General features: G+C 35.2%; 1 long non-coding RNA gene across 1 annotated transcript; it reads left to right on the forward strand.

Moving 5' to 3' along the window:
- Positions 1 to 10,217: 10,217 nt before the first annotated feature.
- LOC144334599 (uncharacterized) lies at positions 10,218 to 85,774 on the forward strand. The gene is made up of 3 exons (XR_013404562.1): positions 10,218 to 10,330; positions 11,863 to 12,417; positions 79,953 to 85,774. It is a non-coding gene; the product is annotated as an uncharacterized LOC144334599 (long non-coding RNA).
- The last annotated feature ends 58,405 nt before the right edge of the window (positions 85,775 to 144,179 follow it).

Consider the following 144,179-nt stretch of genomic DNA (forward strand, 5'->3'; position numbering starts at 1 on the left):
CATGGTGTATATGTACCACTTTTTTTTTTTTTTTTTTTACCCAGTCCACCATTGATGGGCATTTTGGAGGATTCCATGTATTTGCTATTATGAATTGTGCTGCAATAAATATATGAGTACATGTGTCTTTTTGATAGAATGATTTATTTTCCTTTGCATATACAACCACTGGTGGAATTGCTGAATTAAATGATAGCTCTGTGTTAAGGTTTTTGAGAAATTTCCAACTGCCTTCCATAGTGCCTGAATTAATTCACATTCCCACCAGCAGTGCATTAAGTGTTCCATTTTTTCCACTACCTCATTATCATCTGTTGTGTTTTGGCTTTTTTTAATAGCCATTCTTACTGATGTGAGATGATATGTTATTGTGGTTTTGGTTTTCATTTCTCTAATGATTAGTGATGAGGATAATTTTTTTAATATATTTGTTGGCCACATGTAAGTTTTCTTTTGAAAAGTGTTCATGCCCTTTGCCCAATTTTTAATGGGGTTATTTGTTTTTTATTTGTTGAATTATTTAAGTTCCTTATCAATTCTGGATATTAGACCTTTCGCAGATGCATAGCTTGTGAATATTTTCTCCCATTCTGTAAGTTGGTAACTCTATTGATAGTTTCTTTTGCTGTGCAGAAACTCATTACTTTAATTAGATCCCATTAGTCAACTTTTATTTTTGTAGTAATTGCCTTTGAGGGCTTAGGCATAAATTATTTGCCAGGGCTGATGTTCAGATTGGTGTTTCCTAAGTTTTCTAGAGTTTTTATAGTTTTGCTGACATTTTTATTCTCTTAACAGCTGCTGAGAGAGAGAGAGAGAGAGGTAAAGGTAAAGTGGGGAGAGAGAGAGAGAGAAAGAAAGAGAGAACATAATTAGCATCTAATAAGAATGTAGGCATCGTCAAGTTAAAACTCCATTCTTTCTATATCATCCTTTGTGGGTATGTATAGAGGAAGACTAAATATTTTCAGAAATTGAGATTTTACTACTTCTTTATCTCCTTTATAAACATGGATTCCTCATCCTGAAATTTTATTTAATTATTTTAAAATTATCTCTGCTCTGCCAGACACTGAATGATCTTTGTCTAATTTTGTGGGGTTTTTTTGTTGTTGTTGTTGTTTTGTTTTGTTTTGTTTTTGCTTTGTCTTATTTCTTATTCCTCTTCAACAGAAAGATACTCAAATACATAATCGCTTGGTCAGTTCTTTTGTTTTCTTCTTGTTGAATTTGAAAGGTTTTTCTGTTTTTGGTATATTTTAGATAACCAAGTTCTTTATCAGATATGTGTCTTGCAAATATTTTTTCCTAGTCTGTGGATTCTTCTCTTACTTTCTTGTAGTTACAGTTTATGATTTCTTTCACTGATTGTGCCTTTGGTGGTGTATCTACAAATTTATTGCTATGCCCAAGGTCATCTAGTTTTCTCCTATGTTATCTTCTAAGAGTTTTACAGTTTTGAATTTTATATTTAGGTATGTGATCAATTATGCATTAATTTTGATGAAGGATGCAAGGCTTGTTTCTAGATTCCTTTTTTTTTTTTTTGCACTTGAATATCCAGTTGTTTCGGCATCATTTTTTGAAAAGGCTACTTGTTTGTGTTGTATTGATTTTGCTCCTTCATCAAAGATCAGTTGACTGTATTTTTGTGGGTCTAAGTTCTCTATACCCTTCCATTGGTCTATTTGGCTCTTCTTTCACAAATAAAACACTATGTTGATTACTGGAGCACCATAGTCAGTCTTGAATTCAGTAGTGTCAGTCCTCCATCTTTGATCTATTTCAATATTGAATTGGTTACTTCAATATTGAATTGGTTACTCTGATTTTTGCCTCTCCATATAAACTTTATAATCAGTTTGTCAATATTGATAAAATAACATGTTGAGATTTCGGTTGCTATTGCATTGAATTTATATATCAAGTTGAGAAGAACTGATATCTTGACGATATTGAATCTTCTTGGCCATTAACATGAAATATCTCTCCATTTATTTAAATCTTCTTTGATTGGCTCATCAGACTTTCACAGTTTTTTCTATGTATAAATCTTATACATATTTTATTGGGTTTATACCAAAATATATGATATTATTTTGGGGGTTTAATGTAAATGACTTTTTTTATTTCAGTTTCATTTATTCGTTGATTATATATAGGAAAGTAAATGACTTTTGTATACTAACCTTGTATCCTTCAATCTTGCTATAAGTGATTTTTATTTCTAGGAGATTTGCTGTTGTTGCTGATTTTTTGGGTTTTTCTGCAGAGATGATCCTGTCATCACTGCACAAAGATTGTTTCATTTTTTCATTCCCAATTATTATACTTTTTATTTCCTTTCCTAGTTTTCTTGTATTAACTAGATCTTCCAATAGATTTTTAAGCTAGTGTGTGCACATGATTATTCATTATCATTTTTAACTGGTTATGTTTTTCTATAATGTTTTTAAAAAGCAAGTACAGAGAAGATGTAGTTTCTTTTCTAATTAATGGATAGAGCGTCTACATTTCCAATAATATTGCAGGCAAATTTTAGAGTCATCAAATAAAGTAATACTGGAATTCATCCAGCAGAAAGTAATAATATTTAAATTGCTAAAAAGAGGCAGAGAAAATGTAATCAAACTACCAAAACATTAGAACACTTTAATAATCAAATATCATCTTAGTACTATATAAATCCATGGCATATAAAATTTAGGATAGACAAATAACTTGTCTTAAGTAGAAATTTAGTCTCAACAACATGTAACACACTTGCACATGCCTCTTCCCCAACTTAAAATTAGAGTTTAAAAGAAAACACAAGATAAAAATAAATTTAAATTACAAGTAAATAAATAATTTAAAAATATATAGTTGCAAAGGAAGACTCAATAAATTATACTGTGATTATTGGTTTATCATTTTGAAAATTCAAATTCAAATTAGCAAAATCACAAAAAAAGTAAAAACAACAATATGAAAAGGATATGTGGTATATGATACAACTATATGACATTTTGGAATAAGTAAAACTATGGAGACAGAAAAAGGAACACTGGCTGCTAGGAGTTGAGGGGAGAGAGGGATGAATACAGAGCCCAGACGATTTTATGACTCTGAAACTACTGTGCATGATGCCATGATAGTGGATACATGTCATTATACATTTGTCAAAACCTACTTCATATGCAACACTAAGAATGAACTCAAATACAAACTAGCAACCTTGGGTGATGATGCATCAAAATAGGTTCATCCTATTGTAACAAATGCATCCTTCTAGTGAAGGATGTTGATAACGGTGAAAGCTGTGTATTTGGTATATGGGAAAGCTGGCAGGGGCTATATAGAAGATCTCTTTGCCTTTGCTCAATTTTGTTGTGAACCTAAAACTGCTCAAAACAAATAATAAAGTCTAGTTATAGGAATAAAGAATTAAAATAAATAATGCAGAGTTTTCTAGAATATCACATCTGAAGATTCTGTATTTTATTTAAAATTATCTAATTTATTCTTTATACTCATCCTGTAAAATATGTTTTAAAATATACCACAAATATTGATTTAGCATTAAAAATAATTTCAAGCAATAGTTATTCTGAAAAATTTATTTGTTCCCAAATTTGGAGAATATTTTCACTCGAAACTTTTAAAGTGAATTTTGTAAAATTGTACCTAGTGATACAGCTGGAACACTCTCTTATATGTAAGGAAATGTAAAATTTCAAACAACGTAGGCTTTTTGACTAAAGGGAAACCGCTATAAGAAAAATGGTTTTGAAAACCATGGAAGCCAATCTTCTACGCTTTTTATGTAGGAAAAAGAAATGACGACTCATAAGAACTGAAATTATTTTATCACAAAAATGGCAAAGTAGAAAACCAATTTGCTCAGGAAGCACTATAAAAAATACTGCTAACCTCTACTTCCTGAAAACAGGATAACATAATTGAATCTCTATGGATAGCTACAGTACATTCATTTATCTTTTCATGTTCCCCAAAGGCTTCTGCCATTTTCATTTTTAAGTTTAGTTTAGAATATCCTTTTAAGTGTCTTTTTTCATCAATTGTCTACTTTAAATTCCAGGAAAAATGGTTTAAAACTTTGTCATTCTTATTTATTCACTTCTGTTGACTAAACAAACAGATCATGACTTTTCTTGTGTTTGCACAATTTCCCTATACATTCTTCTAAGTAAAGACACTTATTCTCTTCAGACATGGGCTGTGTATGCTAGTCACCATTTTGTCCTTACACGAGAAATGCTCAACTTGTGTTCTTTGATTGAAAGGTTTGGGACATGTGGTCTTAACCGAAATACATTTTTCTTCACTGAACACAATATGTACGTTAATATAATAATATATGTTTGACTCTTAAAGCTAAACTATAGTGTGCAGTTTTTCCTAATGACTTTTATTTCACAGAACATTAAAGCTTAAAATTTTTAAACATTTAAAAATAATTATAGATTCCCAGGAAGTTGCAGTAGAGTGTACTGAGATTTCCCCTCTACGTTTATCGAGTTTGCCCAAATGATTATACCTTACAAAATTACAGAAAAATATCAAAGTTCCCTAGCGAATTGGCATTGGTAGAGCATGTGTGTTTAAGGAGATGTATATTTCTCTGTCAATCCATCACATGTAGAGTTCTATAACCAACACAGCAAAGACACAAAATCAGTTCATCACCACAAAGTTATCCCTCATGATACCATTATAAAGATCTACCTTTACCATCCCCACCTAACTCTCACTGTTCCTAAACTCTGGCCAACACTAAGCTTTTAGTGATCAATGCTTCAAATGGACTTTTCTAATCTATTGAAATGTCCAAGAGTGCAGTTGCTGGTTTCTATGATAAGTGATGTTTAATTTTTAAGAAACTGATAAAATTTTCCAGGCTGACTGATCCATTTTATATTTTCATCAGCAATGTATAAGAGATCCAGTTTTTTCACATTCTACATGTTTTATTTTAACTATTGTGCTAGGAGTGTAATAACATCTCATGGTGTTCATAATTTACATTCTTCTTAATGGACACTGATGTTGATTATCTTTTTATGTGCTTACTTTCCATCTGGATGTGCTCTATGTAGAAGCATTAGTTTATGATTTTTGCTCATTTTAATTGAATTGTTTGTTTCTATTGCAGAATTTTTAGAGTTCTTTATATGTTCTAGATATAAGTCCTTTGACAAATGCATGGTTTGCAAATATTTTCTTAAAGTCTACAATTTGTCATTGTATCCTTCTGAACAGTCTTGCAGAATAAATCATCTTAATTTCAATGATGTCCAGATTGTTACTTTTTTCTTCTTATATTCTTATAGGTGGGTTTGTGTCTAAGAAATATTCACATAGCCTTACATCCCAAAGATTTTCTCCTGTGTTATTTTATTTATTTATTTAAGACAGAGTCTTGCTGTCACCCAGGCTGGAGTGCAGTGGTGCGATTTCGGCTCACTGCAACTTCTGTCTCTCAGGTTCGAGCGATTCTCATATCTCAGTCTCCCAAGTAACTGGGATCACAGGCATGTGCCACTACACCCAGCTAATGTTTATTTATTTATTTATTTTTAGTAGAGACAGAGTTTGCCATGTTGGCCAGGCTGATTTGGAACTCCTGACTTTGAGAAATACACTTCGGCCTCCCAAAGTGCTGGCATTATAGATTCTGTATTATCTTCTAACGGTGTTATAAGTTCACATTTTGCAATTAGCCTGTTTTCCATTTTGAGTGAATTTTTGTATAAGCTTTAAACCTTATTAAAGGCTTGTTTTTTATAATTTTTATGTATCCATATATGCATTTATGTATGTATGTACATATGTATGGAAGTATTTTTGTCTATAGATGTCCAATGTTTCAGCACCATTTAATGAAAAAGCTATCCTTCCTTTATTCAGTTGCTTTCCTACCTTTTTTTTTTTTAATCAGTTGATCGTACTTTATAAAAACAACTTCTGGGTTCTCTATTGTTCCACTAATCTATGTATTTATCCCTATGCCAATAATATACTATCTTGATTACTATAGTTATATATTATCTTGAAACTTAGAATTATTCCTATCACATTTTCCCTTGATTTTCAAAATTGTTTTAACTATTCTGGCATTTATGTTTCCAACTAAATTTTAGAATAATCTTGTCTATATCTACAGAAAAATCTTGCTTGGGTTTTCATAGGAATAGTATAAAACCTTATATCTACATCTACCTACATATATGTGCATATATTAATAATTCTATATATAATACATAAAAAAATTGAAGATATCATCTTTGTTTGGATTTTTCAATTTGTAAACATGTTCTGTCTTTTCATTTATTTAGGTCTTCTTTTATTTATTCCATTGGTGCTTTGTAGTTTACAAGTTAGCATACAAGTCCTATACATATTCTGATAGATTTATAAACTAAAAATTTCATCTTTGTTAAGAAAGTTTAAATGGTGTTTTATTTTTAATTTCTTTTGATTGCAAGGTAACTACATGTATTAGTCCATTAGTCCACTGCAATAAAGAACTACCTGGGGCCCAGTAATTTATGAAGAAAAGAGGTTTAATTGACTCACTGTTCTGCAGGTTTCACAGGAAGCATGACTTGGAGGCCTTGAGAAACTTACAATCATGGCAGAAGGTGAAGGGGAAACAAGCACCTTTTACCATGGCGGAGTCGGGGGGGTGGGGGGAACACACTTTTAAACCATCAGATCCCACGAGAACTCACTCACTATCAAGAGATCGCATGGGGAAATTGGTCCCTATCATCCGATCACCTCCCACCAGGCCCCTCTTTCAACATATGGGGATTACAATTCCACATGAGATTTGGATGGGAACTGGGAGCCAAACCATATCACTACAGAACCTTTGTCTTCTCTCCTACAAGTCTTTAGAGTAGTCCTGGCTTTGAGAGAATGAGACAGACACAAAGTTGGTGTAATATGTTTTTAAATGGGATTCTTTCTTAAGAAGATGAAATCTCCCAACTGCTATAGTAATGAATCATCATCTAATGTCTATATTCACTGGAAGAGTCACCATGTTAGCGAAACAGAGCCATCTGGACCAATCCTTACTGTTATATTAAGTATCATTTTAGAAACTATTTATAGAAATTGGGTCTATGACTTTTTCTGCCATTGATCTCTTTTGAGGAATATGTTCCTAGCAGAGAGTCTCATTTATGTACATTTTTAATAATTCTGAGTTGCATTTAGCACTGGAATGCAGAAAGTTTTATGAAACTAAATCTTAAAACTAGAAACCTAAGCAGAGATAAAAACTTTATTTTTTTTTCTTAAGACTTGGAGACTTATAGTTATTTGCAAGTACCACATAAAATACTTCTTCTTTGCTTTCAGTTACATGAATAAATTGGATTGAAATGTTGCAATTAGAATTTACTGTGAAGAGGTACAATAAACATGTTATGTCATGGTACAATGAGAGAGCAATCACAGTTCTATAGAAATTAGAACCTGAATTTTTTTTTTAAAGGCAAAAAGCAGACAACTAATCACAATTAGCCTTGAATATCCTGTAAATTGTCTGTAAAATTAAATAGCGTAGCGTAGTATGTATCTCTCTAGTGATTCTTCTGAATTTCAAGGTTGTCAACCATTACACAAGACTAAAATACATAACAAAAGGAAAGTCTATATGCTGAAGTCTGGAAACTGAAGCCATTCTCCCTCTAGGGAACTCTCTGGCCTAATCATGATGCTGACATGAATAAAAAATTTACTTCATTATATCTTACTATTAAACATATATAACATAATAAATAATTATTTTTAGATGAAAAGTGAAAAAGACATTGGATCAACATCTTAGAGACCAATTAAGTTTTGAAATCAGCCTGATAGTTCCATAAATATATTTTTGATTCTGGACACAGTCTAAACATTAAAAGAAGATAAAGAGCTAATTCTTTTCAAGGCTTTGAATTTTGTCTTAACCTTTTCTAGAACTGGAGATGCATGTTGTTATAGAAGGGGTTCATTTTTTATCCTGTTCATCAGCATACATTAATTAATATTTAAAAATATATTATTTTCATACATGTCTAAAACAATATTAATTGTAGCTGGGAATGGAAATTAGCTCTGCATATCAATAAAAGTTTCTAGTATAATCTGGTTGTCTGATCAATATTTTGTCTCTCTATTGATCTCTCTATCTGAAATATATTTTTAAGCTTTTAGCCATAAAGTGTTCTACCTGGTTGCACAGGCTTACAAGAATGCTTTTTTTTTTTTTTTTTTTTAACTTTGCCTAAGACACAGTTCTATCATTTCAACCATGTGCTGCACCCACATACATCAGAATATTTTTCTGCTCAGATTAAACTAATAAAACTAAAAAATGACATAAATACCATATGGTACACTCAATGACATGGTATTTTTAAAGGAAGGGATATGACACTTTGGGGAATTCTTCTTATGACTTTAAAGATTATTCTAATGGTGTAGATATAGAATACTCTGGCCAATTGGATAAATGCCAAACATTTCAACTCTGCTTGCTAGTATTTACATAGCTACCCTTAGGCCAGTGGGCCATTTGCTTTCCTTTTATTTTTTGAGAACTAGAGCTACCGTACGCTCCCCTGAAATTGTGAAATAATCTTATTAAAATGAATGATAATGCATTTGCTGGTAAATTTCACAAAGTGGGAAGGACACAAATATATTAACAAAATTAAATTATGTATTATTGAGAAATGATTTACATACTTCCAGAGATATATTGCTCTTCTACTTATGTAGAAGCAGAAATAAAGAGTAGCTCTTTAACATATTAATTGATGTTTCCAGTTTGGGACCATGAAACATTCCAGAAACAGCTGATTGCTTTTTTAAAAAGTCGTCTGTCTTTGTTCAGCCAGTCCTACAATAGTAAATTACTCATAGTACACATTTATCACATGTTAGCAGTCTATCCAGAATAACCTCATTTGAAGAAAAGATAGGTCAAGTGCGCATTCCAGGAAATATTTTCAAAATAATATGTATTTTCTTGTAAAATTTTAAACAAATAGCTCTTAAGGTCACTTTCATATCACCCAGCTCTGCTAGTTTTGTTCCCCTTCTAACATATCTTAAAAGTATGCTTGTTTTAAAAGTCAAATAAATAAGATCTATGATAAAAATACAAGATAATAGTTGTGACAAAGTATTTTGAAGAAGTAAGTTTCTACTCTAGGAGCTGGCAGAATCCTAATCAAAAAGGAGTTCTGTGTTTATCTCTTTTGAATAATTGTACTTTAGTTTCTTCATTTATTTATCTATTATTACTGATTGTCTGGAAGTGTACAGAAAGTCATGTCAAGGACTAAAGCAAACTCCTCTCAAAATATTCTTCTTGAATAAACTAGATTTTTAATATTAGTTAATATTTATGTGTACAATGTGCTAAGCATTTTAGTATGAGCTTGTTTCATGGTCAAAATAATGCTGTTAGAGTGTGAGATTTCATGTCTTCATTTTAGAAATGGAAAAATTAATCTGTGAGCAAGGTTGTGCAGGTTTATTAAAGTTGCATAACCACCAATTGCTAGAGTGAGAATTAGAAATCAGGATGGTCAGAGTCCACAGTCTGTGATCTGAACCACTCATAAAGACTGCTTTTTTACACTTGTATTTCCCTTCAAATGGGTTATTAAAGTAAAAGCTAAGTTCTCACTAAACTATTGCTTAACAGATATTCTATTAAGCTAATTCATGGCCTTTTACAAAGACAGGACTAAAATACAATTAGTAGAAATTCCTCTGAACAACTTGGCCTTGGGCCCACCCAAGTTTCAGAGACCATGTGAATGATTCAGCCTGTGCTTCATAACTGAGATCCAGAAATAGCTCTGAATCCTACAAAGAACTAAAGAAGTATATTCTCCAGCAGACAATGGGCAATAATGAGCTTCTGAGGAGCCATCTATGAATTTTAAAAATATTACAATATTTTTAGCTTATTTTAAGATATAAACATGTTTCCAAAAATACAGATTGTGCTTCTGCTTATTGATTTATTATCACTTGGTGGTCTGTTCAAAGGTCTTCATAGAGTCAATAAATTCTGATTTTTTTTCAAGTTAAAAAGCAAAGGGATTTTTAGCAAAAGCACAGCCTCCCAGAGTACAGGGAAATGATATTAAGATTACCTAATAGTGTTATTGAGGAAGTATGTGTTACAGAAACATGTACTTCTGCAATTCTTAAGCAAGAGCTACTGAGGCCAACCAACAAGAAACTCTTGTCAGGAACCTGGCATTATGTGAATTTATCCAGTATGCTTTCTGGAGATCACTTGACTCTAAATGTAAGTGACAAACATCACCTTGTGTTTTCTGAGCAAGAAGGAAAGGTACAAGCTAAAACGTGTTGTTATGAGCTAGTTGACTTTGAAATTACTTTTCAAACAAAGCTTGCTTTTGATGAGACCTAATCTGATATTCATGCACAGAAAGTGAAGATATAGCAAGTATACTTAAAGAGAACCATAACTTAGAAAGCAGAACATTTCTATACGTTTGTAGAGACTAGGAGAGATAATTGTCTTAGAAGTGATTTACATGCACAGAAGGTAAGTGCCCAATTTCCGAAGAAGAATTAGAAACCTCAAATGCCTTTATTAGAAAATCCTTGTGTTCTTTTTATGAAATGCCAGTGAAATGGAAGATTGTCACAACTTTAAATCAGAATAAGAATTTAAGGAACGGAGAAAAGCAATGATGAAAAAAATGTGTATATCAACTTTTACTCTGAAATTTTCCTGTTCTTTGGAAAATGTCAAATTTTATGTGCATATTACTTGAGCTGAAATGTAAAATCTTAAGGTTTATGCTGAAGTTTCCTATGACTCTAATGAAAATTTAGAATGTGAATAAGAACTCTTTAGAAATACTTTCTATTGTTATAGCTTCAATAAATTCTAAAAATTGTTTTTACATAACATCCATGGCAAGAAAAATTGTCTATACTAATCATAACATTCTTCTTCCATACTTCAGTATGAGAACACAACCACATTATTTTCTAATATTAAGGTCTATTTATTGATCCTCAGCAGCATTATTACAGTTATCTAATCTTTATCAAAAGCACACTGTGCACAAAAACTGTTCTGATATTTAACTAATTTCCAAACATCTTAAACCAGTCAAATATAGTTTCTGTTGAGTATAATTTGACTTTTACAAAACTCAGTTGAGAATTCCTTGTTTGCATATTTGTTTTACCTGTTTACATTTGTTTTACTATCATATGCTATATTTTCTCTATTGTGTAAACCAGGGAACTGAGAGTCTGCAGACCTTGGTTACCACACTCATACCTAGGATCCAACACAACAGAGTTTCTGAATTTATACCAGAATCAATACAATAAAAAGCATCTAGTACATACTAGGTACTCAATAAATGCATGTGAAAATGGAAAAATATTTACATATAAACTTAGCAATTAAGGCAGAAACTTATTAATTTGTGAAGTTCTCAATTCTTCAGATAATTTGGAAGGGTATTGTCAAGTGATTTATCCTGACTTAATTTTCCTTGTAATCATTTTTCCCTATTCTCCAGTTCTAGCATTCACATAATTTCTCTCTGAAACAAATCTTTTTAGCTCATCATGTATTTTTCAAATAAGTTGTAAATCGTTTTACTTATTTTATTGTCTGTCAGTTTATTTCTCTAGTAGTCTCTCACTTTTTTAACTTGGCCTCACTGTGCACATACATATCAGCACATTCTCAACCCCTTTCCCTGTTTAAAAAACTGTTTACAATGTGGTTTGAATTTGAAGCAGTAGATAGTATACATGCAACTGAAACATTTTTCCTTTTCTTTCTAGCTACAGTAAAGTCAAAGTCTATACACCAAAGATAGAAAAAAATGAGAAAAATAAGTGGAAAGAATGAAGCAAAATGAGAGCCATGAAAGATACAAAGAGGTGTATTTAGAAAGTAGAAGGATCAAGACATTGTGTGCCTCAGAAGAAAAGGAAAGTAAGCAGCAGTTGACTATATTTTTTAATTGAGATTTTCTTATCTAATCAGGATTATCCATATAGGGAAATGAATCAGGAACTTGGTTGCCAGACACAGAGAAATAGATAAGATTTTCCTCTAGTTATAAGCTTGTGCTTTTGGCCTGATTAGCAGCAGATTGAATGACGGCCCTCCTCAAAAGGTATGTTCATATTCCAATCCCTGAAAAATGTAAATGTGACCTTGTTTAGAAAAAATGGTCTTTGCAGATATAATTAAGTTAAAGATTTTGAGACGGAGCAATTCAGCAGAGGAGAAGATATGAAACAGAGGAGAAGAATCCCATGTGAAGAAGGGGCCAAAGATTGGAGTTATACAGGCACAAGTCAAAAGGCTGAAGCCATCAGAATCTGGAAGAGGTAAGGAAGGATCCTACTCTATGACCTTCAAAGGGAGGATGACTTTGCTGACACCTTGATTTTGGACTTCTGGCCTCGAGAACTGTAATATAAAAAATTTCTGTTGTTTTAAGCTATCAAGTTTATTGCTATTTGTTAAGAGAGCAGTAGGAAACTAACGATATATATATTCCTTCGTTAGTGACAGTTACGAAGTAAGAAAACAAGAGAATATGAAAACTGCCATACACTAATGATTTTTTTCTGCCCACATATCCATCTGAAGCAGTTCCTATTTTTGAAGGTTCCTTTCCCTAACACATACATACACACACACACACACACACACACACACACACACACTACCACCACCACCACCACACCAGAATTAAACAAAGTACCACACAGTGAAAGAGATTAGAGGTTGAGAGAGCTTCTGTAATTTAAAATGCGGACATTGCAACATCATCTTTGAACTCACTTGATACATAGCAATTCAAAATGGAAAATTGTTGAAAACACATGGTGCTATGTTAAACGTAAAACACCACTGATGACTGATGCAGGGGTTCTCAACAGTAAAGCAAGTCACTTTATACATTTCTTCTTGGAAAGGAAAAATAACATCATTAATGCTATAAAAATGAGATGGTGATAAATAATGCTTGAGATTCTCTTTGGTCCATCAGCTGCTTTCAAGAAAGTTGAAATGATTAATGCTAAGTTTAGTATGAGCTTGACAAAATATATATACAGATTACATTTTTTAAGTGAATAAACTTGGAGTTCTTATTTTTCTTCTAATTCTATGTGCAGTTTCATCCAGAGTCAGCTTGGCTATAGCTAGAAGCAATTATGAATATGCGCAAGGGCTGGGTGCGGTGGCTCACGCCTGTAATCCTAGCACTTTGGAAGGCCGAGGCGGGTGGATCACAAGGTCAGGAGTTTAAGACCAGCCTGGCCAAGAGAGTGAAACCCCATCTCTACTACAAATACGGTAATTAGCCAGGCGTGGTGGCAGGTGCCTGTAATCCCAGTTACTCGGGGGACTGAGACAGAGAATTTCTTGAACCTGGGAGGTGGAAGTTGCAGTGAGCCGAGATCACACCACTGCACTCTAGCCTCGGTGACAGAGTGAGATTTAAATAAATAAATAATATGCACAAAGAATTGAAACTCTAGGAAATTGTTTGTATCTCTCATAGATTTCAGCGAAGTTAAATTGTGCATTGGTCACAAGAGAAAACTTGTCATGGTGACTCATATAAATTACTAAAATTGCTTTCATTTGGGAAATAGGCCCATTAGTCTTAAATTTTACCTTACGATTATGTCAAGTAGCCAAACATCATTGCTTATACTAAAATAAAGCTCTAGGTACTATTTCTTTTAATTAAAAAAAACCCCAGTGATCCTAGCATATTACTTTAGTTATAATCTCAAATCTAGTACCATATATAAGGAAAGCCAAGATATTACTTATACTTCCTTCTTATGAAATCATCATTAAAGGCACATTTATAGATAATGGGAACTCAGTCAAGATGTTCAGCCTGACAGTCCACTGCTATCTCCTGGGCCCAGATGCCAGTCCTTTAGCTCTTCAGGGGAAAGAAAAATATGCATCACTACTGATATCGAAAACAGCCTATTTGCTTATAAGCTTCCAGAACATCTTTTTCAAATAGTAGGTAACATATTCTTACAACTTTCTGGGAAGAGAAAAATACTCAAGAGGTTTGATGCTTATCTAGTACAATTTCTTCATTTAATTAATAGAGAAACTAGAGAGCTTGCGGGCTGAATTAATGTCTCAGACCTCAAGTTTCAAAGTACAACCAACTTTATCTAAATTAGTATTACACTAGAATTTCATGAAGAGATATAGTACAGCCATAACTGTAAAAACATGTACACTTGCCAAAAAGGAATTCTCAATTTGCAAATATACGTGAGAACAAAATATTAAAAGAAGAGTCAAAAAATAGGTAAAAGAACACAAAATTGTAGAAAGACATCTTGATAGTTCAACAGAGCTTTGTATTTTTGTCTGCTATTTTCCTGGCACTGTATTAGATTCTGAGGCTCTCCCAGTGAATTAAACACTGTCTCCGTCCCTTAGAAACACAAAACATTATGGCAGACACTAGTGAACAATTATTTTGTAAACAGAGATAGAGAATGGTATGAGAGAAGAGGAAGGACCAATAATTCCATCCTGGGAAGACTGGGAAAGACAGTCTACTGCTGGAAGCGAAATTGAATCAAGATCAATAAATGGAAGATAGTTTGATCAAGAAAAATAGCAGGAGATTACCAGAGAATTAAAAAAATATAAAAAATAAGTGCAAGGAGGCCATCTCTGTTTCACCTCCAGGCATGTTCCAAGGCATTCAGAGGATCTGCTTGTCTAGTTAAGCAGCCTGATCCGCTGCATCCTTCCTAGGCATAGATCGTGGTACAGCAGGGGTCTCTACACTCCATATCGAGGAAGATTTCCAGGCACTCAGAGCACCAGATTGTCTGGATCAGCAGCTTGAGATGACCCACCCTTTGTGTGATGATATCCTGGTACAGGGGAGTCCTCTCTGCTTCATGCCTAGACAAACCTCTAAGCATCCAGAGAACCCACTCATCTAGTTCAGCAGCCAGAGATACCCCACCCTTCCTAGGCATTGATTATAGTGTGGAAAGATCCTCTTTGCTCCACATCCACGCAGATCTCCAGGTATTCAGAGCACCAGCTCTCCTGGATCAGAAACCTGAGGTACCCCACCTTTCCTTTGCAGAGGTCCTAGGGTGTGTGTGTGTGTGTGTATGTGTGTGTGTGTGGAGGGGGATGGGGGCTCTCTGCTACACACCTAGGCAGATCTCCAGTCGTTCACAACAACTGCATCCCTGGCTCAGCAGCCTGATATGCCCCACTTCTCCAGCTACATGCTTGGACACAACTTGGGCACTTGGTGGCCACTCACTGGATTCTCCCTTTGTGTTTGTTCTTGTGCCAGCCATGGGGGTACCTGTAGGTGGAAACGCCCAGTTTGGGCATTTCCTATCATGTCTCCTACCTCTCCAGAGCTGAGCAGCATACTCAGACCACTGTGCATCCCATGAATCAGCCCACTACCTGAAGCAACAGAAAGCTTCTGGCACTAAACATGGATCAAGTATATACCCAACCACAGTGGCTATAGCCAGCTTTTACATATAAGTGTGATCTAGTGGCTTGTAGGTCAGGCTGCATAGACCAATATAAAACCTGCCAAAAGAAATACATACAGCTATAAAAGCAAAGCCAAAAGACCCTACCCAGCATTCTGTACAGTAGTACTCCCTGAGGAAGGAGAAAACAAATAGAAAAAATAATATTATAGAGTAAGAAAGAAAAAGAAAAATCTTACCTAAACAAAAAATAATTTTAAAAAATTAGAAGTGTAAGCATCTGCAGATGAGAAGAAACCAGTGCAAAAATTCTGGCATCACAAAACATCTGAATGTAGCGACACCATCAAAGGATTTCACTTGCTCTCCAGGAACAGTCCCTAACCAAAATGGAAACTCAGAAATGACAAATAAAGAATTGAAAGCATGGGCTGCAAGGACATTCAATGAGATCGAAAACAAGTTTGAAAGTCAACACACACAAAGACTTCTAAAGTAATCCAGCAAGTGAAGGAAAAGATAAACATCTTGAATTTCAAAATACAATTAAAGGCTTTATCAATGGATTCAACCAAGTATACGAAATAATTTTAGAGCTTGAAAACTGGTCTTTTAAGCAAACCTGAAGGCGGAGAAAGATGGCCGAATAGGAACAGCTCCAGTCTCCAACTCCCAGCGCGAGCGACACAGAAGACCGGTGATTTCTGCATTTTCAACTGAGGTACTGGGTTCATCTCACTAGGGAGTGCCAGACAATCCGTGCTGGTCCGCTGCTGCAGCCCGACCAGCGAGAGCTGAAGCAGGGGGAGGCATCGCCTCACCTGGGAAGCGCAAGGGGAAAGGGAATCCCTTTTCCTAGTCAGGGGAACTGAGACACACAACACCTGGAAAATCGGGTAACTCCCACCCCAATACTGCGCTTTAAGCAAGCAGGCACACCTGGAGATAATATCCCACACCTGGCCGGGAGGGTCCCACACCCACGGAGCCTCCCTCATTGCTAGCACAGCAGTCTGCGATATCCCGGCAAGGCAGCAGCGAGGCTGGGGGAGGGGCGCCCGCCATTGCTGAGGCTTAAGTAGGTAAACAAAGCCGCTGGGAAGCTCGAACTGGGTGGAGCTCACAGCAGCTCAAGGAAACCTGCTGGTCTCTGTAGACTCCACCTCTGGGGACAGGGCCCAGATAACAACAAAAGCAGCAGAAACCTCTGCAGACGCAAAGGACTCTGTCTGACAGCTTTGAAGACAGCAGTGGATCTCCCAACACGGAGGTTGAGATCTGAGAAGGGACAGACTGCCTGCTTAAGTGGGTCCCTGACCCCTGAGTAGCCTAACTGGGAGACATCCCCCACTAGGGGCAGTCTGATACCCCACACCTCACAGGGTGGAGTACACCCCTGAGAGGAAGCCTCCAAAGCAAGAATCAGACAGGTACACTCGCTGTTCAGCAATATTCTATCTTCTGCAGCCTCTGCTGCTGACACCCAAGCAAACAGGATCTGGAGTGGATCTCAAGCAATCTCCAACAGACCTACAGCTGAGGGTCCTGACTGTTAGAAGGAAAACTATCAAACAGGAAGGACACCTACACCAAAACTCCATCAGTACGTCACCATCATCAAAGACCAGAGACAGATAAAACCACAAAGATGGGGAAAAAGCAGGGCAGAAAAGCTGGAAATTCAAAAAATAAGAGCGCATCTCCCCCGGCAAAGGAGCGCAGCTCATCACCAGAAACGGATCAAAGCTTGACATAGAATGACTTTGATGAGATGAGAGAAGAAGGCTTCAGTCCATCAAACTTCTCAGAGCTAAAGGAGGAATTACGTACCCAGCGCAAAGAAACTAAAAATCTTGAAAAAAAAGGGGAAGAATTGATGGCTAGAGTAATTAATGCAGAGAAGGTCATAAACGAAAGGAAAGAGATGAAAACCCATGACATGAGAAATACGTGACAAATGCAAAAGCTTCAGTAACCGACTCGATCAACTGGAAGAAAGAGTATCAGCGATTGAGGATCAAATGAATGAAATGAAGCGAGAAGAGAAACCAAAAGAAAAAAGAAGAAAAAGAAATGAACAAAGCCTGCAAGAAGTATGGGATTATGTAAAAAGACCAAATCTACGTCTGATTGGGGTGCCTGAAAGTGAGGGGGAAGATGGAACCAAGTTGGAAAACACTCTTCAGGATATCATCCAGGAGAACTTCCCCAACCTAGTAGGGCAGGCCAACATTCAAATCCAGGAAATACAGAGAATGCCACAAAGATACTCCTCGAGAAGAGCAACTCCAAGACACATAATTGCCAGATTCACCAAAGTTGAAATGAAGGAAAAAATCTTAAGGGCAGCCAGAGAGAAAGGTCGGGTTACCCACAAAGGGAAGCCCATCAGACTAACAGCAGATCTCTCGGCAGAAACTCTCCAAGCCAGAAGAGAGTGGGGGCCAATATTCAACATTCTTAAAGAAAAGAATTTTAAACCCAGAATTTCATATCCAGCCAAACTAAGTTTCATAAGTGAAGGAGAAATAAAATCCTTTACAGATAAGCAAATGCTTAGAGATTTTGTCACCACTAGGCCTGCCTTACAAGAGACCCTGAAGGAAGCACTCAACATGGAAAGGAACAACCGGTACCAGCCATTGCAAAAACATGCCAAAATGTAAAGACCATCGAGGCTAGGAAGAAACTGCATCAACTAACGAACAAACTAACCAGTTAATATCATAATGGCAGGATCAAGTTCACACATAACAATCTTAACCTTAAATGTAAATGGACTAAATGCTCCAATTAAAAGACATAGACTGGCAAACTGGATAAAGAGTCAAGACCCATCAGTCTGCTGTATTCAGGAGACCCATCTCACACGCAGAGACATACATAGGCTCAAAATAAAGGGATGGAGGAAGATTTACCAAGCAAATGGAGAACAAAAGAAAGCAGGGGTTGCAATACTAGTCTCTGATAAAATAGACTTTAAACCATCAAAGATCAAAAGAGACAAAGAAGGCCATTACATAATGGTAAAGGGATCAATTCAACAGGAAGAACTAACTATCCTAAATATATATGCACCCAATACAGGAGCACCCAGATTCATAAAGCAAGTCCTTAGAGACTTACAAAGAGACTTAGACTCCCATACAATAATAATGGGAGACTTCAACACTCCACTGTCAACATTAGACAGATCAGCAAGACAGAAAGTTAACAAGGATATCCAGGAATTGAACTCATCTCTGCAGCAAGCAGACCTAATAGACATCTATAGAACTCTCCACCCCAGATCAACAGAATATACATTCTTCTCAGCACCACATTGCACTTACTCCAAAATTGACCACATAATTGGAAGTAAAGCACTCCTCAGCAAATGTACAAGAACAGAAATTATAACAAACTGTCTCTCAGACCACAGTGCAATCAAACTAGAACTCAGGACTAAGAAACTCAATCAAAACCGCTCAACTACATGGAAACTGAACAACCTGCTCCTGAATGACTACTGGGTACATAACGAAATGAAGGCAGAAAAAAAGATGTTCTTTGAAACCAATGAGAACAAAGATACTACATACCAGAATCTCTGGGACACATTTAAAGCAGTGTGTAGAGGGAAATTTATAGCACTAAATGCCCACAAGAGAAAGCAGGAAAGATCTAAAATTGACACTCTAACATCACAATTAAAAGAACTAGAGAAGCAAGAGCAAACACATTCGAAAGCTAGCAGAAGGCAAGAAATAACTAAGATCAGAGCAGAACTGAAGGAGATAAAGACACAAAAAACCCTCCAAAAAATCAGTGAATCCAGGAGTTGGTTTTTTGAAAAGATCAACAAAATTGACAGACTGCTAGCAAGACTAATAAAGAAGAAAAGAGAGAAGAATCAAATAGATGCAATAAAAAATGATAAAGGGGATATCACCACCGACCCCACAGAAATACAAACTACCATCAGAGAATACTATAAACACCTCTACGCAAATAAACTAGAAAATCTACAAGAAATGGATAATTTCCTGGACACTTACACTCTTCCAAGACTAAACCAGGAAGATGTTGAATCCCTGAATAGACCAATAGCAGGCTCTGAAATTGAGGCAACAATTAATAGCCTACCAACCAAAAAAAGTCCAGGACCAGATGGATTCACAGCTGAATTCTACCAGAGGTACAAGAAGGAGCTGGTACCATTCCTTCTGAAACTATTCCAATCAATAGAAAAAGAGGGAATCCTCCCTAACTCATTTTATGAGGCGAACATCATCCTGATACCAAAACCTGGCAGAGACACAACAAAAAAAGAGAATTTTAGACCAATATCCCTGATGAACATCGATGCAAAAATCCTCAATAAAATACTGGCAAACTGGATTCAGCAGCACATCAAAAAGCTTATCCACCATGATCAAGTGGGCTTTATCCCTGGGATGCAAGGCTGGTTCAACATTTGCAAATCAATAAACATAATCCAGCATATAAACAGAACCAAAGACAAGAACTACATGATTATCTCAATAGATGCAGAAAAGGCTTTTGACAAAATTCAACAGCCCTTCATGCTAAAAATTCTCAATAAATTCGGTATTGATGGAACGTACCTCAAAATCATAAGAGCTATTTATGAAAAACCCACAGCCAATATCATACTGAATGGGCAAAAACTGGAAAAATTCCCTTTGAAAACTGGCACAAGACAGGGATGCCCTCTCTCACCACTCCTATTCAACATAGTGTTGGAAGTTCTGGCTAGAGCAATCAGGCAAGATAAAGCAATCAAGGGTATTCAGTTAGGAAAAGAAGAAGTCAAACTGTCCCTCTTTGCAGATGACATGATTGTATATTTAGAAAACCCCATTGTCTCAGCCCAAAATCTCCTTAAGCTGATAAGCAACTTCAGCAAAGTCTCAGGATACAAAATTAATGTGCAAAAATCACAAGCATTCTTATACACCAGTAACAGACAAACAGAGAGCCAAATCATGAATGAACTTCCATTCACAATTGCTTCAAAGAGAATAAAATATCTAGGAATCCAACTTACAAGGGATGTAAAGGACCTCTTCAAGGAGAACTACAAACCACTGCTCAGTGAAATAAAAGAGGACACAAACAAATGGAAGAACATACCATGCTCATGGATAGGAAGAATCAATATCGTGAAAATGGCCATACTGCCCAAGGTAATTTATAGATTCAATGCCATCCCCATCAAGCTACCAATGAGTTTCTTCACAGAATTGGAAAGAACTGCTTTAAAGTTCATATGGAACCAAAAAAGAGCCCGCATCTCCAAGACAATCCTAAGTCAAAAGAACAAAGCTGGAGGCATCACACTACCTGACTTCAAACTATACTACAAGGCTACAGTAACCAAAACAGCATGGTACTGGTACCAAAACAGAGATATAGACCAATGGAACGGAACAGAGTCCTCAGAAATAATACCACACATCTACAGCCATCTGATCTTTGACAAACCTGAGAGAAACAAGAAATGGGGAAAAGATTCCCTATTTAATAAATGGTGCTGGGAAAATTAGCTAGCCATAAGTAGAAAGCTGAAACTGGATCCTTTCCTTACTCCTTATACGAAAATTAATTCAAGATGGATTAGAGACTTAAATGTTAGACCTAATACCATAAAAACCCTAGAGGAAAATCTAGGTAGTACCATTCAGGACATAGGCATGGGCAAAGACTTCATGTCTAAAACACCAAAAGCAATGGCAGCAAAAGCCAAAATTGACAAATGGGATCTCATTAAACTAAAAAGCTTCTGCACAGCAAAAGAAACTACCATCAGAGTGAACAGGCAACCTACAGAATGGGAGAAAATTTTTGCAATCTACTCATCTGACAAAGGGCTAATATCCAGAACCTACAAAGAACTCAAACAAATTTACAAGAAAAAAACAAACAACCCCATCAAAAAGTGGGCAAAGGATATGAACAGACATTTCTCAAAAGAAGACATTCATACAGCCAGCAGACACATGAAAAGATGCTCATCATCACTGGCCATCAGAGAAATGCAAATCAAAACCACAATGAGATACCATCTCACACCAGTTAGAATGGCAATCATTAAAAAGTCAGGAAACAACAGGTGCTGGAGAGGATGTGGAGAAATAGGAACACTTTTACACTGTTGGTGGGATTGTAAACTAGTTCAACCATTATGGAAAACAGTATGGCGATTCCTCAAGGATCTAGAACTAGATGTACCATATGACCCAGCCATCCCATTACTGGGGATATACCCAAAGGATTATAAATCATGCTGCTATAAAGACACATGCACACGTATGTTCATTGCGGCACTATTCACAATAGCAAAGACTTGGAATCAACCTAAATGTCCATCAGTGACAGACTGGATTAAGACAATGTGGCACATATACACCATGGAATACTATGCAGCCATCAAAAAGGATGAGTTTGTGTCCTTTGTAGGGACATGGATGCAGCTGGAAACCATCATTCTTAGCAAACTATCACAAGAACAGAAAACCAAACACCGCATGTTCTCACTCATAGGTGGGAACTGAACAATGAGATCACTTGGACTTGGGAAGGGGAACACCACACACCGGGGCCTATTATGGGGAGGGGGCAGGGGGGAGGGATTGCATTGGGAGTTATACCTGATGTAAATGATGAGTAGTTGGGTGCTGACGAGTTGATGGGTGCAGCACAGCAACATGGCACAAGTATACATATGTAACAAACCTGCACGTTATGCACATGTACCCTAGAACTTAAAGTATAATAATTTAAAAAAATAAATAAAAATTAAAAAAAAAGCAAACCTAATCAAACAAAAATAAAGGAAAATAAATGCCTTTTTTTTTCTTTTTTTTCTCCCTTTTTTTTTAAAAGTGCAGTGGCGCGATCTCAGCCCACTGCAGCCTCCATCTCCCAGGTTTCAGCGATTCTCCTGCCTCAGCTTTTTGTATTTTTAGTAGAGACAAGGTTTCATCATATTGGCCAGGCCGATCTTGAACTCCTGATCTCAAGTGATCCACCCGCCTCATGCTCCCAAAATGCTGGGATTACAGGCGTGAGCCATTGCACCAGGCCCTGGAAAATGAATTTTAAAATATAAATGAAGTATTTGAGATATTTGAGATTATATAAAGTGATCAAACCTACGAATCATTGGCATTCCTCAGAGAGAAGGAGAAAAAGTAAGCAACCTGAAAAATACATCTGAGGGACTATTTCAAGAAAATTTCCTTAATCTTGCTAGAGAAGTAGATAATCATGTTGAAGAAATCCAGAGAACACTTGGGAGATATTGTACAAAATGAATACCAACAAGCATATAGTCATCAGACTGTCCAAGGTCAATGCTAAAGAGTCACAGCTAAATTCTACCAGATTACAAAGAAAAGCTGGTATCAACTCTACTGAAATTCTTCCAAAAAATCAAGGAAGACAATTTTTTTTCCTAATTTATTCTGTGAAGCCAGCCAGCATCACACTGATAGCAAAACCTGGCAAAGACACAGTAAAAAAGGAAAATTACAGGCCAATATCTGTAATAAATGTAGGTGTAAAAATCCTCAATAAAATCCTAACAAGTTGAATCCAATAGCACATCAAAAAGTTATTGCACCATGATCAAGTCAGCTTCATTTCTGGGATGTAAGTTGGTTCAACATATGCAAATCAATAAATATAATCCACCACATCAATAGAATTAAAAGCAAAAATGATATGACCATCTCAATAGACATGGAAAGCTTTTGATAAAATTCAACATCCTTTCATGATAAAAGCACTCAAGAAACTAGGCATGAAAGGATCATACCTCAAATAATAGCCATCTATGACAAACCCACAGCCAATATAATACCGAACTTGGTTGTTGGAATCATTCTCAACCCAAACCTCAGCATCATGCAATACACACAGGTAACAAACCTGTGCATGTACCCCTGAATTTAAAGTGGAAAAAAAATCCAAAGGGTTTAAAAAAATAAGGTATAAAAATACACCCACTGAAATATAAAACAGTATCAAGTTTACAGAAATCTACAAGTATGTTTTTATCCACTGGGGTTAAGTTGGAAGAATTTGGGGAGATGAGTGTATTTTGGGAGATAATGGCTAGTAATTATGGCTCTTGCATTCTACTCTAAGAAGTGTGACCTTTAAAGTAAAAGTAGTAGTTAGCACTAAAGCATTTATGCTAGAACAATTAAATTCCCAAATTTAAATCTTAGATAGTTCATTCTGAAAGCATTAATTGAGGTGGGTTCAAAGAGAAAGAGATCATATCAGATAAACCTAAAAGGTAGAGCTGAAGTAATAGGCTCAAGTGGGAAGTAAAATCTGAAATAAATCAAAAATTAAGTTGTAAATAATCTGGTGGACATGATAAATAAGAGAGAAAGGGGAAACTCTTGAGTAATTTCCTTTTCTGAAATACTTGAATTAATGAGTACAGTCATCTACTAAGTTGCGACACCCGCGAGAAAAAACATGCATGCTCTAGGTGATGGTGAGTTTGTTATTAGCTTTACTTTGAGATTATTTTAGGACCTCCAAATTAAGATGTTTGCAGGATTGAAATATCTGCACATAAGAGGGGCATGTGTGTCTGAAGATTAGGAATTCAGTCAGGGATGGAGATTCAGATTTGTGGGTCACCATGATGCAATTGGTAGTGAAAATAATCAGAGAAATAGAATGACTCATTATGTAGGATAAGATTACGATTGAATAAAATCAGAATCTCAGTAGACACCAAGACTGATCGGAAGGCAAGAACACTAGAATACAAGGAGATTGAGAACAATTTGAGACTAAAAAAAGATCAGAGAATGGGAGGTTCTTAAAGACAGAGAGGTCAGGGAGTGACATTTTTTAAGTGATTTGTGGTCATCAAGATCAATGTCACTGGAAGGATTACATTGTTTCTGGCACAAGAGTGGTTATTGGTGACTTCACAAGAGCACTTTCAATAGAATACAACAAATATAAAATATATTATTGGAAACTAAGTGAAGATTTTCGATTTTATAAATGGTGAATTGGCAACAGGCATTTCTGGTCTCTCTGGAAACCCAACTAAAGTGACATTAAGTTATTTTTGAAGATATATAAGCAAAAAAAATCAAATGAAGCAGATTTTAGTACATAAAATGTTACTTTTGGAATATAGAAAGCATATGGATGAATAGTAACTGAGTGTATACATGAAAAATCCAGAACATGACAGCTTGGGTAATGACAATTTTAAAAAATCATAATTTATAGTACAGAACCATGGAAAGTGTCAAAAATAGGAGATGCAAATTACCTCTGAAAGCCAGAGTGTGAAGTGGGACAGAAAACAAAAGATTTGTTGAAATTGTCTTTAGGAGCAGATAACTGCCCTGATGTTCTCCCCAAGTCCAACAAACTAGTCAATTGCCCTTTCTTGAGCTCTGCAGGAAAAAAAAAAAAAAAAAAAGGATTATTCTCTGAAGTTGTTGAATTACAGAGACTGTGAATTGCAGACATCTGGACTAGCTAAGGTCAAAGATGAGGCACCCCCCTGGACACATAGAACCAGGTGATTGAGAGTGCACTGAATGGAGGTCCTCTTGCCCCAATGGCTGCCTGCGTCCCACTACTCTGGCCTCTATGCTTTTCTGTTGTTGGCAGATGACCAGAGGATTTCTTTCTAAGGAAACTGCCCTGTAGAATAGAGAACTACGAATTCCCCGCAACATGAAGTTTACCTACATAACAATCCTACACATGTACCCCAAACCTAAAATAAATGTTAAAAAAAAAACTTGTACCCTACCTAAATACAAATTTATGATTAAACAAGCCATTACCACATACATAAATCTTCCTATTAGAATGTTAGGGCCTATTTCTTATTTCGATTGGACAGCCAAGGATCACCAGATATTTGAGAACCTCCTTAAAAACAAAACAGAAAAAAATGCACATGAAAATCCAAAGATAGAAAAATGAACAAATAAAACATCGGAGATCATATGGGGAGTAAAACCCCCTCATATAAAATTATAATTCTCATCTTCAAAGCTAAAAATACTATATTACATCTATGATACGAGAGTATTCAGAGAATATGAATTTTTAGAAATGTGACTTTTTTGACAAAAATAAAAATAAATGATTGAAATGTTGAAAAACAATGAATGGAAAATTTTGCAGGTAAAAAAGAAAAATGATTTTAAAACAATAGAATTCTAAAAAGTTAACAACAACAACAAAAGCTCAGTCTAAGAGGCCAACTAATGAGTTCCACTGAGAGAGACAATGATGGGGAGGATATTATGAAAGCATTACTTAAGAAATTTTTCCAGAGTAGGAGGATAAGATTTTCCACAAAAAAGGGCCCACTGAGTATCTACAATGTGGCTCAAATTCATCAATACTCATAACTACTCTTCATCCTTATACAATTTCAGGACATTGGGGAAAAGTCCTAAGAGCATCTAGAAAGGAAAAAAAAAAAATGGGTTACATACAAAGGGCTTAAAGGATCACATACAAAGGAATAAAAATGACTTCTTATTTCTAACAAGCAACACTGGAAGCTAAAAAAGAACTGGACAATGGATTCAATTTCTGAGGGAAAGTCTTTTCTCTCCTGGAAGTCTGTGAATCTCACTGCGAACTAAATGCAAGGATAAAGATATTTTCAAACATGCAAGGGATCAAATTAACTTTCTCTGTGCACCTTTTTTCTGTGTTATAGAGTAACTACTGAACATTGTTGAAGTATGTATTTCATAAAAAATGAAGAAATAAATTTAGGAAAGACCCAGGAATCAGGGCATTTAAAATAAAAGGGTGTAAAGAGGAGACTAGAGAAAAATTCAGTTTAGACTGGAACAAGAGGAATAAAGATTTCAGGAGAGATGTTTCAAACACACACATGTACATACACGCACACTGGTTTCTTTGTAGTCAAATACATAAAGTAATTCATCAGCTCTTCTTGTGTGCATGTGTGTGAGTATATATGGTCGTGCCGGAATGTGAAAAAGAGCCACATCCTCATTCTTCGAGCTAAGAAACCAAAAGATATTCTCTAAAAATATTTAAAACCACCAAGTAGCAGTGAAAACTCAGTATTTGAAATATGCAGTTTAAATGGTTTATATGTGTATGCATACTCTATGGGAAATTACACTGGAATATTCAAAATTCAATTCTTGACATGAGACATCTAAAGTTTTATTATACATTAAAAATGGTAAAGCATACATATTAAATATCTCAAAGGACAAAAGAAATTTTCAAAAACGTAAACTGGAATGAAAAGAAAATATCTATGTAATAATTTTCACCAAATCATAATATCAACAAATGTTGAAAATAATAATTCTTATAAATGATATAAACATTATTTTCCATATTTCAGGGAGCTTAATCCACTTTATTTCCCGGAAACTCCTTTTTCACTCATCAGTGTCAGTTCTCTTCAGAGGCAGATATTACTAAACGAGCGTCAATATCTGTTCTCTAATTTTTCTGTAACAATAGAAGTTCTGATTTTTATGTAGGCATATGGCTTTCCAGGATATGTGGTAAATTTACCATCCTTGTTTGTCACTAAGTTTGGATCAATAGACTTTAAAGAGAAGGGCCTTGTGACAATTACTCTTATGTTTTCATTTGATGGGGTCATGAAGTGACCAGATATTCGATTAAACATGATTCTGGACATGTCTGTGAGGGTATTTCTGGATGACTGAGATTAACATCTGAACCTGTAGACTGAGTAAAGTAGATTGATACCGCCCCGGTTCTCCACCAATGTGAGCAAAGCTCATCCCATCTGTTAAAGGTCTGGATAGAACAAAAGTCTGGGCAACAAAGAATTCACTCTCTCTGTCTCATGGTCTTTGAACTGGGGCATCGGTACTCTCTTCCCTTCAGATTCAGACTGACACTTACACTTTTGGCTGTCCTGGTTCTCACGTATTTTGAGCCGCAGTTCTTGGTACTTCCCAGCCTTCATAATAGTGTGAGCCAATGCCTTATACTCTCTCTCTCTCTGTGTGTGTATATATATATATAAAATAAAATATATTATATAATATAAAATCAAATATTAAAATAAATTTATATATTTTAACATTTTAAAATATACATATTATATATCATATATTACATACATAAAATTTATATTTAATATACAACATATATTAAAATATATTTTAAAACATTAACATATATAAATTTAATATTTTTAAATGTATTAAATATTTTATATTTAAATTTATGTTATATATAAATATATAAAATTTAAAAATATATAAAATTTGTTCCTCATAGAAGTACAGGGATGAATCTTTCAAAAGAAAAGTTTGACCTTTTTGGCCAGACGCAGTGGCTCACACCTGTAATCCCAGCACTTTGGGAGGCTGAGGCAGGCGGATCACAACGTCAAGAGATCGAGACCATCCTGGACAACATGGTGAAACCCTATCTCTACTAAAAATTTAAAAAAAAAAAAATTATCCAGGCATGGTGGTTGGTGCCTGTAGTCCCAGCTATTAGGGAAGCTAAGGCAAAGAATCACTTGAACCCGGGAGGCGGAGGTGGCCGTGAGTCGATATTGTACCACTGCACTCCAGCCTGGGTGACAGAGAGAGACTACTTCTCAAAAAAAAAAAAAAAAAAAGAAAAGAAAAACAAAGAAGAGTTTGACCACCTTTATGCTGAATGAGTGCGAAGGATGGAGGTCAAGCAGAATCTTGATCTATTTTGGGGAAGTCAAGGCCAAGATAAGTTAAAAGGAACCTGGTACAAGGCACCTTCAGTGGCTTATCATTCAGACCACCTATCTTTGAAATTGTTTTTATGAGGGAGAAAAATAAACTTTTGTTTTACTTAAGTTAATATTATTTTTATTTTATTTGTTTTGCCCCTCATAATTTAACCTCATTCTTAATTATGAATGTCCTAAAATAGTCTCATAAAAATGAATGTTTTTGATACTTGGTTTAATTGAACAGGATGACATTTTGTCAGATTCTCCAATGCTGCGCTTTTCTTAAGATGTTCTTTTCAGTCTCCTGGAGGCAAAGTCATTTTATAATGGAAAAGATAATGTTAATAAAGCTGCATGATTCAGTGAGAACATAGACTGTTTCTTTCTGTTAATGAACCATCTTTATACTAACAATGATGTAAATATAAAGACGTAAGCATAATCGTGATGTCTACACAAGGCTACCCAGAAGGTAAAAAAGGAATCAAATGCTGAGTTGGTCAAGCTACTTACGCAAAAAGCCACAGTCATAACAACAGTATAAGGCAAGTGTCTGTGTCCAGCTGCATCACAGTCCTGGACATCACCACCAGTAGAGCGCGATCCATTGTTCCCAGTGTGAGGACAAAAAAAAATTGAATCATAACACTGGCATAAGAAATATTCTTCTGTAGGCCCAGAGGTTGTACTGCAATTAAAATATGGAGCTGATGGTGTAGCAGAAATCCTGAAAAGAAAATAAGTACTGAGAGTGTGGGGATGGGAGTCCAGGTATGACAGAATGATGCTGAACAACTTGCCTATCAGTGTCATGAAGCAGAACATCAAGAGAACTATAAAAAAGAAGTATTTCCAGAGGAGGTAAATTAGAAAGACCCAGTAGAATAAAGTAATTTTCAGGACTTGTATTGATATTTCCCATTATTACTCACTTTCTGTTACCTGAGGAAAAAAATCATATACACTCAAAAGAAAAAAAAAAAAAGTAAGAAAATGCTCCAAGAATCACAGAGAAGCATGGAAAATAAGTCAGTTTAAAGAGTCTGCTACTGTTCAATTCTAGGACAATTTGAGCATTGAGAAAAAGTGTGATAGTAAAGAATTTAACAAACCAAGAATCATAAAAGCACATACTGATATAAAAAATAAAAGAATAAAGAAATAAATGCTGAAGACAAAGCTATTTCTTATAGTAGAATTCTAAATAATCCTTATTAGAATGATGGAGTTAGAAAAACATAAATGGATATTAAAACTATTGGATGAAAATCTGATGAGGAAAAGGATATTTACATAGTTTAAAATATCTCTCCACAAACTACTTAATTCCATAGTGAAAAATAGTAAACTTTACAGTAGAAAACAGATCATTTGATATCATGATCAATATTAACATCACCAATATTGTAACAGACCAGTATCATGTGCTTGATGATATGATGCTCTGAACAGGACATAATGTCACTTCAGTGTTATTCCTGCTGAAAATGCACAGCCTAATTCTAATAACAAGGAAACATGGAACAAACTCAAATTGGAAAACATTTAACAAATAAGTTCGCCTGTACTCCTCAAACATGTCAATGTCAATGAAGACAAAAAAGCAGAGGAACTAGACTAGATTAAAGAAGACCAATGAAACATTATATCTGCACTGGTCTGTTTTCACAGTGCTGATAAAGACATACCCAAAACCTGGTAATTTATAAAGCAAGAAAGGTTTAATGGACTCACGGTGCCACATGGCTAGGGAGGCCTCACAATCATGGTGTAAGGCAAAAGGCATGTCTTACATGGTGGCAGACAAGAAAGAATGAGAGCTAAGTCAAAGGAGAAATCCCTTATAAAATCATCAGATCTCATGAGACTTATTCACTACCACGAGAACAGTATGGGAGAAGCCACCCCCATGATTCAATTATCTCCCATTGGGCCCCTCCCACAACCCGTGAGAATTATAGGCTTTACAATTCAAGATGAGATTTGGATGGGGAAACAGCCAACCCATATCAGTATCTAAACGTGTGATCCTGAATTCAGGACAAATCAGGTATTAACAACATTATTAAGAAAATTGGAACAATCAGAACATAGACTATGAATTTAGATGATAATATTGTATCCATATAAAATTTGCTGATTTTGGTAACCATACAGTGACTCCGTAAAAGAATGTTCTTGTTTTTAGGAAATAAACATTGATATATTCAGGAAGAAAGGAAAAATGATGTAAGCATAAATTAATGATGATTTACGACTAGCTTTTATTCCTCCAAAAAATAGTTGGCATGTGTCTGTGTTTGCATATATGTTTATGTAAGGTAGCCAACAATCACAGTATGAAACGAAGAAGAAGAAAAAAATCACATTTTATATGTAAAACTATTTCTTAAAAAAATCACCAACTTTGTATATGAGCCAATTACATCAATGATTGAGCCTGTCTCCAAATTGTGCAAATTATGTAACAAATAAGCATCATGTGAAAACATTCATAATGGTGACTGGACTAAATAAAAGGAATCTTATAGCATGATCATTTAGATGCTAGGATCTTGAATCAAGTAGCCTAGATCCAGATCTCAAAAATGCCAACTCAACTGGGAGCTACTGTCTTAGTATCTGTAAGTGTGTTTTCATATATATAAAATGGGAATAATAACAGTATCCACCACAATCTCAGTCATCTGGGTTAGGAAAGGTCATTTGTATACATAGCTTGGAATATGATGGACAGCTAATCAATGACATCATAATGTGTGTGGCAGATGTTTACACAGGCACTAAGTGTTCTGTGTGAGAAAGGTTGGCAGCGAAGACTAATATTTTTTTAAGTAGATAGCTGAAGCCTGTGAACTTTAAAATCTGACTTGCTCAGCTTCCTAAAAAATCCCAAAAGTCTTTGTGACATGTTCCTACAAATTCACCAGAGAAAGCCTCTTGGAGGCCAACAGATATAGAAAGGGAAGGGGCAATAAAATGGAATTGTTAAGACCACCTTGGCAGCCAGATGTCTTTCCTTTCAGAGATGGGGCTGGGGAGCACTGAGCAGTGGCCCATCACATGATATTCACCTGGCAGAAAAGCTTGAAGTGCATGTTAGAAATTTCTGAACTGAGATGACAAGCTTGAGTTGAGTCAGCCCACATTGTAAGGTTCTCACAACACTGGCCACTGCAAGATTTGAATAATATTATGAGAAAAAGCCTGAGCAGCAGTAGCCAGGACAGTGAGCCCTGAGGCACCATTCAACCATGTATGAGAAGCAAAGGCGGCCTCCAAATATCCTCTGCTACTTTGGAAGTCCTCCCAACATTTACAATGTTCACCTACTTCCTTAACTGCATTATAAATTCAAGCACATTGTCATTTACCAGGGAATATGCATCGTAAATGCATGAGGGGAATATCTTAAAAGAAACAAAGGATTAGTCTTAACATTAGAATTATGAGTGACCCTTATGAATTTGCTAATTATTCTCCCTTCTGTAGATATTAGCAATGCCTTTTATCCACATTTGCATTTGCATATGCTCACAACACACTCATTTGTGTTCTCTGCATTTACAAACAATTACTTCATGACAGACCTCCTAAATAATTGAGCAGTCTCACTCCAGAGTGTGTAAACCAACCTATTCACACCTTCTCCTACATGCCACTGAGATACTCATGAGAAAGAAAAACAGATCTACTCAAAGATGTGATTCAAGAATCTGTCAGTCCATTTCTGTGCCATAAATTGAGATTTATCTGGGCATCTTGTCATATTTTTGTTTAATCTGCTGTCCCTGTATTCAGTTCTGATTTTCCACTTCTATCATTCAGTGATGCTGATTTTGTTATAACTCTGCAAAAGACTTGCATATGTTTCATCGTTTTAAAAAAATGAATGCGTTGCTTTTCACTAGGGAAGGGCTGTACAAAGCAATATATTTAAATAGTATTTTGTTCTAATAATAACTCAGGACAGAGAATGCTGACCACGTTGAACAAAGGGTTATGAATTTTAAAAATACTCATTAATATTTTGATACAACCATAAATGTCATCTTTTATTTATTGAATAAATATTTATTAATAATTCAATAAATTGCCAGGTCCTAGGGATTCTGCTATGAGCAAGATGTCTAAAATTTTATGCCAGGATCTAGGGGATTTAATTTAATAATATATGAGCAATTTTTTGAGGTCACCAACTAAACGACAAAAGGAGAAATAAGTGAGTATCTGTTGAAGGAGCTGACAATGCTGTCAGATGCTTAAATATAATGGTGGCTGGCAACTGCTGTAATAGCTCTATGCGCAAAGTGACTGAAGTCACATGGGATGAGGCTATTTAACCCGAATAAGAGGTCTAAGACATTATCTTGGAGGAGACAATGCATGGGATGTGTTCAGAAGCTGAAGGAGTCATCCAGAATTGAGGAATGGGTGGAAGGCCATTGCAAATAGAAGTAGTGCATATGATGAGCCAGGACTGAGGTAGAGCTGCCCAACAAGCCCTTCAGGACAGCTGGTACATGAGAATGGAGGTAAGGCTGGAGAGAAAATATGTGGGCAAAAGAAGGCTGGCTCTTCCTCAAGAAATCCCACTGGGTGGCATTCCTCATCATGACAAAGCTGAGAATCCTGCTTTGGACAGTACCCTAAGTAAGGAGAGCTTGGTTTCTCAAAGAACCAACCCCTCACTCTTCTTTAGTCAGGCTCAAAATACTGATATGTAAACACCAAATTAATTACCATATTTGCAATGAAAAAATAACTCTCAGCCGGTGCAGTGGCTCACACCTGTAATCCCACCTTTGGGAGGCCGAGGTGGGCAGATCATGAGGTCAGGAGTTCAACACCAGCCTGATAAACACGGTGAAACCCCGTCTCTACTAAAAATACAAAAATTACCTGTGCGTGTTGGTGGGCACCTGTAATTCCAGCTACTCAGGAGGCTGAGTCAGGAGTATCACCCGGGAGGCGGAGGTTGTGGTGAGCCGAGATCATGCCACTGCACTCCAGCCTGGGCAACAGAGCAAGTATCTGTCTCAAAAAAAAAAAAAAAAAAAAAAAGAAAAAGAAAAAAAAAGAAAAGAAAGAAAAATAACTCTCATGCGGGCTCGTATGCTTATGTAAATATGAACATCATAACCTTTTCCCATAGGTACAACTATACAAGCAGCCAACTAAAATTAGAAGACTGTTTGGAGATAGCAAAGTCAGAGTCATGGGATATTGAATTGATTCACATCTTGAGGATGTTAGGATAACATAAGTTCATCCATGTGCTTTCACAATCAAATAGTTGTGTTTTGTCTTTTGTGTAATCAAAGGAAAAAATTCAAATTTCATTTTTTTTAACTTTTATTTTTGGTTTGGGGGTCCATATGAGGGTTTGTTATAATGGGCAAACTTGTGTCACAGAGGTTTGTTGTACGTATTATTTCATCACCCAGTACCTATCTTTTGTGCTCCTCTCCCTCCTCCCAACCTCCCACCTCAAGTAGACCCTAGTGTCTGTTGTTTCCTTCTTTGTGTTCTTAAGTTCCTATCATTTAGCTCCCACTTATAAGTGAGAACATGTGGTATTTGATTTTCTGTTTCTGCATTGGCTTGCTAAGGATAATAGCTTCCAGCTTCATCCATGCTCCCACAGAAGTGTTCTGTTGCCAGATTGCAGTGCAGTGGCACAGTCTTGGCTCACTGCTACCTCTGCCTCCCTGGTTTAAGTGATTCTCCTGCCTCAGACTCCCGAGTAGCTGGAACTACAGACATGCAACACCATGCCCAGCTAATTTTTGTAATTTTAGTAGAGATGGGGTTTTACCATGTTGGCCACGTTGGTCTTGATCTCTTGACTTCATGATCTGCCCGTCTTGGCCTCCCAAAGTGCTGGGATTATAGGCATGAGCCACCACACCCAGCCAGTATCATTCTTTTTTATGGCTGCATGGTATTCCATGGTCTATACGTGCCATGTTTGTTTTATCCAATCTGTCACTGATGGGCATTTGGGTTGATTCCATGTCTTTGGTATTGTGAATAGTGCAGCAACGAACATTCATGCAATCCCATTACTGAGTATATACCCAGAGGAATGTAAAAACTTGTATATCATAGGCAAAGGCTTCTTTTTCCCTATGAGAGTGTTTGGAAGGCTTCAGTACCTCCAACTTTTTTTCTATTTATTGTGAGTGCCAGGCAGTGCACTAATCATCTGGAACCACTATTTTCCCTTGTAAGACTACTCAGTTAATTTATGGCTGGTCAAAGTTCAATCCAGATCTGTTTTCAAAACCTGTGTAATATCTGCACTTCAATAACCAATAAATTTTCCTTCTCATTGGCATATATCCTCTACTGAGATTAGCAGCCCAGATAGCAGAATTTGACGATGTTCTGAAATACAGATCTGTCACTTATTAACTGTGGAGGCTTGTAAAAGACCTTGAACTCTTTGAACCCCAAGTTTCTAGCCAGTAAAAGAGAGAGGATATATATATGTGTGTGTGTGTGTGTATATATATCCATACATATGTATAGTGTGTATTACAATACAATTTTTAATACAAAGTATCTATTTTAATTATTATAAATTACTTATAAATAGTTCATTTGCACACTTACTTATTTTGCATATATCTACTTTCATTCACTAAGTCTTGCTTTCTTAGTCTGTCTCTCAAAGGCAATGTCATTTCCTCTATTCTAAGTCTCTGGAGAAAGTCTTTCTGAAAATCATCTCATGCTGACATCCCCTAATGCAATTAGTGGACTAGACTGTAGCTGATCAAATACATCTACCTGTTCAGAGTGCCCAGAGGGATGAACAATTTCTCCCCAGGAAAAAAGTTAGTGATGTCTCCTATCAACTCCTCCTAGAGTGAGGATAAAAAGAACTTGTAATTTTTTAGTACATTTTATTTTGAAGGGTCTCAAAATTTCTTAAATATAAAGTCATGTCAAATCTCATAACCCCAACCTCAAACTGGTGCATATGATAAAATCTACAAAGTAAGGTCAATAATAGTTCCTTAGAAAATCAGCCATGTTTATAGATGACTCTAATTGTCACTGTAAGGCAGTAAGGGTTGGTAGCAATGTGCAGAAATGGGGCTCAGATCAGCAGAAAAAACATTAAAATTCAGAAGCTAGTCAGGGTCCTATTATTCTGTGCAACATTTTGAAAGTCAGTATTTCCTGGTTATTTCAATATAATCGGGCAATATACAAGATGCTAGTCAGTAATGTCATATTTTTCCTTAGAGCAATAGAAACCATATTATCTCCCCTAGCTTAAATATAAAGCATTTTATATCATCTTTAGATAAATGAAGTATTTTATTTGAAAGGAAGGAACTTTTATTTTCAAGTTCACTGCTATAGTGCCAAATTTATGGTAGTTACCTTCAGCACAGGGCAATAAAGATGACTTCCACTTTCTGTATCCATTTATGAGATTTGAGATGTATTTTTTAACTATATTCATACCATATGCATCAACTTTGATATTTTGTATTCTAACTAATTATATTTATTCGTTCTTTAGTTATACAAAAAATGAGCCCAAAGATTTGGGGATGAATTCCTAATAAAAATATTAAATGTTTTGATGTCTATAAGTTAACCCTTCTTGGTAAACCTCTGCCTTTTGTCTCATAGTAGGAAACATTTATACTTTCATTTATTTTTTCCTCCTCCACAAAAGTGCAGAAAATAATTCTATTTTTGAATGCTTGCCTGTAAGGGAGGAAATTTTTCACTGTATGTATTTTATGACTGAGCAAAAACTTTTTAAGAGGAATATTATTTACTGTGATTTGTCTGTGCCATGTGCATAGATAAATACATATCAACTAGAAGAGAACCCCAAGGGTATAAAATAGGATTTTATCTCTCCATTATAAATTTGTAATCCTGTGAGTATATTTTACTGTTTTCCTAATTTCTGTAATTTCCACATTTCACTTGATTAAAGCTTGAAATTTATTCTTATTTTTCATTTGGTACTTTTTAAACATCCAGATAAGTAATTATTGTTAAAAAGAAATAAAGGTACTTTTACTAAATTCTTCTCAATTTCAATAAGTTGTCATGCTATTTTTTGTCTAATGTGTAATGCTGCTTTGGAAATGATGAAGTTGTTAAACTCGTAGGACCTTAATGATCATCATGTCCAATGACTACATCTCTTTATTTTATAAATGAGGAAAGACCTGAGGTCCTAAAACTGGTGTTGACTAAGGCCAAGCAGATAGTCATTAAGTTTAATTATTATTATTAACTAGAGCTTAGAAGCAAGGACTTCTGCCTCCAATTAATTTGCTGCACTATTTAGGTTCTACTCCACTCCCTAAACAAACTTGGCGGTGCAAGAGTACTGTGAGGGTTATCTGCTTTTATTAGTTGCATTTTAAAAGATCTACTCATTTGGGCAGTAAGTGCTTGGGAAAAAAAGTGCTTATTTGGGCACTAAATCCATTAAAGTGCATCTGTTCTTTGGATCGTGAGTGAGTAGAAAAGGCCTATCACCCTAGACAATGGAGCGTAGTAATTTTTTTTTTTTTTTTTTTTTTTTTTAGGCAGCAAATATGTCAGTCGACAAATGCAATATCAAGTCTAGATCTTCACCATATCTGGTGCTGAGTTTTGCATGGCTTTTTACATGTGAGCCACTTGAGAGCTGGGACTCTCTTATTCAGCTTTGTGTCAGACACATGCTTTCTCTCAGAACATCTTGAAGTAGATTAATTACATAAAACAGAACAGAATCTATAACTGAGGCTGGTCCTTAGCACTGCCATAAATACGAAGCAGAATAAAATATTTTCTATGGAAAATATCTTGAAGGCCAGTTCTTCATTCTACTATTGAGAAGATAGCTCTCAAAGTCAAGATTTAGCCCAAAATGACAATAGAACTAGGACGTGAAAAAAAGCCTACTGTGGCTATTGTACAACCATTTATTTAAACCCTGACCTTGCTTCTGTCTCATTCAGAGTTGCTATTTGCTGACAATGGTGCTATCAGACAATCTCCCTCGCAGATTAATGTTTTTCCTGGACCTTTTCTCAGAAAGGCATATGCCTTGCTCGCAATTTTTTGCATTTCCAGGTATTTTGGCTGCTACTGTGGTTTTATTTGAACTTCAGCTTTAGTGAATCATTAAAGCAGTTCTTTGATCTGCTCTACTTGCCTTGCCTGAAGTTGACACAAAGAAAGTACTATTTCTTTTACTCTGGATCATTTTGAACTTTGCCCAGTCTTATGATTTACTTTATTCCAGGTAAAACCAACACGATAAAAGTCCCATCTATAATAAAAAGGACATGTATTACACATATTTTAAAATAAACTGATATCTACCTTCCATATATATGCACATTCTAAAATTATTTCCATATTTCATAAAAGCAAAATCTCATATATGAAGAGAAAAATACAGTTCTGTATTTGCTCCAAATATAGACACTAGGTAACAATTCTCAGCAGGGTTATTACACTGGATGTTGCAGAAATTCCTTCAAATCTTAGTTATTATAACTAATATTAATCATTTTAAACAATAATTTTGAGTTATATACTTTATGAATGATTCCAGGATACTGAAGGTAGTTGTGAGTCAATACTGAACAAATGTGAGAAAATCAACATTTCCCCTTTTCATTTTTACTTCCAAAGAACAGTATTACACAATCTTCCTCAACGATATCATCTCTGTGTCCACTTTCTAAGTGGACTCCAGTGTATTTGGGATCCCCTTACATTTACTGAGTGATTCTCTAAATTCTCAGTTCATTTGCAACGTTAATATGGGGAGATAAAATTCTGGCATAAGCCAGGATTCTCAGGCTATGCTGCAGTTGCATACATCAGAATCTCAGTGACTTAACATAATCAAAATTTATTTATTGCTTAAGCTATGGTCACTGTGGGTGAGAGAGATTCTCTAAGGTATCTGCACCCGAAGCAAGGGCTCAGTAATTCATGAGGGCTTTGATCTCCTGCAACCTCCATATTAACATCCAATTTCATCATTGCCATGGCAGAAGAAGAGATGAAAATGCTTCAGGCCATAATGACCCATTCCACTTTCGCTCACAATCTGCTGGTCCATTTCATGTTATATCTCTGTCTAACAGCAAGGGAGCTGAGAGTGTGTAACTCCCTTATACCTGGAAGGTAGGAGAACTGAATATAGAGTAGCACGATAAATCCTGATTATACAATAAAGTGGTGGTTGAAATCGCTAAGTGGAAATCATAAATCCATTTATGGTAGCATTTACACTATCCTTAAATTGTGCTCTAAGATACACACGCCCAATAACATCTGATATGACAATTTCCAACATGCCTTCGGGTTATATACAATCTTCCTCCTTTAAGTGAGAAATCGTTATTATGAATTTCTAAGAAAAGAATGATGAGCATTGGGTAACATAGAGATCAATTAATAAAGATGCTGAAGTGAAACTATAAGTCATGTTTCTGAGTTCAATGGTAAATAATTAAACCTTTTTTGCATAATAGTTTTAAATGTATTTGATATACTTTTTATTTTACATCGTAAGTGTTAGCATATAATCAAGTTGGCTATTATTGAGTGATTATTGGTAGCACATGTTTGTTAAGTCTGCTAAAATATATTAATAGTTTGGAATTCATTGTTAGGTCCACTGCTGAATATTATTTTTGAGCCAAGAAGTCAAGTGGGTAAATTTTGCCACCACAGGGAATCATTTTGTGCAGAATTAGAGAGAGATAAAAATATATGTTTTTAATATAGCCCTTACTTGAGACTTATCAATCATACAGTGCTGGGTCTGTGTGTTATGATGACTGCATTAGCATTAACTTCAAAAAATGGGAACTAGAGGTCAAAAACATCCTTGACTTCCTCTCTAAAATGCCTATTTATATCTGTTTAGATGAGAGACTGAAACCAATAATGCTAGAAATCTAAAGTATACAGAAACCTTCAGTCTATGTTGTAAAAACCTGGGTCTCATGGTGGTTTATTTCTAAATAAGAATTTTAAATATAAACAAAAATGTCTATTTTTCAAGTTAGTATAATAGTAGATATAGTAGATACTAGTTTTCTTTTTCTTTCTTTCTTTCTTTCTTTTTTTTTTTTTTTTTTTGAGATGGAGTCTCACTCTGTCGCCCAGGCTGGAGTGCAGTGGTGCGATCTGGGCTCACTGCAAACTCTACCTCTCAGGTTCAAGCCATTCTCCTGCCTCAGCCTCCCAAGTAGCTGGGACCACAGGCACCCACCATGACACCTGGGTAATTTTTTGTATTTTTAGTAGAGATGGGGTTTCACCATGTTAGCCAGGATGGTCTCCATCTCCTGACCTCGTGATCTGCCCACCTCGGCCTCCCAAAGTGCTAGGATTACAGGTGTGAGCCACCGTGCCCCACCTAGTAGATACTATTTTTCAAGTTACTATCTACTACTCTATTATACATCTGGAAATGTTATTAAATACATACAATAGACCAATACAAATGGTGTTTTTGGTAAACAAAAATGATTATTTTGTAAAAGAAAAACTAAGTGTTTAATTCAAATAGTGCTTATAAGGGGTTAAAGTCATTTTATTGCTTTCTTATTATTGCTTTGCACTAATAAATGGGAAAACTCTTCTAGATTTACTTTAATTGATTAGAATAATTTTGCAGTAAAAATATAGGGTATACATGCTATGTACTTTTTTTTTTTTAATTAAAGCAACATTTATACAGAAAATTCCTATTCCTAAACAATTTATTTTTTTCTGGCTTGTTTTTTTCTTGAGATAAGTTCTTCTATAAAGAACATCAGCCTATATTACAATAATCATGAAGGTGAGTTTTGCTATGAGTCTATTCCTATTTCCAAATCTGCTGTAATATTGAGAAATATATCAGAAGATTATAATAATTTCCCTTAATGTTCACCAGCCTTTTCTACTTCTATAGATGATATGTGTAGGTCCTGACCATTGCTCAAATATGCAGCCACTAAAGTCCAAGTTTAATAATGGGAAAGAAATACAAGTTCTAAAAGTATGTTTCTTAAATATCTAATTGTAAACTATTATAAATGATGATAATAATCAGACTGAGTCTTGAAGGATGGTGTTGTCTTTGAAATACTAGGGACCTTGTCTTCATGTCTGCCAGTCCACAAACTCAAATTTATAAACAGGGTGCCCAGACTTTGGAGTTTATTGACACCAAATTCACAAGAAGCTGATACATAAACCAGAATATTTATTTGTTCATTTACAGTTACATTGGGGGACATGTAGTTGATATTTCTAGCACTCTTTTCTAACCTGGATTATATTCAAGGATGTAGGGCTTTCTGTGGTGCTTATAACTTAAGTGGGAAAGGAAACTATACAAAATGAAAACAAAACATAAAACAACCACAGGATATTTCAAATGTGAATGCTACAAAACCTCACAGTCATGTAGTGGTTTGTGTAGAACAGAATGAGAGCAAATTATTTGAAGGAGGTGTGTCTGATTTACATTTGTTTTTTAATCAATTTAAAATGTAGGATCATTGTTATTTTCCAGTTATAACTAACAGAAACAAAACTAAAACAAATTAGAAAAAATGAGTTGTTATTTTCTATACACATAAAATTCCAAATTATTAAAGCATGCTATCATCCTCAAGACCACACTCTCCATCCTCCATCTCTGTATCTCCCTCCTTCTGCTGAGGCCTAATATCATGCATTTGGGAGGAAGAATCTGTTCTGTTTATTTATTTAGTTTTAAGTAAAAAGTAATTTATTGGCTCCTACAGCTATAAAATCCACAGGTGGAGACGTTTGCATTTAAGCCTGACTAAATCCAGAAGTTTAAACAATAATATCAGCTTATCCATCTTGTGGTTCTATTTGTGTTTGCATTTTTCCTCCTGATGGCCTCATTCTTTCGTGCCTTAGTTGGCAAGATCGCAAAGAAGCTTACTCAGGTCTTGGTGCTTACAGCCTACAATCCACAAGGGAGTGATACCTTGTCTCTCCAGCATCTACATTTGAAATCTTGGTGGAAGCTGTAATTGGCCCATCTTAGTTTATGTGATTATCATTTGAAGCAATTACTAAAGATAAAATATTGGAATACCATGATGGAATTAACTCCCAGTCCTATGCCCACTGCTGTCATTCAGAGGCTAGCCATAACCATATGAGATGGGTGGGGTGGTGCTGGTAAAAGCCTGATAGAAACTGATGTACTGAGCAGAAAAAGATTCTAAATATCAACTATGGCTGGGTTCATAGATTTCTCTGCAATAATATTAAATGGATATTTGGTTAATTCAAGGAATATTTAAAGTTGGATACAAAAGAAAACTTTTATATTTGGGTTATGTGTCTTGGCCTATCCGTGGATCAATCTTTCTGCTAGGAGAATAATTCACTCATTGTAGGAGAATAATGAACTCAACCTTGCAACTGGGGAGTAGACTATTTTACCAAAATTACATTGAGTTATGGAGAAACAAGCTTTCCTGGAAAGACAAAAAGTATCTTACAGGCAGAGAGTTGCAGCAAACAGCTTTCTGTGTGTAGAAATAACTACTGAAGGGCTGTCAGGAGGGTACTAATAACATTTGTACAATTTACTCTTTGCATGGTCCACAGGTGCTTCATGTTTTTTCCACTCTGACCTGTATCTGATTTTTCAAGAGATTGGCCTGTAACAATTTCTAAATAAAATAAAAACAAAAGGCTTAAAACAACAGAGAATTTTCAATACCCTTGGCCAGAACTTCTTTCGCATAAGGGTGCTTCTACCCAAGTTTAACACTGGCCACAGAAGCACCAAAATGGTCTTTTCAAAATCCTTAAGCTCAGTCACATTTTGTCACGTGCCTTGTGATAATCAGGGTCAATTAACCCTGTCAGCCCATTGGCACATCCCCCTGCCTGTTAGCTTGAAGAGCTAACCAGGTGTAGTCATAGACTTACATTTACTGGAACACTGGTTGTGTTTGTTCCCTCACAGAGAAATCAGAAATTCTAGTCCATCTAAAACTTCAAGGATGAGAAGCAAACATTTCTAAATGGGTCACTAAGAATGGTGATAAAATATGTCATTCCCAGTTTTTTTTCCCTTGGTTCCCTCATCGGTGAATTCTAACTATCAGGATGAAAGCAACATTTATTAAAATCTCCAATCCACAGGGCATGATGACCAGGATGGCACATAAGTTCTGCCTTTAAGGTCATTTCAATATTTTATCATGCTGGAAGTTTCTGGGTTCTCTAGTGTATGGTAGAACTATATACCACATGATGATTTAAATACTGTCTCACTTCCTTTGCTATAAAGTGGGAATGAAACATGACAATAATTCAGATATTCTTTGAGAACTCAGACCAGAGTAGCTTTGGCAATCTCCATGCATTCAGTCTCATAGATACATCTTTCCAATGAAGATAATCACTGGAAAGAATTATACCTTCCAAAGTGGAAATGGTAAAAATAATCAATTTGCTAGTAGTGGATCTCTTAGAGAACAGTATAGCATCCAGAGATCAACATCAGCTTATGCTGCTAACACTTTGAACATTCAGGAATGACACTAACTACTTCTGCCTTCGTTAAAGGGAGCCTGTGATATTGAATAATGTGTAGCCTCCATTTTCTCACCATGGCTACTGTTTTAACAAGCCCAATAGTTAAAGCCCTTACGTGATCAGAGCCAGAGACTGGCTAAAATCCACTGGACCAGCAATTTTGTTCAAATAGTCATTCAATGCCTTCTCTGTACTGGATATTTTTTGGTGGGCATTGGCATGAGAAGTAAAGATTCACACACTTTTTGTCCATTCCTATAGGTCCAATCACATGCTTCTTTCCTGGACACCTTTGCCTGTCATTTTCTATTCATATTACTTCTAAGACAATAAATAATTAGTGAAGACAGTGGAGAGGAGTTTGTCTCTCTCTTGACCTGGGCCATTTCTACCACTCCATCATGTTGATGAATAGGTGTACTGCTCAGGTCTCTGCCACTGAGATACTTCTCACTGTCCATCATTGGACGAGAGCTGGTCCCGGGACCCCAGCTGCCTGGGGTTTCTGGCTTGTCCTGTTTGCAGTGTCTCCATTGGTTAGAATAAAATCATTCAGCTGTAGAATCACAAGTGTACTCAGCAAGCAGTCTAGGCATGTAGACATAATTGCTAGGGGATTATTGGCAGCGCACTAACAGTCTCTGCTTAAGCAGGTGAAATCTTTAAATCTGCTTCCTACATGTCTCCAATTTATCTCCTGTGTAAGTTAATTTTATGTGTCAAATGGACTGGGTGACAGAGTGCCAAGATACTAGGTTAACATTATTCTGGGTTGTCTGTGAGGGTGTTTCTGGATGAGAATAACATTTGAATCATTAGACTGAGTAAAGCAGATTGTCCTCCACAGCATGGATGGGCTTCATTCAATCCACTGGAGGCCCGAATAGAAGAAAAAGTAAAGGAAGAGGGACTTCACTCTCTCTGCTTATTTTCAAGTTAGGACATCAGGCTTCTGCAGATAACCCTGACTAACACATTTGCTAAATGTCCCTTACTTTGAGAAAAGCTGTGCATTTGATGGGAAACACCTGTGTCTCACGCTCACCCCCACTCACCCCTAATTCCCGTCTTCATAATCTATTTGATTTCATGATTGCCTCACTGGAGCTAATTGTCCTTCTTTACAAACCATTAATGATTGTTTTCCCTTCTCTAATGGCACTTAACAGATCTGATATAGTGATAAGTATTTTTCAACTATGTTATAACAACCACTACATACATCCTTTCACTGCAGACACACTATACTCTTCTTAAACACAAGAATTGTTTTTTACTCATCTCTATATCTCACATATCTAAATAAGTACCTAGTGCAAAGTTAGTATTACTTTAATAAACATTTGCTGAGTTATTTTGAATGGAATAATCTATCAGTATTGCCTTCCTTAAGGCAACAATGACAATATCAAGCACAGAGTAGTTAATGAAAATTATCTGTTGCACTGAGTATATTTAAAAATCCTGAGCTATATATTTTTTTCCTCTCAGACCTTGAGTCGACTTTGGTTCTCTTTTAGTTTCTCATAGCTGCATAAAACAAGTCCAAAACAAATTGTTTATTTTGAAGTTCTACCACTGGTCAATAAAAGTCAATGTAAGAAATAATTAAAGTGGGTGGAAAGCTTCATGTGCTATTAATTGTTGTGCAATTGGATAAACATGGTGATACAGAATGTTTAATGACATAGCAAAAATATATATAATGTAGCAGGAGATCCAGTCCAATTCTGTTTTGAAGTTATGATTATTTGATACCTTCATGACCCTTAAGTCCAGTGTTAACAGTACATTTTTGTATAGGATTAAAACTATTTTATCAAACAATATTAGGAAGTTGGACTCCACATCCTTAAACACCTGCTCCTCCTACATCAAACGATTCTCCTTTTACCCCACCCCAGCCTTCTTTCCATGTAACAGAAGTATTGCCTTAGACTCTCAAGTAGGTAGAGATTATTGACCTATTTGGTATGTTTTGTGGAAGCCAAGCCCCAAGACAGACAAGTAACTCTCAAACCACAGCAGCCACATAATCAGGATACCTTCCTTATGATTAGATCAAAAGACAAGTACCTACAATATTAACCCCGAAAATAGTAACTGTTGGTTAGACAGTGAAAATAATATAATATACCAATTTTTATATATAAAATTATCAAACAGCTATAAGATATGAGGCATTGTGGTAAAAATTGCATAGCAGACACCGTGTCTTAATAATATTGCCCCTAATTATTGGCCTCAGACCTGTTGAGGCACCTCCTAACACTTTGCCAACACCTGCCCTACCACGTGCCTTGCAGTTTTGTATTTCATTTTTACTTCTCAAGTTTTCTTATCCCTATGTTACTACTTTCACTATACTTTCTTCTTATCCATACTTACCATTTATATATTCACTTACAATTATCCTCTCTGATAATGATCCCTTTTTATCATATCTTAAGGAAAAGTCTGGATTTATTTAGGCCCCAGAGCTACCCTCATAACTGAAATGTTATCTTGTATGGTCTTCAAAGCAATTCTGTGGATACGGCAGATTCATTGTGCCTTTTCTTCTTCATATTTGGAAATAGAAGCTCAGAATTAAGTAATTTAGCTAATGTTAAAAATATTTTAATAACACAGGATAAGGAATCAGATATTTCCATTTTCAGCCATACTTATGATTGATTTCTGAGTCTCCAAAATCTTGCTTAATGTTTGGCATATGAATGCACAGTAAAGTTTATGTTTTGCTAATAATATATAAAAACAAGTAAAAACGGAATCAACCTCAGAACTTTCACTCAACTGTTTATCCATGTTTTATTTCTCTTTTATTTTGTAAATTTCACTGTTCAACATAAAACATAACTTACTATTCTTTGTGTCAAAGAAAATATAGCAAAGTAGTTTAGATCAATTGTCTTCAAAGTGAGGTGCTTGCTTACCAGAAGATCTTTAAGGCAAACTATTATAGTGTAGGACAAATATATTAGAAGTTTAGATGTACTTTAAAAAAATGTTTTATTATGTTTTTGATTTTTGTTTTTCTAAAGAATCTTAAATTTTTATTTTTATTTCAATAGCTTTAAGGGTAAAAGTGGTTTTTAGATATAATTTTTATCAGTAAAATAACATAAATTGTTTAAAAAGTCAAATGATACCAAAAGAGCTTTACATCAAGAATCCTCACCTCCTCTCCATGATCTTGTTCTGCTGCATCCAAAGCAAACACTCGCGATTCTTCTAGGTGTTTATCTTGGCATTCAACTCCAGGTTGCAATATGTATTTGCTTTATAACTCATCCTTGCAATTTTATACTTTGCATTTTAATTTTTACTTAAAATGGTGGTATGGTAATGCAAATGTATCTCATTTATAAATATACACATATTGAAGGCCCCTACAACAAAATCCACTTTGACAGGAGTTTAAGAATTAAAAACAAAAAATCAAGTCCTACTGTGATCTAGATCAGTAACATGAAGACTCTAATTAGAAGAGAAGACTCTAATCACAGGTATTAGCCTGATGTTTATCCAGGGTCCTTCCAGGAGCAGGAAGAATGTTTACTTTTCTGAAATGAACTACATGTAATAACTACATTTCTTGACAAGGATACCTTACAAGATCTTAGGAGACTGAGTAAGTCTCTCGGTGCTTAAAGAGTCTTTCACAACTTATTTGGTGAACATCTTTAATAGGACAGAAACAATGTAAATGTAAAGTAGACACCACTTTTAAATCAAATATCTAGAAAATATGTTTGTCTCTAAGTCAAATGAGCATGGATACTAATTCTCACCCAAAGGCTTTCTTTTTTCCTTAATCTACTCTTCATAAACTCTGGGCAGTGTGAGTTAGTGTTATGAATGAGACTTGTAGAAACCATGAAGCCACAGGGGAGAAGGCAATTATTAATAGCGTAAATGCTCATAAATTTAGTTCTTTTACATGGAATGCCTGCAGGCTTGTTTTCTTTTTCCAGCCTGTTGAACTAGAATCAATTTATCATGTAAGGTTTCTAGTATGCAATTTTATTTTGAAATGTTTTCACCAAAGAGAATGTCTTCTTTCCTAAAGGCATTTTATCTCTCTCTTATCTAATTGCTAAAGAATACTAATGTTCAATAATATCTTATTTCCAAAAATCCAATGATGGTTGTTCTTACAAAAACTCACTTTTAAAAATGTTAGTCTCAAATTTATTTATAGATCCAATGTACTCCCAATCAAAATAGCAGCAGATTATTTTGTGGATATTAATAAAGTGCTTTGAAGTTTATATGGAGACTAAAGAACCCAGAAAAGTCAACTCAGTATATAAAGATACCAAATAAACATATGAAAAATGTTTAATATTGTGTGTTATCTTAGTCATTTGGGGCTTCTACAATATAATATCATAGACTAGTTGGGTTAAATAACACGCACTTAAAGTTCAAGATCAAGGTGGTCACAGATACAGTGCATGGTGAGGGCATTTTTATTCCTTTGCAGATGAAGGCCTGAACATTGTATCCTTACATATCTGAGAAAAATCATTACTCTTATATCTCTTCTTAAAATAACTCTAATTATATTCATTAAAACTCAACCTTCATGACCTAATTGCCTCTCCAAAGCCTCACCTTTTGATACTATCATATTGGGGGTTAAGATTTCAACATATAAAACTTGAGGGGAACACAAACATTCAGTCCATAACATAGATAATTAGGGAATTTCAAATTAAAACAGTAATAAGATACCACTACACAGCTATTAGAATGGCCAAAACCCCAGATACTGACAACAAATGCTAAAAACTATGCGGAACAACAGGCATTCCCATTCATTGTTGATCTGAATGCTAAATGACACAGCCTTTTGGAAGACAGTTTGACAGTTTCTTACAAAACTCAACATACTCTTACCATATGATCCAGCAATTGCATTCTTCCATTTTTACTCTAATGAGTCGAAAACAGATCCACACAAAAAGATGTCCACAGATGTTTATTGCAACTTTATTTATAATTGCTAAAACTTAGAAGTAAGCAAGATGTCTTTCAGTAGGTAAATGAGTAAATAATCTGTGGTACATCCAAACAATGGAGTGTTATTTGGCACTGAATGGAAATGATCTATCAAGTCAAGAAATGACATGGAGGAAACTTAAATTCATATCACTAAGGGAAAGAATCCACCTGAAAAGGCTACATGTCATGCCAAGTATATGACATTCTGCAAGAGGGAAAACTATAGAGACAGTTAAAAGATCAGTAGTTGACATGGGTTAGGGAGGAGACAGTATTTTGAGGGAAGTGAAACATAATATTACAATGATTGATACATGCCATTATACATTTGTCCAAACCCATAGTTTGTACAACATCAAGACTGAGAGCTAATATCATCTGTGGGTATTGGTTGATAATGTTTTGTCAATATAGGTTCATTGATTTTAGCAAACACACACTGTCGTGCAGGATGGTGGGGAAGACTGTACATGTGTCAGAAAGGGAGGTGCAGAGAGAACTCTGTGCCTTTTGCTCTCAGTTATACTATGAATCTAAAAGTGCTCTCAAGAATAGTTTATCAATTACACAATGTGTTATCTAAAACAACTAAATTAGCCTCCAAAAGCCTGATCTGTAAGTTGGGAATAATAAATATTTCATTGGGCCTTAGTGAGAATTAAGTGAAAACATATTTAGTGTGCATAGCACATATTAGGGCTTAAAATTTGAAATTGCTTCACTGCTAAAAAGCTACTACTGCCAATTATTATTATGTGAATATCTAAAATTAATTAAAATTCGGTCACTTTCCCTTAACAAAAGTTCAATTATTAACTAAATATTCACTAAATGGTCACTGCTGTGTTGAAATTCAAATCATTATATCATAAAAGCAGCATTTTCACTCACTCAAAGGAACTTGAAGTCTAGAGCAGTAAAGATCCTCATGTTAAACACCATACTAAGCAATTAAATAACAAGGAGGGGAAAACAAAAGCTCAGCATGCTCTCTTGAATACGATCTAATTTCATAAAGATTGAGATGTCCACCTTTTTTATTCACTGATGTCTTCCAAGCACAAGGAATAATATCTAGCACATGATAAGTATTCAGGAAGTACATGTGAATAAATAAATTAATCAAGTGTCATGCACCTGCTGGATTGCTGGGTAAACTATAATGAGTCCAACAAAAAAATAAAAAGGAGCCCTAAGGACAACCCTTCTGAAAAAGCTTCATGGAGAGGGAGCAGTTGAACTGGGAAGGAGTTAACAGGGTAAGAGTGAAAAGAAGGCATTCCAGGCCAGTCCCAGGCAACTCTAGGCTTGCTTTCTCAAATTGTCTCAGGAGTGTTTTATGTAACAAAAGGGATTCACATCCGTATTTTTTTAAGGTTAAATACAAGAGGAAAAAGAACAATTAAAAGGAAGGCATAAAGTACATTATAAGGGTTAATGACAGGTATTTCCTCTTCTGACTCATTTATTCCAATGATAACGAGGTATTGTGAAGCCACTGGAATTCGGTAAAATGCCTATTGGGCTTGGAATCAGTTACAGTCAAAAAATGTCAACACTTAGTATCTGTGTGACCTTGGACAAGTTACTTTCTATGAATCACCTTTAGCTTCATCTGCAAAATGGGTCATTTCACATATTTTAAAAAACATTTTAGGAAAATTGAATAAAATAATGCTTGCTAAGTGCCTAGAAAAGAACATGGTTCATAGTGCACAATCAATATATGATCACTTTGTTTCTCCTTACAGAGATATTCTAATGATTTAATGAGATATCATCTTCAAACAACTTTTTCAGCATACTGGAAGCAGTCTATAACACTGCAGATATGTTTACTATTAACTTGATACTATTTGAAGTCACAATAAAACTTTTTAAAACATTTGGGAATAATATACTCTAAATCATGTTTCATTTACTTTTAAAACTCAAAAGTCCTTTTATTCTTACAGTAATGTGTTCACTAGATATTTTAAGCATCTACAATGAGTTAAATAATTATTTATGATGCCCAGACTAGGATATAAAGGTGAAGTAGTTAACAATATAATTTAGGAATGAAGCCCTAAATAAGCAACGATTAGCTACAATATAATGTTACCTGCTCTTATGTTTGCATTTATATGGAAATAAGACTAGAGAGTAACTCAGGAATTCATAGAGTTTTAACACTGAAGCTAAGCCATGAAGGCTGAATAAGAAACGAGGTGGGCTTCATGGGTAAGTGACCTCTGCAGTCATATAGCATCCTGCTTTCAGAAGGACCTCATGCTTGCTTTAATGTTCTGTTGGCTGCATCTCAAAATTCTTAATAATTTTATCTTTTAACTTGTGTTTTGTAAGTGAAATCCGATGGGATAACGAAGAATGTATATGACCAGAATGTGTTCAGACAGCACTGACCCCATGAACACAGAATTCAAGTGGACCCACAGTTTGTGGGAGTTCAACAAGACTCAAAAGGAGTACAAGTTAAACATGTTCCATCTAAAGGGGCTCTGAAGCCCCCAGAGGCCACAATTTACTAGGAACCAGAACTTGCTTCAAACTTAAGGCAATGGCAGGATTCAACCAAGGGTCCATATCAAACACTTTCTTCATCATACTACTTATTCATATCAGAAAATTATTAATGCTGAAAATAAAAATAAGGTAAAAAAGGAAAAGATAGAGCAATTGATAGTTTATTTTCCTTTTTGCCTGCCTTTCTTGACTTATCAGTAAGCTGAAGTTCGAGAGTGTTGGTAGAATATGTGCCTATGAAGAAATGAAATAAAAACAGATGAGCAGTTTTCTGCTGTAGTATTTTCACTGTTCTTTCAAGAGAGAAATGCATATGCAGGTATGATCTACCAAATACAAATTGTGTCATTTCAACGGTTAAGAATTAGATGTTTTTAAAACATGGTATTTTAAAACTAGCATATTTGGTTTTTAAAATGGCATTGAATAATATAAGGGTGAACAGTAAAATTTATGCTAATAATTTAAAATTTTTTTATTACTTAGAAAAACATTAAGTGGCAATTAAGCAAAGACACGTCAAGGTGAGAGAGAGAGACTACAGAAGAAAGCAAAAAGCTTTATATTTTAATGCCTTATATCTACACTTTTTCACATAGTTTTTGAATGAAAGGCCTCACATTTTTATCTCTAACTGAGCTCATGATTTATGTAAACAACCATGATAAAGGAATATATTGACTACAATGTTCATAGTATTAGATTATGCATTAGTCTGTTCTTGCATTGCTATAAAGAAACACCTGAGACAGGGTAATTTATAAAGAAAATAGATTTAATTGACTCATGGTTCCACAACCTGTACAGAGTGTATGATGCTGGCATCTGCTGGGCTTCTGGGGAGGCCTCAGGAAACTTACAATCATGGCAGAAGGCAAAGGGGGAGCCAGCATGTCACATGGCCAGAGCAAGGGCAAGAAAGGGGGGGGGGTGCTACACACTTTTAAACCACCAGGTTGCACTAGAATGCACTCACTATTGCAAGAACAATACCAAGAGGATGGCACTAAACCATTTGTGATATACTGTCCCTATGATCCTATCGCCTCCCACCAGGCCCCACCTCCAACATTGGGGATTGCAATTCAACATAAGATTTAGATGGGGACACAGGTCCAAACCATGTCAGGCTATAAAGAGAAGTGGGAGACCAGGCATGGTGCCTCATGTCTATAATCCCAGCACTATGGGAAACCAAAGTAGGCAGATCACTTGAGGTCAAGAGTTTGAGTCCAGCCTAGCCAGCATGGTGAAACCCTGTCTCTACTATAAATACAAATATTAGCTGGACATGGTGGTGTGTGTTTGTAATTCCAGTTACTGAGGAGGTTGAGATAGGAGAATTCCTCGAACCCAGGAGGCAGAGGTTGCAGTGAGCCAAGATTGGGTCACTCCACTCCAGCCTGGGTGACAGAGTGAGACTCTGTCTCAAAAAACAAAAAACAAAAAACAACAAAACAATAACAATAAAAAACAAAACAAAACAAAACACAGAGAGAGAGAGAAGTGGGACATGGCATATTTAAAAGGCATGCTTTCAGGAAGAGGCCAACTAGGTGAACAAGGGATGGCTGAAATTAGTCTAAAATTTACCTCACAGACACCATTTATGCTAGAATTTTTTCAGCTAAGAATTACACTTCAATGTCAGATATCAGCAAAAATGTATGATTATCTACCTGAGAAAGATCTCTCAAGACTCTATTGTTGCTTTTGAGGGAAAGGACAAAGAATGTGGCCATATCATGGAATTCCTGTGTTATAAATGTCCAAAAAAAAAAAGAATTTCCTGGCTCCCAGACTGATTCATGAAGACCGAGAAAGTGAGGAAATGCATGACAAAAGAGAGAAGTGAGAAATGAGGGGCACAAGGACAGTGTAACTGCATATATTGTCGCTATGCTTCTAACTCCTTTTCCTGGATCAACCCAGCAAAGCTGAATGTCTCTAGCAGAGAAGTTGTCTTTAGTTATCTACACAATGGTGCATACTGAAATGGACAATCATGTATTTAGAAATTAGTCAACAGCCATACACATTAATGATTATTTACCCTGGAGGAGTATGCATCAAATCATTTTTAATTAAATAAAACTAATGATGGCAAGGCAAAAAATCATTATTATTTTAAGACAAATTATACAGGGGTGTAATATATTGAGACTTTATCAATTTAGAAGTGCCATTGTTTTCAGATCCTTCTAAGAAAAGCTAATCTATTTGGTAAAAATGTTGATAATTACATTAAAAATATCCTTTGAGTTTAGCAGAAGACTTTCACCCAGTTGTGTGGTGGTAAGGAATTTGTAAAGTACTTTTTTATACAATGGATCTCACCACAGCACCCTTTCATAGGTGTTAATACTTTACACTAATATATTTTTAGTGATTGATTGGGTAATTTTGCTTGAAAGATGTACATAATGAAAAAACCTAGTAATTTTTTGAGAAATTAGACGCTAAACACTGTGCTAGGTTGTCTAACATATATTATCTTATTTAGTACTCATAAAAACAAATTAAGTTTGAAGGCATTACTGTTATATTCATTTATAGAAGAGAGAATGAAAGTAAGAGAGATTGCTCAAACTGGTCTTTTGTATGGCAGAGAGGGTTTAGCAGTACATTGTCAACTCCCCTACTGGAGTCCCTGGCTTCCTGATCTACTCACAGTTATTATAATTTCCATTTCAGTTTGAAACCTGTGAATATTTTGTTTATTAGTATGAATACTGCTTATTGGGTATGAGAATTATAAAGTATAGATTCATTTTAGAATTATTTCATAGTTCACTTCCATGAATAACCAAGATTTTGAAATTTAAAAAAAAAAAAAAAACACTAACAATTAAAGCACATGTTGACTGAAGGATAGGGAGGGCTATGAGGAAAGAAATTCACCTGAAGTATAAAGTTTACTACAACAACAGCAAAATATTTTAAGAGAGGGAGCACTGAGGTCAAGGGCTATTGGAAATCCCTGCAAAAGCTAGGCAATGTAAGAGTGCCCCCAATCCAGGTGAGGAGTTGCAGTTTACTAGTTCTCAGCTCAAGTGTCTGAGATGCTCCCTGAGATCAGGTCTTCCACAAAGAGAAGAGCCTTGCTGATGGTGGACCACTGTGTAAATCGGAGAAGAGGGGATCCAGTGTATCCAACTCATGTGCTCAAGCCACGTGGACTTGCCACAGCATCACCTTGGGAATACTTGCAATTTAAACTAGGAATCAAAAGAAACAATCTTAACTCCCTTTCTTATCTTTTAATTTCATTGTGGATTTCTTTTTGTAAAAGGGAGATTGTTTTTAATATATTTAAGCCATGTTTCTAAGCTTATGGACTTTGTTTCCTGTTTTAAGAAATTATTTTGCTCCTTTTAAAACTATCAAAAATGTAAATTACTCTTGTTTTTGTCTAGCAGTTTTTGGCCTCTTGTTTTGCCAGTATTTTTTCATCCAGAGTCTATTTTGATCTTTGAACAGAAATAGAGATTCAGTATTATTTTTCCTCTGAAGTGGATAATTGTCATCAAATGATTTATTGAATAATCTATCTTTTCCCCATAGATGTTAAGTGACAGTTTTATCATACGCTCAATCTCTATATGATTCTATTTCTGCATTATCTATTCTGTTTTACTGGGTATTAATCTATTACTGATTGATAGCATGCTGCTTTTATTATTGTAGCTTTATTATTTATTTAAATATTTGGGAAAACTAGTCTCATAATTAGCCAAAGATATTCTGAAAAAGAAAAGACTTTTTATAAGATTGTGTTTTGCATTTGAACTCCACAATGACTTTTTCTGATTCTTAAAAATCCTGACACATTTTATTAAATGGTGCAGTCCATTATATTAATGCTTAAGAACCTGTTCAGCTTGTTTCTGTTTATGTGTATCCTTCCTGTGGATAAATCATATCATACCTTTGCTATAAAGTTTTATTATGCTCCATTAAAATATACATTATCCTCCCCCTTTCTCAATGTAATAAACACAATGTATTTTACTTGGTATTAAATATATGTGGTTGGCTGAGGAGATCAGTTATCTATCTTTCCCATTCCTGGGCAGTAAATAAGGAAGAACAATGGGGTTTTGTTTGATATGTAGCAAGTTATTGGTTTCTATCATGAGAATGATGGTTGGTATAAATATAAGCTTTTAAGTAAATGCATGTAGAACACATATGCATGTTTAAGGGTATTGGAAATATATGGTAGCCTCTCAAAGAGTCTGAGCCTAGAGGTTCCCATCTACCCTTGATATTTGGCTTAGTCAAGAGTAAAGGAATCATTGTGATTTTGACTTTATCAAGACTCAAAATTTAGCCTGGCACGATGGTACACAACCGTGGTACTAGGACTTGGGAGGTTGAGGTGGGAGGATCGCTTGAGCCCAGGAATTCAATGTCACAGTGAGCTATGATCACACCACTGTGCTCCAGCCTGGACAATAGAGTAAGACCCCGTCTCTTAAGAAAAATAATGAACTAAGTAAATAAAAATAAAAATTTAAAAGACTCATTAAACCTAGGAGTAATATAAGAGTGACAAATTAAAAATGAGTAACTCAGAGAGATTATTGTGCTTAAGCACTTGTACTGACAAAGAGATAATGTACTATTTAAATATGCATCTATCTATCTATCTATCTATCTATCTATATACACATTACCATATTACAAATGTAACTATATTTTTTGACACGTAAAACAATGCTGTGGACTCCATTTGGGGCACCTGTTCAGGTTACAACCTTTCCTCTTTTAATTATCACCATACCCACAAGGAAAATGCAGTTGATAGAACCATGGGGGAAACCTGACCTAAACTGGGCCAGTAAGAATACCTTCTAAGGAATTCTAAACTTAATGTATAAAAAAAGAAATTTTCTCTGAGTTATTTTATAGGTAAAACATGAGCTCATAAGCTCAGGAGCCTCTTTCTGCCTGCCACATGAAACACAGTAGCAGGTCATGATGGTAGTCTCATAGAGATAAATTGAGGTGGAACAGAAGGAGCCAGGAAGCAATGAGGAGAATCCAGGTGGCTTCATAAGTCTCTGAAGTGTAGCTGCCTGATCTTGAGCTCTATGAGACGTATCTGAGTTTTTTTCTTTTCACTAAGCCCTTCTCTCTCCTTTTATTTGGCTTAAGTTAGCTATGACTTGGGATTTGGAGAGTCTTCGAGACACCTAGGAAGTAGTTCAACTAATAGTCCTTCAGACTTAGATGCAGATCTCAAGCCTGTGATTTGGACAAATTGCCTAACTTTTGTAATTTTTCTGTGGGTCTTCAACAGTAAAACTAGGATTAAACCCTGCCTCAAAAACGATAAAAAGGACAACAGTGTATCTTGTGTGCTGAGGTAGGCTCCTACAAACCTTCAGGAGCTAGCTATTAACTTTTCAAACATTTCACCAGCTTTATGCTAATCCTGTTAATAGCTTGAAATTGGCTGAGGTGGGAGTGTTTACACCACATAAATTAGCTAAAATACATATTTTGTTGTTGTTTTTAAAGTCTGTTCACCAGCACAGCACAAATTATAATAACAGATGTAACGGACTTAGCCACTATCTGATCCATCATAATCACTCAGTAAGGTGATATTATTATTAGAAAATTATCGTGTAGATTTTGAATCAATGAACCTATACAATCTAATTGTGTTATGAGAATATACAGCAAGTGCCATTAGCAAATAGAGAAACTATGTTCATCATAGTTTATTCAAACTGCAAAGAAGGGTGTTAGTGTGTCTTCTAAGCAGCAGACAACAGAAGGAATTAAATATGCAAGGACCATATTAGGAAAATTGTCTGGATGACAAAATTGTCAGGGATTCAGGAAGACTGGGTGAGCTATCAGACCAGGGTGCACAAAGAACTGCATCTCCATGAGTGAAGGAGAAAGAGAGAAGGTCTGGGCAGGTGTTTTCAAGACCTTCCCAGACTACCAGATCTTCCAAGAAAGGTTTGACAAAGCCAATGGTTGGCACTCAAAGGGCCCCTGCTTTCCCCAGAGTGAGTCTGCCTTAGTATTCTTGCAGCAATAGGCACTGGCCAGAAGCAACCCAGGCAAGGCATAGCCTCAAGGCAGGATGAATTGGATTTTGGAATGCAGCCGTTGTGGGATGTTGCTACGGGCTGATGCTTCCTGCCCTGGGATATCAGCCAGGCACATTCTCACAGCTGCCACAAGTAGTAGCAATTTTCAGGTATGTTAGCTTTGCAGTCCTGCAGTTGTTCTCCACTTTAATGTGTTTAAAAATCAATAGTAGTAGTAATTAAACGACAGATTATTGGGTCCCTGTCCATTAATTAGTATTTGAAACATGGACCTCAGGTATTTCTGATATCATAGAACAGTGAAAACAAAATCAAAAACAACAAACCCCACATTTTCAATTTTTTTTCTTAAATATGCAAAGTTATTGTAATCACCTTCTCTCCTTAGGGGATCATAACATGTATGCCTGTTAAATAATAAGACTGATGGCTAAGAGCCATACAGAAAGACACAAACAAAAATAAAAACCTGGCTCATTATTTGACATCACTGCATTCTTGGGACTGAGTGTGCTCTCCATCTGTGTCTAAACATGTTTATTCCAACCTTATTTTTATGGCCTATATCAAGATAGTATTCCCATTGGCTTAGCTCCTGTTGTGCCCTCCCTCCCCTCAACAGCTTCTTCTTTTCAGTGATCTTGTTTTGTTACTTCTTTTATTATTTTGATGTCGACACCACCTATTTTGCCATCTCTCTTGCCCAAAGAATTGTTTCTTTGTTTTTTATTTTCAATTCCATCAACCTATTCTAATTTATAAAAACAAACAAACATCTTGCAGTTATCTCCTTAGTGGTTTTTGATTTCAAGATTTTTATTTTCTCTAGTTCATCACACAGAAGGGTGTCCTTAATGTGTCAACTGGATCACCTAAGTTTCCTACTCAATAACTTTGCCTATTAAAAAAAATTAAACCTATGCTGCCATTCTAGATTTCTTATATCCTACTTGATATACATAGTCCCACATTTCCTACAGCGTAGACTATAAGAAATCATTTATATAGTAAGGGTCATTAATGGCTTGTGGTCAAGCAAATTTGTAAAATGGTGAGTTGAAGGAAAGTTAACATCTTAATTATTTAAGATTCCAGATACTTTAATATGCTAATGAGAAAGCAATTCTCTAGGAGGGTTATGCTATACCGTGGTTCTAGACCAGTGGTCTAAAGAAAATGCTTTTAAAAACAGCAAAATGACTTTATCTTCTGCCATTTCCCACAAGAACCAGACCCTTCAAATGCACCTCTTTGGCACACTCTGACACACTATCATGTCTGAATTTTTGCTAGGCTGTTCCATCATTCTGATTTCTTTTTTCTTTAACATAATATTGATTAGGAACCAGGAGATGAAGTTTGTGAAATGCCATAGACTCATTCAGGCTATCTCCCCTCTTTATATTGCTGGGTTTGGTAACTTTGAGAAGGATTTTGCAAATTGTCAGCCAACAATAACATGAACTTGATTCTTTATTGACCATTTTATTGATAGTCTATGAGTGTTGCCTCTTGATTCAAAGAGTGCTTGATTTAGCACTCTTTGAACTGGTTCATTGGTTAAATCTTGTCTCCCTTAGAAGACTATGCATATTTCAAAAACAGCTTTGTAATTTATTAATGTTCTTTACAGTACTCAGCAGAATGTAATGTGTTATGTATAATGTGGGGTTTGCTGAATTGAAAAGTAGCCAGGAGGGAGAGTCTGGGAAGATTCAGGAGGCAGGAATGGAGCACAAAATCTCAGAAGTTAAGAATGAGAGGAAATGAATGCAAAGTCTAACTAAGCAGAAAAAGAGAACTGAAACAGAATGATGTGGCCAAAGTTTGCAATGGATCACATCAATGTCTTTTTTTTTTTTTTTTTTTTTTTCTTTTTGAGATGGAGTTTTGCTCTGTTGCCCAGGCTGGAGTGTAGTGGCGCCATCTCGGCTCACTGCAACCTCTGTCTCCCGGGTTCACGCCATTCTCCTGCCTCAGCCTCCCGAGTAGCTGGGACTATAGGCGCCCGTCACCAAGCTCGGCTAATTGTTTGTATTTTTAGTAGAGACGGAGTTTCACCATGTTAGCCAGGGTGGTCTCGATCTCCTGACCTCGTGATCTGCCTGCCTTGGCCTCTCTAAGTGCTGGGATTATAGGCGTGAGCCACCGTCAATGTCTTTTTAATGATGTTACTTGTCCAACTTCACTTTGCATTGCATTGCATTGTGAAATCTTTCACTGTTACAGATATTTACTAATTGTAGCCCTTGGAAGATAGGCTTCTCTCTATCATAGCCCAAAATACTTCAAGCCAGCAGAACCTCCTAAAGTTCCAAAGCTTATCACACCTGAATTTCTCTCAGACTGAGAGACTGACTCTGTATGTCCACACAAATATACAGTTTGTGTTTTTAATATATCATAAAAAGATACAATCTCTCTCCATTTATAGGAGTAGTGAACTATTGTGCCTGGGGATGTGTAGGGAGTAAAGGGAGACTACTAAGATGAAATAAAGGAGTTTTAAACTGAGAAGCTGTATGTGAAAGAAAAAGGCTAACACATACTTGACCAAATGTATTTTTTTTTGAAGATGGAAACTAGAAATTATTGCAGCTTCAATGTGTTATCCCCATAATAGCTCAGCTGATAGCACCAGCGTCTATGTGATAAGAGCTTCAAAGAAAGGTGAAGCAAATGTCACTTGGAATGACTCGTAAGTGAGGAGTTCTGCAAAACTGACAGTTCTAAAAACAGTGAAGGGTCAATTTTGTGTACTTTAGCTCACTTGATTCAAGAGGCTAACTCTCCACTAAGGAGACTGATAGATAACCTTCAAAAGTTTCCTTTAAGTAAAAAACAAACACTGTTTAATTTACGGACCAAGATAGACTCTAGCTGGAATAAACTCACATGAACTAAGTAAACTGATAAGGATGGGATGATATTAGGAATAGAGTATTTGACAGAAAACTCGGAATTACCCAGTTTCTATCTTCTTTTTATCACTCATTCCATACATACATTTAAATTCTTCCACTGGGTACAATCTGCCGTGGAAGAGAGAGAGAATGAATGTGAGTCAGGGACTGGAGGCCAGTGACAGCTCCTGGCGGCTGTGGGACATCCTGCCAAACTATCAGTTCTGTTCACAAAGAAACTTTTTAACGAGCTGGGCTAAACCATTGGCAGAACTCCTTTTGCCTAAGCTGTACGTGGTTTGATTCATCAAAAGTGAGTTGAAAGGCCATTTATCCCTGAGGCCTCACCTAAATATTGAACTCCACCACTCTCAGAATATGTTTTTCAATACAGCTCTACATATGTTCCTCCTGGTAAGGGACAGTCTACATCCAGGGACTATGACCACATCAGTACCACTGACCTCAATCAATAGATGGGACAACTCCAGACAGTGTTGTAAAGCCCTTTGCTCCGGAGCCCTCCTTGTGCATGAAACGAGGAGGGGAGCAGGGAGAGAGGGCACCACTGATCTCCTTTCCTATGGAGGACAGCAGTACATAAACATGAAGTGTGATTTTACTGAAACTGTTCTTAAAATAATCAAGTTATTTTCTTATACAATTATTGTAAACAATTGAAGCAAATTATAACCACCAATTTAAGCTGTTGATTTAAAGACTTTTTACCATATTCCTCTGTCCATATAAAATAGCCCTGTATATGAAGCTCCGAGGAAGCTGACGGTTTTTTACTATATACAAAATATTTCTTTTATAAAGGGAAAGAGAGAGAAGTAAAAGGAGTGGAAAAATACCTGGGAGAATGAAATTTAATTAGTATCTTACATGTTATGCTATTTAGGATAAAAGAGAATCTTTGAATAAGTGTCAGACTATAAAATGGAGCCCCTTAGGTGTTTGGCTGGTTCTAATTCACACAAATGGGTACCAAGGCATCTGGGTGTCATCCAATATGAGCCCAAGGCCCTCAACAATACTATGACCTCAACAGTATTGTCATTCTCTTGAAGAAGAGGGTGAACTTGCACTGTTGCTTGCTTGTGCCTCGCATTTCTCCTCAAAGAGAACTAAACTTGTTAAAGAATTTAAACTGGCCCAATATTTGTCCTCTGGGCCCCTTATGGTGCCTAGCAACGTCCAGGGCTCAAGTTTATTCGGGACTCAAAGCACTTTCTATGGAGGCTCGCTTTAGTTCTTAAATGAAATTTTGCTACTTCAACCTAAACAGAAATTGCCCCTCCTATCTCTGAACCTTAGAGAAGTGGGCAGGACTTTGGGGTTGTTTCATAGATATAATATGATAACAACTAACATTTAAGGTTGACCTACTATGTGCCAAACTCTTCAAATACAGCAAATCATTTAAACCTTACAACAATACCTTATAGTAATTACCATGATAATTGTTAGTACCAGTTGTATAAAATGGTTAAAGAACTTGCAAAAGTCATAAAGTTTACACTGGTAGGTGGGGGAAGAGACAGGGTTTGAACCCACTGTGTGTGCTTAGCTCTTAAGGACAATGACCTCATAGATGGGGCAAACCATGAAAATCAGTGGATCAATCATTTCTTTTGGACACTGCTCAGAAGAAGGCTATGGGTGTACAAGACAGTAAAGGCCTTAACCTCTGCTTCATAACTATACATATGAAGAAGCAATGCATGAACTAGTTTTACTAGAGCAGAGTATTTTCTTGGAAGAGTGATGGGAAATAAATTTCAAGGAGTAGTTAGAGGTCATGATCAAGACCTATTTATGTCATTTAAGTTATGTTTAAGCCTATCTTGTATACCAGGAGGAGCCATTAAATAAAGTTTCAATAGAGTGGTAAGTGCAATTTGGTGGAATGGGAGGATAAATGTTTGTTGTGTAGATTAGAGAGGAAAAACTTAAGTTGAGAAGGACAAGTTTGGAGGTTGTCAATGTAAGTCAGGAATAAGTGGTAAAAGTCTGCTTTACTGCTGTTAAATGTTGCTAGAAAAGAAAAAGAGATGACAGTTGGATGAGCTTTAATGAAGGAAATTATTATTTTTCACAAGTCAATGACCCACATAAGGTATGCCTGATTTCCATGCCAGTTAAAGTTCATGTGATTAATGGAGTCATTTGTAACTTAACTTCTGGAATACAGTTGTGAAAATGCAGAAAAGTTCCCAGTCTCCTCTCCCTTCGATCAAACTCCTACTTGGGAGTCTGCTTTATACTCTAGCTGTGATAATCTTTCCAAGAATCTTTTTCATAGATCTGCGGTTGAATCACTCTAGAAGTGTTGAACCAAGTATAATGAAAGAGGTCATGTTGTGTAAGTCACTAAAAAAATCATCTTTATTCCTTTCTCCAGTTGTCTAATTTTTTTTTTATTTACCAGGGGAAAAACAATGTGGAGGATACCTTCATTTATGTTAATAGCATATTAAATCACACTAATTCACACTTTGAGTGGGCATCTTTCCCAAGTGATCAGTCAGAGCTAGTTCATGTCTGTGTTCAGTAAACCTCTATAAACACGGATCTCATTTAACAACCGTCCATTCCTTTCCAGCCTGGGAGCTACCGTCTCTATGCTGCTATTTCCTTCCTACCAGCCCAGGTGTGGGATGCCTGTCAAAATTCATCTTCTGCACCCTCTTTCAGCTGTTGTTGCTGCTATTTTTGTGCTCCATAGCATCCAGAAAAGTCAACTCTTCAGTATGAACCAATGCTGATTACTGTAGTCATTGACATAAAAGTCATCTGGCCTCTGCCAGGATCACTAATATAAACACGTCCATTACTAGCTCTGCTTCTTCCTCTTCCTTGGACTTCCTCTTCCTTGGGCATAAAGCCAATCACTCATGATCTGGCTACTACTTAATTTGCCAGTGTCATGCAGTTATATAATGAGTACTTGTAATTCTGATAAACCCCCATGGTCTTACCCACCTATGGAATGTAGCATGTGATGTTTCTCTCCACCAAGTATTATTTTTTCCTTCCCTCTCTTTTACCTTAGATATTATGGTTCATTATGTCTTAATGTATATATTGCTTCTGTTGGGAAAGTGTCCCTGACCACCAAGACTTTAAGTCCTATTCTCCTTCTGTACTTTGGTAGCAATCTGTATTTATAAGCAATATAGAGCTTTAAAACGTGGCATCAAGAGCTTCATAGTTCTTATATCTAAACATTGCCATTCACTAGCTATGTAAATTTGGAAAGTTAGTCAATCTCTCTTACATGTATCTTCTATGAAACTGGAAAAATAATCTCTAAATTACAGTTTTGCAGGATCAAATGTTAAACAGAACACATATAAAAACGAATCCCAGTTCCTGGAGCTGTGAGTTTTTGTGTAGCATTCTGTCACTATTTTTTAATGAACATAGGCAACCCTAGTGTTATCTGGTAATAAATCTCAGCTCATTATAGCACAACCTCTCTGCTGAGTCATAGCTGCTAGGTGCTAAAGCTTTTGATAGACATTTAACCAGGACATGCAAACTGAGCAGCCTGTGTGTTTAAACATCTCTGACTGTCCAGGTCCTCACCTCCAAAGCAGAAAAATCTGTCAGCACAGCCCAGTTATATTTAGAGAACTAAGTGCCATAAGTTTGCAGGGTGGCATGAAAGCATCTGTTTATGCCCCTCTACCAACTGCTTAATTTCACATGCATATAACTTTGTGTTTTTTAATAATAGGACCTCTCACCATTCTCTTCTATAATGCAGAGGGCACATCAGTCAATTATATAAAACATATAGATATGACTTCCAAGGCCTTTTTGCCTCCAGGAAGACAGAAATTCCTGAGGAGTCCTGGTAGCCTCTAATTTGTATGTGAATGCCTACAGAATTTCACCTGACTTTTAGACTTTTTGTCCAAAGAAAGAACCAATGAGAGGCTAATTTCCAAAACTGTAATTCCAGTGGAAAGTGGGCTAAAATAATGCACCATCTTTCCACAGAGAGCTATTTCTTTTACCTTATTCTGATGTCATTAGATGGAGAGGTTTTCTGCATTCTCAGGTCAGATAAAATTATTTGATATTGATAATGTATTTGCTTTTTCTGAGAAGTAGCAAATTATTCTCTCTTGAAGCTGATGGGAAGCTTTTTAAAAGCAAGTTTGAGTAGAGCGTGGTGGCACATGCCTGTAACCCAAACACTTTGAGAGGTCAACGTGGGAGGATCACTGTGTTCTGAGACATGGTTTAGTTGCCTGGGCAGTGTATACCATTAGCACTAAATTTTAGGGACCGGCTATACTAGGCCACAATCCATGTATTCCTTGACAAAACAATAGTAACAGCAAGAACAAACCTCAGCTGGCAATAATTATCTTAAAGAACACCAAGCAATTCTACACACACACACACACACACACACACAAACACACACACACACACACACACACAAGTGATAAAGAAGCAAAATGGTTTTGGTTTGACATCTTTACTGATGTCAGAAAGAATAAAATGAAATGAAAGAGGTACATTAAACATAAGGAAGGATTTGTCTATGTAGGTTGGTTGATGGACACTGGGGCAGATCTAAAGGCAGCCTGTGACGTCTTGCAATGACCTGCATCCTGTCTAAGATTAGAGATGTAAATTAGATGGTCATTTCATGTCCTTTTAGATTCAAGGAGTTACTAGCAAAAATCATTCACCACTCCCAATAATTATTTAAAACACAGAGATAGTTGGACCCTGGCATGCTGTCTGCCTCAAATTAGACTTTTAAAAAGTGAAATGACCTATGTTACTCCCCACCACCTACCAACCTGCCATGGACACTAGGATGGTTTTATAATAAGAACAGCAATTAATTAAAAGTGGAAGCAAAAGATGAGAAATTAATGTTTTCCCTACAGAAAACTTAAGACCTGCTTTAAACTAAATTGCAAGATTCTCTCTGTAACATCTTCTTATCTTTTCCTGACATTCTTTCTTTCTTCTCCCTCTGTCTCTTCCTAGCATCCAACAGGCTCTATGCCCAATAAGTGCTATGCTAGGACATTGATTCCAGATACAGTCTCTGAAAAGCATGATATCTTTCCTGGTTTCATTTTCCATGTAGAAACAAAACAAAACAAAAGTATCTTCTTAGGCTTATTCTCCAAAAATGTTGCTTTCAAATAATCTATCCAATAACACATATTAAGTAATGATCGTTCACATAAATGTTCACTGAGCTTAGCTAGATGAACTGGTGCTAATATCCTTGGAGATCCACATACATATTCGTGTTTGAGAAACTTGGCCCTTTCCCAAAGGAATGACTTCTGTAGTAGGGCTGAGTGTAGCAGGCCCCAGTGGAGACCTACTTATAGTGTCTACTAATTGTTCAGACTAGCAACTCCAAACTAAACTCAGGCTCTCCATTACCAAAGTCTGAGAGAATCACCAGTACATATATTCACTCATTTTTCTACTGGGTTTTTTATTTGTTTTTATTTATTCATGAATGTGTTTTCTATACTAAACCCTTGTCTGCTACAGATGTTTCACGTGTCTTCATGTCTGACCCTTATTTCTGAACATTATTTTGTTCTTTAAAACAGTTTTAGATTTAGCCTAATTTATCAATATTTTATTATTTTTGCTTTTAACATCATGTTTAAAAACTACTTCTTTACATTTAGGTCATTAAAATGTTTTGTGTTGTCTACTAGAGTTATTTCTTCTATTTGGAGAAATATTGAAACTCTAATGTTTAACGTATAAAAGAAAGCTTCAAATGATAACTGTAGATTAACATTTCTAAAATAATGTAATGCCACAGACATGCTACTTACATCCAGTAAAAATATTAAAATATACCCAGGGAGGTACATATTGAACATCATGTACATATTGTGATTCTTTCTTAAGCAATAAAGAGTCAAACAGGCCTAAGTACTGGCACAAAGAGAAATCCCACATTATTTAATTTCTTTTATGAAAATCATTTAAAGAAACAAGACAGTATATTAACATTTGCTAATTCCACTTAGTGGGTACATAGATGTTTATTATATTCTATATTTTCCTATATTAAAATTCCTACTAAAAATGGTGGAATAAAATATTTAAGATTTCTTCCTTATTTAAGCCTTAGTTCCTCTGTAATTATGCCTATAGTATGATGAACAATTTACCCAGAGCAGCATATACAATAGTAAAACCCATAACAATAGCAACAGCAGCAGCAACTATGACAAGTTATTTAGCACAGGCTATTTAACAGGCCTTATGTAAACCAAAGATTTGCACGTATCATGTCATTTATCCATGATAAATGCTATTATTATAAACAAAATTTTATAGATAAAAATTACAGGAGGAGACAAGTCAAAGAGTTAAGTGTCACAAAACTATTAAGTGATTCTGCAAGAACTAGAAAATTGGATCAAATGGGCTTGCCTTAAAAGTTGGTATTGTTGTCAGAAATTTTGAAAATGTCATCTAAAGATGTTAAACGCTAATCCTGAGAACCTGTTCATATGATGAAATATCACCCTGTGATTAGTTTGTGTTATATGGTACATTTGACCTTAATATGGTAAGAGGAGCTGGATGGGCCCTGATCTAATCACATGAATATCTATAAAAGCAGAATGTTTTCCCCAGCTGGTGGCAGAGAAGATTATAAAAATGAGAAGGACTTGGTGCTTTGTTGCTGGATTGAAGATGGAGGGGACCGAGTGAGAAAGAATGAGGGAGATGGCCTCTAGAAGCAGAAAGTTAACTTCCAGAAGACAGTCAGCAAGGACCAACAACCTGAGACCTAAAGCCACAGGGAAATGGATCATGCCAACCACTTGAATGATCTTGGAAATAGATTCTTTCCCTCAGGTCTTAAGATAAGAGCCCAGTCTGGCTGTCCCATGTTTGGGCCTTGTGAAAGTGTGAATAGAGAGAAAATGCAGTCAAGTCCACCTGGACTTCTGACCTACACAACTGTGATACATTAAATGGGTATTCTTTTGAGCTACTAAGTTTGCGGTAATTTGTTATATCAACAATGGAAAAGAGAGTCTGACTTATCTGTAACAACTATGCAACACTATCCCTTTATGTAACTTTCCAAGAGGCTGTCCCTTCAACTAAACTTCAATTGAACTCTAAACTTCAATTGAACTCTAAAATAAAAATCCTGCCATCTACCACAAAACCACTACAATTAAGACTAATACTACTATAAAAACACTAATTAATTATTGCATACATATACACAGACATGCATACGTATGACTATCCTGTGCCAGGAACAAATCAGGCTCCAGTTACAAAGATTCTGATTTAACAGGCTTGAATGGAAGTGGGAACCTACATGTTTACACAGTTCCTAAGATAACACTTACATTATCAAGATTAAAAAAACAATCAGTTAGTTACTGTTATGGGTTGAAACGCATCCTCCAAAATTCATATGTTGAAACCACATTTGGAGATAGGGCCTTTAAAGAGGCAATAAAATGTGGCCATTAATGTGGGTTGCAGTTCAGTCTGGTGTGTCCTTACAACAAGAGGAAATCTGAACACAGAGAGACATCAGAGCTACGCAGACACAGAGAAAAGACCATGTAGGGACACAGTGAGAATGAGGCCATCTGTACATCAAGGAGAAAGGGCACAAAAGAAACCAAACCTGTCAACACCTTGATCTTAGACTTCCAAAACTGTGAGAACATAAATTTCTGTTGTTTAAGACTCTCACTTTGTTATGTTTTGTTAGGGAAGCAGTAGCAAAACAGGTACCATTTATTAATTTTCTATTTATTATTTCATCTTATCATTTCTTTTATTGGTCTCCATTTTATAGTGGAGAGAATGGAAGGTTAGAAAAATTTAAGTAATTTCCTAGGGTCACACATGGAGGCTTTGGTATTGGAATTTAGATTCATACTTGATTTGTTTTTCTGTCAGAATCCAAGCAACATTATCTCTTTTTGGAATTCTTTGTCATAATCTAAATTTTCCATTGATAAAGCACTGATTATAATTTATATAGATAAATCAGGATTCCAAGTACCAAACATACATAGGAAATTAGTTTTTATAAATCTTTTGAATAATTATATATGTCATAGGACTTATTAAGTTATTAAATAACATCTTAGATGCAGGTATATTTCTATATTTTCTTTTTTAATCCAGGAGCAAAATTAAACAATTGTGAAATTTCCAAGTTAACATACACAAAAAGGCAGCATTTTATGCAATAAGTAGAAGAAACATAATAAATTTCTATGAGTCATTTTAATTTGGAAATAGACATTAGTCATACCTCATATGACATTAACTAAAATAGGCAAACTAGAAACTCTAAAGTAATTAGAATGGCTTTTTCCTAAAATGGTCAATTGGTGTCAAAAATAGGGGATTAAGTAATATAACTTGGAGAAAAAGGTAAGACAGCTGAACAAAAGTCATGTCACTGAGATGAGATATGATTTTTAAGTCTTAAAAATTAAAAATACAGATTTTAATTTAAAAAATGATTTGAAAGAAGGAATTTGAAAAACTACATGTCCACTATTCTATTTTATTGTCATTATATTCTAGATTTTATTTTAAAAGTTTTCATTTTTCATACAACTATATTCAACTAATATTTATATTAAATTATAAATATTGTAACTTTTATTTACATTAATTATAAGCTTTTTTTATTACAAGTAAAATACAAGAGCTATTTTTAATCAGCTTTTTAACACACTAGTTTTAGACAATCTTTCATCATTATCAGCTTATGTTCAAGGTCTGTGATTACAATTCCTTTAAAACAAGTAGTGATAAATACAGGAAAACCAGAGATCAAAGGTGATCAACAGAACAAAAGTCACAAGAGGACAGGATCTTAGAAGCAAATTACTAATATGAAAATGCTTTCAGAGTTCATTAACAGGCAAGTTGAAAAACAAGGCAAAATGGACCTGATTTTACATAAAAAATAATAGCAATATTTCGTCTTATTAATGCACTTAAACAGCTTTTAGAAAAATATCCTGCTATTCACTTCAAGGAACAAATTCATATGTTATCAGCAACTATTGAATGTGAGGCATTATTATAAGGCAAATTTTTAAATAAAGTCTGTTTACATAAAAAAGTCACATTCATTGCATTTTTGTTGGCAAACATAGCTAAATTTTAATCTAGATTCTTTGTTTTTTTAAATATGATTAAGTACATATAGTAACTAAAACAAACATTCTAGCTAAGGTCAAGTTGAGTCCATTACTAGCTAATGCCTGTAATGAGTCTATGCTTGCAAGCCGAAATTAGCATTCTAAAAATTAAAGGCGATAACAGTTGAGCCAGCATTTACAGGTCACAGTAAATTTACCAGAAATAGGAAAAAGATACATTACAAAGAGTTTTCCTCAATTATAGGCTGCTATAAAATTGTATTATTTGGGGAAATTACCTATTTCCTTTCTTCTCATCATGCCTTCCATACGCCATTTTTGCAGAATCACTTTATTTAAAAGAACTATATTTTTAGTGAAATATCTTCAAGGCTTCACCACATAAAGTCCATTAGAAATAAATGAAGAAATTTCAGAGATTATGTAATCATGAAATACCAGAAATTTGAGGAATATATCATCAGAGTGTACTTAGAGAAACAGAGCACAGTGAGCATTATGGAAATGAGAGCTTTGTTACTGAAAGACTGAAAACCAGGGGTGGAGGAACAGAGAAGAAATTACTAACCCATCTTCCAGAAAATTTGGTACGGGGGGTAAGTTGCAGCTTGCAGGTAAATGTAAGTAACCTAGCATGTTGAGGCATCAAATTCATACTGGCAAGAAGATGTGGCAAGATATGAAGGAAGTAGTTGTCTCAGTTTAGGTACGAAGTCTTCGGGCTTATAGACAAGAGTATGGGGCTGAGTTCACTGTTGGGCAGCAGAGTCAATAGTTGGGAAGAAAAGCTGGGGGCAGAGCAAAGGAGAGTAAAGTTAAGCTGGAACGTGCCAGACTCCTTTGAATCTGTCCATCATTGTAGGTGACCAAAATGACTTCCTAAGATTAATGGATGTCATTTTACTTACTTCATTGTAGCTCCCAAGGACACAGTAAAGGGGATTTGGGAAAAAGGAGTTCATGGTCTTAAAGCTGACTTAGCACAGTTTTACCCAGAAAATAAAGAGACAGTGGCTAGATTAGGTTTCTGAACAATATAGTCAGAGGAACTCCACAGTTTCCATAAATTGTCTTAAGGGTATTTGTGAAACTATAAAATTGTAGGTGAAATGTATACACACACACACACACGCACCCACACACACAACAAACTCTTATGACATATCTTCCTGAAAATGCACATACATATATATATGCTTATTAGTGAATGTGCATTTTCGGGTGCAGATGACCTAAGAGCTTTCTTAAAGTTATGCGAGACATTTAAGGTGCAAAGAGAAGAGAAACCACTTTTTCTAAAACAATACTTTTCATAAATATAAAACCGTCATTTGTCTAATTTTGCATAACTGGTGACAGAAGTAGTTTTTTATTTAATATTTAATTTTTATTGTGTGCATATAATGAGAGATGAACTATGGTTTAAAAAAAAAGAATGCCATTTTTGCCTTCAAAAAGTAAGTAATATAACTAGTAGGAATGCTTACATGTATATAGTAGCAATAATAAAAAATTATAAATATATTAATATAATCTGTGTGTATAATAAACATATATAAAGAGAGGTAATATTTCATGTTTTCCAATTGCCAGGAACTGTTCTAAGTAACTTTAAATGCATCATATTACTTACAGTTTAAGGAGATCCATGCTATCATTTCTCACATTTTGCAACTGAGAATGCTGAGGCACAAAATATTTAAGATACTTGCCCAAAGTCACATAGTTAATAAGTGGCTGAATTTGAATTTGAACTCGATTCCCAGAGTCTGTGCTTTTAATCAATCAATTATATTATAATACTTTTATTGATATGGGTACAGAATGTAATAAGAATATCAGAGAAAAATGTTCTAAATCTATCCATGGGATTCTGTCTGCTTCACAGAGGAGGAATTTGAGCTGAGACTTGAAGAATGAGTAAAGATTTGTTCCATTTTTACAACAACATTTGAAACAATGAGAAAAATGTGTGCAAAGGATGTAGTAAGAAAGAAGTACATTGATATATATATATCTCTCTGCAAAATTTTCAAGGAGAAGAACGTGCCAGAAGATTGGAAGTTAAATAAAAGTATTCCTTACTGCCTATCCATCCATCACTTATTTAGACTATCTAAAGAACTTTAAATTGTACAAATAAGTATTCCATCTATCATTTTATTTGGCATTTATACTAATGTAGCAAAATTGGACACTGATAAAAGTTTGGGCTCTGGAATCAAACACACATGGTTTGAATCCTGACACTGTGATGTCATATACAAGAAACATTAGGCATATTTTGAAATAATATGTATTAACTCTTCAGTTTTTCTCAGAGATTTTTAGTATGTGACATTGAACAAATATATGAATGTCTTTAGAGCTCAGTTTTCTTATATGTAAAATGAGAATTATAAAAACATAATTTCTTAAATAAAACGATGCTATTATCAAAATATATAGCATGGGAACATCATTAATTTGTGTTTTTTAATATGCTAGGTAGACGGAATAGCAAGTATAAGACCTTGAATTGGGAATTGGGGGTATTTTAGGAACAGAAATAAGGTGCTAATATCAACAGATACTAGTGAAAAAGGGGAAGAATTCTGTATAAGACGAGACATAGGCAGTATCCTGAGCATACAGAGCACTGTAGATGTAAATAGTGTTTGGGAATTTAGTATAGAGGTTTTGTTCTAAATATTGAAGGACTCCACCAATAGCAGACTAGCCATTCTTCGTAAGTGGAAGTGGACTTTCTCCAACTTTTATCACATGCTAGTTTATGCTATAAATCAAATCGCAATCAATTTAAAATGTTGAAATTATAGAAAGTCTATTCTCCAACTATAGTGAAAAGAAATCACAAATCAATAACCAAAAGACAGTTGGGTGATTCCAAGGTATGTGGAAATTAAAAACACAATCCTTAAAAGACTTTGAGTCAAATAAGAAATAAAAGGGAACATTAGAAAATATTTTGACCTCAACAAACTAGGCACTGAAAGATCATACCTCAAAATAATAAGAATCATCTAGGACAAATCCATACCCAACATCATACTGAATACACAAAAGCTAAAACCATTTTTCTTGAGAACTGGAGCAAGACAAGGAAGTCCACACTTACCTGTCCTATTTAACATAGTACGGGATGTCCTAGCCAAAACAATCAGGTGAGAGAAAGAAAGAAAGGCACCTAACAAGGAAAGGAAGAAGTCAAATTACCTCTCTTCACTGATGATATTATTCTATACCTAAAAAACCCTAAAGACTGCCAAAAGATTCCTGGAACTGATAAACGACTTCAGTAAAGTTTGCAGGATAAAAAATCAACATACAGAAATCAGTAGCATTTCTATATATCAATACCATTCAAGTTGAAAGCCAAATAATATCACAATCCCATTTACAATAGCCACAAAATATAATGAAGTACCTAGAAATACATCTAACCAAGGAGGTGAATGATCTCTGCAAGGAAAACTACAAAACACTAGGGAAATAAAACAAAAATGACACAAATGAATGAAAAAACATCCCATGCTCATGGATTGGAATAATTAATATAGTTAAAATGGCCGTACTCTCCAAAGCAATCTACAGGTTCAATGTGATTCCTATAAATACCAATATCATTTTGCAGAGACTAGAAAAAAAAACTCTTCTAAAATTTATATGGAACCAAATAGATCTTGAATAGGCAAAACAATCCTAAGCAAAAACAACAAAGCCAGAGTCAGCACATTACTTGACTTCAAACTATGCTATAAGGCTACAATAACCAAAATACCATGGTACTGGTTCAAAAAACAAATACATGGACCAGTGCAATACAATACAGAACACTGAAAGAAAGCCACACACCTACAGCCATTTTATCTTCAATAAGGTCAACAAAAATAATAAAAAAGGAAAAGATTCCCTATTCAATGAATGGTGTTGGGATAACTGGCTAGCCATATGTAGAAGAATGAAACTGGATCACTATCGTTTACTATATACAAAAATTAACTCAAGATGAAATAAAGATTTAAATGTAAGACCTTATACTGTAAAAGTGCTAGAAGAAAAGATAGGAAATACCATTTTAGACATTGACCATGGTAGATAATTTATGACTAAATCCCCAAAAGCAATTGCAACAAAAACAAAAATTGACAAGTAGAACCTAATTAACTAAATAAAGAGCTTATACACAGCAAAAGAAACTATTCACACAGCAAACAGAAAGCCCACAGAAAGGGGGAAATATTTGCAAACTATACATCCAACAAAAGTCTAATATCCAAAATGTATAAGGAAGTTAAACAATTCAACAAAAAACAATCCCATTAAAAAGATATACAGACATAAACAGACATTTTCTCAAAAGAAGATTTACAAGCAGCCAACGAGCATTTGAAAAAAAAAATGCTCAATACCAATAATCATTAGAAAAATGCAAATAAAAACCACAATGAGATACCAACTTACATCACTCCCATGGCTACTAATAAACAGTCAGGAAAAAAATAAAGAAGATGCTGACAAGGCTGCAGAGAAAAGGGAATGTTTATACACTGTTAGGGGAATGTAAATTAGTTCAGCCCCTGTGGAAAGCAGTTGAGGGATTTCTCAAACAACTTAAAACAGAGCTATCATTCAGCCTAGCAATCCCTCTACTGGGTATATACACAAAGGAAAATAAATCATTCTACCGAAAAGACCTATGCACTTGTATGTTTATCACAGCACTATTCACAATAGCAAAGACATGGAATCAACCTAGGGGCCCATAAACAGTACAACGGATAACGAATGTGGCACATATACACCAAGGAACTCTGTGCAGCCATAAAAAAAAAAAAATGAAATTATGTCCTTTGCAGTGATATGAATGCAGCTGGAGGCTATCTTCCTAAGCAAATTAATGTAAGAACAGGAAATTGAATATTGCATGTTCTCACATATAAGTGAGAGTTAATCAGTTGGACATTAAGATGGGAACAATAAATACTATAGTAAACTATCTCTTATTATTGCTAATAAATTAGTTTAGGATGGTTACAGAAAAGATTATCAATGTACAAAAACAGTTGTTTTTCTATATTCTACGAATGAACTATATGAAGATAAAAATTTACAATAGTAGCAAAAAGAATAAAATACTTAGGAACAAATTTACCAAAGGCAATGAAAACCTGTACACTGAAAACTATAAATATTACAGAAAGAAATTAAAAGAAAATATAAATAAATGCATATGTTATGCATTCAAGCATTTGAGGCCCAAATATTTTTAAAATGGCAGTAACCTAAAAATTAACCTACAATTTCAAGATGGTCTCTATCCAAACTTCCCCTCCTTCTTTTGGCAGACATTGACAAGCTGGTCCTAAAAGCAACATGATAATTGAAATGACACAGAAGTGTCTGAACTTTTTTTAAAAGAAAAACAAAATTAGAGGACTCATTCTGCCTAATTTTAAAACTTACTACAAACCTACAATAACCAAGCTTCTGTGACACTGACATAAGGATAGACATATAGATTGATTAAAAGAATCAAGGCCAGAAATTAAGCCATACACCTATGGTTAATTGTTTTTCAACAAATATACAAAGAGATTTCAAGATGAAATAATAGTTTTTTCAACAAAAGATGCTGAGACAACTAGTTATCAACATGCAAAGGGGTGAATTTAGACTCCTATCTCACATAATACAAAAAAATTAAATCAAAATGGATAAAAGACTTAACCGTAAAAACTAGAAGTGTAAAACTTTTTGAAGAAAAATACAGAAATAAATATTCCTGACTTTAAATTTACCAACGAAAGAAAAAATAGGTTAATTGGACTTTCTCAAAATCAAGAAACCCATTTTTCTTTTCAATAGCACTGTTCAAAAGGTAAAAACATATTCAGACAATGAGAGAAAATATGTGCAAATCATATATTTGATATGTATCTAGCATCCAGAATATAAAAAGAATCCTTACAATTCAACAGTAAAAGATGAATAATTAAAAATGGGCTTAGGATTAAGATATTATTTCAATGTAGATAAACAAATGGCCAATAGTACATAAAAAGATGCTCAACACTATTCATTATTAGAAAACTACAAATCAAAACCACAGTAAAATACTGCTTCCTATAATTCATAATGACTATAATAAAAACGGAAAATTCAAGTGTTGGTGAAAATGTGGAGAAATTAAAATTCTTATACCTTGCTCATTGGAATGTAACATGGTACAGCCAACTGGAAAAACATTTTGACAAATTCACAAAAAGTTAAACATAGAGTCACCATATGATTGAACAATTCCACAGTCAGATATATAAAACATATATTTCCACAAAATATGTACACAAATGTCATTGCAACTTTATTCATGTTAACTGAAAAGTGGAAATAAACCAAAGTCTATCAATTGATGAAGGGAGAAACAAAATGGATATATTTCTACAATGGACTATGATTTATTCATAAAAAGGAGTGACATAGTGACACATGGTAAAACATGGATGTATCTCAAAAACTGTTTGCTGACTGAAAGAAGCCAGACACAAAAAGGCACATATTGTGTGATTCCAATTATATGAAATGTCCAGCATAGGCAAATTCATAAAGACAAAAAGTAAATTAGTAATTTCCAGAACCTACAGGGAGGGGAAAATGGGAAATGACTGCTAGTAGTTATGTGTTTTGTTGTTGTTGTTGTTGTTTTGTTTTGTTTTTTCTTGAGATGATGAAAATATCCTGGAATCTGATAGTTGTGAGGGATGTGTAACAATGTTTACACATGTTACAAATGAGAATGATTATAAATCCCCAACTCCTTGGGAAAATTTGGATCTAGAAATATTGATTTGTGATGGCATTTGAAAATCCGGGACTCCATGAAATCATATAGGGAGAGTTTGTAGTTAGAGAAAAGGGGTCTAGGACCAAGCCCTAGAACACACCACTACTCAAAAAAGAGGAGAAGGAGCCTGCAGAATTTGAAGAAGCACAGTCCAAAAGACCTCCCTTACTTCTAATATCACCTGAATGTTTAGGAGTTTCACCAAACCACCATTATACTTGATAATTCTCTAGAACTACTCATAGAACTTACTGAAAGTTGCCTCTCATCAATATGTGACAATATGTATGAAGTTTTACTAACCACAGCACCTCACCTGAGCCTCAGTATCCAACATTTTTACTGAGGGGTTCCATGGTTGACTACAAATATGGGTGACCTTCACTCTCCAGCCTTTCTAGAGACAGAGAAGATACCTCTAGGGCTTAAAGCCTCCATTATAAATCACACTTTTAAACTATCCAGTGGCCAAGGCCCCCTGGTAAATAAGGACATTTTAATCAAGGCAGGACATTCCAAGGGCCTACAGACCACCTTAAGGTAATGTAGGGCAAAGGCCAGATATTTCTCTGTATAAGGTTAATTCTTTACTACATAGAGCAAATAAACAGTTTGAGGTGGTAAAGGAAGAAAGGAAAAAGAAAACGTTACAACAGCAGGGGATTCCAATAGCTAAGACAGAATATTTCAAGAAAGAGTGGGTATTCAGTTGTTTCAAATTCTAAGTTTCAATAAAGATAAGAACATGGATGTGGCCAATGGCTAATAAAGCAACACCATGACCATGGAAACCTTGAAAAGGATGTTTTAGTGGAGTGGTGAGACTTCGTAATGTGGACGAAAATGAAGATAACGAATATAGAGTGTAGAGTTTTCTCTAAGGGAGACGAGACATTGAGTAGGAGCTGAAAGGAGAAATGAGGTTATGTGAGGAATACTTTAAAGATAAATAATTCCTGAATGTGTCCATACATGACCATAAAATATCGAGTGGATCAGGATTTGTTGAAATGCAGAAAGAAAGAATGCATGTTAAGGGTAAGTGCGGGAGACAGAAAAAAATGAAGCCAAGAACCGAAGAATAGGGACTACACTATGATAGGGCGGGAACATTTCACTCATCTTAATAGAAGTGCAGGCTGTGGTGAAGAGAAGATGAGGTAGCATTTTTGTTGTTGTTGTTTGTTTGTTTCCATTAACTTCCATTTTATCAATGAAGTGTGAGGTTAGGTTTTCAGGCCAGAATGAATTAGGAGACCATGCTAGTGGTTTGACGAAAGAAAAGTAGGTATAAAACAGTTGTTTTCAAAAGGGGAGAAAGTAAACACACTACACATAGTAGAATTGTTAAGAAGTATTGAATTCACAATAGTAATGTATTGTGTATTTCAAAGTAACCAAGAGATTAAGATACAAATGTCTTGCCACAAAAAACTGACAAGAAAGGTAAGAGATATGTTAATTAGATTGATTTGTTTATTCTATACTGCATGTATAGATATCAAGACAAAACATCACATTGTACCCAACAAATGTATATAATTATGATACATCAATTAAAATAACAAAAAAGTTAAAAAAAAAAACTCAAGTGGATACCACAAGCACATTTGTGAGATTATATACCTACAGCCATTCCCTGTGACTCCAATGGATGTAGAAAAAAGAAAGGAATTTGGAGGTATTGACAAGCAAATGGTTGTGATGGTGGACCCAGATTCCATACTGTGTAGATAGGGATGGAAGAGAAGGGAGCGGGGGACACAGCTGTATTGGGTTAAGAGTGGATTGGAGGCCACAATGAGACAATTGTTTTAGTCACTGCTTCTTGATGTATCTATTAAAAACAGACACTACACTTTCTATAGATGCTTGTACATTGATAAAATGATTTGGTTTACCTAGATGTCAGTACAATATACCATGTTTTCTCATACTTGGTCTCTCAGTTTGTTAGTTTGTGTCATTTTTGCTTGACACACTCATGCTCAGCCAATATTCCAAAAGCACAGCCATTTTGCTAAATAGTTGGGGGTCAAGGTGGCTTCCAATTTATGCCACACTTGAACAAAACTAACTCTCCTACAAAGTACTTCCTATTCTGGAAAGGTTCTCTGTGTTGCCTTAATTTTCTTTCCTGGCCATTCCAAGACTACCCCAGTTACCTCAACACTTATGTGACCTTTAAAATAAAAGTTTCAGGTACTTGATCCAATATGGTTGTTTCACTTTTAATATCCCCTTTCTTTGCATACCTAGTGAAATTCCTCTCTTTGGTTGGCAGTTCCTATATGCATGTTCCTGAAGGAGTTAATTCACTGACATAAGATAATACTAGAATGACTAAGAAAACAAGGAGAGCTTTTGGGAATTGAAAGAGGTTCCGACTAGGTAATTGCCCACTGTAGAGGTCATCAAGCATAGCAGTTATCCTCAGTACATGGCCTGGGATTAAGTGCATAGTATATATAAAGGAAAGTGAGATAGGCTGACAGCTCTCAGGAATGGACACCAGGTACTTTGAGCCAGGGAAAAGTATGAAGACAAATGGGCCATCTATGTCTTCTTGAAGATTGTCAGAACAAGGTTCTACCAGAATTACTAATGTTCTTGCTAGGTCAAATAGCAAATCACTCTTAGAATAATGACTAAAACTTATGTCATAATTTGTAGAGTCTCTTAAAGATTGTTCTGCTAGATTTCTTTGGTGGAAAGAAAATTCATTTTAATATAAATGTAGATCAAACTTGGCAAATTAAAGAGCAGACTCTGTAGTTAAGCACAGGACATATAAGGAATATATGTCCTGAATATACCACTGCTTTATTCACTGTACATTTTTATTCTTTTGTTCATTCATTCATTCATTCATTTATTCATTTATTAGAGACAGAGTCTCACTCTGTCTCCCAGACTGGAGTGCAGTGGCAAGATCATGGCTCACTGTAATCTCAAACTCCAGGGCTCAAGCAATCCTCCCACCTCAATCTCCCAAAGTAGCTGGGACTACAGGCATGGGCCACAGCACCAGGTTAATTTTTGGATTTTTTGTAGAGATGGGATCTCACTATGTTGTCTAGGCTGGTCTCCAAGTCCTGGCCTCAAGCAATCCATTTGCTTTGGCCTCCCAAAGTGCTGGGATTTCAGGCATGAGCCACCACACTTGGTCTATTTTTTATTTTGTAAATCACCAAAATCCATTGGTGACTAGGAAGTCAATTAATGGTTTAGAAAACTACAGCCTGGTGGAAACACCAACAATTAATGTTTATTTGTAAGTCTGCATTTTATAGGCTAAATTACAGGTGAATTCCAACTAGATATATATCCTCTCTCACATTTGAAAGTAATTGGCAGCACTGTTCAAAGTCTTAGCAATGAATCCAAAGGAGAAAGTTATTTTTCTTAACATGTACATAACATGTAAAAGAGTAAAATACCATTGGCTTTTCTACTGATGTGCTTCTTCTGCATATGGAAAATTTAATTCTCTTGTGTTGTATATCTGACTCCATATACGTGTGTATAGAATCAGATATTAAAAACATAATTTCCAGGTAATACAATATTCACAATTTATTGTGATACTGTTTAAATAACCAAATGTTCTCTTGTTAAGGGATGTCTAAATCACTGGAAATAATTGAGTTGACTTTTCTAAACCAGAATAGCTAAGCATACATTGATTATATTCATGCTCTGAAAATTCTGATTTGCTAGAATTCATTTACTGTAACAAATTGAAGAAACCTAGTTTTTAGGTCATATATTGTTCATGACAAAATTGCATGGGAAATTTATACATTTGCTCTGTCTAATACATTATGGATACATAATGTACCTTTTTGTGGACAGAAATGTCAATCATGGTACTTATGATAATAGAGTTAGTTGTATTTTTGTAGTTGTATATATTCTGACAGTATTAAGATATCCTGAAAATAAATTCAGTAGCTTCAGCATTAGGCTAGATATACCTTTCAGCTGTCATAGAGACTCATAGAGAGAGGGAAAAGGGCAAAATATATTAATATTTTCACTCTTTCTTCAGAGTCAAAATTGTCAATATTATTTTTACTTTATGTACAGAGTTTTCAAACGTTAAATGTGAAAGTAAGTTAAAATTAATAGATTGTATGAAAATATTTTTATGTCATCCCTAGGACAAGTAAACAAAGGCTGCTGATTGATGAAAAATAATTCCCTTGTTCTGACTAATACACTCACGCACCCATGCATTTCCTTCCAGTCACCACAGCTAGCTGACGTTAGGAAACTCAAGTAATGACAAACTAAAATTAGTAACCACATGTCCTTTGCCTAAAGCAAGCCACAGCTGAAGGATGAAAAACTAGAGACAGAGAGAAACTCACTGTAACTTGAAATTGTGCCTAGTACCTCAGTTGTATATTCATTGTAAGCATTAGGTTTTACTAATCTATAATCTTATCAACAAAATCATAAGACGGAAATAAACATTGAGAGATCAAACAAAATCTATATACTTTTCTACAGGTGAGAGGTGAAGCCAGCTGGACTTCCTGAGTCGCATGGGGGACTTGGAGAACTTCTCTGTCTAGCTAAAGGATTGTAAATGCACCAGTCCACACTGTGTGTCTAGCTAAAGGTTTGTAAACACACCAATCAACACTCTGTGTCTAGCTAATCGGGTAAGGACTGGGAGAACTTTTCTGTCTAGCTAAAGGGTTGTAAATGCACCAATCAGCACTCCATGTCTAGCTAAAGGTTTGTAAACACACCAATCAGCACTGTAAAAACGGACCAATCAGCTCTCTGTAAAATGGACCAATCAGCAGGATGTGGGTGGGGCCAAATAAGGGAATAAAAGCGGCCACCTGAGCCAACAGTGGCGACCCCTTCGTGTCCACTTCCATGCTGTGGAAGGTTTGTTCTTTCGCTCTTTGTGATAAATCTTGCTGCTGCTCACTCTTTGGGTCTGCACTATCTTTATGAGCTGTAACACTCACCATGAAGGTCTGCAGTTTCACTCCTGAAGTCAGCGAGACCATGAACATGTGAAGGGACAAACTCCGGACACACCATCTTTAAGAACTGTGACACTCACCATGAGGGTCTGCCGCTTCATTCTTGAAGTCAGTGAGACCAAGAACCCACCAGAAGGAACCAATTCTGGACACAGTGGGACAGTTTAGAAATATTACAGACAGTTATAAGGATAGGAAACTGCTGAATATTGCCTGAGCTCCTTAAATGCAAATTTTCTTCTGTGCAAAGCTATAATGAGTCAGTAATCACTATAGAAAACTTCCAAGGCTCATGAAAAATATGAACCATGAGAGAAATGATTGTATTCCTGATAAATATTTTAGGCTTTGTCCCTGTATAGTCAGCTATTTAAGTGGGAAGCTCCAAAGTGGATTTTCTCTGACTCAAACCAGAAAACAGAATCCAACTAAAAGCCAAGTTTCAGGTCTATTACTGTTTCATTGGTTTGTTTTGTGAGCATCCACTTTTCTTTTAGTTTATCTTTTACAAAAAGCAATTTTAAAATTTAGCTTTTTAACAGGAAAACATGTTGGCCACATACCACTTAATTTGTTGTTTTGTTTTGTCCTTGCCTTACATTTTGTCATTTAAAAAATAATTCACCTGTTTTGCTTTCATACCAGTTTCTAATGATATCGTTAATAATAATAGGAGTATTAGTAGAGATGGTATTTATCACCTTCACTTTGTGTGTCATGCTCTCTGCTAAAGTCTTTATATCATTGGCTTCAAACTTTGAACCTTAAAATCACCTGGGGAGCTTTGAAAAATTCCAAAGCCTGAGTTGCACTTCATACAAATGAAACAGAATGTACAGGGGATGGAAGCAAGACATCAGTATTTCTTGGAAACTACTTTTTTATTCCACAGAAACCTTTGAAATAGTGTAATTATGGTGGCTATCTGTGCATGCCTTGTCTGGTAAACTGGCATTGGTTCCAAGCTCCATTGTTTATGAGTTCTGTCACATTAAATACTACTTTATTTCACTGTACCTCTTTTTTTCATTTGTAAAATGAGAAAAATAATTAGTCGCTACCTTACAGTGTTGGTAGCAAGTTTATTTAATGCAGATAAACTTCTAAAATGACCATAGTTATTACTTTATCCCCATTCAGTAAGTGAAAACAATAAATCACAGAAAGTTGAGCAACTTGCTAAAATGTGCACAAATAAAGGCTCCACAAAGCCTGAATGAATGCAGTCCAAGCATGTATAGCTTAGATAGCAATTATTTCTTCAAAAGGTATGGTTCTCACTTCCTTGATCTGTTTAAAATAGTGTAATCCAAGAGGTTAGCTGAAGAGTTGGGTTAAAACACCCAAGGGCATGTAGTTGTATAGACACCAGTGCCTTCTACCAACTGCCTGTGGAGCTACCTATTTGTTTCTTGCTTCTTGTAAAGACAACTCAACCACATAGATTTAAATTACAAGCATTCAGGAAATATAATTCCTTTTGTTAACCAGACTTTAATTCTGCTTATCCTTTGTGAATAACGGATGCTAACTCTAAAGTCTGTGGCATTCTTATGTTCACTGTGGCATATTAGTGTCGTTAGTATTCAAATAGATAAGGAAAATTAGCTTCCTTGAATATAAGACTGCAAGGAAGGTGTCGTTTATTTCTAAGAGTACAGAATCACTGGAATAGATTTTTTAAAATTCTAATTGCTGGTCTTTACACTTTTTTTTTTTTTCATGTTTCAGGGACAGTGGCTGAAATTTCTGTGATAAAAGTCTAAGTCCTTTGACCTCACAAAAATTTGCAATATAATAGAAAAGTAGACAAATAAATAGAAGTAGGAGGTTTTAAAGTAAAATGGATCCGACATGGGATTTAATTCCATGTTTAATTCCATTTCCAGAATTTCCTAGCCATGTGACTTTGCACAAGATTCTTAATTTCTCAAAGAAGGTTTCATTTGGTCTACAATGGAGATGATAAAATCTAACCCAGATATTTGTTTGTCTTAGGGATTTAATAATGTGGTAGAGTATACTATTTTACTTAGCCCAGCACTAGAACATAATAAGACCTCAAGAATTGTTTGCCTTATTTATTATGCCATAATTCAGCATGACAAATTCATAAATAGAGTAAATACTGAGGGTGCTAAGGAAGAACATGGGTGGAACCCTTAAAACAGATGGGAATTGAGGAAGGACAGCTTCATGAAGACATGGCAGTCATGGATTCAGAGGGTCCGATTTAAAAGAATTACATGATGTATATTTAAAGCCAGCTTGCTGAAGTATGACTTTAATTATGAATACATGTATGATTTCAACTTCTCTTTATTTTCCTAGTATTGAACAGTTGTTGTCAAATCATCTATAAAACTCTTGACCCACTGTGACCTCATATCCCCCTTTATAACCACAGGGAATGAAGAAACAAATAAAATGAAAACTATTATGAAACATATATATATGATATATATAAATCATACTTAAAGTTATTTGAGAAATTCCTCCTATGAGTTACACTTGGAGCCATTTTGTGCATCATATTTGACTTTTCCAAAGTTAAGTTTCATATATATGAAAATTCTTCCAGTACAGACTTTCTAAATCAAAGTTATTTCACTTTACACCTAGAACTATAAACAAAATAACAGAACTTGCTCAAACTCTTTTAGGGCAGTTAAAGTGATGTACTTTCAAGAAAACCTCTCAGGAAAGTTTTACATTTCCTGCATAAAGGTCATGGCACTTTACTGTTTTACCCGTGAAGCCCATTATAATTTCATTTTTGTGCTTATTTATTTATAGCTATTTAAATTGCCAACTGTCATCCTGTAATTATCATTTCTCAAGTCATTTTTCTTGCATTCCCAGAGTTTTAGTTCTGTGAACTCTTGAAAATAATGTCTTCATACATGTATATAATGTATAATCAAATTAGTATAATTAGCATATTCATCATCACAAATATTTATTATTTCTTTGCAGTGAGAACATTCAAAATACTCTTCTAGCTATTTTGTAATATATTATATATTATTTATAACTTTGATCATTGCAATTTTTACATATGTAAAATTATTATGTGTCAATCAAAAGTAAACCAAAACAACAATAAAAAAGAAAACCTCTCAATCTATAGCCCTTCCGAATTTTCACAACACACCTGTTCATCAAACTGGTTTTACAATTGAAATATTATTGTTCACATTAGCTCAATTTGAGACTTCTAGTAGTATGTGAATATAATGGTGGAGTTAAAAATGTCATTTAAAAAATTCGTTCAGTGAGAGGTGTCTATAGACAGGGCTCTAAAGTTATAAACTACCACGTCTATATTTTACAACTATTTTCTGACATTTTTTTTTCAATTTATTTGGAAGGTAGAAAATGCTGGATTATTTAAGAAGTCTGAGTCATTCTTACCATTCTTACTCTGCATCATATAAACATTCGTATTAGGTAACACCAAGGAATTAATGAATGCCTTCCCCTCTACAAAGAGAATGGAAGTCCACTTTGGGGGATAGCTATCATCATAAGTAATCCCTTTTCAGATGTTAGCTCAATTGATAGTTTCATATTCTATCATTTTCTGTCGTCTCTTAGAGAGTAAGAAATTATGTTCTTATAAAATCAAAAATTGACTTCACTAGAGGAAAGCTTTTTTTTTTTTTTCCTATGAGGGTACAGAAGCTGTTAATTTCTAGGATTAGTGAAATCCACATAAGGCTTTTGTCAGCAAAATTAGAACCAGGAACAGGACAGAGCTGCAATGAGAAACATGGAAGCTACTGCTGTCATCTTTCGGCACTCAAAACACTATAAACAAGGAAAGAGAATTAAAGGCAAGTTCCAAGAGGGCAGGCTGCTGTCTCTGTAGTTTATTATTCTAGTCCTGGAACATGAAACAGTGTCTAGCATATAGTAAGTGCACAACAAATATTTGCTAGAACAAGATAAATAATTCTACTTAATGCAAAATGATAAATATACTCTAATTTTACAAATAAAAAATGTCAGTTGTGATTTTTGATGGAATAAACACTAAATGTATACTTAGGAGTTTGATACTGTTTTTAATGACATGTTTTGCAATGTAGTCCATGCCTACTTCTCCTAATGCATCTTGTATGATTCTCTTCAGGCTCAACTGACTCTAGGCAAACTCATTTTCTTTCTGGTCTTGAAAAACCTAAACTCTTCCCACCTCAAGTTCTTCACACGTAGTGTTCCCTCTACTTTGAAAGCTGTTCCCCAGCTCTTCACATGGCTGGCCCTTTCTCACCCTTTGTTCTTAACTCCAGTTTACTTCCTCAAAAACACCTTCCCCTACTGAATATGTCAAGTGCCACCCAATGACCCCTGATTTCCAATACACCTATCATATCACCTTGACTGTTTGCTTTGTAATCTTTTTCACAATCCGACATGATATTGTTAAATTTATTTATTTAATAATTTTGTTTGTCACCCTTCATTTTAGAAGTTTGCCTCTCTGACAGCAAGAAATATTTATCTTATTTATCATGGTCTCTTCAGCACCAGAAACCCTATTATGCATCTCTATTAATTTAATGTTAATACTCATACTCATACTTATCTTTATATTTAATATATACCTTTAATTTTTAAACTACATTCAAATAATTCTTTTTCACTTTTCTCTTTAAGGTTTACATGGGAAAAGCTTAACTCAGTGAATCACTAATCACCTGGTGGTAATAAACATAATGAGAGAAAAAAATGTTTGCTTTGTGTAGGTGTGATCTTGTGACTCGAAGCTTCTAAGTACCACAGTCAGTGTTACACTGCTGTAAATGCCATCAACTGTTTGATTAGATTTCTAACTATTGAATGCAAACATACGAATAAAAAATTTTAAAAATGTGGGGAAATAATTAAGAAGTCTTCAAACACACATATTTAGAATCCTACAGAAAAAGAAATCTCAGGTACATTTAATTATTAGGTAGCTTAGAGAAATTTCAAAGAAAAATAGTTTACAGCTTCCATTTGTTCTATTCATTAGAAGCTTAAATCAATATCTGTAGTGGCCTTTACACTGTTGAGCAGAATATCTGCTAATTCAATATAAAATTACTAGATGAGGTAAAGTCAGCCATACTTCTTCACTATGATACAGGGATTAAGAATATTTTAGTCAGACACCAGATAATATATTGTCTCCCTTTCGATTATAAAACAAACTTTGGTTTTAAAGACACAGTTTCCTCTTTCTTTTTGGCTTAGTTCAACTATACCAGCATGTGTGGAATACACATCTATTGAGACATACACATCTACTGAAGCTTCTCGTAGCCTACATTATCAGAGGTGGTTGAGGAGTAATCAGACTGAAAACAAAAATTTCTAAAGATACTTATAGAATGTAAAAAATGGGTATAATTAATAATAAACATTTAAAAAATATATTTTTTCTTTTTACAGTTATTTTATGCAAGTTATCTAAATTTATTTAAGAAAAAACAACTCTGTTCAGCAGAGTGGGTACTAGTACTACTTTGTAAGTACTGAATTTAGAAGTATTATTTTTGAGACTTGAGAGCTCTATTAGGTAAGTCTAAGACTTCTGGTCTACCTCTCTTTTTTTTTTTTTTTTGAGACGGAGTCTCGCTCTGTCACCCAGGCTGGAGTGCAGTGGCCGGATCTCGGCTCACTGCAAGCTCCGCCTCCCGGGTTCACGCCATTCTCCTGCCTCAGCCTCCCGAGTAGCTGGGACTACAGGTGCCCGCCACCTCGCCCGGCTAGTTTTTTGTATTTTTTAGTAGAGATGGGGTTTCACCGTGTTAGCCAGGATGGTCTCGATCTCCTGACCTCGTGATCCACCCGTCTCGGCCTCCCAAAGTGCTGGGATTACAGGCGTAAGCCACCACGCCCGGCCAATGGTCTACCTCTCTTATTGGTACTCCTGGCCTGAGCTAGTTAACCTGTTCATAGGTAGTAGAATATGTAGTTTTTTTGTTTTGTTTTGTTTTGTTTTGTTTACGAAATCTCACTCTCTGTCGCCAGATTTGAGTGTAGTGGTACGATCTCGACTCACTGCAACCTCAGCCTCCCAGGTTCAAGTGATTCTCCTGCCTCAGCCTCTTGAGTATCTGGGATTACAGGTATCCACCACCATGCCCAGCTAATTTTTGTATTTTTAGTAGAGACAGAGTTTCACCATGTTGGCCAGGATGGTCTCAATCTCTTGACCTCGTGATCTGCCTGCTTGGCCTCCCAAAGTGATGGGATTACAGGTGTGAGACACCACGCCCTTCCGAATATTTAGCTTCTTGACACTTCATCACAAGTAAAGTAAAATAAACAATTACGTGTTGTGAAGGAATATATATGTGTGTGTTTATATACAATGTTTGCTGTATAGATTTTATGTATATACACATATAGAGAGATGTATATGTAGTCTGCATCTATATCTATCATCTATCGACATATATATACACATATACATATAGTAAAACATCTATATATTTGTGAACATATTTTTTGAACCCGACTAAGACCATTTTTACTCAATAACTATCCTGGTTTATATAAATAAAAATAATAATATGCCAACAAAATGTCAAGTTATTTATCAAACATAATAAAGCAAAGAAAAATAATACAATACACCTGCTGTGTCTTTTTAAGTTTTCTTTTTCTCTTGTGAAAAGATAACTGAAGTTTCAGTGTGAATTAATGCAAAAATAATGTATTCAGGAATTGGCAGGGAGAATGTTGGCTGACCGAAGGGTACAAGTTATAAGGTCTTTCCCAATCTTTCTTTACTTATCAGAAAATGTCAGTGTTTCCCCTGTGGGAGGCCTACCAGAATACAGACACGTGTTCCCACAGAATCTTATCCCTGGGTAGCAGTAACACTTTTTCTATTAAATTTTTTTAAGCAATACTCTAACAGCATGATTCCTTCCAAAAACAGCCTTGCAGCTGGAAAAGGTGGAGCGTTTGCAACTGTTCAATACCTCAGATTTCCTATGTAGCCTGGTCTGCAAATAAAACTGCATTTTTTTCCCTTGCTCTCAGGACCCTCAAATTTTAGCATGCACCAAAATGACCTGGGAAACATATTAAAATTACAGATTCCTAGGTCCCATACCTGACATTTTTTTATCCTGCCAGTAACACCATGATACATAGATTATTATATCTCTTTTGATAAGAAAATTGATGTTCGTAGAAATGTCCCAAAACAGTTTGTAAGCAGAAGATCCGGGGAGGAAGCAAACTGTGCTTTCAATTCACTGAATAATTGCTGTCTAAGAAAACTACAAATATAAATGAATTTTATTTAACTCAGATTTCATTTTAATCTGTTACTCTGAACCCTAACTCCTACTTCAATTTGTACGTCTCCCCATCTTGTTTACTTGGCAAGTGTTACTTTTATTTTATAAATTTCATTTATTTTTACTCCACAAAAATTGTTCCACCTATTGCTTCCAGACCCATTGAAATCCCCATCCTCCTTTTATTTAAGATTTACCCATATTGAGCACACAAATTGTAATCCCATGGGAGAACATACCAAGACAGTAAATGAATTAGCTGCTGATGCTAGAAGTTCACTGGGGAAGTTGTTTTGTAGTCTGTAATTCCTTCAAAGCATTGAGTGTAATATCATATGTGTGTGAATGTGTTAGTTCCAATCTACAACCTAGGAGTGGTCAGTGCACATAATTGAGAATTCCTATTTCAGTGGTTGTTATCTGCCTCCACACTCCAGAGGCATGCCTTGGAGATGTAGCTATGTTTTTCTTAGATCAGAAATGCATGTTTATTCACTATTGCAGTTGATGTTGGAAATGTTTTTCCTTGATGAGATATTGGCATTCAAGCTATGAGGAATAGGTAAAATGAATATTGTAGAGAAAATTCAATTGTTCTTGAGTAAACAGGGCACCAGGAGACAGAAACTCCAATATCAGAGAGGCACTTGAAAGTTGATTCATAAAGAGTTCTGTGCCTGGCCATTAACCCAATTGATTCTTTTGTTCTGAAATCCTCTATATTGTTACTACAACTTATCTTTAGGACTTTGTTTATTTTCCTATGGTCAACTTTTCATAAAAGGTATTATTAAAGTGCTCAAAACGACAAAGAGTTGAGACTTCTTTAAAATTACAAAGCAGATTACATGACTCTCTTTGTGCCTACTGAGTAACAATATTTTCTGTGTATATATCATGTTCATACATTATATGTATATAAACTTGCTTCATTGCAACCTTGAGATGAGGTGGTAGGCAGGAGATATAGAGCATTTACAGAGGTTACAGATATTTACTAAAATAAAACATAAACCCACAAAAGACTACTAATCATCATGTACAGCAAAATTTGCATGCATTACTTCATGAAATAATAGATGTGTTGATTTGAAAAAATAAATTTTTAAATGCTCTTAATAGAAGATATGACCAGATAGCAGCACACTGGACAAGAAAAGATGTAATAAGCACATTTTCTAGTCTCTGTATTTAGTGCTTTGATATCCTGGGGCCTTTCTGACCCTGAAAAGACTGCCCCTTCCAGGGTTAGCTAAGTGCTAGATATAGCAAAAGACTTGCTTACAAGTGCACTTCTCATATGCAAACCAATCAATTCAGAGCCTATATCCCCAACCACTTTCTTTATCAGACTCATAGTATGCTTACACTATGGCCCACTCTCCACCTGCCTTTATCACCCCCAGGCCAGAAATCAGACCACTAGGAACAGTTCCTATGTCCCAGTGCCCACGGAAATTATTCTAACTAACCAATCCTAAACCTGCTTACCCTACCTTGCCCCTTCCTTCCCATAGAAAACACAATAAAGGCTCTAGCCCACTTTCCCCTCACTTGCTTCGCCTCTTGACCAACTCTGGTACTTCTCCATGTGACCCTGCATGATATGCTGTGCCTGTTTCTAGGAATCTATGAGTATGAAAACTTCTTCCTTCATGACAGTCACTTCTGTGTCTGTGTGTCTTATCATACGTGACTAAGACAAATCTCAGGCACCCTTACCACAAAAGAAGTCAGAATATTGCTGTTTCAAATAGCAAGGAGAAAACAAAGTGAGCTAGAAAGAAAAGGGAATCTCAGTACCATAGGAAAGAATAGGCCCTATGTTGTGACAGTGTTGAAGGGGTTTTGACTCCAACAGAGTCATCTGATGAGAAGGGGAGGCTGGTAGAATTGACTTGAAGATGAGTTTTCAAAGTTGAGACCACACAGTTTTAACTTAGATTTTTAATTGCAGTTGTCTTAATGGTAGTTGGCAGGGGGCCAGGGTGGAGGTATAATTTTAAGATCTAATTTATGGAATGTGCCTTTTTTCAAGCAACCCTCAACTTACTATTATTTTCTCATAGTCCTTTAATTCTTCAGTAAAGTTCCATGAGTAGTAACTATTGAGATTTTCCATGATCCATAAAACTGAAGATTCAAGTCAAGTTTATCAAAATCTCTGCCCTCAGGGAATCATCATGATGCCTAGTTTAGAGGAGTAATGTCAATCATGTTTTTCCTCCTTTATTTCCTTTAGGAATGCACCTAGTATATAAAACAATCCCAACCTGTAAATTAACATAAGCAAAGCATGTAGAATACACAAGGTTAGAAAAATCTTAGTCATTTCCAATTAACTGAAAAAAATCATTCTTTTTAACTTTGTGTTAAAATACATTTTGAATCCCATTAATACACACTATAGAGTATTATGTACTAGATATAATTTAACATATATTAGAAAACTCTATAATTTGTATAGGAAACTGATCATAAAAATATCCAAAATTCATCAACTAAATATCAGTACAATAGCTATAGATTTAAATGTTATAAATCTATACTGTAAAGGAGATTAGTCTAATATTTTAATGAAAACAGAATGTACAAGAATTTTTTTAAATATGCTGAAAAGGCCAGGCCTTATCAAGTTCTTGGGCAGTGGCTCATGCCTGTAATCACAGCACTTTAGGAGGCTGAGGTGGGTGGATCACGAAGTCAACAAATCGAGGCCATCCTGCCCAACATGGTGAAACCCCGTCTCTACTAAAAACACAGAAAAATTAGCTGGGCGTGGTGGCACGCACCTGTAGTCTCAGCTACTCAGGAGGCTGAGGCAGGAGAATCACTTGAACCTGGGAGGTGGAGGTTGCAGTGAGCTGAGATCACACCCCTACTCCAGCCTGGTGACAGAACCAGACTCCACCAAAACAAAACAAACAAAAAAAGAGGCTCATTCCCTTGGCATTTGTTCTTATAAAAGAAATAACTGTTTCCTAAGAGCTTCTGTAGTCAAAATAATAACAGTAATTGACTATGCATTACTTGGTCTTTTATGAACAATATTAACTGCCCTGAAACTACGTAAAGAAGAGAAGGTAACTGGGCATTTTCAAGTAAAGTGTTAACCAAATAGTACAAATTTGGAGAAGAGCTATTTCAATGTAAATTGCTTATAAAAAGTTTATATATTCAAATTAAGGCTTTTATTGATGTCCCCTAACAAGCTGTTAATTCACTCATTGGCAAACATTTACTGAGTGCCTACTTTATGCTAAACATTAAGGAATAAAGACAAATATGACAAGATTTCTGCCCTCCATATGTTCATAGCCTAGAGCAATGATAGACATGTAAATAAAAAGAGGTACACTATTACATGACAAGTGTGATTATAGAGTTATAGCTGGAATACAGGGCAAGGTGAAATAAAGAAGTACCAACAATTATCTAGGGGAAATGGAGAAGTTATGTGAGCACCAAGTAGAAAAGAATTTGGCAAGTGCAAAGGAAAGAGGATCAGATAGAGAAAAGGGAATGGGATGGTGAAGATACAGAGTGTAAAGCACAGTGTCTTGTGAGCACCGCCATTCATCCCATGGGCAGAAACACAAACATGACATTTTGCCTGTGTGATTGCTATGAAATTCACATGCTATGCAAACAACATAATGAATTCAGGCAAACACCTCCTCGAGTTTGACTAATATCATTTAAAAAAAAAAAAATCATTGGATCATGAAGAGCAAATCCTATTACATACATATGACAATTTGGTTAATGAATTTTAAAATTATGTATTAATATATTTATATCCACTCAAAGGATGACAGCTTCTTAAATTTAGATATAAGCTTGTAAATAAGCCACGATATAATTAAAGGATCAAAAATGAAAGATAAAGGAAAATGACAACTTACTCTGTGTTGTCTCTAAACAACTGATGCATGGTGCAATCTATCCAGCATCTTCATTAGTGAGCTAAAAGAGGGTGTAAGTAAAACCACACTAATGATATTCACAGATGATAACAGATTGGAAACTCTCTTTCTGACACCACTGTTGACTGTGAAGTCACAACAGGGAGACAAAATAGCTTAGAAATACTGGTAGACAATTAAAGTGGGAGCAAACATTGAGATTCAGGCAAGAAAAAGAGCAACTGAACAATCTGGAGAGGAAGAATATGATACATAGAAAAAAGCAATGCCAAGTTTTAGTAATACACAAAACAGGAAACCATTACAAAGTACTTAGAATTCTTTGCAATACATACAAACACTCATCAATATGTGTGTGTGTATATATATATATGTGTGTGTGTGTGTAAGTGTGTGTGTATGCACCTCAGTCTGGAAAAGTACATCAAAGAAGTTATGGCATTGTGGACACTGACAAATGGAAGGTGATCAAAGGAGGTAGCTGCCTATGACATGAAGGATAAGAAATACAACATCTAATTCCCTGAAGAATGTGGAGACTTGGGAAATAAAGAACTCATTTAACCGCTCTAAAATCAATATAACAAAATGAGAGATGAGCAGACACTTTTGGAGAAAGGTCTCAACAGAAGCATATTTTAAAGGAAAAGATGGCAAATATCTGTTTACACATTTAACCTGTACCTAGAAGATCTTCAGAGTACACAATGTTGAACAAAATGTTGGTTTGGTACTGTCTTCAAATAACATAAAAGCTAATTTGATGGATGATATTGTATAAATATTAAATGTAAAGGAAAATGAGATAGCAGAAGTGCAGACCAAAGGAGCAAAAGGTAGCATATGGGTAGGGACTAAGGAAACCCTACATGTCAAACGTGTTGACATGAGCACAAGGGTGTTGGAAGGATTTTACAGGCCGATTTGGAAACATGGAGGCCATTGCTACTGTTAGAAGCGCTTGATTTTTAGTATTTGTTTTGTGCTCCCAGGGTAACCTAAAGGAAGGCAAAAGAAAGTCTGAATAAAATCAATATATTTCAGTCTTTGGGAACTCCAATCACCATATAAGAAACATACATTACAAAGCCTTAAGTTTCACATTTAACCAAATGTATACATCCACAGGAAATACTTTTCTTCAGTTAACAATTCATTATCTTTTCCCAGTTGTAATCTCTTTGCAAAACAGAATAATAATCCATATAGTTAAATCAGATAAACATCTTTCGCATTCAAACTTGAATTCTTGAGTAAAAAAAATCTGTGTCAGTCTCTTGAAATCATTTGAATTTTATGATCATCTGTTTAATAACATGAATGCAGCCTGTATTAGAGACCCGATGCTTAACTTCTTGTCCCATAACCAGAATCAAAAAATCTGAGATAAGCATGCCAACCAAGAGAAAAATGAAGGCATCATAGGCAAATGTGGTGCCGGCTGCCACAGAGTTACTTTGAAGCAGGCTAACAGTGCTGAATCGTGGGTCAGCTGGAACTCCACGTGCTTTTATCAGCCCCTGTCCTTGTTGGGCAGCCCAGAATATGCCTTCAGGTCTATCTAGAGCCATCCTAGAAAGTATTTCAAGAAAACAAAACAAAACAAAACAAAACAAATTCATCGATGTAAGAACCACACTGGGGAGAAAGAGTAACTCCGTTAATAGGTGTGATGGTTAAGTGTCAACTTGATGGGATAGAAGGATGCAAAGTGCTGTTCCTGGGTGCATCTGTGAGGATGCTGCCAAAGGAGATTAACATCTGAGTCAGTGAACTGAGAGAGGCAGACTCTTATCCTCAATCTGGGTGGACTCCATCTAATCAGCTGCCAGCGTGGCTAGAATAAAACAGGCCGAAGAACGTGGAAGGATTTGACTTGCTGAGTCTTTCGGTCTTCACCTTTCCCCCGTGTCAGATGCTTCCTGCCCTTGAACATGAGACTCCAAGTTCTTCAGCTTTTGGACTCTTAGACTTAAAACGGTGGTTTGCCAGGGGCTCTTGAGCCTTCAGCCCCAGACTGAAGGTTGCACTGTGGGTTCCCTACTTTTGAGATTCTGAAACTCGGACTGGCTTCCCTTCTCCTCAGCTTGCAGACGACCTATTGTGGTACTTCACCTTGTGATCGTGTGAGTTAATACACCGTAATAAATTTCCCTTCATATATACATCTATTCTATTAGTTGTGTTCCTGTAGAGGACCCTGATTAATACAGTAGGCTATATAAAGTGGATTAGCAGGAAGATAAACGAAGGGAGATTGCAGCCATTTGGTAGGTGGCATTGAAAGTCAGAGTAAGATTCTTTTTTTTTTTTTTTTTTTTGAGAGGGAGTATCGCTCTGTCGCCCTGGCTGGAGTGCAGTGGTGCGATCTCGGCTCATGGCAAGCTCTGCCTCCCGGGTTCACGTCCTTTTCCTGCCTCGGCCTCCCGGGTAGCTGGGACTACAGGCGCCCACCACCACGCCCAGCTAATTTTTTTGTATTTTTAGTACAGACAGGGTTTCACCGTGTTAGCCAGGATGGTCTCCATCTCCTGACCTCGTGATCCGCCCGCCTTGGCCTCCCAAAGTGCTGGGATTACAGGCATGAGCCACCCCGCAAGAACTTAATTTTATGGGCCAGTGAAAGAATTAAACATGTCTGAGAAAAAAAGTTGTAGAAGCAGAAAAAGCCATTAGGAAGTTTTATCTGGCAGGAGTGTGTGGGATGGATTTTTGAGAGAAAGGCAAGAGAAAATATCGATTTGGCAATTGTGTCAAGTAGGCTGAAATTTTCCCAAGACTTGAGCCATGAAACACTAGTGAGGTGAGAGTTGGTCACTACTGCCATCTGGGTGGAACTAACCCAGGTTTTCCAGGGAAATGAATTATATGCAAATTAGGGAATCTTCTTCAATAAATAGAACACAAAACCCTGAATGAAAAATTATGCAAGTAAAGGGGCACCGAAATTAAGCTTCTGCCTCGGGTGGCAATATTGTATAATCAGAACCTTTGTAAGCTATATTTTTTTATAAATAGAAAGTTTTTTAATGCTTGAGATTTGCTGCCCCAAATTCTCATCTTTTAGTCTCCCAGATACAGCCAGTTAAATAAACAGAGGGCAATGACTTTAAGTCACTGTTGTTCTTCCTTATCCAAGGAAAATATTTTCTGAGACTCCCAGTGGATGCCTGAAACTGAAGATAGTACAAATCTCTACATAAACTATGCTTTTTTATATACATATGTATAAATGACAAAGTTTAATTTATAAATTAGGCACAGTAGGAGACTAACAACAATAACCTAAAATAAAACAGTGATAGCAATATACTGTAATAGAAGTTTCATAAATAAGATATTGCTCTTTCTCTCTACATATCTTATTGTACTTTACTCACTGTTCTTCTTGTGATGAAGACAGGATGAAGTGGAATGGTGCATCCTGTTTAGAACAAACACAATTTAAAATGTATTAATTATTTCTTTATGGAATTTTCTATTTAATATTTTTGGACCACAATTGACTACAAGTAACTGAAACTTCAGAAAGTGAAACCATGAATAAGGGGAAAGACAATAATTTGATGAAAGCATTCACAGTTTACTCTCTTAAGAAGTTTTGATTGGAAATAAAGAACATCTGAATTCATTCGCCACCTGTATTAAGGTCTTATAATTTTTACAGACATTCTATTAAGTCCTTGTAATATTACTTTGAAAAAGAAATACAGAGAGAGTGTCCAGGATCCACTTAGCTCAACCTGGACACATTAAGTAAAGGGAGATTGATAATTTTTGAGGTAATTCTTAATTTATTGACTGTGTTCAATATGTAAAGAATATTTTGTATATTAATATCATCAATCTTTTCTATTGTGGAGCACCTTTTATTTTATAGGTTACAATCATTATTAATAAGGGTTCTAAAAGATCAGGTGCAAGTTGACAACGTGAGAATAGAAAAGCATATTGAGAATAAAGACAGACATTCAAGCTGGCAAATCTGATGGGGAGAATAACTCCTTTAAGGTCAAAGGTTATACAGTGTATGTGTTGAGTGCACGGAACCCGAAAAATGGGAAAGAAATGTTTCATAGCTATAACACTCGCTGATTTTTGTACACAGAACAAAATAAAATCATTACCAGATCTAAAAAATAAATGTTACAAAAGTCCCTCCTCCTGAAAAAAATACTTGGGATAATTTAGATGATCTATTTTTTATGATATTAAAGTGCATTTCTTTCTAATCAGAGGAATCATAAATATATTCCATGCTACTTGCAATAATTTTGTTTAGTTCCAATAATCCAATAAAGATACTGGTAATAGATCCAACATCAAAAGAGGTTAACCAGTGTTTCTCAACATTTGTTCGTATTTCCCTCCTAAAGAGATTTAAAAACATATTTTTCTTAATCACCCCTACTTCCAAATGAAATTTTAATTCCAAAGACATAGTTAATATCTTTTTAGGTACTGTTGCTCTTTGTGGAGAACACAAATTATTGTAATGCCTGGGAATTGTTTTCCTCCCTCATGACCAATTTTCTCCCTTTGAGAGCAAAATTTAATTTTTAAATTAAAAAATTTAAAATTTTTAAAAAATTTTTATTTGTTAATTAAAAATAATACATATATTTTTAATTATTCATGCCCCTGTCATGGGGGCACCACGATGACTACATGATTAACACCATATCATTCTTTTTAAGTCATTTATAGACTTATTGAAAAGAAATAATCTATCCTTTTATATATAAATCACTGCCATCACATATATTGCCTCAAGAATGGATTCAGAAATATTTTTTCTTTTTTTACTTTTACCCTGTGATATTCTATAAAATCATTTAAATCATGGATGCTGACATGCTCACAGTTGTATCTCTAGCACTTGTCTCAGGGTCTGTCACAGATGGTGCCTACAAAAGGCTTGATGAATGCATGATTTACAGTGGACGAGTGAAAGCCCCTCTATGTTTCTCACATACCATTTCTAGAAAGGGTTTTATCACATCTGTAATGTGCTTACCACATCTGGATCTAGCTCCGTGAATAAATTTCTACTTAAAGTGAAATAAACATTTCTTACTTTACTTTTAAATCTAATCACTTTAGAAGTAAAATCTATTTTCTGAATCTCTATTCCTGGAGAAGTTGCAACTAAATATGGAATAGTGATGTTAATCAGAAAGAACTAAGGCTTAAAGCTCTCTGTTTCTAGTATGTTATTTGGCCTTCAGGAAATTGTATAATTTTTTTCTGCCTCAATTTTCTCACTTCTAAAATGCATTTAGTAAAATACATGACCCATTGTTTGAATTTCCTCTAGAGAAACTGCAGAATTGATGGGAAATTGCTCCAATGTGTGAATGCAAGAAGAAGTCACCTGGGGTTATCTACAGTGGTTATCTGGAAAAGGAAGTGCCGTTGCAAAAGTTGTAAGTCAAACCTAAGACAGTATTAAAGATTAAAAACCAAAGAAGTAATTTTTTTCCCAGTAACCTTTCCAGATGCTTTTTTTTTTTTTTTTAACCAGAAAGAAGTATCTGAGAAAGAGAGAGAGAGAGGAGACAGAGAGAGAGAGTGATCCAACATGTCAGAAACCAGGTAAAGTCCAGAAACAGAATGAAACAGAACAGGGAGTAAATGAACAGAGTCAGAACAAAGCAACAGCTGGAAGAATAGAAGGAAAGAAAACAAAAAAGGAAGGAATGAAGAAGGGAAGAAGGAAAGGAGGAAGGGAGGGAAGAAGAGAGGGGGAGGGAGGAACGGAGGGTAGAGAGAAGAAAAGAAGGAAGGAAGGGAGGGAGGGAGGGTGAAAGAGAAGAAAGGAGGGAGAAAGAGAGAGAGTGAAAAAGGGAGGGAGGAAGGGAAGGAAATTATTTCTATGAATAAAACGACATGCTCAAAACTCACTTTTACAGGCTGCCTGTCTTGTCACTTCCAGTGGACTTGCCTTGTTGCAGGCACAAAATAGGCAGATACTTTACCTAACAGCTAAAGACAAATGTAAATGTTCCTTAAAATGTTAATCTTATATGAAGAACATATTAATGAAATCATACATATTCTATGGTTTTCTTTTAATCCTTAAGTCTTTGTGAGGTGGAAGTAATCAGCTGCTCTACTCAGATATCCTAGAAGTAATTTCTTGTTAGCTAGAGAGAGTCAGAAAGATAGAAAAATGATGAATTAATGAATACAATTTCTAGTAAAACCAGGCTTTTAGGAAGACTATGGTTAAAAAAATATTGACTGGGAAACATTAATCAGAAAACAAACTATTATATTATAGACAAAGAATAAAAAGCATCAAAGTTATCTAGTAGTAATATAAGATGTTAAGCTACTTGTCAGTAGCTGAACGGTTCAGTCAAGGCAGAGGTAAAGAGAAGGAAAACAAGTAAAGAATATGGGCAGATTTATAAAAAAAAAAAAGTCTTAATTATTTAAACCACAAAAATATGAGCAGCCAAGAATATTGTAGGAAATTAACCAGAGTCAAATATTCATTACACCTTCATGCTCTGATATGGAAGCCTGGCCTTACAGGTAATGGGAGAATGAGCAATGGCACTGTAATAAGGGCAGAGTCAAGAAAGAAAAGAAAAGTCAATTAGGGAAACTTTAACCATATTTAAATGAACTAAATTTCAGTAAGAGGTATAGCTACATGTGTGGTCCAGCTGGGTTGACCTTACAGGGTGGTCCAGAGAAGTGTTTGTTGGAAATTGTGTTTCAGAAAATGATGTTATAATGAGGATGAGTGCCATTTCAGTATGAAATAGCTTCTAGTTTCTATTGACCTTTTGTGTTTTTTTCCCCTCCCTATTGTAGTCAAGTTAATGCAGACATTAAATCATGTATTCACATATCCACATTATCTCTTCCACTCTTCTCATTTGGCAGGGATCTGGAAGGGAAATGTAGAAGCTCGCTCACTAGATATGAGCCTGGTCCTGAGGAATCTAGGAAGCAAATTCATTGCTTAGAGATGTTCCCAGCCCTTAACATTACCCTAGTTGAGCTCATTCAGAAATGGACTAGATCAAGGAATCAGAGAAGAGACAAAAACATGTCTAAGATATTCATTTAAGGTTATTCAGAGAAACAAGACTGCATTAGTTTGCTCCCATGCTGCCAGTAAAGACATACTCGAGACTGGGTAATTTACAAAGGAAAGAGGTTTAATGGCCTCATGGTTCCACATGGCTGGGGAAGCCTCACAATCATAGTGGAAGAGCAAGGGACGTCTTTCATGGTAGCAGGCAAGAGAGAGCTTGTACAGGGGAACTCCTCTTTATAAAACCATCAGATCTCATGACACTTATTCATGATCAGAACAGCACAGGAAATACCTTCCCCCACAACCCAGTTACCTCCCACCAGACTCCTGTTATGACACGTGGGAACTGTGGGAGCTACATTCAAGATGAGATTTGAGTGGACACAGCCAAACCATATCAAAGACCAATAGATGGTGTGTGCCGGGGGGGTGGGGTGTGTGTGTGTGTGTGTGTGTGTGTGTGTGTGTGTGTGTGTGTTTCCAAAATTTGATAGGAAGGTGGAAAAACAGGAGACCTAGGGAAGAGCTGCAATTCAAGTCTGAAAGCAGTGTGCTGACAGAATTCCCTCTTGCTCACGGGAGGTCAGTATTTGTTCTACTTGGGCTTTCAACTGATTGGATGAAGCCTACCCACATTAGTGAAGGCAATTATCTCTAATCATGTTCATCAATTTAAATGTTAATCTCATCCATAAGTAGACCTTCACAGACCCATCCAAAATACTAGTGGACCAAATATCTGGGCACCATAACCCAGCCAAGTTGACATAAAATTAATCATCACACTGCCTATAGGAACTAAGGATGTTTTCAGTAGAACTAGATAGTAAGGGTAAAAATACAACTTCCTCGAGGACTATCAAGTGGAAAAAGTAGTTTATTTAAGGAGAAATACGACCAAGTCTCAAACTTTGTTAGATTCCAGAATTGCACTATGTATGTGTTGTAGAGTCACAGTTTGTTTTTATAAGCATATGTGGAGACATATATTGCTTATTTACCAATGGACTAATTGGGATCTATTCAAAATTTTTGAAGTATTTTTCCAAGCAGTGTTTTTTAGAATAGTAACATCATTTCTTAAATTCTATAATCATGACAATTCAAATAAAATTTTGGCTACTATAAAATATGACAAGTAAATTAAGTTCTGTCCTTGTTAACCCTTTCCCAAGTAATTTCAGGGAAAATTATATTTTGTTTATCAGTAAACTACTTCTCAATTATTCTGATATTCTGATATTCAATTTACTAGTTTGAATTTTTTAATATCTAACCATTGCATTTCTCTACAAAAAAATTCTGAGATACCACTAGCTGAAAGCTCTGTTTCTCTTTTTAGATTTCTCTAGGCATTTAGAAATATTTAGTGAATATTTATTTATTGAACACATCCTCTCTACAGTCACTTACATGATCAGGAGCCAACGAGTGAAGACTCTAACCCAGGTTTTCTGACTTTCAGTCTAGTATTCTTTTTACAAAGGATTATAGAATTATTTGATCCAACAGACATCATTGGACACCTAATATATTCCAGAACACCTGGAGTGGTTAATGAAGCTGCTGTGGCCCTTACCCAAAAGGATATTTCATTCCAGCCTCTCATAAGTAATTTTCAGACCACTGTCAATGTTAATGAATATATATTATTTATGTTAAATATTTTAGCGATGGTCTGCAGAACTCAAGATTTATTTCTAGATTTGGTCTTCTTCTTTTACTTATATTCTTCAATTGCCTTATTTGTAATGTGGATGAAATTTCTTACATTTCTTAATAATATCTTAGAACATTCCAAGTGCACAGTACTATGTAATTATTCTAACTGAGATGTGTAACTGTTTCTCTTGTAGAATCTCTCTCTCTTGATGATGGTCGGATGTTTCAAACCTCATTATTTAGGATCTGGTCAAAATTACAAAAAAATTATTTATTTATTTCTGCTTAATTTGTTTCTTTTTTGTTTTATTGGTTTTCTTTTTTTGAGATGGAGTCTCGCTCTGTTGCCCAGGTTGGAGTGCAATGGCATGGTCTCGGCTCACTGCAACCTCCGCCTCCTGGGTTCAAGCGATTCTCCTCCCTCTGCCTCCCGAATAGCTGGGATTACAGGCATGCACCACCACGCTCAGCTAATTTTTTTTTTTTTCTTTTTTTGTATTTTTAGTAGAGATGGGGTTTTTCCTTGTTGGATAGGCTGGTCTTGAACTCCTGACCTCAGGTAATCTGCCTGCCTTGGCCTCCTAAAGTGCTGGTATTACAAGTAATTTGTTTCTTATATTGGTTCTTTGCTTTACCAATTTTGCATGTTTACTTTTTTAAAAATGCTACTATGTCTTTGATCCTGGAAGATAAGACCTCCTTTTCCTGTGGCACCTGATGTTTGTGTCAACCTGGGCCACTCATGCAGTTCTTCCCTTCTGTGCTGCAGGAGAAGCTTTTCACTGGTCTTTCCTTCCTCACTTTCAGCCATTGGTACCCCACCTCTCAAAATATTGTAGAATTTGTGCAGTAACTATAAGTCATAGCATACAATAACTACTCTTTAAATATCATGTTAATCTCCTTTTTCCATTCTAACTACTTCTAAGGAGTTCTGCTTTACAGGCTTCAGTAATAACCGGCATCATCTGATTTTTATGTCCCAATTATTCTGCTCATTTCTGATCTGCATGGTGGTCAGAGCCATGTAATCTGCCTCTGTGATTTAGAATAGAATGAGCTTTATGTGAAATCTAGCCAGGAATTATTTCCCTGCTAGACAACAAAAATATTTTTTGTTGTTGTTGGTGGTGGTTTTGGTTTACAAAAGGATCATCTTTCTATGCACTTGTGGATAAAGGGAGGATATAATTACACAGTGGGCAAAAACAAAAACATATATTTAAATCTGTTACCAAAGGAGAGAAATTCTCTTTAAAACATTTTAAAACTTGACCTTTTCCTAGCCTGTGCTTATATAACTCCAATAATAAATAGTGGAGGTGGAACTGTATCACAGAAATAGTGAAATCATGCTTATTTTCAAGGACTATAACAGGCTTCAGTTTTTCTGATGTATAGAGCTACAGTAAGATATAAGATATAATTATATAAACGTGCCTTTGCTTACTATTCACTAGATTAATATAGTCTGTGATGTGTCTAACAATTTGTCTATTCCAATAATTTAGTAGCAGCATTAATTATTTGTCATATCCAAATGAAAAACAAACATGAGACTCATCTGTCTCAATAACTAGAATAATACCAAGTGGTTTCTTCAGTGTACCCCTACACACCAGGTAACAAATACATACTTTTGAGGGACTAGCCAGAAAGACATTAAACAGAAAAAGAAGATGAAGGTAAACTCCTTACCGCCAAGGCTTCAGATAATTGTAACCAGAGACTAATGTCATAATGGAATCTAGAAAAGGGAGACGAAACATGTCATGAACAGTTCCTGTTTTCATAACATCTGAAGGAGGCCAACATTTACTTTTCTTTCCTAAGAATGAGCTTACTAGAATTACTTGAGTAGTTTTATTTATTTATTTATTGCATTATCAAAATACAACTTTCCCTCCCCATCCTGGAAATTCTGATCCATAAATTCAAGTGTGAATAGAACATGTGTATGTTAATAATGCTGCTGCACAGGTGTTTCTGATAACCTTCCCTCACACTCCTCTCTCCCAGGCCTGGCTTTCAAATCACTGTCGTGGAATAACATCAAAGCTTCCTTTCTACTCTAATATAGAGTAAATAGCTCTCTGTAGTGACATTTTATTACAGTATATTCTAGTTATTTATTTATTTATTTATTTTTAGATTTTAAAAGCAAGTATTTATTGGCCTGTTATGTACCAAGGTCTAGGTTTAGGCACATTTTCAGAGGGGAACAAATTCTTCATAGAGTTTTCCTCTGCAGAGTTTCCAATCTAATGGGCTCTTAACAAGCAATGTCTCTGTATTTGTAATGAACTCTTCTGGAGGAGATAAGAAGTACTTTTTTTTTTCCGCAGAATTGACAATAAAAGTGGAAAGTGTTAGTAGTTTACCTGAGTATCTTAGCATATATTTAATCAAGCCAGCTATACAGAAATAAAAAGTATAAAGTATAAGAAATACTTTACAGTCAACCCCTTTTTTTGTTTGTTTTGTTCGGGTCTCTGATTCTTTTTTTCGGGAATTCATGAAGAAATTGGAATTTGAGATGAAAGAAGAATAATAAGAAGAAAATAATTTGGATTCACAGACAGCAGTAGTAAGGATAATTTTAACCAGTGAAAATGGAGGAGAAGAAATAAGGAATAAAAATGCACATGGTGTTTTAAAGGGAATAGTAAATAAATCACCCTCTTCGAAACAGTGGTGTCTTGCTGGTTCTAACAGCAAAACATAAACATTTGCTACTATTTCCCTAGAGTTTTAACATTTGCAGAAGAATTTTACACATATTATTTTGTTTCAGGTTTATGATAACCCTGTGAGTTAAGTAGAAAAGATATTTTTATTAATATTCTCCCTATCATAAGTGAAAAACTTGAGGCAGAAATTCGACCATGGGACCAAGATATTAAAATTAATAATGAACCAGGACAAATGTTGAATATGGCTCTATAGTATACACATTTTCCAAATTACTTTTGAAATATCCTTGTATCATGGGGTCTAAACAGAAATTCAAACTTCAGTCAAAGAAATCACAAAGGTAAAGTTATCACAGAGTAAGTGGTAAGTAACATGATCTTGGAGACCCCCCCCATTAAGATGTAATGATTCTGCTACTGTCAATTACAGTTGACCCTTCACCAGTGCGGGGGTTAGGGTCATTGATGCCCCCAACACAGTCAAAATCCATGTATAATTTTTGATTCCCCCAAAACTTAACTAATAGGTTACTGATGACTAGAAGTTTTGCTGATAACATTGATCCACTCCTAAAAGCAATCCCATTGTTTGCCATGTAATTTGTACCTTCATATCTAAGAGAATATTATCTGAAATACAACCAAAAATTTCCACAGAAAGATCCCTATTATTAAATAGATACTCAAATTCAAGAATATCCAAAATATGCAAGTTACCGACAACTTTAAATTGTAAAATAACTTAGACTCATTTGCAATTCAACAATACTTAAGTTAATGAGACTTTTGTATTATGAATATTGTTAACTTCAAATAACTATAGGCACAAATAAGCAGATTATTTACAGGACTTCAGTTCATTTGTGATGTATAGACTTTTGAAGCAATACTACTATTTTAGAGAATGCTATTCTGTGTAAAGTAATATTTAAAATACCATCTAGGTTCCACATATTACAATACGTTTTGATGGCTCAAGTAGTGCATGGTGACCTTCAGAAGATAAACTCTCTATGTCTCAGATTTGTGTACTAATAAATAAAGATCAAGTAGCAACCTTAGGGTATTTCTAAGAAGTATATCATATTACATACAGGCTTAGGTCCATGACTGATATATAGTAAACTTGCAATAAGTTAACATTTGTAGTCATTGTTTTTATAAAGTATTCTGCTTTTATATTAAGAATTTCAAAATTTCAATTATTACTAAACACCTGGAAATCCATGTTGGTTTATTTTATTAGTAAATTTCCTGTTTTCCTCTTCCTCTACCTCTCCAGTATTCAAGAAGGATTTCATTAACCATTAGTCAAGGTTATTATGTTTCTCCAGGAAGCATATGGCAATGATTTTACCTCCAGAGGAAAGGTAAAGAAATTAAAGACGATAAGAGAAGTCACCTGCTGCTACTTGAAAAAATGTTAAGAATTAATACAACTTTGCAGGCTGATAGAAGTCTTTAGACCTATTAGGTTTGACAATTAAACCTAATAAGTCCTTCTCTACCTTGTAAGTCCTTCTCTACCTTCATTATCACGATGTTGCCCTCAAATAGTCATCCTATAGTACTTAATATAGAGAACAACACATTGTGGAAATAATTCATGAGAAGACTGAGATTTTTGGCAACTATTTCTTCCCTTGACCTTGAAAAAATTATTTCCCCAAGTAAAATCCTAGAGAAAACTATAACAGCCAGCCAGCTTTTGGGATGTTCTAAGGTTTAGAGGGTCTTACAAATTGCTTGAATAACTGTAGGAGCAATGATACACACAAAGTTAAGTTATTATTGAGTGTTCTGTATCATTGAAACTTTCGACTCCCCCTCTCCTAACCTGAATATATGCAGGAGAATTGAAAAAGGAGAGGAGATATTTGTGGGGTCGGGGAGAGAAGGTGGAACAGTAGCAAAGAGCACAGTGTTTTCATATTTAGCATGCACAACTGGTTTGTGTAGTAAGGAAAGAAATCATGAGTAGATATAAGTCATCCCACAAAGTATACAACAATAGCAAACATGAACGTGAATTCAGTATGTTGGCTATTAAAATTAGTTCATATAAATCATGCATTTCCAAATAATTGCCTTCAAATTGCTTGTTTTAACTCACAGTAATTATACTCTATGCTCGCTTTTTTCTACTTTACTTAAAACAAATGAGCCATTTCAAGCCTCAATGGTTTCCTTTTGAACCACAGTAAATATTGTAGTGCATGAATTACTATTTTTGTGATAAATATGTGTTGTCTTTGTATTACGTTCTAACTACACAATTTAGCAATTCTTTAGTTTTTTGATTCTTTAATCTCACTGTATATATATAATTATATATATGCATTAGATAGAAATGTACTGATACAGATTTATGTATAAATAAATGGATATTAATTTTTAATTTACTGACAACTTTTTCTCACATAAAACACTATATTAACATATTTTTAGGATTTTTTGTTGTTTTGTTTCTTTTTTTTAAATTTTGGTAAATTCCTCATGTTTCTAACTTTCTAGTCTTTTTGGCAAATATTTATAATACTTATGGGTGTGTGTATGTGTGTGTTATCATTCATATATATGTACAGATATATCATATGGACATTATACATACACACTAATGGAATAAATATGAATTTAATTTTACATGAGAATTTTTAAATACCTCTTAAAATAATACCACAAGGCATTCAAAAAATAGCATTAGGGCCAGGCGTGGTGACTCACGCCTGTAATCCCAGCACCTTGAGAGGCCGAGGTGGGCAGATCACCTGAGGATGGGAGTTCAAGACCAGCCTGACCAACATGAAGAAACCCCATGTCTACTAAAAATACAAAATTATCTGGGCATGGTGCCACATGCCTGTAATCCCAGTTACTTGGGAGGCTGAGGAAGGCGAATCGCTTGAACCTGGGAAGTGGAGGTTGCAGCGAGCTGTGATCATGCCACTGCACTCCAGCCTGGGCAAGAAGAGGGAAACTCTGTCTCAAAATAAATAAACAAATAAATAAATAAACAGTGTCAGAATTACTTTTATAAAAATGAAAATGTAAAGCTAATTGTCTTAGTCCATTTTCATGCTGCTGATAAAGACATACCCGAGACTGGGGAAAAAGAGGTTTAATTTGATTACAGTTCCACATGACTGGGGAGGCCTCAGAATCATGGTAGGAGGTGAAAGACACTTCATACATGGTGGTGGCAAGAGAAAATGAGGAAGAAGCAAAAGAGGAGATCCCTGATAAACCCATCAGCTCTCGTGAGGCTTATTCACTATCACTAGAATAGCACCAGAAAGAACAGCCCCCATGATTCCATTACCTCCCACTGGGTCCCTCCTACAACACGTGGGAATTCTGAGAGATACAATTCAGGTTTAGATTTGGGTGGAGACACAGTCAAACCATATCACAAATATACCAATAAATGTTTGCATGCTTAATATCCAGCATATGCATTTATTATGTCAACAGTTTTGCAATCACTACTGACTACATTTCAAAGTTTCTATTTTATGTTATTTAAAATGTATTATTATTAACCTTTTAAGATATACATTATCTAATATATATCATTTGCCTTTGGTACATCAATTCTTCATATGATTGGAGAAAAGAAAGCCAAGCAATAGTCTCTCAATTTGATCTGCTGGTATCAACCTCTTTTTTTAATCTTTCAATCTTCTAAATTATATATTCTGTTAAAACACTTTTCACTTTGAAAATTATACATATTTACAATTTTATTTTTAAAAATTAGTGCTGTCATTTTAAATAAGTGATTATTTTAAAGTATAAATGCGATAAAATTTAGAGTTAAGACATTGCAATATCTATCAGATTAGAGAGCCAACAAAGGAAAACCTCCAAAGAATTTCATAATGTCTTGAAGAACTAGAAATTCTATGTAATTAGGGGACAGAATATCATAGTAGAGAGATATCTGTTGAGCCACATTAACTATACATGTAGTACAGTCCATAATTTCTGAAATCTCTTGCTTTTCTTCCTAGAACAGTTATGGTGTTTGTCAAGGTACTGATATAATTAATTTATTAGATGATAGCAAATATCAAATAGGCTGAAGATATTTGAACTTCAAGCAGTATATTATTCTTTCTAGAATGTAATGACTGGCTTAGCTTGGAATATTTCGGTTTTGCTGTTGCCTCTAGCATTTATAGAGAAGATTTTACTATTTTTAAATTTTCTTTAATTTGCTGTTTATTTGCATATATGGGCTGATTAATTTTCTCCTTATTATTAATATTTGTCTGCATCTCTTGTTATGTTACTGAAAATCACGTAAAATATGTCAGAAAACAGATACATTAAAAATATAAGAAGACATTCAGAAAATATTGAGATGATTTTGCAAACTTTGAGAAAGAGAAACAAATTTATACCCTGCTTTATAGAGCAGGTTTTCAAACAAAAGCACATTATATTGTTTCTAAATAAAGTTACCCTCAAAATCTTCTGGAGTCTCTTCCATTTGGCAAATACTATCTATCCAAAGATTAACAAACAGATATAACCAGTAATATTTCCACACTATATAATACTTTGTAGTGAGCTATTTTGCAAATATATGCTTGAAGATGATAAGATATCCCTATATTTTTAAACAGCCAAAGAGGATTTGTGATTATTAGAAAGGAAAAGACCCATAATTGTCATTACTAATTAACTTATCATAAAATTAATAAACTTTTTGTTTTATTGAATTACTATCTTACTAACTCAACAAAATATATGCATGATTAAAATAATCTCTTTACTGTTTAATATGTATATGTCAGTCTTTTTGAAGCCTATTTAAAGTGAGCTAACTTATCTTCTGCATGACACCATGGAGATTCTGAAAGCGACTCAGGCTAGGTTCAGGGAGAACCAGGAAAGTGGGTCAAATGGTATCTCTAGGGTTGGAAACACAATTATCTGACCTGATAAAAATGATTGCAGCTGTTGTCCCTTAATGTGTGACATGTTTCACAATTCTTAGAGCAACCCTGAGTTGAAAGAGAAGTTCTAATATGAGGAATATCTAAATGTTATTTTATTTTAAGAAAAATATAAACTGTATTATTTTCCTATTCCTTGACATCTTTTTATAGTATCTTTTTTCTTTTCCGTCTTTTTTGGTTGTTGTTGTTGTTGCTTAAACTTGGTAGAAATATCAGATTCCTCACGTAATGCAAAGCACTTTCACAAATTCCCCTAAACTTCCGTACTTAAAGACAACAGGACTGTGCATCTTCTCCAGGATTCCAGACATTTCTCTGTGGCATTTCTCTTCAGCTTAGCATGCTTTATTCAAGTTATATAAGCAAAGCAAAAAATAAATTAAAGAGCAATTTTAAAAGACTAAGGTGGCAGTACTAAGTGCTGTTGAACTTATTTTGAAGATTTTCTTTTTACACTTCAGAGATGCTATTCTATTACGCGTACAGGTAAGAAAAAAAAGTGCCAGCTGACTGAACCTTGCCAAATTATAAAACACTGCTCAGAAAAATTTTGTTTCATTATCTAAATGGTCTACTTCTGTTTTTTTTTCTTTTTTTGCTTCATACTTTTATGTAAGACCTTCATTTGTTTGCTTCAAAAACTAAAATAAATTGTTGAAGTTTCTTTAAGTATTCTGATAAAAGTGACTTAAATAGTCATTATTATATTGATTATTGAGAAGAGAGTAAGAAAGGAATTCATATTTATCCAAATGAGTGCAAATTACCTCATTTCAACATAGATTAAAATCAAATTTTTAATCAATATCTAAAAGTCAGTCCCTGGAGAAGGCAGTGTAACATTTTACTACAAATGTTATTATAATAAAAAGTCATATTTTATGTATGTTAATATGAGTAAAATCTTCTCAATTTTTCTCAAAATATGACACAGTTTCATTCAAATAAAAGATTTATATTATTACTTTAAAAACCTGTAGAAATCTAAACTTCTCATTTGATGGAATGACAGGAACTGAATTTACTTTCCCACCTGAAACTATAGAAAAAAATACAGAGAAAACACATGAAAGGATGATATTCAAAACTCCAAAAAACAACCAATGAAGCACAGTGATCCTGAGACATGAGAAACAAATGAGGTAGACTCTGTGATTGCCTCAGCTTACTGCACTGAAAGAGGTTCCTGGCCACAGCAGAGGGAGGAGGTGCAAAACCAGAGCCAGGGAAGGTCTCTGGGTTGAAGGACATAGCTCAGAGTCCCTGGAGAACAAGTTAGTTGAAGTGTGAAGGACAGAACACTGAGAGAAGAGAATTGTACAGAAAGAACCATGAAGATCTGCAAAGGTTCTCTCTAGAGTATTCAGCTGAATGCTGATCATCACTTGCAAGTAAAGAAAAGTGTATGAAGCCAAAGGATGAATTGTCTGATGGATTACAGGGATCGGTTTATCTTTTCTACAGAGGGGGCAAAACTGTATGTTCTCAGCCAGATTGGAATTAGTAGGGCATTGGATAGATTAGGTAGAATGACCTTGACTCAGTAATGGGGAATAATTAGCCTTAGTGTACATACTTATCTAGCCCTGCCACACATCATAAAAGCAAGATCTGAAAAATCAAACTATTTTTAATTTGACTTGGTCACAGAAAAAAATCAAGAACATTTATAGGAGAATAAAAATATCCAATATCACACAAACTACATTTAATAACGTCTAGTATTCAATGAAATAATTCTAGCAATACAAAGAAGCCAGAAATTGTGATCCACGATGAGAAGAAATATTAACTGATCAAAACTAACCCACAAATATTAGATTAGCAGACAAGGGAAATAAAACAGTTACCATAGCCATATTTTGTAAAAATCAGTGGAACTAAATATAGCGTTCAGAAATAGATTTACAAAAATATGGCTAATCGATTTTTGTTAAAGATGTGAAAACAATTTAGTGGATAATTAACCTTTTCTTCAAATAATGAGAAAGCAATTGCATATCCATCTGCAAATAAATAATTTTGTACCTAAGTCTCATACTTCATAACAAAATTGTCTCAAAATTCACATCAACAAAATGAAGGACTAAAAATATATGATGATTTCAATAGAAGCCAAAAAAGCATTAAATAATATTCAGTATTCTTTCATGATAAAAGAATCAACAAACTTGTTAGAAAAAGAATGAACCTCAACAGGATAAAAGCCAAATACAACAAACCCACAACATGATATTGAACAGTGAAAAACTGAAAGCCTTCCCTATAAGATCTCAAAAAAGAAAGGGATTCCAAGTTTCAACACTTTTATTGAACACAGCACTGAAACTCCTAGCCAAAGCACTTAGAAAAAAAGAAAGAAAGAAAGGGCACTCAAATTGGAAAGGAAGAAGTCAAACTAACCTTGCTTGCAGATGATGTGACGTTATATTTAGAAAAACCTAATGACTCCACCAAAAGACTAGTAGAACTTGTATTAGTCTGTTCTCATGTTGTTGACAAAGACATACCTGAGACTGGGTAAGGGCGGACCACGAGGTCAGGAGATCCAGACCATCCTGGCTAACACGGTGAAACCCCGTCTCTACTAAAACATACAAAAAATTAGCCGGGCGCGGTGGTGGGCGCCTGTAGTCCCAGTTACTTGGGAGGCTGAGGCAGGAGAATGGCGTAAACCCGGGAGGCGGAGCTTGCAGTGAGCTGAGATCCGGCCACTGCACTCCAGCCTGGGCGACAGAGCAAGACTCCGTCTCAAAAAATAAAATAAAATAAAATAAAATAAAGAAAAAGAGGTTTAATGGACTCACAGTTCCATGTGGCTGGGGAGGCATCACAATCATGGCAGAAGGCAAAAGTCATGTCTTACATGGCGAGAGGCAAAAAGAGAATGAAAACCAAGTGAAAGCGGATGCCCCTTATGAAACCATCAGATCTCATGAGAGGTATTCACTGCCATGAGAACAGTATGAGGGAAATTGCTCCCATGATTCAATTATCTGCCACTGGGTTCCTCCCACAACATGTGGGAATTATGGGAACTATAATTCAAGATGAGATTTTGGTGGGGAGACAGGGTCAAATCACATTATAACTGATAAATGAGTTCAATAAAATCCAAAAGTAGATACAAAATCAACAAAAATCAGTAGTGTTTACATAGGCTAACAATGAGCAATATGAAAAAGAAAGCAAGGAAACAATCTCATTTATGGTAGCTACAAATAAAACAATACTTAGGAATAAACTTCAATTAAGAAGTTTATTAGCTCTTAGGATATCTCAAAGTGTAAGATCTGTACAATGAAAACTATAAAATATTGATGAAAGAAATTGAAGAGGACACAAAAATGGAAAGACATAATAAAGAATCAACATTTTTAAAATAAAGATCTGTAATTGTTAAAATAGTTTTACTACTCAAAGAAATCTACAGATTTAATGTTTTCATTATTAAAATACCAATGACATTCTTCACAAAAATATAAAAAATAAATGCTAAAATTTGTATTAAACCACAAATAACCCAGAATAGCCAAAGTAATCCTGAGTGAAAAGATCAAAGCTGGAGATATCACATTATCTGACTTCAAATTATACTACAAAACTATAGTAACCAAAATAGCATGGCACTGCCATAAAAACAAGCACATAGACCAATGGAACAGAGCAGAGAACATGGAAATAAATACACTTATAGACAACTCATTTTTGACAAAGGCACCAATAATATCCAATGGGGAAAGGACAGTCTCTTCTGCAAATGGTGCTGAGAAAACTGAATATGCATATGCAGATGAATGAAATTAGACCCCTATCTCTCACCATAGACAAAAATTAAATCAAAATGGGTTAAATATTTGAATATAAGCCCTGAAACCAGCAAATCCCTAGACAAAAACTTTGGGGAAATGTTTTACGGTGTTAGTCTGAGCAAAGATATTTGTGTAAGTTCTCTAAAGCACAACCAAAGCAAAAATTGACAAAAGAGATCACATTAATTTAAAAACTTCTGCACAGTCAAGGACACAATCAGAAAATGAAGAGATTACCTGTAGAATGGGAGAAAACATTTATATAAAATGTGGTACATATACACAATGAAATATTATTCAGCCGTAAAAGGAAATGAAATCCTGTCATTTGCAACGTCATCCATAGAACTGGAAGACATTACATTAAGTGAAATAAGCCAGGCATAGGAAGACAAATAATCACATGTTCTCACTCTCATGTGGGAGCTTTAAAAAAATGATCTCATTAGGGTAGAGAGTGGAATGGTGGGTACCAGAAGCCAGGAAGGACAGGAAAGCCTGGGGCATAAAGACAGTTGGTTAATGGGTACAAAAATATAGTTAGATATAAGCAATAAGATCTACTGTGCAGTAGCACAAAAGGGTGACTAGAGTTAACAATAATTTATTGTGTATTTCAAAATAACTAGAAGAGTGGATTTGGAATGTTCCCAACACAAAACGATAATGAATGTTTGAAGTGATACATATCCTGATTACCCTGATTTGATCATTGCACATTGTATGCATGTATTAAAATATCACATGCACTTCATGAATATGTGCAACTGTTATGGATCCATAAAAATTTTTTGAAATATTATGTCAATATGGATTATAGGTCTAAATGTAAGATGTAAAAGTATAAAAGAGTTAAAAAACAAGAAAATATTTATGACTTGGCATTATCCAAGTAGTTCCTAGACATAACATGAAAAATGTGATTCATAAAATTAAAAAAGATAAATTTGACTTTAACACAATTAATTTTTTTCCTCTGTGAAAAACACTTATTGAGAATTAAAAAAAAAAACAGTAGCACACTGGGCAAAGGGAAGATATATTTCAAAACAAACATTGTAAAACAAACATTGAAGCTGGAACTTGCACAATTCCAAAAATATGAAGAATCACCAAACTCAACAAGAAAAATAAATTTCTTTTAAAAAATAAATAAATAAACTCAACAATTAAAAATGGGCAAGGATATTTCACTAAAAAGGACTTAAGAGTGGCAAATAAAGATTTAAAAAGATGTCCAGCTTCAGAAGCCAAAAAGAAAATCCAAATTAAAGTTCCAACTTGAAACTGATACTTTTTAGCAAGTTAAATCGAGTAATATGCTAAAAAGATAATATAGGATAACCAAGCAACATTTATCAATTAAAGATAGCTTAAATATTTGAATATCAATCAATATAATAATCACATTAGTATAGAAAACATGTTTATCTCAACAGACACACAAGTTTGACAAAATTCAATATCAAATACTTATGAAAATTCTTACAAACTGGGAATAGAAAGAAGCTTCCTCCACCTGCTATCAGAAATAATATTTAATGATAATATACTGAATGTTTCCTCAGTAAGATCAGGAAAAATGCAAAGATGTCTTCTCTTGTCACTATTATTCACAATGTAGGATATTCTAGCCAAGAAAACACAGAAAACGCAGGAAAGCATTCAGATTAGAAAGACAGAAGGAAAACCATATTAATTTGTAAGTGGCATGATTCTGTATGTGGTAAACCCAATGGAACCCTGAAGTAAATTCAGCCACTTTGCAGGATAAAATGTCAATATAAAAATCAATTATATTTTACGTGCCAGGAATGAACAATCAGAAAGTAAAATTAGAAAAATAATATCTTCAATAACATTAAAATGTTTAAAGTATTTAGAGATAAATCTGGTAAATATGGGAAAGACCTGTATACTAAAATCTATAAAAACTTTCTGAGATTAAAAAAACAGAAGTCCTTAAAAAGAGGTATTACCGTAGTGGAAGGTCAGAAAGTTTTAATATTGCTAAGTTGTCAATTTTCCTCAGTTTGATCTATGTCATCACGATAATCGCACAGCAGGGTTTTTGTAAAAATTGACAAACTGATTCATCAGCAGATGTAAATGACATAGAATAACTGAAGACCATTTAAAAAACGACAGTATTGAATGATTAACACTACATTTTATTAAAATTTAGAAGGGATTGGGTGTGTTGAGGGTGGTATGGCCATAGACTCAATTCATTAAAATTTAGCAGAAGCTACAGTCTTCAAGACAGTGTGACAATGTCATCAATAAATATATCAATGTATATATCAATAAATATATCAATGTAACAGAATAGAGAGCCCAGAAACAGACTCACACATACGAAAAAACATTTTCACAAAGATGAAAAGGCAATTCAGTGAAGAAAGATGCATCTTTTGAACAAACAGTGCTTGAACAATTAAATATCTATATCTATACGTATGCCTATCTATATAAAAAACTTTAATCTCATCCCTCATGTTACTTGGTTACTTAATAATGATCATATACCTAAATTATAAACGTAAATTATAAAATTATAGAAGGAAATATTCAAGAATATCTTTGTGACCTTATATTAAACAAAGAATATTAAAATACAACACCGAAAGCGGCTGGGTGTTGTGGCTCACACCTGTAATCCCAGCACTTTGGGAGGCCGAAGTGGGTGAATCACAAGGTCAAGAGATAGAGACCATCCTGGCCAATATGCTCAAACCCTACCTCTACTAAAAATACAAAAATTAGCTGAGCGTGATGGTTCAATTTGATCTATGTCATCACATCTGTAGTCCCAGCTCTTTGGGGGGCTGAGGTAGGAGAATCGCTTGAACCCAAGAGGCAGAGGTGGCAGTGAGCTGAGATGGTGCCACTGCACTCCAGCTTGGCAACAGAGCGAGACTCCGTCTAAAAAACAAACAAAAAAACAAACAAAAAAAACCACAACAAAAGCATCATCCATGAAAGGATAAACTAGATTTGTCAAAACTTATAAAATTTCTATTCTTTGGAAGACACTGGTAAGGAAATAAAAAAGACAAGCCACAGACCAGGAGAAAATATTTTGCAAATCATATATCCGACAAAGGATAAATTATTGGTAAGAACATTGAGAAACTAAAATTTTCATACACTGCTGGTAAAATATAAAAAGTACAATTGTGGCCGGGCGCGGTGGCTCACGCCTGTAATCCCAGCACTTTGGGAGGCCGAGACGGGCGGATCACGAGGTCAGGAGATCGAGACCATCCTGGCTAACACGGTGAAACCCCGTCTCTACTAAAAAATACAAAAAACTAGCCGGGCGAGGTGGCGGGCGCCTGTAGTCCCAGCTACTCGGGAGGCTGAGGCAGGAGAATGGCGTGAACCCGGGAGGCGGAGCTTGCAGTGAGCTGAGATCCGGCCACCGCACTCCAGCCTGGGTGACAGAGCGAGACTCCGTCTCAAAAAAAAAAAAAAAAAAAAAAAAAAAAAAGGTACAATTGTACAAATAAGCAATTTCTTAAAAAACTAATTATACACTGACCATGTGATCCACAGCCATTGCACTTTTCACATTAAACAAAGAGAAACAAAAGTATGGGGTATATAATCACAGCTATACAAATTGCCATTACAGCCTTATTTTTATAACTCATGAAGAGAAAACAGCCCAAAAGGCTGTGAATGGATAAGCACATCAAAAAGCATGCGAATGGATAAGCACATCATAGTATAGCTCTCCAATAGAATAGTACACAATAAAAAGAAATGGAATATTTACCTAGGCAACCACATGGATAAATCTCAAAATAAATATGCTAAGTGGAAGAGACTGAATTCAAAAAAGAGTACATGTTCATAATCTCTCATACATAAAATTCCAGAAAATGCATCCGAATATATAGTGACACAAACTAAATTAGCAGTTGCCCAGGGATAGTGAGTGATAACAGGGTTTTGAAGGACTAGAGAGGCAGTTACCAAGTGGCATGAGAAAACTTTGGGGGTGATAGATATGGAAAAGTTATTACCTTCATTGTGAGGACAAAATTATCTCATGGGAGTATACATAAGCTAAAGTGTATCAAATTATATACTTTATGTGTATTAATTATATATCAATTATACATAATAAAATTTATTTTAAGTGTAAAATAGTAATAAAAATATATAAAAATGTAATGCTAAACATTTTATAAAAAATGGATGTACTAATTCTTTTTTAAAGGTTCTTTCTACAGTCATTCTTTTTAACAACTTAATATCATTTTTGCTTGTTTTTAAAATACCAGAAAAATATTTTTGTTGTTGAAAGTTTGAAACCACCACTGCTTAAAACGTCCTGTCCAATCATTGTAGATGTTAAAAGAATAATTCAATGAATAGATAGGATTACCAACCTGAAAATCAAAAAACACTTTAAGATACATATTCTAATGCTAGCTGGTTATGTCAATTCAGAGAATATTTTTAAATTCTCTTATTTTACTTTATTTTATTTTACTTTAAGTTCTGGGATACATGTGCTGAATGTGCAAGTTTGTTACATAGGTATACATGCTTCATGGTGGTTTACTGCACATATCAACCAGTCATCTAGGTTTTAAGCTCCACATGCATTAGGTATTTATCCTAATGCTCTCCCTCCCCTTGCCCCCTACCCCCGACAGGCCCTGGTGTATGATATTCCCTTCCCTGTGTCCATGTGTTCTCATTGTTCAACTCCCACTTATGAGTGGGAACATACAATGTTTGGTTTTCTGTTCCTGTGTTAGTATGCTGAGGATCATGATTTCCAGCTTCATCCATGTCCCTGCAAACAACATGAGCTCATTCTTTTTTATGGCTGCATAGTATTCCATGGTGTATATGTACTATATTTTCTTTATCTAGTCTATTATTGATGGGCATTTGGGTTGGTTCCAAGTCTTAGCTATTGTAAATAGTGCTGCAATAAACATATGTGTGCATGTGTCTTTACAGTAGAATGATTTATAATATTTTGGGTATACCCAGTAATGGGATTGCTGGGTCAAATAGTATTTCTAGTTCTAGATCCTTGAGGAATTGCCACACTGTCTTCCACAATAAGTTGATCTAATCTACACTCCCACGAACAGTGTAAAAGCATTTCTATTCCTCTGCATCCTTGCCAGCTTCTGTTGTTTCCAGACTTTTTAACGATCACCATTCCAACTGGCAGGAGATGGTATCTCATTGTGATTTTGATTTGCATTTCTCTAATAACCAGTGATGATGAGTTTTTTTTTCATATGTTTGTTAGCTGCATAAAGGTCTTCTTTTGAGAAGTGTCTGTTCATATCCTTTGCCCACTTTTTGATGGGTTTGGGTTTTTATTTCTTACATATTTGTTTAAGTTCCTTGTAGATTCTGGATATTAGACCTTTGTCAGATAGAGTGAAAAATTTTTTCTTCTATTCTGTAGGTTGCCTGCTCACTCCGATTATAGTTTCTTTTGCTGTGCAGAAGCTCTTCTGTTTCATTTGATCCCATTTGTCAGTTTTGGCTTTTGTTGCAATTGCTTTTGGTATTTTAGTCAAGAAGGCTTTGCTCATGCCTATGTTCTGAATGGTATTGCCTACGTTTTCTTCTAGGGTTTTTACGGTTTTAGGTTTTACATTTAGGTCTTCAATCCATCTTGAGTTAATTTTTGTATAAGGTATAAGGAAGGGGTCCAGTTTCAGTTTTCTGCATATGGCTAGCCAGTTTTCCCAACAACATTTCTTTAATAGGGAATCCTTTCCCCATTGCTTGTTTTTGTCAGCTTTGTGAATATCACATGTTTGTAGTTGTGTGGTCTTATTTCTGAGCCCTCCTTTCTGTTCCATTGGTCTATATATCTCTTTTGATACCAGTACCATTCTGTTTTGGTTACTGTAGCCTTGTAGTATAGTTTGAAGTCAGGTAGCCTGATGTCTCCAGTTTTGTTCTTTTGCTTAGGACTGTCTTGGCTATATGGGCTCTTTGCTGGTTGATATGAAATTTAAAGTAGTTTTTTTTCTAGTTCTGTGATGAAAGTCAATGGTAGCTTGATGGGAATAGCATTGAATCTATAAATTACTTTGGGCAGTATGGCCATTTTCACAATGTTGAGTCTTCCTATCCATGAGCAGAAAATGTTTTTCTATTTGTTTATGTCCTATCTTATTTCCTTGAGCAGTGGTTTGTAGTTCTTGAAGAGGTCCTTCAGGTCCCTTGTAAGTGGTATTCCTAGATATCTTATTCCCTTTGTAGCAATTGTGAATGGGAGTTCACTCATGATTTGGCTCTCTGTTTTTCTATCATTGGTGTATCGGAATGCCTGTGATTTTTCCACATTTATTGCATATCCTGAGACTTTGCTGAAGTTGCTTATTAGCTTAAGGAGTTTTGGGGCTGAGACAATGGGGTTTTATAAATATACAATCATGTCATCTGCAAACAGAGACAATTTGACTTCCTCTCTTCCTATTTGAATACTCTTTATTTCTTTCTCTTGCCTGATTTCTCTGGCCAGAACTTCCAATACTATGTCAAATAGGAGTGGTGAGAGAGGGCATCCTTTACTTGTGCTGGTTTTCAAAGGTAATGCTTCCAGCTTTTCCCCATTCAGTATAATATTGCCTATGGGTTTATCATAAATAGCTCTTATTATTTTGAGTTATGTTCTATCAATACCTAGTTTATTGAGAGTTTTTAGCATGAAGGGGTGTTGAATTTTATTGAAGGCCTTTTTTGCATCTATTGAGATATTCATGTGGTTTTTGTCATTGGTTCTGTTTATGTGATAAATTACATTTATTGATTTGCACATGTTGAACCAGCCTTGCATCCCAGAGATGAAGTTGACTTGATCATGGTGAATAAGCTTTTTGATGTGTTGCTGGATTCGGTTGCGAGTATTTTATTGAGGATTTTCGCATTGATGTTTATCAGGGATATTAGCCTGAAATTTTCTTATTTTGTTGTGTCTCTGCCAGGTTTTGGAATCAGGATGATGCTGGCCTCATAAAATGAGTTAGGAAGAAGTCCTTCTTTTTCTATTGTTTGGAATAATTTCAGAAAGAAAGGTACCAGCTCCTCTTTGTACCTCTGGTAGAATTTGGCTGTGAATCCATCTGGTCCTGCGCTTTTTTGGTTGGTAGGCTATTAATTACTGCCTCAATTTCAGAACTTGTTATTGGTCTATTCAGGGATTCAACTTCTTCCTGGTTTAGCCTTCAGAAGGTGTATATGTCTAGGAATTTACCCATTTCTTCAAGATTTTCTAGTTTTTTGCATAGAGGTGTTTATACTGTTTTCTGATGGTGGTTTGTATTTCTGTGGAATCAGTGGTGATATCCCCTTTATCATTTTTTATTGTGTCTATTTGATTCTTCTGTCTTATCTTTCTTATTAGTCTGGCTAGTGGTTTAACTATTTTGTTAATCTTTTCAAAAAACTGGCTCCTGGATTCATTGATTTTTTTGAAGAGTTTTGCATGTCTCTATCTCCTCCAGTTCTGCTCTGATCTTAGCTATTTCTTGTATTCTGCTAGCTTTTGAATTTGTTTGCTCTTGCTTCTCTAGTTCTTTTAATTGTTGTGTTAGGGTGTTGATTTTAGATCTTTCCCGCTTTCTGATGTGGGCATTTAGTGCTATAAATTTCCCTCTAAACACTGATTTAATTGTGTCCCAGAGATTCTGGTACATTGTGTACATTCTGTCTTTGTTCTCATTGGTTTCAAAGAACTTATTTATTTCTGCCTTAATTTGTTATTTACCCAGTAGTCATTCAGGAGCAGGTTGTTCAGTTTCCATGTAGTTGTGCGGTTTTGAGTAAGTTTCTTAATCCTGAGTTCTAATTTGATTGCACTGTGGTCTGAGAGGCTGTTTTTTATGATTCTGGCTTTTTGCATTTGCTGAGGAGTGTTTTATTTCCAACTATGTGTTCAATTTTAGAGTAAGTGCTATGTGGTGCTAAGAAGAATGTATATTCTGTTGATTTGGGGTGGAGAGTTCTGTAGATATCTGTTAGGTCCACTTGGTCCAGAGCTTAGTCCAAGTCCTGAATATCCTTGCTAATTTTCTCTCTTGTTGATCTGATATTGACAGCGGGGTGTTAAAGTCTCCCACTATTATTGTGTGGGAGACTAAGTCTCTTTGTAGGTCTCTAAGAATTTGTTTGATGAATCTGCGTGCTCCTATATTGGGTGCATATATATTTAGGATAATTAGCTCTTCTTGTTGCATTGATCCCTTTACCACCATGTAATGCCCTTCTTTGTCTTTTTGGATCTTTGTTGGTTTAAAGTCTGTTTTGTCAGGTCATTTATGTTCTTCTCTGAACTGGTTATTCCATTTAGCAGTTCCTATAACCTTTTGTCAAGGTTTTTAGCTTCCCTGCATTGGGTTACAACATGCTCCTTTAGCTCAGAGGAGTTTGTTATTACCCACTTTCTGAAGTCTACTTCTGTCAATTGGTCAAACTCATTCTCTGTCCAGTTTTATGTCCTTGCTGGAGAGGAGTTGCAATCATTTGGAGGAGAAGAGGCATTCTGGTTTCTGGAATTTCAGAATTTTTGCATTGGTTTTTCCTCATCTTCAAGGATTTATCTACCATTGATCTTTGAGGCGGATGACCTTTGGACGGGATTTCTGTGTGGGGGGGTCCTTCTTGTTGATGTTGATGTTATTTCTTTCTGCTTGTTAGTTTTTCTTCTAACAATCCGGCTCCTCTTCTGCAGGTTTGCTGCAATTTTTTGGAGTTCCACTCCAGACTCCTTTCCCTGATTATCCCCAGCGGAGGTTGCAGAACAGCAAGATTGCTGCCTTCTCCTTCCTCTGGAAGCTTCATCCCAGAGGGACACCAGCCTGATGCCATCTGGAGCTCTCCTGTATGAGGTGTCTCCCAACTCCTGTTGGGAGGTGTCTCCCAGTCAGGAGACATGGGGTCAGGGACCCACCTGAGGAGGCGATCTGTCCCTTAGCAGAGCTCCAGCGCTGTGCTGAGAGAATCCTCCTTGTCAGGATCCGCTGCTCTCTTCAGAGACAGCCGGCACGGGCAAGACCGTTTAAGTCCCCTGAATCTGTGCCCACAGCCACCCCTTCCCACAGGTGCTGTGTCCCAGGGAGATGGGAGTTTTATTTATAAGACCCTGACAGGGGCTACTGCCTTTCTGAGATGCCCTGCCCAGTGAAGAGGAATCTAGTGAGGCAACCTGGCTACAGCCGCTTTGCTGTGCTGCGATGGGTTCTGCACAGTCTTTAACAGGGTCAGGGGAAAGCGCCTAATAAAGTCTCAGTAATGGCGGACGCCGCTCCCCTCACGGAGCTCAATCATCCTAGGTGGACTTCAGATTGCTAAGCTGACAAGGGAATTTCAAGCCAGTGGTTCTTAGCTTGATGGGCTCCGTGGGAGTGGGACCCACTGAGCGAGACCACTAGGCTCCCTGGTTTCAGCCCCATTTCCAGGGGAGAGAGCCGTTCTGTCTCATTGGCGTTCCAGTCACCACCGCGGCACAGAAAGAGAGAGAGAGAAAAAAAGCAGCTCCTGCAGCTAGCTTGGTCTCTGCCCAAACAGCTGTCCAGTTTTGTGCTTGAAACCCAGGGCCCTGGTGGTTTAGGCACATGAGGGAATGTCCTGGTCTGTGGATTGCAAAAACCGTGAGAGAAGTGCAGTACCTGGGCCGAATACTACAGACCCTCACGGCATAGTTCCTCACAGCTTCCCTTGGCCAGGGGAGGGAGTTCTCTCACCTCTTGTGCTTTCTGGGTGAGGCGATGCCCCACCCTGCTTCTACTTGCTCTCTGTGGGCTGCACCCACTGCCTACCCAGTCCCAATGAGATGAACAGGGTACCTCAGCTGGAAATACAGAAATTACCCACCTTCTGCATTGGTCTCACTCAGAGCTGCAGACCGGAGCTGTTCCTATTCGGCCATCTTGCCACCAGGTACTATTTTAAAATTCTTAATGATTATCTGTGGGCTTTCACTTGACAAATAAGAGAAATGTACTATAAGAGTATTACTTAAGTAATATGTTCCAATTAGTGGGTTACAAAGTAAATTTATGTGTTCATAGACACTGAGAAAAATAAAAATAAAATAGAATGAATATTAGTGTATTGCTCATGAAAAGGTACTTGTCACACAAAGCTCTAATTTCAGTTTTGAATATAATTTCATCTACGTACTGGGATGCAATAACAAATATATCTCAATATTAATTAATCATAGTCTGAAAGTGTGAAAAATAGAAACCTAACTTATTTCTTGATTTCCATTTAGACTTCTCCTATTGTGATGTGTGAAAATTATTTTAAAAACAGACCTATCAAATGGAATTCAGATTAGATAATTAATATGAACTTTTCTACCTCATTATTACTCATGTTAGAAAATTAGTCAAAATCATAAAGGGGTCAGGGAAAAATTACTTGCTACAGAGATAATAGTATTTCCTGGTATTTTTGTGAGCAGTGACTCAGAGATCAGTTGAAAAATTCTGAGAAGACCAGGGGATGATAAAGAGATCTTAAAAGCATCTTTGTTTTATAACTGAAAAGTGTGGCACATACCCCAGTGAGCTTTGTCTTAGTTTTCTTACTTAGATTTAACCCTCTAATGAGACCTTCGATCTGAAAAAAAAAATCCAGATCAATTAATACAAATGACAAAAATGTTCCTTGTTTTGTGTGTAATTTCTTCTAAGAAAAGTAATAAAAATTCACTATAAAATTTTTAAATTCAAGACTAATGAGAATAAAATAAGCCCAGAAGCAAAATTATTACCTTAAAGTTACAAAAATAACATTTCTAAAATTAGATACAAATACTGCAGAAAAGCATTAGGAAAAAGAAATTGAAAACTATTATTATACTAATAAGAATATTTCACCTTTAATGAATTCATTAAATTGAGGGTAGGGAATCTCTACTCTTCCTTAAGTAAATATTCAAATATTTACGTTCTTGCTTAAGTGGACTTTCAACATGCTAAGGTGAAAAAGATCAGGGGCCAAGATCCTAGAATTGTTTGTTAGATTGAATCCAAACTGTATAAATCAAAGAAAAGCATATGTTTGTGGTAACAACATGGAGGGCTGTTTAATCACAGACGCGGACTGAACACAGAGGCCCTAGCTGAGGAAGTAGAAGAGACAGTTGGAGCTATCACATGGGGCAATGCTTTGAAGACTCAGGATGAGGGCCAGGCCTCAGCGTATCTCTCTGCAGAGGATCATAGGCACAGACAGTAAGATATGAAGCTGATCATTACTTTCCCACAAGGATTAGAGAGAAGCTGTGAGGAAAAAGCTGAGTGGCTTTGCGGGCTGCCCAAGTGGGGTGCTGTCACTGAGGGAAGAAAAGAATGAAGGAATTCCACCAATAGCAGCTGGATTAGCAGCTGTGAAGTCCAGTAAGCAGATAGTTCAGACCACAGGATTTCTCCCAGGGGTGAATACAAGGCCTGACTACAAGAGTTCTTCATAAGATTCACAGATTTTCAGATCATTGAGAGCCTGGCCACTATCTGGAGAGTTCACTGGCCCCCAGTGGAGTTTAGTGCAGAGGATGGATGGGCCTGTGCAGTGGCATTTTACTCTGAAGTTATGTTTTCCTCTGCTCTCTGATTCACAGAGGAGTCCTGGCCTTTGGGATGTGCTGTGATTCATCCTTTGGGATCTTAAACTCTACCTAGATTCAAGTCATGTACACAGAAAAAATAAAAGTGTCAACTCTCACAACTCTGTTCAGGAGAGAAACTTTATCTGACCCCTGGGACAGGACATAGACAAAGACACACAATACTAAAAATATGGGAATCGGTGAGCAGCCAGAGCAGCACTCCATCAATCAGCATTCAAATAATGTTTTATGGTATTGTTGTTTAATTCTATAATTTTATACTTATGTAAAATATGGAATATACCTATGTAGAATATGAAACATAAGAATACTTATATGGAAAAAGGTTAAGTAAATGGGCTTTGGAGTTAGAAAAATCTAGGCTCCAAATCTATTTTTTTGAATTTATTTACTTGGTAATTTTTCCGAATACTATTAAATTATTTCTAAAAATGGCAAAATACCTACCTCAAAGTGTTGCTTCAAGGATTTAATAAAATAATGTATGTAACAGTGGTGTACACAAAATATATATGTATATGCTCATTAAATTGTGTCTATTAAAACTATTAATAGAAGCAAAATTATTGCAATTGTGGGACCAAACAGTAAGATTCATAGGATTGAATATAGATAAAATGCAGAGGCTAGTTGGACTAAAATCTTGACTGGTTTATGAATACCAGAACCTATGATTAAAAAGATACTAAATAGTCGATTTGATTTAATCACATTTAACACCAAAGTTAATGTATAGATGATCGAGTACCATGTACCAATGATAATACAGATGTGCCATTCAGATAGTCTGAAAAGTAATTTGTATTAGCCCTTAAGTCGTTATTTAATGTAAACTTCTAAATGTCTAATTCGCAATAGCAAAGACATGGAACCAACCCAAATGTCCATAAATGATAGACTGGATAAAGAAAATGTGGTACATATACACCATGTAATACTATGCAGCCATAAAAAGGAATAATAAGATCATGTCCTTTGCAGGGACATGGATGAAGCAGGAAGCCATCATCCTCAGCAAACTAACCCAGTAACTGAGAAGCAAACACCACATGTTCTCACTCATAAGTGGGAGCTGAACAATGAGAACACATGGACACAGATGGAAACAGGGAGGGGAAAACACACACACCAGGGCCTTTCAGGGTTGGCAATCAAGGGGAAGGAGAGCATCAGCACAAATAACTAATGCATGTGGAGCTTAAAACCTAGGTGACAGGTTGATAGGTGCAGCAAACCACCATGGCACACATATACCTATGTAACACACCTGCATGTTCTGCACATATATCCCAGAACTTAAAGTAACAAAAAATAATAATAATGAGGTCATTTAAAGTGTAATAAGTCCAAAGTGAGAGGGATTTCATGGTAGATATAGCAACTCAGTCTTATAGGAAGTGTTTGGGATTTAAAAATTCATTGAAATACATGAGATCATTATTTTTGTAATGCATGGATTCCTGTAATGCATGGATTGCATTATTCATTACAATCAGTGAGATCGTTAGTGCTGTGCATTCCGATGCCATGAAGGCACTGCATCACATCGAAGGTCACAGATATTTCTTAAAATCCAGTGAGGCCATAAGATGAGTTCTAAATTGTCCTATACTCTGAATACTTGTTCCCAAAGCTTGAGATCACTCAAAGGAGAAGACTAAGAATAAGGCTTTTGAGGAAGGTAGAAGAGAATGGCCTAAATTTCCCTTTAGAGTGTTAGCAGTACAGGCAGGAGGATTATGAGGAAGAAGAGTTAGGTGAAGTTTAAAGTCACTCTACAAGGTCAAGCTTAAAATGGGCCTACAGACCTCAGCCTACTGGAATAAAGGACCCTGGGTTATTCTCTGTCAGGTCTAGACTGAGTGCCTCTCATTGCCAATTCAAAAGTGAAGTCCCAAGTCCTAGTGCAGGCTGTGACCTCTATTATTTATGCCATGCCACTTAATTACCTTGAGTCTTAATTTTCTGATTTTAAAATCCAAGGTTAATATGTATTTGATGAACTCACTAGATTAATATATGTTGATAACATTAGGTTAGCATGGTTCACCCAGGATACATAAATCCTCCTGCAATTGGAAGAGACACAGAAGACATGAGAGAAATTATTATTCAAAGTATTCACCTTGATGAAAAAGCCAACTATGATGCAACCTACAAACGTATACTGTTTAGCAGTTTGAAAAGGAAAGTAAACACACTTTAATTGGAAAATGAATAGCCCCTTAAGAGAATGAGGAAGGCCCATGTAAGGAAATTGTCCTCTTAGGGGTTTACACTATATTGATTTTAAGGTCACATTAACACTAAAACCCTGTTTTGACATAATCATGAAGTCACTTTCTTAAATGTCTACTGTGATTCTAGCACTACCTTTAGTGCCAGAATAACAGACACAGCTCCCATATTCAAAGAGGTATCTGCATAGTTGTACTAGCAAAGGGAAAATAATAAAAAGGGGATAAAAAATGACCTCCATATTCTGGCAGAGGTCCCATTAGAAACATTTTGCTGGTCAGCTTTGCAAATCAGGCATCTCCCCCAAAATCCTGCACATGCAACTGTGTGAAGATTCTAACAAAGCGACTGTTCATCAGTCATTTTGCGGTTCTTTGGTACCACTGCTCCTGCCATCTTCCCTAGTTTTAAGCTGCTAATGTATGTATTTTTTCCATTATGATAAAATACCTATAACATTTACCATTTTAACAATTTAAACTTTGATGGCATTTAATACATTCACAATGTTGTGCGATCATCACCAATACCTACTTCAAGAACATCCTCATCCCAAAATAAACTATGTACTCATTATGCAGGAACTTATTGTTCTTTCTTCTCTCAGTCACTGGTAACTACCAATCTGCTTTGTATACTTTAGATTTTTAGGTAAATGAAATCATACAGTATGTGGCCATTGAATTTGGCTTCTTTCCCTCAGCCTATTCCTTTCATTCTTCATCCATATTTTTGTGACAGAAATATTCCACTATGCATATGTGTATGTGTGCATGTGCACACACACCCACGGTGCACACACCATGTTTTGTTGCATGCACACATCACATTTTGTTTATCCATTAATTAACTGATGGACATTTGGGTTGTTTCTACCTTTTTACTGTTGCAAATAATCACACCATGGATATTCATATACAAAGTTATATTCAGACAAGCTGTTATCATTTTAGTGCTCCCTTTCATCTTCTATAATAAGACTAAGCTCTTCTCTAAGTGTGATGTCAGCCTCCTTATGCCTTTCTAGACTCTGTTGCTACTACTAGCTCTTTTTGTGCAACCCCACCCAACTCCTATACAAACCCTGTAACCAAGTCTGCCACACACCTCATGCTTTGCCACTGCCTGAAATGTCCTCATTAGTCTGTTGAACACTTATTTTCTAGCTTTTCTAGAAGCAGGTCAGTCATCATTTCCTGCTGGAAGCCAGGTCTTTTTTGTGCCCTTCTACTCATCTAGCCTGTGCATGCATTAATCAATAGGCCAATTCCAGTCTATTCCACTCATTTATGTGCATAAGGTCAGTCTCTTTGCTAAGCCATGAGTTTCATTGACGTATAAAGTCTGATTCATCCCAGCAGAGAATTTTACCACATAGTAGATATTCCATAAATGTTTGATGAGTGAATGTATTAAATGTAAAGATGAATGGCATTTGTATTCCGTGAAGCAAAAGGAGAGCTCTGCAGTTATTTAATCCTGTCTTTAAGCAGCATTTGCCGTCTCTCCTTATGTCTCTCTGCCTCAGACAATTAATCTTTCAAGCTCACCTCCTGAAAACAGACTATAGAAAATGACCAAGATCTAGGGAAGAACAATGGATATGGTCAGAAAAGATAAGTATGATTTATGGCACTTCCAGCCTTATCTTGTAGGGTCCATGTCAATTCACTTTGCTTGCTGAGTCTCTAATAGAAGCTAAAGTCAGCTCAAGAACAGTAGTAAAAGTCTCAGTTTTAGTGCCAGTTTGACTCCCAGACAATGGCCATGTGATCTCCAGCTACATATTTATTTTGACTCAAGAATTTAAAATATTCAGTGGAGTAGCTTATAATAATACTTTTTACCACATAGATTAAAATATATTCAAAATATATTCAAAATATATTCGATCCATCAATTCTTAATTGGCTACGCTAATAGAAGACAAACTGTATGTTCTACTTAAAGTGGTAACCTCTCATCATGCCCTCATTGAAACAAATTATATTTCTTTAGACATGGTAAAACTCAATAATTACTTCTGAGACGTGTTCCTGGCTATTCCATTCTAATTTAAATGCCCTTCTTTTCTGCTCTCATTGCACCTTTATCTTTCTTATCTTTCTTTTCCATAGCATCTGCCGTTGTCCTGTGTGCCTTGATATATTTGTCTCTGCTTCCTAGCAAGTCATAAGTTTTGAGATGACAGAGCCATGTTTTACCCACAGTGATTAATACAGTCCCTATACATAGAAGATGCTCAATCAGTGATGTTGAATGAATGTCATACACATTTAATTGAGTTTGACAGAGACCTGATATTACTATCACAACAGTGAAACAGTCAAGTCATCATAAGCACTAGATTTAAGCCATCTTGCAGAATGATAATTCAGACAGCCAGAAAAATATTTATATGAAGTGAAATAAAGTTTTATTCACCACTAGCACAATGGAGGTTGGGCTTGGGGAAGGCTTACTTGTAAGGAAGTGATTACAGAAACCTGGGAAGAGGAACCCCCACTTTCCAACTTTGGGAAATGATACCTGCCAAAAAATTACCTCTCAGTTAAATAATGAATTTAATTTTAAATAATTGGCAATGTCTTGCTCATTTTATATTTTTATAGCATTTCAGAATTATGACAGGACCAAAAACAAGAACATGTTTCATTCTATGCCTTTCAACTTAGAAGTCCGTCAAAAATAACTATAGAAAATAATACTGTTAAATTAGAATGCAGTACTATTTTAGGAGGGGAAGGGAAGGGTGTCAAACCATTATATCCAATTTGATAGAATCTTCTGGCTCGTCATAAATTATAACTTTGCATCATAATACTTTTTATAATATGCTTATATATTTACTAAATTAACTGAAAAGAAATCATACACTCAGAATTACAGTGACTACATAATTGCCAGTTAGTACATTTTTCAAGTTATTAAATAAGCTTTTATAAACCAGCTGTAGTCAAAAGACTTCTGCTTACTTAGAAAAGAGCGAAAAGAGAGTCCTTGTTTAAGGATTCATAGATTCAGGAGCAAAAATATGATAAATTATTTTCTAATTTCCTCTAGTGAGTTTGTTTTCAGTGGAACTAGGAAATATAAAATAGCTAGTATAATTTGTAGGAAGGAAAAGCACTACTATAATTTCCATTAATATTTTTTATTACAGGTTTCAAGTTGGGAGGTTTTTTCTTGGTCAACTTACCTGTCATTAAACAAAATTAGGCAGAAAAACAAAAGGATCCAAAAACTTTATTTTCTCTTATTTCCCTCTCCGTGAAAAGCTTTGAGAGCCATGATTTTCTCTATGTATTAGAAATCATTTTTGTGAAGACAAACCTCCTAAGTTTGACCCAAGTCACTTATTAGTATCTTTGCTCTTCTGAGAGTTGTTTTCATATAAAGGAAGATCTAAAATTCTGTGTATTTCTCAGTCTTTACAGCATGAATGTGATTTTATTGAAGCATATTCTCTTTGCATGTTGATTTCAAAAGAATGTGATACTGGTGTCTTTTATTAACTCTCATTATTCCATAAAAATGTATTTTAGCTGTATCCTTAATATAATGTCTTACATTTACATAGCATTTAATATTACTTATTCCACATATTTTCACTTCAGACATTTTGATATGCTAATGGAGCCTCAGCCACTGATTTCATATAAATGATATTTCATTTCTAGTAAAAAGCATTACTATTAACTGTATTTATTTCTCCCATTATGGGAGGGTCTACCACAAAATTTAAGTATACCTTTAAATTTAGTGGGTATTTACTCATCTATGTGATAAGGAGTATGTACCTTTATTTCTGCTCTTAAGGAGTTATAATGTCACACATGCAAATACTTTTGTTAGCAGCATATGATAATATATGCACAAAGAATCAAAGAAAGGAGATATTAATATAGGTGTGAGGGGGCATAAATATCTTATGAAGTAGAATATACCTCATCAAGATCTGGAAAGGAACAGAAGAAGAGAGATAAAAAGTAGAGTTCTTAACAAAGCCTACAAGGCTCTACATTGCATAGCTCCTGCTGTCTTCTTGCACAATGTGGTCCAGACATGACCTCAGAACACAGCCTGCTACGATGCTGATCCTTCTGCCCAGAATGCTGTTCCCTATCCTTCATCTGTCAAACCCATCACATGGGATATCTTTAATATTATTAATTTCTTAATAAAGATTTTTATTGAGAGTACCAGTTCCAAATGTAAAGAGGTTCCATTTGTTTTGTGATCATTACACCCTTTATTCTTCCTTAATAACATATATGTTGGAAGAATTTAGTATTTTTTGTGAATAAATGGGAAAAAATGGAATGCCAAAGAGTATGACAATAGACCATTTAAATCTTACCAATTACATTATGGTATAGAAGTAATACCATGGATTTTGGAGCCAGGCTGCCTTTGATGTAGACACTTGCTCTGTGATATTTCAACTACGCACAGGTATTGACTTGCTCTGAGATTCCACTTTCTCCTTGGTGAAATGAACATGACCATGCCATCTTGGAAGTTTGTTATTAGGTTTAAATGAAACAATGAATGCAACATGCTTAGTGCATTGCCTAGCATAAAATAATAATTTCAGATACTTATATACAAGGATTACCTATATAGAGATGTGCTTGCAAATACTCATTAGTAATAATACTTTAAAATGATTAAATTTGAACTTCAATCTAATCCACCCAAATGAATAACTAGGCATTTATTGTTTATATGAACTAAGGTTTCTGTTTTGTCTAATTATCCAATTTGGTTACATGTTATAGTTTTTCATTGCAAAGCTTGGGGGAAAAAATGAAGATGACCATTTAATCAAGGTATCAGAAGTTGCCTGCCTTCCCTGTGATGGAGGTACTATGTCGGGACACAGTAATAACTGTGTTTCTCTCTCTCTCTCTTCTCTTCCTCTCTCTTTCTCTCTCTGTGTGTGTGTGTGTGTGTGTGTGTGTGTGTGTGTGTGAGAGAGAGAGAGAGAGAGAAAGAGAGAAAGAGAGAGAGAGAGGCAAAGACAGAGACAGAGAGAAAGAAAGAGAAAAACAGAGATTCTGAAGAGATTGAATCACAGGAATCTTTTGAGCAAGTATAAGCCTGAAGTATTGGATCAAGTCAACCACCCCTGAGATCTATGGCTCATGATTCTCAGAAAAGAGAGGCTTGGCAGCGTAGCGGGGTTGGGGAGGGGTAATTGGTATGAAAATATAGTTAGACAGAATGAATAAGATCTAGTATTTGATAATACAACAGGGTGACTGCAGGCAACAATAATTTACTCTACATTTAAAAATAAGTAAAAGAGTACAATTGAAATGTTTGTAACAGAAAGAAAGAATAAATGCTTAAGGTGATGGATGCCCCATTTACCCTGATGTGATTAATACACATTTTTGGCCTGTATCAAAATATCTCATGTATTCTATAAATATACACCTACTATGTACCCATAAAAATTTAAATTATTATTTTAAAAAGAGACACAATTACAGTGTTGGCTATGAGAGTTCCTATTTAAATATTAAAGAAATATCCAAAACTCTTAAATTGGGTTCAGTTTCTAATGAAAGAAATTTCCAGATAAAGTAATAATTACTATCTTCCATTTTTAAAATAAAATTTAATGAGAAAAAATGATGTTCATTTAAACCATCTAATTTTCTTAGTAACTTTTAGTCAGTAAAACTGCATTGTACATATTTTATTCAACATAAATGTACAATAAAACCCTTCCTAATTCACCTATTTTTCAAGAAACAAAATAAATGTAAAACCAGTAAGGAGATACATGTTAAATTGATATTTTATACACATTACTCTCACATTAGATAAATGATACAGGCTTATAAATATTTACCTGAATTTATTTTATGGAGAATACTTTTTTCCAAATCTACAGGTACTTTTGAATCTTAAATTAGTATTAAGATGAACAGAAGAATATTATTATCAATTTGTAATAACTTGTTGTCTAAATCCCTTTTCTGACACCTTCTTGAGAGAAATATTAATTTTCCCTATTTAGGACTGAAGTAACTATTTATGAAAATGAAACAGCTTATATTTTAAACCTTTGGTTTATCTCAAATATAGCTTTTTGGAGAAATAACTCCCACTGGAAATCCTAATCAAACCTTCATTCCGCCTTCACTGGACCTTGTCCCTTCTCAAAGCTTGGATCACTCTCAGCTCTGGCTTATCATGAGATTATTATTTTTTATTTTTTTATCTAATGAATCATTGCTATTTTTAAGAAATTCATGAAAATTTGATTAAGAATAGAAACTTTGAATAATATATAAAACAAATAGTATTTTCAAAAGATGAATAATTATGTAGGAAATATTATAAATTATAATAAATCATACATGATGAATGCAATGATGACTCAAGGTAGAAAGTTTGGAGATGGAGGCCACAATGTAGATCTTTTATTTACATTATTATTTTATTCTTTTTATTTAGGTTGAAGTAAAGCTAAGGCAAAATACCTACACATATAAGTGACAATATCAACATAGTGCTCATTGTCTGATACACAAAGGCACAACACTCAAGCAAAAAGTGAAAACAGAAAGATTTAAAAGTCAACAGAGGAAAATAACATTTATCATTAATGTATAAAGAAACATAAACATTTAAAAATATTGCAATGCCACGTGTATATCTGAAACAAGTATTCTGGGGAAATATCTGGAAATCTTAGGCTCTACACATTAAACAGATAATAAAATTTACATATTGCTTCATGAGCAGTATATTTTCTATTAGTTTATTGTCTGTACAAAGAATATTTTCTTTATTCTGTTATTTTTTTCATTCCAAGTTAGAAATCCCAAGGAATATCCTTTCAATGAGAATTTAACACTTACTCATGTTACAAAATTTTCATTTCTAGAAATCAAGATAGAAAAGCTCTCTCCAGGTCAAATTAACTTGTCAAGTTGATCTTGGCACCCGTTACTGCAAAAAGAGCACTGCTAACTAGCAGATATATTTCAAGGTAGCAAGAAAGGAGAAAAATAATCAATATTTGGTATGTTCCTCTTTTCTTACCTGCTTCCAACTCTCTTCAGATTTTCAAGATAAGCAAGATTAATTTTTTACCTAACAGGTGAATCTGAAGAGGGTTGGGAGCAGGTAAGAAAAGAGAAACATACCAAATTTAAATTATTTTAAAAATGACAAAATGCACTGGGAATCCAATGACGCAAACTTGTTTCTGAAGTGTTTATAGCTAAAAAGCATAAATTTGGCAGACAGTGTTAAATAATACCTATATTGCTATTTATATTTTTGTCTATGGGTAGAAATTTTAAGCTCTTAAAAGTGCACATAATCGTTGACCCAATATTTTCCCTGGTAAGAATTAAGCTGTAGAAAATAACCATAGATGCAAACGATTAGGGAAAAAGATCTCATCACAGTACCATTAAATTAACAAAACCTGAAATCAACACAAATGTCCAATATTGGCATCCTAACTTGTGATAGTTCTGTACAACAAAATATTCATTAAAATAATAATTACAAATAAAAGTAATAATTACAAGCATGGTAAATGGTTTATGCTATGATGTTATATAACACAAAACATTGCATGTTTTTATATATTAACATAATAATTCTATAAACACCATAAAACTGAAAATTGTATTTTCAAATACTTCTTGTTGAGAGGCTTATGTGTAATTTGTATTTTCTTCTTTGTACCTTTATGCAATTGAAAAGCAGAGATTTTCCTATCAAATAAATGTCTGTAAGAAACTCAAAGACTGAAGTTGGAAGACTCACATTATCTAATCCCCATATGTATTTAAAGGTACAACAATCAAAAAAGTGTGGTACTGGCATAAGGATAAACATACAGATCAATAGCCATGTAGGACATATAAAGAGAAAAGAAGAGAGAAACTAGAAATAGACTCACGTACACATGGTTGACTGATTATCCACAGAGGTTCCTCGGTAATTAGTTTAAAAAGAGATTGTGTTTTTCAATCAATATTGTCAGAACAATCTTTTATCCATGTGCCAAAAAACAATAATAACATTAACCATACTTCACATCAAATATAACATTGAATTTGAAATGTATTATATCCCTAAGGGTAAGGTAAGGCCGTAACGCTTCTATAAGAAAACATGAGGCAAAGTTTTGATGACAGTTTAAGCAAAGATGCATGGTTCATAACATTTTTAAAAAGATAAATTGTACTTCAACAAGATTAAATACTGTTGTTCTTAGAATGATCGTCTTAAGAAAATGCAGATCTTGTACCCAGAAAAGTTTTCTATAAAGAATTTTTACAACTCAACAATAAAGAGACAAAAAAATTATAAAACTGTGAAAAAGTTTCTGTTTTTTACACACATAAAAAAGTAAGGAAAATTAGCGCAAGAAATATGTTAAACATAATATGTCATTATGGAAAGGTATAAAAACACATTGAGACACCTCTATATGCCTACTAGATTGGTTAAATTAAAGACTGACACTATTAAATGCTAGTTAAGAGGTAGAGCAACTGAAATTTTCACACATCGCTGATGGGAATAAACTTTGAAAAAATTTCAAAGTATGAACTTCAACATAAATGGATCACATGACTTAAAATTCCACTCTTAGCTATTAAAAATGAAAGCAGATATCTTTGAATATTCATAGCAGCTTTATTCATAATAGCTTAAATGTAAAAACAATTCAAATGCTCATCAGCTGGTGAATATATAAGCAAATTGTACCACATCCATAGAATGAAAAACTGCTGCGCATTAAAGAGAAAAAACTACCGGTATATACAACATTGATAATTCTTATAAGCATTATGCTAAATGAAAAATGCCAGAAACAAACATACATATTGTATGACTCCATTTATATGACACTGTAGAATAAAGCAGAACCATAGAAACATAAATCAGATCAGCAGTTTTTGAAAGAGGTATGGGTAGGGGATTGGCTGCAAAATGGCAATGAGGAGACTTTGCAGCTGATGGAAATATTCTGTATATCTAATTTATAGTGAGTGCATGGCTGTATATATCTGTCAGTTTCATCAGTCTACATACTAAAAGGACAAACTTTACTGTACTGTATATTAAATCTCAATTGACCTGACTTAAAAAGAGAAATTTGTTTCGTCATAATAAACCTTAATAATAATGCTGATACAGTTGTAATGAATATTTATCACATAACAATTTACAAATAAACTTCCATGTTATCCTTCTGCTGAATAGTTATCGCTGTGAGGGAGACAGCATTTTTAAATCATTTTTGCAGTTACAGACATTGAATGTTAGAAATTTTAGGTGATTTTTTTTCTAAAGCATACTAACTGTTATATGGAATAACTAGGGCTAAGATGCAGCCCTACTGAGACTCTCTTAGAATGATAAGTGGAAGGAGCATGAATTTCAATAGTAAATATGTAAGTTCGAATCCCACAAATGCTTCTAAAATATAGGAAAATTGGGCAGAACATATATATAATCTTTCTGATCCTACTTACCCATATTTATTATCATTATTAAAGAGATGAGCTTTACAAAGTCTCTAATACAGTGCTTAGGACCTATTAGGTATTCTCTCCTTATTAGTTCCTGTTCTTCACCTTGCCACTACACTACTATTCCATTAGCCACTGTTGAACAAATAATATCTCTTAATAGCATTGCCACCACCCAATCACCCAAGTTACAGCCCTGATAGACAAATAGCCTCTACCCCTCCAACTTAAGAATGTAACTTCATAACAGGCAATGTTTGAAACTCTTTCTAAATATGTCTTGAGTTCCTCTTACGTTATCCTTCATCTCCATAATTTCTCTAGTTAAAGCTCTTTTGTTTTTTCTTTCAGAGTTCTGAAATTGCTTCCCACCTAGTTTCCAGACTCTGAAAAGTTCTTTGTATTACTACTAGACTGAGTATCCTCAAACACAGATCTGACCATCATTCCCTTACTCATCACCGTTTATTAGCTTGCCATGTACTGCTCATATGAATATTAAACTTAGTAGCATTGCATATGAAACTCTTCATGACCTGATTCTTCCCTTTCTCTTCAGCTTCCAAACCCAATTCTCCCTACCACCAATATGCAGTCCTACAGAACTTGTGATTTACCACAGTGATACATGTTCATCCTAGGTCTGTCTTTACCCTAAGATATTTATTTCTCCCCTATCTCCTGGGGTAAATCACTGTTGTCCCTTCATGAACAAATATTTTTTGACTCCAGAAAGGGCTCTCTGACTGAACAAAAGTATGCCAGTTTGCTCTTTTTCTGGGTTCACACAGCATTCTCTGCACAATTCTATCACAGAACTTAGGACTTCCTGTTAACAGTATTAGTTGCCACATTTATCTGCACCCATTCGTCAATAAATGCCTTGAGATTAGGAACAAAATATTTCTCATGCTTATAACCCCAGATTTTAGCACAACACTTGATTTAAACATAATGTTAATGAATAAATTAATAATATATGAAATTATTTCTGCTGTCTCCAAGTTTATTTGGTAAAAATGAAACTTCTGTACCCAATTGTTTTCATTGTCTATTTTTGCGACAACATAGGAAATAGTATGATCTTTTCTTTCTCTTTATATATTCAAGTCCTTTAATAATATTCAATATCTAAGAAAGGGGGTCAAGACACAGCAAAAATAAAATTAAACTTGATGTCAGAAAAATATTAACATTTCTTGTTCTACGAAAAACTAAATATCTGAGTGTTTCTCATAACTTCTCTATGTTTCAGCCTTTTCACAAACTAAGAGACAACCTTTGATGTTTATTCTAACTCCAAAGTGTGGTCATCTCTCTATTCTTTACTATTGTGAAGTCTAATAACCTTATTTTCTATGACATGGTTTCAATTTTTCTATTCTTTCTTTTGTAGGCTACAGATTCTTTTTTTGTAGGATTCCTAGTTACCTAAGATATAAAACACAATGTGTTGGCCTTCTAAATTCTGCTTTCTTCTCTAAGTTTGTAACACACTACTGCTAAATCATTTTTGTGTCAATCTCTTGAAACTGTCATCTATTTCAGTGAGTCTCCTTTGCCCTCAGATCAAATACCACTTCTCAATGTTACCTTCAAAATGTTGAAACTAGACATACTCTGTCTCCTTTCTTTTGTCTCCTTTTAACCTGCTTTTCTTGGCAATCTCATTTCCTGTCTAGCAGCATTTTGGCCATGTTGCCCAGCTCACCCCTGTTCCATCTTTCTTTTCAGTTAAGTAAAGGTTCAGTACCTATCTCCTTCAAACACTTGTGTCCAATGAACCCTATTTCTCCTTTGACCTCACAGAGCTCCTGAGAAATCTATCCAACTCAATGTACCAAGTAACGAATAATCTGGCAAAATACACATATTGTCAAGTTCATAGCACAAAATACAGTCATTTAAAGAAGAAAAATGCTTAAATATGAAATAAACCCAGAGACACCCAGGTCTTGGTCTCGGATTTGTTTTTACTCCTACTGGAGGAAAGCTTATAACTTAAATGATGCAGCACCAGGCTCACCAAGCTTTCTATCGCTCCTGAGAATCTAGTAGGTGGAGTCTCTACAGGTTTTTAGCTATCTGATAAATGCATAGATTTAATGTGGGTGATCTTTACTTTCCAATTAAAATATATATAAAACCCTATTCACTACTACTTTTAAATTTTTTAAAAAAATCAAAGAACATGAACTCTTTGGCAATGTGGCCAAAATATTTTCACATGTTAACAGCTGAAATGGGCTTGATACATCATCTAGTTAAAAACTCACTGTTCTACAGATGAGGAAATTGAGGCATGCCAAAGTGAAGAAATGTATTGAATGTTTCACTGTTTTTAAATAGAAAGCCAATATTAAGGCATAATTTTTCCAATGCTCGGTTTCACCACAGTTTATAGTTTTGGCTCTTGAATATGTTCTCAGAACAGAGGCAGCCTAATCACCTTATGGCAACTCTTCTTTTTTTTTTTTTTGAAACGGAGTCTCGCTCTGTCGCCCAGGCTGGAGAGCAGTGGTGCGATCTCAGCTCACTTCAAGCTCCGCCTCCCGGGTTCACGCTATTCTCCTGCCTCAGCCTCCCGAGTAGCTGGGACTACAGGCGCCCGCCACCGCGCCCGGCTAAGTTTTTTTTTGTATTTTTAGTAGAGACGGGGTTTCACCGTGTTAACCAGGATGGTCTTGATCTCCTGACCTCGTGATCCCCCCGCCTCGGCCTCCCAAAGTGCTGGGATTACAAAACTGATTTCTGACTACCATTGACAAACACTTAGTGGAAAAAGGTGAGGATAGCTTTATTATAACTAGCAGCCAACAATACAAGGAACACTCCTGCACATCCATGTTTATGCTTTTCCTCATTACACCTAAGACTTCGTTAAAGAAGAAACATAATAAGATCTGTATTAAAAAATAATTATCGATATTTCTTAGTCTTGCTGTCACTACTTTACTGATGAAGTAAACTGGTAAATTTTATTATTATTATTATTATTATACTTTAAGTTCTAGGGTACATGTGCATAACGTGCAGGTTTGTTACATATGTATACTTGTGCCATGTTGGTGTGCTGCACCCATCAACTCGTCAGCACCCATCAACTCGTCATTTACATCAGGTATAACTCCCAATGCAATCCCTCCCCCCTCCCCCCTCCCCATGATAGGCCCCGGTGTGTGATGTTCCCCTTCCCCAGTCCAAGTGATCTCATTGTTCAGTTCCCACCTATGAGTGAGAACATGCGGTGTTTGGTTTTCTGTTCTTGTGATAGTTAGCTAAGAATGATGGTTTCCAGCTGCATCCATGTCCCTACAAAGGACACAAACTCATCCTTTTTGATGGCTGCATAGTATTCCATGGTGTATATGTGCCACATTTTCTTAATCCAGTCTGTCACTGATGGACATTTGGGTTGATTCCAGGTCTTTGCTATTGTGAATAGTGCCGCAATAAACATACGTGTGCATGTGTCTTTATAGCAGCATGATTTATAATCCTTTGGGTATATGCCCAGTAATGGGATGGCTGGGTCATATGGTACATCTAGTTCTAGATCCTTGAGGAATCGCCATACTGTTTTCCATAATGGTTGAACTAGTTTACAATCCCACCAACAGTGTAAAAGTGTTCCTATTTCTCCACATCCTCTCCAGCACAAAATAGCTATATTGTTATTAGAGAAATGATTTAGAGGTATTTATAGAACATTTGAAGTGCATATAGGTTTTTAATTGTAATTTTTTTTGAGACAGAGTCTTGCTCTATTGCCTAGACTGGAATACAGTAGTAGCATTATGTTCACTGCAGCCTTGAACTCCTAGAGTCAGACAATTCTCCTATCTCAGCCTCCTAAGTAGCTGAGACTACAGGTGTGTGCCACTGCATCTAGCTAATTTTTAAAATTTTTTGTAGAGACAGGGTCCTGCTTTGTTGCCCAGGCTTGTCTTAAACTCCTGGTTTTAAGTAGTCCTCCAGCCTTGGCTTTCCAAAGTGCTGGGATTACAGGCGTGAGTTAACACAGCCAGCGTATAATTGTTTTTAATAGCTATTACTGTATAGAGGTAGTCTTATTAAGTGTTAGTTAAATAATCTAGTGCTGTAGCTTGAAGATATGTCCCTAATATAATTTTTAATAATATAGGTAAAATGGACACCACAGATAATTCCTTTTATATTTCATACCTGCATATACTAGTGATAGAAATTTGCTATACTTTTCTCTATTATATCATCTTGAGAAACTTATCTAAGAGTCTGGTTTTTTGTGTGATTTTAATCCCTGGTATTCATAAAGTGAAGAAAACAAACTTGAAAATCTGTTACATTTTTAAATGAAGTTGCATCCTTTACTTATAATTGTAGCTGCTATTCACTCATTATAGTCAGGTACTTGGCTTATCAGTTTATATGTGAGATAACATTTAATAATTGAAACAGCCTAAACATTTATTTTATTATGTAGATTAAGAAATTATCCTAGATCAAACAGTTTGTATTTTCATTTGACCCACATGTTGTTTACGCCAAACACCTATGATTTTGAAAAATAAAGTTACGTTAATTGATTGCGTCATATGTGCCTGGCACCAATGCCAGCTCAGATGAGTGCAGATGTGAACTAGGAAGTCTTGATCTTTACCATCCTCAAGGTTGCAACAGATATGAACATTTATCTAAAGAATCTTTTGTATTAAAAATAATAAATGACATAATCCTAGGAATTTTTTAATCCTAAAGAGACACATAGATATTGGCAATAACATTTATATACAAGAAAGTTTAACACTTTTGAAATGGCAAAAAATTCAAACAAAAATTAGAAAAATAAACTAAAATACATTCTTAAACATGAACAACATTCTACCCTTGTAAAATATTATAAAAGGGCATTTAATTACAAGGGCATAATTTATTAATTCATTCATTCAGAAATGTTTGTAAATATATGTATAGTACTTTGCCCACAAATATAATACATATATTTTAGCATGATTGTATGTGGACCTAATTATTTTTTTAAAAGGTGTTTCATGTCTCTAGAAAGTCTCTAATTTAAATATTCTTCTAAATGATTTTATAAAGTTATCTGCTAACCACAAATATACAATAAGCATTAACTGTAACTATTGCAATTCCTCAGGGAACAAACATATTTTTATATCTCTACATTAGAAATAGCATATTTGAAATACTAAGTCTTTGGTAGTCTCTGGATAAAAATTACACATATCAAAATTTTAATACATTATTTTATTTTGTAGAAAAAGATTTTGCACATTTTTTATTTTATGAATCCACACATGATAAATATTTGCACCTTCATTAGTCATGAAACATTAATGTAATAGAAAGAGTTTCAAACCAGAAAGACATATGACCTAAATTTGAATCTGGGAATTATACAACAGCCGGTGGTATTTTTCAGACTCTTTTCATTAAAAGGGGAGGAGCATTAATATCTAATTTGTAAATTGATGATAGAAATTTCAAGAATTTGGTAAAGAACCTGGCATATGATAGACACTCAGTTAATCAAAATAATCCTAGGAATAACTATACTGCACAGTTGAGTGTCTTTACAGATGATCAATAAATATTAGCAATTTTTAACATTAAAGCATGAATGAATTGTGTTCTTCATTCATTCATTCATTTGAATGCCAACTACATTCAACATCAAGCCTATTCCAATCCCTGGGCTACAATAGTCCCTATACCTAAAATGTTCTTCCTTAAATATTCACAAGTCTGACTGTATCTTCCTTGACAATCCTTAAATAGTAGCATCCTTTTATTCTCTGTTCCCTTGCACTGTCATTGTCTGTCTGACAGTTTATTACTTATAACATTTGCTTATCTCTGTGGTATGATTTCACTATGCAGATGTAAGCTTTACAAGGGCTGAAGCTTATTTATATTGTTTATGGCTATACAATTAGTACTCTGAATTGTGTCAAGCATATTACATAGAATTTTTACAGGAAATCTGAGGTCATCATTATTGTCTTTCAATACGTAATATGTCTTTCATTCCTCGGGATACTTTTAAGATATTCTCTTTATTGATGATTTTGAAAATGTTTTATTATGCTGTATCTTGATGTCATTTTATTCATGTTTCTTATGCTTTGATTTCATTGAGCTTCTTGTTTCTGTGGAGCTATAGTTGTTTAAAACAAATTTGGAATAATTTTGGCCATTATTTTCTCAAATATTTTCTCTATCTTTCTTTTTCAGGGAACACAGTTGCACATATATTACATTTCTTGAAGTTGCCCCACAGCTCTCCAATGCTCTGTTCATTATCCTTAGTTTTTTGTTCTCTTTGTGTGGCATTTTGGATAGATTCAATTGCTATGCCTTCAAGTTTACTAATCTTTCATTCTGCAATGTCCCATCTGCCATTAATCTCATTTTTTGAATTTTTCAGCTCACAAATTACAGTTTTAATAGAAATATACTTTGGGTCCCTTTTTGTCCTCCATGGCTCTACTTAACTTTTCATACATATGAAATACAGTTATCAGAACTATTTTAACATAGCTGTTTTTAATTTAACATCTGTGTCCATTAATCCTTACTTTTGATGGATTTTTCTACTCCTTAGGGTTCACATTATCTTGCCTCTTTGAAAACCAGATAATTTTTTGGTTATCTGCCAGATATCTGCCAATTTTTGGTAAATTGCCAGACATTGGCATTTTTACTTTCTTTGTGGGAGGATATTTTTGTATTAATTTTAATTAGTACTTTATATTTCATATAGTAAACCTCCAGCATATGTGTGTGTATCTGTGTGTGTAAGGGCATGTGTATGTGTGTGTCTGTGTCCATATATTATTGAGCTGTATTCTACTTAGGATATTGTAATATATATTTATGTGTCATATATAGTTATACACATATTATAATATCACATGTATATGTACATATATACACATATTACAATATCTTAACTAGAATAAAGCTCAAGAATATACACACTATATATATACACACACTTATATACGATATGTAAAGTAATAGTATACAAAAATATTAGTCATCATGTGATAAAGAAAATGATCCTTGAGTGTATATATATAGGTGGGTGTGTATATATATATGTGTATATGTGTGTGTATATATATAATCCTCTAATATATATAGTATATTATTCCTATAGTGTATACATATATATACTATATATATACTCCACAGATCCTATAGTGTCTAATATATATAATATCCTATTCATATTTTTCAGCTTTATTCTAGGATAAAATTGAGAGATTTGGAGATAGTTTGTTCTTATCTGGCCTCACTCTTAGGATTTGTAAGGGAGAATAAGAGTAGAGCTCAGTCTCAGGCTAATCTTTCCCCACTACTGAAAAAAGTTTCTTCTGTGTACTCCACATGATGCCCTGTGAATCATGAGGTTTCCCATCATGTCAAGTGGGAATAGGCCATAGTCCAGCCTTCTGTGAGTGCCAGATACTCTTCTCTCTAAGCCTTTCAAGAGTTTGCTTTCCTAGCCTCAGATAGTTTCCCCATACACGTAATACTGATCATTATATAGCAGAATACTCAAGGGGGCCCTCTACAGATCTCTGGAGTTATCTCTCTTTCTGTGGAGTTCTCTCCTTTCTGGTGCTCTGTCCTTCAAATTCTGGGAGTCTTAGTCTCCCTGGATTCTCATGTCCATATTCTTCACTCAGAGAGCTCACCAAGCTCTGTCTCAACTTTCTCTTCTCTGCAGCACAGTATGGGAGCTTACTCAATGCAATAACACTAGCTTTCAATGAATTGACTTTAGTTGTTTCCCATGTCTCAAGGATCATTGTCTTCATCATGTGATGCCTAATATTTTGTACGCTATTACTTTATATATTTTGTCTGTTCTCAATTGTGTCGGGGAAGAGTACAGCTGTTCTTCATTACTCTACATTGACCATAAACAGAAGTCCTATCAATAGGGATTTAAGGCAGGGCGGGGTTTAAATACATCAACCAAGGTCCACTATTTTCCAAATCTGATCATGATTCTTCTGTCTAGAAGGCAAGTTTAACAAGGAGATTTTTCACTGTATATCAGAAATACATTCACGTGTTTCCTAGGTTTTGTTCAGATGGAGTCTGGTATGGTTTCCCACACCTTGGACTGTGCTGTGTTCAGACACTACCAATCTGCTCTGATTGGCTTGCTTTGTCCTTACTCCTTTTAAGTTGGTTAAATTCTAGCCACTAACCAGGACAAAGACAAGGCTTTGTATACCAGTTCCTCATAGGAGAATACATCCCCCATCCAAATCCATTGAAATAAACAAGTTCCTTGTTTTCTCCCTGATCTGGTAAGATTTTTATTGGAAATTAAATATTTCAGACTTTATTCAATTTTTTAAATTTCCTACTTTCTGACTTGCTCATTTGAACATCCTAACCCTTTGGGGTATGTTAAAGTACAAGTCACTAGTATTTAAAACCTTGTTCTGTGCATGTTAAAACACATCCCACTCCCATTAAATGCAGAGTTTACAGTACTAAACGTACCCTCTTCTTTTCAGATACCTGAGAATTTCATTTTCTTTATTGCAAGATTAATTAAATGTTGACCTCAACCTCTAAATTCACTTTTGTCCAGCATATCTAGGTTATTATGGTTGAAAGGAGTTTGGAATTAATTGCCCATGACAGTTTTATTTATATGTCTGTGTATAAATATTTTGCTTAATTTTTACTGAATGTGAAGTGTCCACACATATCAGTCATGTGTCTCTACAGCAACAAAATTCTCAAATATTTCAAAATAAATAACACAAATTCTACTGACTAAGATGTTTACAAACATAGAAGTATAACTGGTTTGTGTGTGTGGGTGCAAGTATATGGTCTATTGAAGGGGTGGCCAGCCCCTCCACACCTGTGGGCGTTTCTCCTTAGGTAGAACTAGA

The sequence above is a fragment of the Macaca mulatta genome, chromosome 14, assembly GCF_049350105.2.
Source record: "Macaca mulatta isolate MMU2019108-1 chromosome 14, T2T-MMU8v2.0, whole genome shotgun sequence".
Lineage (NCBI taxonomy): Eukaryota > Metazoa > Chordata > Mammalia > Primates > Cercopithecidae > Macaca > Macaca mulatta.